At 41.4% G+C, this 140,847-nt stretch overlaps 2 protein-coding genes, 1 long non-coding RNA gene and 3 pseudogenes across 5 annotated transcripts in view; 2 read left to right on the forward strand and 4 right to left on the reverse strand.

Annotated features, from left to right (window-relative positions):
- The window catches only part of LOC109067614 (integrin alpha-L-like), a 24,166-nt gene extending 1,645 nt beyond the window's left edge, over positions 1-22,521 (forward strand). Inside the window, exons 2-11 of one of the 3 annotated variants that reach the window (XM_042717207.1) lie at positions 521-594; positions 7,637-7,767; positions 7,857-7,999; positions 8,781-8,927; positions 9,124-9,318; positions 9,504-9,634; positions 9,836-9,985; positions 10,058-10,224; positions 11,216-11,338; positions 22,452-22,521. In XM_042717207.1, coding sequence (XP_042573141.1) covers positions 7,764-7,767; positions 7,857-7,999; positions 8,781-8,927; positions 9,124-9,318; positions 9,504-9,634; positions 9,836-9,985; positions 10,058-10,224; positions 11,216-11,226 — 948 coding nt within the window. In that variant the 5' untranslated portion in view covers positions 521-594; positions 7,637-7,763 and the 3' untranslated portion in view covers positions 11,227-11,338; positions 22,452-22,521. Of the gene's footprint in view, positions 1-520; positions 595-7,636; positions 7,768-7,856; positions 8,000-8,780; positions 8,928-9,123; positions 9,319-9,503; positions 9,635-9,835; positions 9,986-10,057; positions 10,225-11,215; positions 11,339-11,913; positions 12,119-12,768; positions 12,983-22,451 lie in introns of those variants that run through there. The other 2 variants (XM_042717206.1, XM_042717208.1) reach the window with 2 other exon arrangements.
- A 1,435-nt stretch (positions 22,522-23,956) lies between these two features.
- On the forward strand, positions 23,957-24,591 carry LOC122135950. Its single transcript, XR_006153805.1, has 3 exons — positions 23,957-24,005; positions 24,165-24,245; positions 24,533-24,591. It is a non-coding gene; the product is annotated as an uncharacterized LOC122135950 (long non-coding RNA).
- A 14,285-nt stretch (positions 24,592-38,876) lies between these two features.
- LOC109082663 lies at positions 38,877-40,396 on the reverse strand. The gene is made up of 5 exons (XM_042717210.1): positions 40,325-40,396; positions 40,057-40,198; positions 39,329-39,451; positions 39,122-39,220; positions 38,877-38,963 (listed from the first exon to the last, which is right to left on the reverse strand). Exons 2-5 carry the CDS (start codon positions 40,159-40,161, stop codon positions 38,877-38,879), a joined length of 414 nt encoding a protein of 137 aa, XP_042573144.1. The 5' UTR covers positions 40,162-40,198; positions 40,325-40,396.
- Positions 40,397-50,450: 10,054 nt separating this feature from the next.
- On the reverse strand, positions 50,451-63,977 carry LOC109084746 (annotated as a pseudogene).
- Positions 63,978-87,434: 23,457 nt separating this feature from the next.
- LOC109092185 lies at positions 87,435-119,291 on the reverse strand (annotated as a pseudogene).
- A 515-nt stretch (positions 119,292-119,806) lies between these two features.
- LOC109091947 lies at positions 119,807-121,410 on the reverse strand (annotated as a pseudogene).
- Between the last annotated feature and the right edge of the window lie 19,437 nt (positions 121,411-140,847).

Here is a 140,847-nt window from a genome sequence, read left to right on the forward strand (position 1 = left end):
CATAGTCTATGATTTATGATTTATCATACATCAGAAAGAATCTTCTGAAATAGCGTGTCGTCTGGAGCTGATCCAACGCTCAGAAGCTCTGGTGATCATCACAGATGGAGACCCCAGTGATAACGATGATCATAATGTCCTCCACCACATGTGATGAACAGAATAGCCTCCGTTACGGTCAGTCGGGGATGAGTTTCTCTAAAGCTCAAGCATGTTGATTTATTCTGTATTGTTCAGGTAGTCACACAGAATGACGCACTACACACTGATTTTCAGGTGGTGAAAGGTTGGATTTAACTGAACTCACTCAGCTGGCATCAGAACCAAAAACGGACAACACCTATCTACAATTAAAGACTATTGGGACTTAAAGGACTTCTTGACAACCTGCAAAAAAGATCTACAACATTGAAGGTAAAATGTAGATGTACAGAAAATAAACACTAAATAAAGAGTTTAAACAGAAGCAGCTAATGAAGAATCCACAGATGATTGTGAGAGTTTTCCTTCTGTGTTTCAGGGTCAAAGGATGCTCAAGGCAGAGACAGACAGAAAGAGTTATCACAGAGTGGATTCAGTGTCGTCTACCATGAGGTGAGAAATAAAAAGTATACAAAGTAAATTTCACTTATTTTATGATTTTTGTCTATGCAAATTTTCCAAAGCTAGTGTTTGCGAGCCTATGAGGGTTCTTGAGGGAACCGCAGAGGGTTTGTGACTTGAAGAAAACCTAATAATTAAAGGGGTCATGACATGAGAAACTAAATTTCCCTTGATCTTTAGACAAGGAAGAGGTTTTGTATGTGTGACGAATGGGGCGGGGCCGAGAGCCGTGGGAACAGAGCGAGGCTGGTGGAGTGATTGGGAAATGAGCGACACCTGCTCCACTCACCAGTCTCGAGTCCCACGGAGGAGATTGGGAGGATGCAAAAGAGGAGCGACGACAGTGAAGGATGAGAGAGGACCAGGCCTGGGCTTTATGTTTGTGTTTGGTTTTTTTGTTTGCGCGCGGCAGTCGACCGTGAGGGGCTGTCGCGCTTTTTTATCTTTATTTGGGTATTAAAGTTTTATTTGAGTGTCCGCCTGTTCCTGCCTCCTTCTTCCCGTGATTATGGAGTTTTTATTGTTACAGTATGCTTAACACATCTTGCAAGTTTCAGAACTTTAAATGTCCTCGTCAATAAGAAGCAATTTATGTAATAACCCTCAGAAAACGGCTTGTTTTGGGTCAGAGGGAGAAGGTGACTCCAGCTGGGGCCAGTGGTTTGCATATGAACGCCTCCAGAGCAAGACAACCACGCCTATGTTTGCTTCATCACATCGTTGTCACTCCACGTTGTTCAGTCCATGTGCATCGAGTGGGTCTGAAGGAGGAGTTGTTTATAATAAGATTGCACTTTTTATTCTCTCTTTTTCCAGAACTCCTCAGAACACGTTCTTCTTACATTTTAAATGGCCTAACTGTGCAGCATCCTTTTGATTATGACTTTGAATAGAACTATATACAATCTGGGCTGTATTCTTTCAAAAATTTGTGTTCTCCTCCCCCTCCTCCTCATGTGGTGCTGAATAGATTTCAGCAGTGAGGTTTGAATTCATGGCAGCAGATTTGTCTTCTTTGCATGTGTGCTCGGATCCTCATTATATTTAGCAAAGACTTCTGCTCTAGCCTGTTTCGTAGCCTGTTCTTTATCAGTGATATTTGGGGAAAAGAACGCTCAACCGCTGCATTACTGAAAGGGTAAAGCAAGAAAGACCACAATGCAAAATTGCCAAGATCTTCAAAGTTTTTATCACCTGCAGTCTCTGTGTATGTAGATTCAAGATTCAAGATTTTTATTCGTCACATATACAATTATATAGAATTACATAGAGGATATATAACCAGCAGTGAAATGTGAGTCAGGTCCGCTCCATGGACAGTGCAATTATTAAATAATACAACACAGATGAAATATACATAAATATAGGTATGAAAGAATGAAATAAAAGTAAACAATAAAAATATAAGAATAAAAATATAAAAAAGATGTTACGTATACTGTAGAATTAAATATAGAATGGAAAATAATGTGCATGAAAGTACACTGTAGTCTTAAACTATTAAGATACCCAGGAATGTACAAGAGGCAAATGTGCAAACAGGTTGACACTTTCAGAATGTCAATGTGATGTAGAGAATGATGAATATCTTACTGATCAAGTGAATATTAAGTGGAGACATGAAGATGTTAAGAGGCTGGTTTTGAGTTTAGGAGCCTGATGGCCTGGGGGAAGAAACTCCTCCTAAGTCTCTCAGTTTTTGCATCCAGGCTACGGAAGCGCTTACCAGATGACAGCAAAGTGAAAAGATGGTTACTGGGGTGGATGGAGTCCTTGATGATTTTAACAGCTCTGCTTTTGCAGCATTTGAGGTAGATGTCCTGCAGAGAGGGGAGAGCAGACCCTGAAATGCGCTCAGCTAAGCACACAACTCTCTGCAGGGCTTTGCAGTCCTGACTGGAGCTGTTCCCATACCACACTGAGATACATGAGTCAATACACAATGGTACATGGCCTCTGAATAGAAAGTTTTCAGGATTACTGGCGAAACCCTGAATTTCCTCAGCTGTCGCAGATGGTACAGTCTTTGCCTGGCTTTATTAACCTGTGTTTGAATGTGGGTAGTCCAAGTCAGGTCCTCTGAGATGTTTACACCAAGGTACTTGAAGCTGCTCACCCTCTCCACAGGGGTCCTCGCTGATCATTAGAGGAGTATAGGGCTGCTGCGTCTCTCTTCCTGAAGTCAACAATCAGCTCTTTAGTTGTTGCTCACATTCAGAGAGACAATTGTCCTGGCACCATGATTTAAGTTTCTCTCTACTTCCTCCAAGTATGTGGTCTCATTATTATTGTGAATGAGGCCCAGAACCACAGTATCATCAGCAAATTTGATTATAGCTGTGGAGCTGTGGGAAGACACACAGTCATGTCTGTAGAGAGAGTTGAGCAGGGGGACTCAGGACACAGCCCTGTGGAGCTCCTACATTCACGGTGATGGAGTTGGAGGTGAACTGGCCTACTTTCACCACTTGAGGTCTGTCGGTAAGGAAATCAAGAATCCAGTTGCAGAGTGAAGAATTCAGGCCGAGGTCCATGAGTTTAGAAGCTAGCTTTATGGGGACTATAGTATTGAAAGCTGAGCTATAGTCGATAAATAGCAGCATTACGTAGTTCCTGTTGTTGCTGTCAATGTGTGTGAGAGAAGAGTGCAGGATGTGAGAGATGGCATCACCACTAAATCCCATCAGGACCTGCTGCTACTGAAGAGGATCTAAAGTATCCAGGATGGAGAAGCAGATGTAGTTTTTAACCAGTTCCTCGAAGACCTTTATGACTATTGATGTGAGGGCAACTGGACGATAGTCATTCAGACAAGAGGGGTTATTGTTCTTAGGCACAGGGATGATGACAGATTTTTTAAAGGAGGTGGGAACCACCGAGGTAGCAAGAGACTCATTAAAAATAGATGCGGCTCTTACTGCACGTCGGAGAGCATAGCACAATGCTTTGTACTCGCTCATGTTTCCCGACAAAAGACCGGCGTTGTAAGCAGCAGTGCGTTTGTTTACTGCTGCATGGATTGTTCTGTCCACCCACGGTTTCTGATTTGAGAAGGTCCTTATAGTTACTGTTTCAGTTACTTGCTCGGCTAACGTGTTAACAAAGCTTAATGCTACATCCGTGAACTCACTGACGTCAGCTGAACTTGCCCGAAACATGTTCCAGTCTACGTCATCAAGAGTCGCCTGTAGCATGGCTTCTGAGTGGGTGGACCATCGCGTCACCACCCTCTGCACCGGGGGATCTTCCGTTGTGAGGAAAATGGCGGCATGGTCCGATTTGCCGAAAGCCGGTAGTAAGTGAGCTTTGAAGGCATTCTTAAACTGAGTGTAGCGATGATCCAGTGTATTCGGTCCTCTGGTTGGACAGGATACATGTTGATAAAAATTACCCATAACTTGCCTGAGGTTGGGTTTGTTAAAGTCCCCAGCGATGATAACAGCAGCGTCAGGATGTTTGTTGATGTTGCTGCTGAGAGCATTGTGAAGCTCAGACAAAGCCAAACCAGTGTCAGCTTGTGGTGGGATGTAAACAGCAGTAACGATGATCAATGAAAACTCTCGGGGCAGATAGAATGGGCGGCAAATAATGGATGAATGTTACATGAGGCGAGCAGGAGCGCAACAGAGTGGAGATATTCCTGGGGTCACACCATTTCTTGTTGATCATGAAACACACTCCTCCACCTTTGGATTTACCGGCCTCGGCTGTCCTGTCCATCCGTAAAACAAAGAAGCAGAGGAGGACTCTTTTCCTCAGTCTGTTGCGAATCCCAGCGCGTTTCACGCAGTGTTTTGTCGCCTCGGGTGGTTATTCAGGTGACCATTGTTTATCTCTGCGTTCCGGAGAATCTCAGATGGCCACGATGGATTGGAGGATAAAGTGTCCTGAAACAGGTCAGTGAAGCGGTGTCCAATGTCCAAAAGTGTTTCTTTGCCGTAAATGATCATTACGTTGTGTGTGTAAAAAGAAAAAGCAAAAGTAGGTAAAAAAGTAAATAAAAACATGTATGCATAAGCATACTTGGCAATAAAGCTCTTTCTGATTCTGATTGTTTCATTCTAGAGTGTGTGAGAGCCTCTGATTGTTTGATGTGATCTGGAAGTCTCTTCCTAATCTCCTGAACCTATGTTTCATGTCCTACACAGCTTTGCCACTTTTTCCCTTTGATTCATGCAAAGACAGACGGAACTGCATCCCAAAGTCAACAGCATCAAGGGAAAAAAAAAGATTCTCATCACAAAGGTTAAAGGCCATGATCTTGTGCCAACTGCAGAATGTCTTCAGCAATCCTACATGCTCAAGAAGGGACTGGTAAAATGTCAAAAGTTCTGTGAGAAGTTTTGCAGGATTGGGTTTGTCAAGTTGAAAGATTTTAGTAAGTCTGTTTAACTCTGACACAATTGGTTGGAGGAATTTTAGGTAGATCAGGCTGAAATTGTCGCTGTACATTTGGTACAACAATTCTGCAGCATAGCTTCTCTCACTGTCTTTTTTATCAACTGGAAATGCAGCTTAAGCTCCTCATACTGTGAAAAGATACAGTATGGTGGACACACTCACTAATAGAGAGCCACCTAGTGTCTGACAGCTGCTGAATCTTCAGAGGGCTTTCACCTACATTTATGGTTTTGTACAATTCAGAATATCTTTGGAGACGCTGGGTAGCATTTGAAAACCAGCTGTAGGTCTGAGAGACCATGTACTCTACATTTCTGGGCAAGACACTGACAGCTTTTGATGCACAGAGCTGAAGAGAATGGCACACAAACTTTCTGTAGACAATATGAGGATTGCGGTAATGGAATTTCTGTAGCACTGAGTTATGCTGCCCACACATTGTGTTACAGCCATCTGTTGCAAGTCTGATGCAATTCAGTATGGACAATTTATTGTCATCCAGGAATGTGAGCAAAGCATTTGCTATGGTCAGTGAATCACCAGCTTCTATATTTATAATTCCTGCAAAGGTGGTAATGATTTGTGAGAGCCTTCTTACTGTAATATCTGATGACTATGCAGAGTTGTTTTCTAGTCATGACATCAGTGGTCTCATCAACAATTAAGAGAATATGGTCTACTTCCTATATCCTCCAGAAGGTCTTTATGCACTACTGGTCCTATCACCAAATTAATTAGTGCTGTGCATTTTGTTCTGTGTAAACTGATACCCTTCTTGGAAATTCCTTCTACAGCACTTCCTAAATGACCGACATTTAAGGTGCTTGGATGGCAAGCAACATGAGCAGCCAGCATCAACTCTGACTCCTTTACTCCAACATTAGTTCTTTGAAAGGAACAGCCTGTGTCAAATAATATTCTGGCATTTGAGAAAGGACACACATTTTTTTTATGCTTTTCGGTTGCATGGGCTACCAGATCACTGTGGGTGAGCTCTAATTTCACACATTTGCAATACCTACAGAAAGCTTTTTTCCATCATTTGGAACACTTCGAATCCATTCCATTAATCCCTTTTCTGTCTCCCATTCTTTGCGATATATTTTCCCATATTTGCTCCATTTACCTGCCATTTCACAATCCTGCCTGTTCATCCGCAGACCAGCACACACAAGTGCCTATCCCTCATTTATCTAAATGCTCATTTAATGTGACGGTTTTTTTTTTTCTTTTTTTTCACTTCCACTCACGCTTTTACTTGCTTACGTTCAGCGGCATTTGGAATGCCAGGTGTTCATTCTGGGATCAATGCAATGCCCATTAAGAAATGATTAAATTAAAATATCCCAAAAAAACTAAAAAGTAACATTGGGGTGGCCACGCCATGTTATGAAAGTAGCCCAAAAAAACGCAACAGGCAACTGCATTTACAAAGTATCCCAGTTGTATACCCCAAAACCAACTGTTTCAGACAGAGGATGAGAAACGGGGTGGAAAAAGGTCGTAAATCACTCAAATTTGAATGTTTTTCATACAAAAAACTTTAGTAATATTATAATTACACCTCAGGGAACATAATACAATAAAAAATGTCATGATCCTTTTAATATAAGCAAAAAAATCTAATTTGAATACTTTTAAAACAAAAAAAAATAAAAAAAGGAAGAAATAATTTATTAATTTAACTGCATGTCATGTGACCAGTAAGCATTAAATAGAGAATTTGTTCTTAATTAATGTTAATAAATTAATAAACGTTGTTAACAAATTAACTTAAAATCTCAGGGTCCCAGAAACATTAGTGAATTCCTGCATTAAAGGGCCATGAAATGCCGTTTCAGCAGCGGTTAGTTCTCACCACTGTTTTGAAAATGCTCAGAAAGTGTCACTGGTTCCCACAAATGCACACTGCAATTCACTATTACACATGACAAAAGAAACATTTATTATACATGGTTTTGTAAGCTCCCCATATACACACATAACCTGTGACAACTACTGTATGACTTAATGCACAGCTGTTTGCCTTCCTCTGCATCGACAGTAGATATGAACACACCTTTGCATTTATAATAACTTTTGACAAATCTAAGTAGTTTAACCGGTTACATCAAGGAGCTCTAAAGATCAGTTACACTCACAGGATGGATGGATGGTGTTGGTGTTGAACACTGTGTTGAGTCTATAGAGGAGAAATCATGCAACACAGAAACTTCTGTAAGGTGAATATAAACACTCACTTGAGATGCCTGAATGCTTCTCTCACTTACTGTACACAATCTCACATGTGATTAAGAGAAGCGTCTTCTCATAGGATAAGAACACTGTCTTATGAAAAATTGAGACACCAGTGAGTTATCAATGTACTATAGGTGTAAGAAGACCTCACATATTTAAAAAGTCAAATAAATAAAGCTTTCTCAGAAGTGCTCATTGTAGAGACCAGTGCCGCATGAAAACAGCTGAATCGAGGTAAATCTGTGCACACTGACTCCTGGAAATGTATTAAAACAGCCAATCAAATCAGAACTGCTGTTTTCAGAAGTCTGTTTAATGTAGTCTGTGTAAAATGCAAAGGGTTGGTGCTCTGCGGCTGCTGAGACTGAAGCTGAGACTGCAGTGTTTGTTTCAGGAGTCTGTGATCGTGGGTTCGGTCGGATCGAATGACTGGCGTGGAGCTCTGTATGAAGTGACGGGATCAGGACCTGAATTCAATCAGACAGAGATCATCGATCCCAGCTGTAAATAAAGACTCGTACATGGGTATGTTGAGTTTTTGTTTGTTCTCTACTGATCTGAAGAGTGTGTGTGTGTGTGTGTGTGTGTGTGTTAATGACGCTGATGGTGTTCAGGTTACTCTACTGTGCTGGGAATGAGACGCGGCGTCTCTCTTCTGTTCTCTGGGGCGCCGCGGGCCGAACACACGGGTCTGGTGACCCTCTTCACCAAGAACCAAAACACATGGAACGTGACGAGCAACATCAGCGGAGAACAAGTCAGTGAAAAACCCTCAGACACAATATTATCTCTCTCCACCGGTGAGACCAGGGGCTCCCAAACCTACAGTCCACCGAGAAGATCTGCACCCACACACACACACACACACACACACACACACACACACACACACACACACACACACACACACACACACACACACACACACACACACACACACACACACACACACACACACACACACACACACACACACACACACACACTCTCACATGCACTCTCTCACACACACACACACACACTCACTCTCACACCCACACACATAAACACACACACACTCATAATTACACACACTCACTCACAACATACACTCACACACATACACACACACACACACACACACACACACACACTCACTCATACACATCATACACACTCTCTCTCTCACACACACTCACACACATACACACACACACTCATACACATACACAACATACACTCTCTCTCTCTCTCTCTCTCTCTCTCTCTCACACTCTCTCTCAAACACACACTCTGACACTCTCACACACACACACACACACACACACACTCATGAGATGTAGTATTTCACCAAAACACAAACAAACAAACAAGCAAACTATTTTTGCTCCTAATTTTACTTCTATAAAGTCCTCTTCAGTTTCTAGCCAGTATTATGTGACGTTGTGTTTGTGAAGCAGAAGAACATGTTGTTTTCATATTTCTTCTGTGAACATCAGGCTATAAAAGCAGGTGCTAGAATGCAGTTTCTATTCATTTTGATTGATTTCTGGCATCAGATTGGCTCATATTTCGGAGCGTCTCTGAATCTGTTGGATGTGGACTCTGATGGAGACTCAGATTTCCTGCTGGTCGGAGCTCCATTATTTTACCAGTCTCAGCCGAGGACTGAAGGGAGGCTGTACGTCTACACTTTATCAGAGCAGGTACACACAGATTCATGACTATTATTATGATCTTCATGAACAAGCTTCTGCCAGTAACTGGAAGGCTGCTAGTCGTCACCATTGTGTTACTCCACTGGGATTGCTGTTGTAATAGGTTCCTATGACGTGAAAGTTGTGGAAATTGTTCTGGTGCTGGTCATGAGCTGATGAAGAAATATGCTGTTCACTTTTTCAGAAGTATTTTCAGAGGACACTGAATGTGAGTGAATCAACCACAGGTAGATTTGCTGTGTCTGTGGCTTCACTAAAGGACCTGAATGGAGACGGTCTGTCAGATGTGGCGGTCGGGGCACCGCTGGAGAATGAAGGAGTCGTCTACATCTACCTGGGTGACAGGACGCATGGCATAAACCCTGAACTCACTCCTCAGGTGAGAGTTTGCTGTGCTTCCATCAATCCCAAATGCTCTGTTTGTGCTCACGTTTAACCCAGAAACCCAGATGAGCCGAAAGTTCACAGATAAACAGACAGATAAACCTGCACAATGATGAGCCGCTGTGACACAGTAGATCTTTATGTGTGTGTGTGTGTGTGTGTGTGTGTGTGTGTATCTAGCGGATCCCAGCGCGCTCAGTTCTGCCCGGTCTGCAGCAGTTTGGAGTGTCTCTGACCGGTCAGATGGACATGAATGATGATAATCTGACAGATATCGTGATCGGAGCACAAGGAGGGATCGTCCTGCTCAAGTACGTAATTTCACAACACATTTAGAAAATAATGTAAAGATTCTCTAAACATCTCAACACAGGATCATCTGTGGGTTAGACATCACTGAGCAGTTTTTAAAGTAATCTTTACTTTGTAGAATAAATGCAATGAGTAAAATCTATTAGGTGTCAGTCTCACTGTCTGGAATCATGAGTATTGACTCTTTTCTCTCTTCTCAGGGCTCGGCCTGTGATGTCTGTATCTGCGCAGCTCAGTTTCAGTCCAAAGGAAATCAGTCTGAACTACTTTGAATGTCCGGGTAGCAACGGATTTAATGCATTAAATCTCACGTCATGTTTCACGGTGACCGAGAGGGACCAGCAGCACAGGTAACATCAGTGAATTTCCAGAGAGCCTCTCTGTCACATGAAGAATATGTCTCACCTCCTCATGTCTCTCAGGATCTCTGGAGAAGAAGCTGAATGTTTCTCTGAATCTGAATGTGGATGTGGTACGAGGAATGAGTCGAGGATTCTTCGATCCGATGGATTCGTCGTCCAGTTCTCTGCAGCAGTCCGTCCTGCTGGATTCTGGCTTCTCCTGCTTCAACTTCTCCATCTTCGTGCTGGTACGCAGGGTTGGGCAAAGATGCATCGAAATGTATTTTAAAATAAAAATACCTTCATTTTAAGTGTATCAAAATAAACTACAAAATACAGCAGCCACACCGAGTATCAAAATAAACTACTGCATTTTTGTATTTTAGAAATACTAAAAATACTTTTACAAGGGAGCATGAAATTTCTTCGCAAACCTTCCATCAATTGCTCTATTTGATCTTTCGCTTCACTATTACACTGACTCTGATGATGAAGTAAACAATGTTTGATAGAAACAGCTGTTCTCTGCCCGAGTCATGCAATAAATCTGACTTATGCAACCAGTTAACAGATCAAATATTCACATATCCCTGTGATCTCCCAGATGAAGGTTAGTTTTAAAGTAACCAACAGTTTAATGTTTAACAGTTTGCAAATGACTCACAAGGGCCTACTTTTCATCAGCAACACTGACTCAATGACAAACAAGTCATTCATAAGACAACTGATGTAACCTGTATACATAGCAACTAGTTTCTAACTAATGAATCATTTGATTGTTAATCATAAATATAATAATATATTGTGTCATGCAGTCATTCATGCAATGGTACACACAATCATGATCCTACTAAACAGCTATTTCAATTAGGGTACGATATTCAGCAATCAAATATTTATCAATCATTGGACACCTATTTGGAAGTTGAAAACAAACATTTTAGCATGACAACAATTATAAAATGATCAACTTGTCAAGGAGTATTAACCCAAATCCAACCAGTGAATCTATTGAGAGCCATAGAAGTATAGAGGACACACACACATATACACTTTTAATAAGTGCAGTTGCACCAAGCACATCACACTCTATTACTCATTCATCCATGCTTCCTTTTCCACTCCAACGCTACTGTAATTCCTGTCCACTAAAAGCTGCACGGATATATTTGCTTACTCCGACAGGCCTATCTATGTAAAGCAGCTTCGTTCTGACGGTGAACGTTGTGTTTGTTTCAGCGCTGTGTTGAAGACACAGTATCTCCTCTGAAGATACGAATGAATTTCTCACAAACTGAGATGTTGTCTGGAAACTCTGTGGCTGTTCTTGACGTCCACAGCAGGACGGAGGAGTATGTCGAGGTGAGCAGATTAAAAAGTAAATATACACATTAAAAATGGGTACACAATAAAATTGATCCGGTAAAAACTACAGAGACACTGATTCGTGGGTTGAGTGAGATCACTGCCCCTTCAGTGGCACACAAAACTCGACAAGCTGAGAGACTACTGTGACAAAAGAAGCCTGATTTGCTGAAACTCTGGCAGTTTGCTATAGAAGCTCTGAACCTCTGGCTTGATACAAAAGATTTACAGAAGTGTAGTTACCATCACATATCACTTTTAAATTGTGACTAGGGGGAGGGGAAGGAGGAAGAGGGGGATAAGAAGGGGAAGGAAGGGAGGAAGAGGAGGAAGAGACAGAGAGGAGGACGGGGGGAGGCGGGGGGGGGAAAAGAGGAGAAAGAAGGAACAGAGGGGAGGGGGGGAGGAAGGGGGGGGGACGGGGGAAAAATACTAGCTAAAATTGTATATATTCAGCTTGAAAAAATTTAGCATAGAATAATTTCACCTGATCCAAACTGGTTTTCACCACAGTTGCTGTTAGTTCAGACTTTCTGTTGTCACCGTCTTTTTGATTTGATTTCGTCACTCAGGTGTGTCTAATCATCATCCTAGTTTGGGACTGAAATCGCTGTCTGTCCCATCACAACCATGCAGGTCATGCTCAAACTGAATTATCTGTCTGTCCTGTCACAACCACGGATGTCGTTCCCTATTCACTGCGCTCCTGGCTATTTGTTTTGTTGGGGCAGCTGACACCATCCCTGAAAATCCTGACTGAATCCTGAAGAAAAGAGGCAGACCATGACTCTTTCTTTAGTTTAATAATGAAAAACAACAAAGAAACAGAGGTCCAAATACACAAGTGCTTCTTGTTAGCTTCCTTATGCTACGGGCTTTTTTTTTTTATACGGGCTTCCCTTAAAGACACATACACAATACTCGGACACCTCCCCCTTTTAAGAATTTGCTATAACCTTTTATATTACAGGAGAAATTGTATCAAAACTTTACAATGAACATAGTACTGTATATTTACTCTAGATACATTAGCACAAGACTGTGTGTGTTTTAAAGATTCAACTTAAACTCTCTTAAACAATCACGTTGCCTAATTTACAGAATTTAACTGCATATTTACTTACTAGTCATAATGTTTCTTACATTTACTAACATTTTGTTCACTTTCACTTCACTTCACTTCCAACGACTAAGCTTGACATTGAACAGTCTGTTTAAACTACAATTCTTACACTACTTGTAAGACTTACTGTATTAAAAATTCAGTTTCTCAACTGGTTTACTCACTCTACCAGACCTTGTTACCCTCCAATCCTTCACTAGTGTGTGTAGGCCAGAGAGTCATTGGTTCAGTTGATCTCATCTTTCACCTCTCAAATTCTCAATCCAATCTCTCTCTCTCTCTCTGTGTGTGTGTGTGTGTGTAGTTGGGTTTTTTTTTATGAAATCGCCCTGATGAGTTTGTTCAAGAGGATGAAAATGTAACTGCGGCTGAAGACTCTCCTCTCATGAACGTGAATGCTAAAGGAAACGGAGTCGCTGAGAACGACAGCACAGAGAAAGAGAACGGAGCGAGAGAAACGAGCCCCAGTCCTGACCCTCCAAACACAGACCAATAAAATCTCACTTTATTTCCACACAGCAAAAGTAAAGATGTTTGTTTGGATAGGTGGTGTTTAATGGTGTTTTAAAGGTCTAGTTGTATGAAGATATGATTTAAGGTTCAGTATGTTTAGTGCAGTGATATGCAGCATGTTGAGCTTATGTCTTGATTCTAGTGGTTTATACTGTACTTTATAATAAATTTCCATTTTATTCAGATATTCACTTATATGGGCAATTTATATATATACATAAAAGTATTGAGTTCTAGATTATTATTTTTTTTTTAACTATAAATAGATTAAATATTTTTTTCTTCTTGGTCTATCTTTTTAATCTCAAAGTGTTTTGTAAGTAACCTTCACAGAGAATACTGTTAGTCATTTGAAGAAGAGAAATAAATAATCAGTATAAATAAATCAGTTAACTGAATGACAGAGGTGGGACTTTCAAGTCACATGCAAGTCTTCAAGTCATCTACCAAGTCCTCAAAGAGTTAAAGTTAATGAGATAATTAAGTGACTAATAAAATGATGAATGTGCATTAGTGATGAACACCTGCTGTTTCTGAGAATTACAGAGGATCAGATGTTGATGTTTTATTGGTTAAAATCATGCCACCATCATGGAGATCAGTGTTTGCATTATTATCCTATTAAACATGCCACCATAATGCTTCAATATTGAAAAAGAGACTTCTTTTAGATCAGGCTTTTAGACATGGACACTTATCATATGATCCTCAACAGTGGTGACAATTTTTCACACTGCAGTGCATGATGGGAGTTTTTACTATGGTGTTACCCAGCATGCATTGCAGCATAAAACATTTTGTTGATTGCCACCATTGTTGAGATTCATATGCTGGTTCTTGATGTCTGTGTGTGTCTAACTAATTTTGGACTTACAAAAAAAAAAATTATGCATTGCATATTTAAAATTCATTCACAGTAACTATTAAAGCAGCACTTGCTTTTTCACAGTGTTGATTATGCAAAACCTAGACATATAGATACAGAAAGTTATCTTGAATGTAATCAGACCAACTTGATTATTATCACAGCATAAAAAACAGCTAATATCTGCTCACTGTACAGTATTGATTATCCTGCTTTACAACACTTCATGTATTATTACAGAGAGATATCTAACACTAAAATCAAGTGTCAATACCCAAACCAAAACAAACACTGATCTCCATGATGGTGGTACCAATTTTAACCAATAAAACATCAACAGCTGATCCTCTGTAATTATCAATAACAGCGGGTGTTCATCCCCAATGCACAATCATCATTTAATTAGTCAACTAATTATCTCATTAACTTTAACTCTTTGAGGACTTGGGATATGACTTGAAGACTTGCATGTGACTTGAAAGTCCCACCTCTGCTGAATGAGATATTGAGTTACTGTTCATTGTTAAGCTGATGTTTTTATGGCACTATCACTAGACAAATGAAAATGAAAAACTCATTACTGACTAAAGAATGTAGCAAATTAGCTCAAAAGGGAAATTAATATAAATAATTACAATAAATTATAATTAATTAAAATTATTTTCAACTGCCAGTATTAACGTAATTTCAATTAATATTACCATCAACTAATCTGTTTGTCCAGCGAACATTCAGTGCAATTTCATATCAACTCTAAGAAATATCTTTGTGGCCACAGAAAATAACTTTCTTACAGTATTAATGCATTAGAGCATGTAGCTAGCTAGTCATTATTCACAAGCAGTGACAGAATCAGAGACTCGTAATTTGTGCACAAACGTTTTATTAACTAAACGCTAACACATAACTTGTCTAGATAAACAAAGGAACAAACATACATTCACTGTCACACATACATACAAAGGGGAGTTGAAATGGATGAATGAAACCATTAGAGAAGTGTGGTTGTGGGGGGTGGGGGGTTGAGGCCGAGTTGACCATCTGAAAAGAACCATCAATCTCTAATTCAAAGGACAGTGTACCATAGCTTACATCAAACCTCTGTCTGGTGAATGGAATACTTGCATTTGACTTGGCTGTGGAATGAGAGTCTTGTGAAGACTTTCCATGATGGTGAATTCCAGGGTTAAGTGAAGGTGAACTCCAGTGGCATTAGTCTGACTGTGTGGTCAAGAGCGATCTCCTCACTCTGGGGAGACTGCACACGGCTCTATATTTTGGGGCCCACCGGGAACTGGAACTGTGCGTGAGCCCTTTAAATTTAAAATTTCCAAGTGGGAGGTTGGAAATATTTGGGTTTTATGACCCTTTGTCTGAGAGCATGGTTCTAATGGCTTTGGCAGTCTATACTCTGATTACATTACAAACACACATGACATTCTACGTGGAGAAGGATGTACACCAAAGTGTGCATTGTTAAATGAGCATTAATTTAGATAGATAGAAGACACAATATAGTTGGGGTTACATTAACTAGTACTTAACTCATAAAGCATGCATAAATCAAAATGCAATGTAAAAGACAATATGCAAGAACAATAATAATATACACAATGACCTAAGGATATGTGTTCATTCAAAGAAAGGTTTGTTTATGAATTAATTAGAAAAGGTTCCATTTTTATGGGGAAATGTAGTGAGCTTTGCTCTGCCCGCAGTAAACTAGTGTTATCAGATGATTTGTCTTTGGGTACCATGGAACCAGAGGCCTGTTCTGACTTTTTGAGGTGTTAGTTGCAATTTGAGGGAAGGGTCCATAGACTCTCATAGTTGGTTTGTTGATTGGGGTCTTAGGGATTATTTTTTAAGTATAACAAATAATTGTGTGTCTGATTTGTCCAGGTGCTACAAGAAAATTCAGACTAATTACATATTCTCATTACAAATCTCAAGATTATTATGTCATAAAATACACAAACAACACACATTTTTAATCAACAGAGAATATAAAGCAATGTATAAATTTACTGAAATAAATTTTTAGTACACAAAAACTCCATAAAGCTTTCATGAATGTTGTGAGTTCCTTAAATTCAGTATGGCCTCTTCAGTATGGCCCCCTCACCTCCTTCAGGCCATTTTTCTTCAGTCATACCTTCACTTACTCACATTATCAACACCTCTCTTCACTCTGGCACATTTCCCACAGCATTTAAGCAGGCTCGGGTAAGCCCACTGCTTAAGAAACCATCTCTAAATCCAGCACTTCTAGAAAACTACAGACCAGTATCCCTTCTTCCATTCATTGCAAAGACACTTAAGCGAGTTGTGTTCAACCAACAGATTCTCCTGTCCACGCTCAGAAAGATGGGCATCTCTGGAACCGCACTCCTGTGGTTCAAGTCCTAAAACCGAGCAGAGGTGGGAAGTCCAGGGGCCAAAGAGTAAAAGTCCTGCCATATTTTTGCTCCACCCATGAACTCAGCAGCTGATCATTAGAGGAGGAACCAAGTCATTCCTTCCAAGTCACAAACAAGTCTTGAGTGAAATCCCAAGTCCTCAAAGTGTTAAAGTTAATGAGATTAAGTGACTAATTAAATGAAGATTGTGGATTAGTGATGAACACCTGCTGTTAACAGTCAACATCACTGAAGACAAGAGAAACACAAGAACTACAACTTACTTTAAGCACAGTCTTGGATGAAATCAATTGAAAGGGGAAAAAAAAAAAAAAACTTTGCCACCATAATTGTGGTGAGTTTTTACTTCAGTTGAGCTCTTGAGCCTTTAAGCCATTTTTATAAATTTGCTTTTAAGCAATTGCATTACTGTTTTATAGCAAACATTTGTGCAATGCTAATACAAATCTTGCACTAGCAGATAACTCGTGATTTGGGTGACTATATGATCTTGATTTACATTTCTTGATTAATACTTTCAAAGAGAAGAAATTGTGAATTAGTGGTTAGAGAGGACTGCTGTGTATTCATTTTGGATGGGTCAAATGCAGATTACGAATTCTGAGTATGGGTCACCATACTTAACTGTATGTAATTTTCACAAAAAAAGAGAGAAATGTCATTACGCAAATGACACCAAATAATGCTTCTATATAAGGTGAAAAAACAGTTTGGGATTAGGCATTTAGCCATGGACATTTATCATGTGATCCTCAACAGTGGTGAAAATAATTATTCATACTGCATTGCATTATGGGAGTCTTTCATGTATTGCAACATGAAGCATTTTGTTGATTGTCACCATTGTAGAGATTCATATGCTGGTTCTTGATATCTGTGTGTGTCTAAAAAGCACTGGAGTTCAAACTTCTATATGTGTTACACAAATTTAAAATTTCATTCCCTGTTAATATTAGATCAATGGTTTTTTGTGTATGCTGTAGTTTCACTGGATTATTCAAAACCTAAAACACATGAAAACAATATGTAAAAAAAAAAACATTATACGAGATCTATATCAGCTCATTGTGACTATATGTTCTTTCATATATCACAGTTCTCTCTCCTCCACAACACCACATGCAGAGCTACAGAGAGAGATCTAGCACAACAAGTCAAGGGTCAAGAGCGCAACTAAATCAAACACTGATCTCCATGATGGTGGCATCATTTTAACCAATAAAACATCAACATCTGATCCTCTGTAATTCTCAATAACAGTAGGTGTTAATCACTAATGCACAATCATCATTTAATTAATCACTTAATTATCTAATTAACTTTAACTCTTTGAGGACTTGGGATTTAACTTGAGAGTCGTTTGTGACTTGGAAGGAATGACTTGATTCCTCTGGTGAAATCCGCTGCTGAGTTCATGAGTGGAGCAAAAATATGGCAGGACTTTTACTCTTTGGCCCCTGGACTTCCCACCTCTACCTCTCAGATAGATCCTTCAGGGTGTCTTGGAGGGGAAAAGTTTCTAAGTCACAACTTCTTGCTACTGGGGTTCCTCAAGGCTCAGTACTTGGACCACTTCTCTTCTCCATCTACAGGATGTCATTAGGATCTGTCATTCAGAAGCATGGCTTTTCCTATCACTGCTATGCTGATGACACTCAACTCTACTTCTCATTCCAACCAGATGATCCGAAGGTAGTTGCTCGCATTGCAGCCTGTCTGAGTGACATTTCTAGCTGGATGAATGACCATCACCTTCAGCTCAACCTTACTAAGACAGAACTGCTGGTGGTTCCAGCTAACCCATCGTTTCATCACAACTTCTCTATACAGCTGGGTTTGTCAACCATAACTCCTTCCAGGACAGCCAGAAACCTAGGAGTTGTGATCGATCAGCAGTTACGATTCACAGACCATATTGCTACAATGACCCGGTCCTGCAGATTTGCCTTATACAATATTAGGAAGATTAGACCCTTCCTGTCAGAGCAAGCCACCCAACTTCTTGTCCAAGCTCCTGTTCTCTCCAGACTGGACTATTGTAATGCTCTCCTGGTGGGCCTTCCTGCATGTTCTATCAAGCCTCTACAACTGATCCAGAATGCAGCAGCAAGGGTTGTCTTCAATGATCCAAAAAAACCTAACGCTACTACTCTCCTCATCAGTAAGTCGCTTATGATAAAAGCTTCTCCCATCAAATTCAAGGTACTGATGCTTGCCTACAAGACGACCACTGGCACGGCACCAATATACCTACACTGTAAAAAGTGATTTTCTATATTTACTCAATAAAATTGTGTCAAAAGATTACAAGCAATATTATTAATTAAATTTAATCAAAGAATTAATCAAAATGAGTAGAATAACATGAAAAAATTAAGTAAAATTTACACAAAAATATTGATTTCAGTGGACAAAAACACAAACAAAGAAAAAAAAAAACAAAAAAAAAAAAACACTAGCTAAAGAATACTATGTTATGCATGCCAGGCCAGTAGTTGGCGATCATGAAACACCCTTCGAAAACATTATATGCATGCACATGACGTCAACCTTTTTACAAATTCACATTTTTTGTTGCTTACATAGATATGATACAGGCATCATGTTCAAAAGGTTGTGTCTTAAGCCCCCCAAAACAGAGTTATTGAAGACACCTAAAGTTCACGAACAGAATCACTGAAGGAGAAAAATCAAAATATTGGTTACCATTACGGTGGTCAGTGTTTGCTTTAGTTGTGCTCTTGACCCTTAAAATTTTAGGGCTTTTTTTTCTTGCTGTAGTTGTGATACAGCAGCTAGACAAGCCAAGAAGGAAATGAGATCAGGTGGTGTTATTTGTTTTGACATCATCATTTGGTTTCTGACTTGGGGGTGTCTTGTCAATAACAGGTGCCCTGTGGTTGTACAATATAAGTTCTGGTATTTTCAGCATAATCAGAGAAATTCTTAGAAGCACTTCTGATTAAAACCATTTTAAAAAGGAAAAGAATCTTTCATTTAGTCACACGGACATCAAGAATCAGCCTGAGAACCTCAACAATGGTGACCATCAAAAAGCATGCTGCACTGCATTCTGGGTGCCACCAATCAAAACTCATTTATGGTTCCCATCATGCTTTGCAGCATGAATAAATTATGAGCAACAATTCTTTAGTAGCTTGTTTTGCGATGCTTACAGTTCAGTCACCGTTTTTGAGGTGTCCACCATTTTTTGAGATTCATACGCTGGTTCTTGATGTTACTGTGTGCCAAAAGAAGGTTCCCCTCCACTTTTTTATCAGAATTCTTAAACTCTGGATTGTAAATAAAGTCCCATATCTTTTAATCACAAATCACATATAATGATTGTTAATTTAATAATTTAACTCAGAGATCAGGCTCTAAATGAGTTCAGATATTCAAGTAAAACAAAAATTATGTACAAGCATAACCAACAACACCTGATCATCTTTTCTCTTAGCTTGGCTAGCTGTTATAACCGAGTTACAACAGCAATACAAAATGAAATGTTAAAACCTCAAGGGTCAAGAGCCCAACTAAAGCAAACACTGACCACTATAATGGTAACCAATAATTTACCCTTATTTCCTTCAGTGATTCTGTTCGTGAACTTTAGGTGTCTTCAATAACTCTGTTTTGGGGGCCTTAAGACACAACCTTTTGAACATGATGCCTGTATCATATCTATGTAAGCAACAAAAAATGTGAATTTGTAAAAAGGTTGACGTCATGTGCATGCATATATTGTTTTCGAAGGGTGTTTCATGATCGCCAACTACTGGCCTGGCATGCATAACATAGTATTCTTTAGCATAGTGTTTTTTTTTTTTTTTGTCCAATGAAATCAATATTTTTGTGTAAATTTTACTTAATTTTTTCATGTTATTCTACTCATTTTGAATGGTTAATTCTAATTAATTAAAATGTGTTAAATTTAATTAATAATATTACTTGTAATCTTTTGACACAATTATATTGAGTAAATATAGAGAATCACTTTTTACAGTGTATGCCATGCATCACTGGTAAATGTTCAAATATATAAATTAATCATCCAATATGATACATATTTCATTTCTTTCGCAACTATTTACTTTCACTTAAGTCATAACCGACCATTTTTCGAGGATACTTTTGAGGTGACAATTTTGTATGTATTTGTCGTTTCAAGAGCAAGAAGAGACAAAACTCAATTCGGTGTTTAAGGGCTGTAAATGGAGACGCGGCTCTCTGCATGCACACTGTACGCACCGATCAGCGCGCGGGGGATGAATTAAGCTTTTCATGTCTTTTTGTCTTTGTATATTTAAACTGGCGAGGTGTATTTGTTTGTTCAGGCACGGGAATAAATTAAGAAGAGCTCGGTTTGGTGTTTACGTGGCTCTCTGCGTGCGCACTGAACTCGGCGCGCGAACTCTCAGTTGAGTTTTTCCGCATCTTCTGTTTGAATGCTTTAAACTGTTTGAATGTTTAAATTGTCAAGGCTTAAAACACGTGCAATTGATAACTTTTTGTGATGATGCACAGGCTGTCTTTTTACGCTGGCCTCAGGCCCCCTCCCCTCTCTCCACGACGCTTTACTAAAGATATGCTCCTCGCCTGTTTTTGAAGGTAAGCGTGTGCTCTCAGATATGCTCTAGATCCCCTCTCGCGATACTTTGTTGTCATACACCGATCAGTCTGCGCAGCGCTGCTTCAAGTCTAACACACCTATTGGGTTTGTGGTGTTGTTGTGCGCGCTAGGAAACGTATATCCACCATACGTCATTGCGTTGCTATATCATTAGGCTTGTTTGAGATTCGCCTTGCCTCGCCTGAAATGTAGGCGAGAGTAGGCGGCTGCAGTAAGGGGAGGGGTCAAAAAAGACCTTTGAAGTCGGACACTTCCTGAATCTCGCTAGCTGGACACCTGCAAACCACATCAATGTACTAGATAACTTTCACTTTCTAAAAACCAATAAAAATCGGATGTAATCGAAATACCACTGTTTTGTCATCATGTGCATCAATTCCTTTGTTCTGCTGAACACAAAGGAGGAAATTTAGAAGAATGTTTGCAAACAAGCAGGTTTCTGCCACCATTTCATGTCCATAGTATTTTTCCATACTATACCAGTCAAAGCTGTTTCGTAGCAAACATTATTCAGAATTTCTTCCCTTGTTTTAAGCCAGACCCTGACACTTCTCAGATGAAACCACACAAAGATGAGGCATAATGGCTAAACAGTCCATTTAGATATGTATGTGTGCATGTATATTTTTTAATGGATTGATTTATTAATTCCCACAAACATACAATAGAATAAAGTGAAAATTACAAGGAAGAATTCTAATTAAGAGAAAAATAAAATAAAATAAACACATGTCCTAATTCTTAACTTCACTAGGCATGTTTTGTTTTTGTTTAGTTTGCATGTAAATATAAATAAATAAATGGGTAATCTAATTCTTAGAATAAAGAGAAAATGTATCAGTTGACATTCTCAGCCAATGAGCATGAAGCTGTGTCATCAGTCAGTCGTTTCCCATCATGCTTTAGAGTAGTGCAGTCAGTGGAGAGCAACTGCACTCGACTGCTCAATCCGACACAGCCGCCTCGCCGTCGCGAGAGTTTTTTGGCACACGTCAGCATGACATTAGAGCGAGGCAGACGTAACTCGGACACTTTTCTAACCGGCATGCATCTCGCGGTGATCACCGGTGATCAATTCTTCACAGATTTTGCTCATCTCAAACAAGCCTATTGATATCGTGATATGACACTTTTTTTATCACGTTAAAATTAATACTGGTATTATCGTGGACGGTATGATATGGCACACCCCTAGCAGAAATCATTAATGTTCTTAATGGCAATTTAATGAAACAACATAATTCAGCATAAACGAGTCTGAGTGAGGGATATCAGAAGGCCAATTTCTTACTGTTGGTGAGGAGGAGCTGGGGATGGAGGAGGGTTATTAACTACTGAGCAAGAGATAAAGCTGCTGAATAATACTGAATAGACCTTATATGGGGATGATGTGATAGGTGTTGTATTTCCTATAGGTAAACGTGGCTCAACTGAGAGTCAGCTGATGCAAGCTTGACTGATGCCACCTGCCAGAACTAACACTATGCTTGGTTTCTGTCTCTTAAAGTTTCTGCAACGTTCAAAAGTTCTGTAAAAGTTTCTGTTTTGTTGACCAGGTGCCGTTTCAATGGAGCTGTAATTCAAACAACAGCTGTGTGGCCGATCTGAAGCTGAACTTCAGTTTTACGTGAGAAACAACTGATAAATAAATCAGACATTTATTCTGATATATGATTGTAAATAAATCCTAATAAATACATGCATTCTTCATCAGGATTTGGTTTTCTATTGAAATGACGGTTTGTTCTGCAGGAACGACACGTTAGTGGTGGAGAATCAAGCTCATTTCACGGTCCTTGTATTGCTGGCAAACCCAGGCGACGACTCCTACAACACCAGCATAGTGCTGCATTACCCAGAAGGCATCTCACTCTCTAAATTCAATGCTATTAATGTACAGCTGTCTGCGTGTCAAACTAAAGACTTATGAAAAACATCTAAACATCCTAAAAACACGTTTTTCCTTAAATCAGTTTAGTTTTGAAGAATTTCCTGCTACATAGCATTCAGTCAGTATGAGTTGATTTTGAATTGATGTAGCAAACAGCAATATTGCAGGAAATCAAATCACAATTTGAATGTGAAAAAGTATAATTGATATAAGATTAAATTAAAAAAACTATATTTTGTCACTATTTTATGCATCACCTGTGCCGAATTTCTTTTAGTAAATTCCTCTTCTTGTCAATTCGGTTCAGCTTCTTGTGGGGCGTGGCCAATTCAGATTCCAAAAGGCAGCCAATTCTGCACCTAATACAGCGCTATTAAGATATTTTTCAAAGAATAAAAAATAAATAATTATATTAAAGGCAGAGTCTCTGAAAACTTTCTCTGAAATTCTAAATATGTTGTAATAGATCTGAGCAGAGCAGGTACCGAGACTTGCTACTGCTAATACATTCACAGACATGCTGCTGTGAGCATGCAGGAAATACTGCTGCTGCACTTTTAACATATATGAAATGTCTCCCATATGTTACATGAAATCACCCTGTAGCAGATCTATACAGGTGGAGCTGGGGAAGGTGGAGGGTTTCTGAAGCTCTCTACCCAAGTATTTGAATGTTGTGCAGCAAGCTCATTGGCTGCTGATGCAAAAAGAAACCATTGAGCTGTACCATGTGAGTAATCATGTGATTATATCAGATTGAGCTAGAACCTAACAGAACTGCTCCATCTAGAGTTTCATGACAAGAACTTTGTATAAATTGTGTGTCTGTTGAATAAAACAGCTGAGTCAGACTCGAAGCAGCTGTGGTGATCGGGACAGCAGTGCTACAAACAGAACAACCTGCAGAATTAATCTACCGGTGTACCGCAGCGGCACCACAGTAAGGCAGAATCACACACACACACACACACATACAGATTGCACTTTTCTTTTCATACACATTTCCTGCATATGATTGCTATAGGTGTTAAAACAGTGGCAAAATGAACAGAATATATCTTTACAGTTACTACAGCCCATGAACCCATGACCTTGGTGTTGCTACCAACATCTTTGGTTTCTACTGTATTCTAGACTCAGTTTTTCTGGGAACCTTCCGTGTGACAAAATGGGATAATGAGTGTTCTGACTGGATGGAGATGATGATCACTGCCAACAGGTGAACAATGTTCATTTATTCATTTGTTGTCAGGACTCTGTCATATTGATAATGTTATGCAGAGATCTGGGCTTACCATATAAGTTATGAATGTTAAGAAGAATGACTTTATTGCATTTCATGTTCATCTGTGAGTAAATTCTGTATGTTTATTCACAGTGATAACAATGGAAACATGAGTGATACGGAGGTGAGGAGGAGCGTCCCGGTGCAGTTCGCCGTTGATCTGGCGATCAGTCTGTGAGTCACATTTATCAAAAACATCTGTCCTTCTTGATCTGCTCTTTATTTTCTGAATGACTGAAATCTCAACACAAGACATTTGATATAAAAACTAAAATCTAAATGTCTTGCTCTGTTCTATCTTTCTCTTACCCACTTTCTCCTGTAGATTCTGTTTTAAAATGGCTTCATTACAGAGACAAACAGCATTAGTACCGCAGTTTAACAAACTACGACAATAACATGATAAAAAATGATTGACGGAGAATATGGACTAAACAAAATGTTATTTGTCTGTTTGTCAGAGTGGCTGAAGACTCTGTGACGTATCTGACTTCTCTCTGGAGGACAGAGGTCCAAAACCTTCTCAACCTCATCTACAAGGTTTTTTTAGCTGGTTCATTGTAATAAAGTGTGTATCTTTACAATAACTAGTTTGAAATAAAGTGAAAATCAGAGAAACAGGCTTCATATTTCACAAGTATTTAATAATTTATATGATAAACTGTACTTGTCCAGTCTTTCACACACAGCATTGATTCTTTGGTTAAGTGGTTTTTAACTGAAGGCTTAAAAAGTTTGGGAAACACTGAACTAATTTACAGATGTGACACCAGGCGATTCAGAATGATCAGATTACTGTGTATCTGTGTGTTTCCAGGTGGAGAATCTGGGTGTTAAAGGTCTGCTGGTGTCGGTCTCGCTCACCCTGCCCTGTCAAACTCCACATGTGATTTTAACACCTCACAACTTCAGCATGCAGGAGGTGCATCACTCACTCATCCAGCTAACACCATCAAATCATAATTTTTGTGAAACATCTGTTCCTTCTCTCCAGGAACCCAGTGCAGTGCAACTTCAAGCCAGAACGACAGGTAAGAGATCAGATATGTGTCCTTCTGTGACTGCTTGTCATTGGATGTTGATAGCAGGTATAAAGAACCTGAGACAGATGTTGCTAGTTGGTGTAAAAGTCATTCACACTAAAAACAATAACAATAACTGTGATGATAATTATAACAATAATGATACCTGTAACAAAAGCTATATTGGCATCCAAATGTTATAGTTATAGTTATCCTTCTCAGTGTGAGTGGCCTTAAATAGATGCATTAGCAGTTCATAGTTTTGGGTGCCAATACTGCAAGTCTTTTTTTTTCTATGCTGCTTTTGTATCAGGGGTTGCAAAAACAACCAAAGCATATTTAAAGATTTAAAGTAGAATATAGCTCTAAGTTGAATCATACACTGCACGCAGAGGGTTTATGTTTAACATTTTATTGCATCAATTAGAGTATGCTCGGGCAATGGTAAACAACAGCATGTGTCAAGCTGGCAGTGATCAGATGACAACACATTAATAAATACTCACTTATTTTATTGAACAAATATCTCAAATAAATTGATAGTAAATGTGAAAGTGACGTGACATACAGCCAAGTAAAAGTGAAAGTGACGTGACATACAGCCAAGTATGGTGACCCATACTCAGAATTGGTACTCTGCATTTAACCCATCCAAAGTGAACACACACAGCAGTGAACACACACACACCGTGAACACACACCCGGAGCAGTGGGCAGCCATTTATGCTGCGGCGCCCGGGAGCAGTTGGGGGTCCGGTGCCTTGCTCAAGGGCACCTCAGTCGTGGTATTAAGGGTGGAGATAGTGCTGCTCGAACTCACACCCCCCACCCACACTTCCTGCCGGCCCGAGACTCGAACTCACAACCTTTGGGTTACGAGTCCGACTCTCTAATCATTAGGTCACAACTTCCCCACTTCTGTGATTAATCGTGATTTATTGCACACTTCATGAATAAAGCATAGACCATTTTATCTTGTTTCAAATGTTTATTTGTCATCATTTTGCTATAATCCAGCAACAGTAAAACCAAAAGATACGATTTTAGAAAATGATTTCTCAAAAATCTGTATTTTCTGCAAGCTTTTTCAAGATAATTTAGATGTCTTTCCCAAAAAGGGACACTTACAAACTCTAAAGGACACCCAAGGAGACCATATATAAGCACATAGGAAAGAAAAAAAAAAATAAAGTATGTGTACAGTGCAACCTCAAAAAGCCTTTTTACATTTTAGAGAAGTGAAAAGTTGCGATATATAGAACAGGACCACATGGATATGGCAAAAAAAACAAAAAAAAAAAAAAAAAACCTAAACCAGGGATAGGCAACTCCGGTCCTGGAGATTTTAGCTTCAGCCCTCATAAAAACTCACCTGCCTGTATCTATCTAGTAATCCCGAAAACACTGATTGCCTTGTTCAGGTGTGTTTAATTAGGGTTGGAGCTAAACTCTGCAGGACAGTGGCCCTCCAGGACCAAAGTTGCCTATCCCTGCCCTAAACCAACCGCCTGCTGACTGCTTACATCTACTACTGTAGACAGATCCATTCATTATCGTGAATGTGTGTGGACACAACGTGAATGTACGGAAATGTCTGTGTATGGTGCATATTATACAATGTGCGATCAGTGCGTCAAGAGCACTCATACACGCATTATTATAATGAAATCGCGTGTGCTTAGTGCTTACTGTAGCGAATCCGGTACGCCACCACAATCGTCTTTACCTTTATTTGCAGATCTTCATCCATCAAAACTTTTACTATTGAGAACTGGTTCTCCAGTCGAGAAACCGGAGCTTGCGTCCTCATCTAGGCCATACATCGTTGGGATTTGTTTGACAATCGGTAGACAATCAGTCTGTACTTCCACACTAGCACGTGTCATTTAACTATGACATCCCTACCTTTGGAACAGACAATAAAGACGGCATTTTAATAAACAGCAAAATCCCCAGTGGTTAAGATGACACTCTGAGTGTGGCCTCATATAAACTCTTAAGTAGTGTTAAAAAGTAAAACTGAATCAGTGTTTGATTAATAATTTAATTAGGTGTTTGATTGAGTGCTGCTTGACCGTTATTTGAGACCCTGATAATAACAAGCACAATCGTCCAACAGAAGAATCACAATTTGTTTTTGTCACAATTTCATAGTGTCATGTGTTTGCTTTAGTTGGGATCATGTTCTGACACTTGACATTCTTAACCCTTCTTGCGTAAACGTGGTCGCTTTGGCTGTAATGTTCCATTAGGATTATACCACAGGCAACAGCCAATAGCAAAAGACATTGAGAGGTGAAAGTTGTTTTAATGAATCACTGATCTCTGAGTTATGTTTCTTCTACTATTGATTCAACACTTTAGATCCCACCTGTCAAAGTGTATGTTAATTTCTATACATTTTGTACAGGTCTCTTGCAACTTGTCTGATTTTTTTTTATTTTGAGGGTTTTGATGTTAGGCGCACACACATCAAGAATCAGCAGATGATCTCAAATGTTGACAACCCGCATATTCAGATGAACAGATCAACTCTGAACATCACACCAGCTATTAGTGTCACATAAAAGGAAAGCAAAAATAAAAGAATATAGTAGAAAAAGAAGTTTACAAAGACAATTCAGTTCATAATTTATTTCAGCACAATCATGATGGGAGCCATGGATGAGTTTTTATTGGCTTACAACATGCCTTTTTTTGATGGTCACCTTGTTGTGATGTCATGCTGATTCTGATTTCTGTGGTGTCTAAATTAAGAGGGATTTATTGATTTTTTATGTTGAATAAACTTTTAAAAGATGTCTGACTACCCAAAAATTCAGGACCATTATTTTTTTCCACCTAATTTTACCTAAGAACAAGCGACCCAATTAGGTGCCCCAGGTTACTACATTAATTATTTCACAACATGATCAACACGACCTGATCACCTTTCCTCTGGGTTATTCTGTATAACTCATTTATCACAGCCACACAAAAATATAAAGTTGGTCATTTAATCGGTCAGGATCACAACTAATCAAACATGACCACTATAATGGTGCTACAAAAATTTTGATTTTCCCTCGTTGGCGATTGTGCCATGTTTATATCAGGAGTCTTCAATAACGGTCAATCATCACTTCAATTAATCACCTAATTAATCTCAGTATTTCAACACTGCTTCAGTGTTACTTTAACACTGCTTCGAGTTAATATGAGTCACACTCAAGTGGTTTAATTAACACTGGGAGATTTTGCTGTGTCTCCAAATCTTTTGTTCATATCAGTCAGATGATGTTCTTCAGACGTCACGAGGGCAGCAGTGTGACCTCTGACCCTTTAATATCTGTCAAATTAGTGATGTTGAGTGTTACATGCATGTTAATTGCCTCCTTTTCATCACTGTTTAACTATTTCCCTTTACAGTTTTCTGAAATTAACTCTGGTTTATTGCTTTCACTGCTCCAGTGTTTGTGGTGTTTCAGGACAGTCACTTGTGGAAGTTGGTGTCATCAGTTTCATCTGCAGAAATATCATAGCTCACTTCACCTGATGGCACATGCACTCTACCAAATGTCCAGGAATTCAAAGTGTAAGTGTTGAACACAACGTAAACTACAGTACTGCATAGTCACAAACACGTGAAACACACTCCTGAACTAGAGCACCGCACAATCACAAGCACACACCTGAACAACAGCACTGTCACAGTCACATGAACTACAGCACTGCACAATCACACACCTGAACTACACAGCACTGCAACAGTTACAAACATGATTGGAGAACCCCTGAACTACAGCACTGCAAGTTTTACAAACAGTGAGACCCAAACCTGAACTACGCACTGCCATTTCACAAACACGGAGCCCACAACCTGACCTACAGCACTGCACAAACAACGTGAGACACCACTGAACTACAGCACTGCACGTCACAACACGTGAGACCCCACAACTGAACTACAGCAACTGCACAGTCACAAACACGTGAGAACCCACTAGCTGAACTACAGCACAGTCACAAACACGTGAGACCACACACCTAACTACACACTTGGCCAAACTGTGAGAAACACACCGAACTACCGCACGGCCAGGCCACCAACACGTGAGACACACACCTACGACATCACTGCACATCACAAACACACACCTGACACAGCACTGCATAGTCACAACACAGCACTAACTACAGCACTGCACAAACACGTGTAACACCACCTAACTACAGTACTGGCAAAACACGTAGACACACAACGCGAAAACTACAGCACTGCATAGTCCCCAAACACACACCCTGAACTACAGCACCTGCACAACACGTGATACACACACCTGACCTACAGCACTGCATAGTCACAAACACACACCTGACTACAGTACTGCACAAACACTGAGACAACCACCTGAACTACAGGCACTGCATCAGGCACAAACAACCCCTGACACTACAAGCACTGCATAGTCACAAACACACACCTTAACTACAGCACTGCACCAACACGTGATACACACACCTAAACTACAGCACTGCACAAACACGTTAGACACCACTAACGACATCCTGCACAGTCACAAACACACACCTGCCTACCAGCACTGGCACAAACACGTGAGACACACACCGAACGACAGCACTGCACAACACATGAGACAACACATTAACTCCAAGCGCCACACAATCACAACACACCCTGAACTACAGCAACAGCACAGCACAACATGTGAAACACATCACATCGACACAAAGCAATCACATCGTTTGTCCATCAAAATCCGAGGATGACGTCCACTTCTGTCGTTTAAACGGTGGAGTTTTTCTGATGGCTGAATAATCCATCCTGGATCCACGGTTCTATGGCAGTTGGGCATATATACTGCTATTGGTGTTCCTGTATTTATGGGTGTGTTTCTCCTGAGCTTCACGTTGTTGTCTCCTACCTGTCCTTTCTCCTCCCAGTGCTTGGGTCCATCTAGACACCAGCGCCTCCATGTGTTTACGGTCCAGCAGCCACGTTATCCAAGTCCCCATGTTTTAATTTTGCAACCTTTTAAGCACTGTTCATTTTTGGCTTTAAAGCGTTTCTTCTGGCCTCCAGCAGAGTGCTGGCGCTGAGTTGTAGCTGTCCAGATATCCCTCTGCGGGGCAGACTTTTTGTAGGGCATTCTTCTTACCTGCCCAGCCACGAGTTGGTGCTAGGGTGATTGTGGCCTCAATACTCTTGCAGCCTGTTCTCCTCAGGATCTCGTGTGAGGCACTCTGTCACACCAATGATTCCCAGGATGCCGCTGAGACAGCAGATGTGGAATTGTTCCAGGGAACTTTGATGTGGCGGCTGTAGAACCCATGCTTCACAACTGTAAGGAGGTGGTGATGCAGACTGCTTGGTAGACTCAATTTTTGTGTTGAGAATGAAAGGTTCATTGTTCTGAACAAACCCGCCGCCGGAGGCTCCCAAAGGCGCGTGGATGCTTTGTTTGATTCTGTGCTGCCTCATTGTCAATGCTATGTCTTCGAGAGAATCGCCCCAGGTTGACAGGATGGCACAAATGATAGTTTTTCATCTACAACATAGAGGTGAGATTGGTGGGGGCAGGTGGGATTTTGGCACTCCACTGGCAGATGACCACTGTTTTGGCGGTATTGATGGTCCAGCCCCATCCTGCTTATATGCCCTCCACTGCTGGCATCTAGGACATACTGAGTTCTTGTGAGAGTGAGATACGATAGCGCAGTCATCTGCATACTGCAGCTCAAGTATCCCTCACTCTGTGCCAGTTTTGGTGTGATTGGCAGTCTCCTGATATTAAAGAGGTTACCAATCCACCGTAACGCTACTGTCACTCCCTGTTGTCTTGAATTTCTTGTGGAGAAGCTGGGGACACCTATGAGGAAGATGTTAAAAAAGCACGGTGCCATGTATCCCACCCCTGCCTCCCGTGCCGCACAGGGAAAGGGCTAGACTGTTACCTCCTATGTCACCCTAGCAGTCATTCCCTCAGAAACTGACGAGGATGTTGACAACTTAGTGGGCATCCAAACCCGTGGAGGCTTTCCCACAAGAGATCTCTCCTGCCAGTGTTCGAAGGCTTTGGAGAGGTGACAAAAGCCATAACAAGGTTCTTTAATGTTGCTACCTGCACTTTCTCCCTGAAGGTTGCCGTTTTTTTAAAGACCTGTCGCCTGTACTCCTTTCTTTTCTAAACCCGCACTGTGACTCGGGAGCAATATACTCTGTGATGTTGTTAATCAGTCTTTAACCACCCTTGGCCAGGACCTTTGCCTCCACAGCAAGAAGCCGATATGCCCCCTATGGTTGTCACAAATGTCCCTATCCCCTCTTGCTCTTATATATGGTGACATACTAGCATCTCTCATTTGCTGTGGGATGCTTCAATCGCCCCAGGCCTTGGTGATGTAATGATGTGTGTTCTTGGTGCAGAGATACCCTCCCCTGTTTTTAGGCAGTTCTGCAGGATATTGTCAGCGCCAGAGACTTGTTGTACGTCGGAGCATTTTGTGGTTAAATTGTTTTTTTAACTAATTTTATGAGCCACTTTAATCTGTTCGCATAAACACTTTTTATCATTTAATTTTGATATGTCAATCCTGTCTATAAATTTTCAACCAAAATTACCATCACACCACGTGCATCCTGACCATTGATTCTGTATCTGTAATTCTAATGCAGTGATAAGGTCAGTACGTCGCTACAAGTAGTGACGCTAGTTAGTTTAAACTACATTTCTTAGTAGCGTGGGTGAGCGTCGCTGCTTTCTTAATCAAATAGCTTGTTTTCAGTAGCTAAGCTCTTTTTCTGATCAAGTAGCGTGGTAGCTCAACAAACTGACGTACATTATCCAAAGCCATTCTGAAACTCAGCGCAAAACTGCTAAGGATCACTGATCCCTGGACGCATAAAGTTACGCCACCACCACTACACCTCGTAACGTCATTTGGCTCCTCAAACTGTCAGTCAAACCTATTAGTCTTCCGCCTCTCTCGTGAATAAGTGCGGCCGCGCAGTTTTGGGAGTATCTTAGTTTTGTTTGCAGTACACTGTAAAAGTGATACTCCATATTTACTCACAAATTGTGGCAAACAGATTACAAGCAATATTATTAATTAAATTAACACATTAGAATTAATTAGATTAATCAATGAGATACTTACAAGCAATCATTCAAAATGAGTAAATAAGATGAAAAAAAAAATAAGTACAATGTATACAAAAATATTTGTTTTGTTGGCAAAAAAAAACGAGAACACCTTCTTCAGCCTTGCATATTAGAGGCGGGTTTGCACGTTAACCCCACCCCATACCAGGAAGATGATCGACCATCAGAGTAGGTATGGGGTGGGTTAACGTGCAACCCCGCCTCTATATGCAGGTGCAGCCAGGTGCTTCTCGTTTTTTGTCGCAACAAACCATATTTTTGTATACAGTTTACTTATTTTTTTGTCAATCTTATTTTACTCATTTTGAATGATTGCTTGTAGTATCTCATTTGTGATTAATTCTAATTACTTCTAATTGTTAAATGTATTATAATAGTGCTTGTAATTGTTGCCACAATTTTATTGAGTAAATATAGAGTATCACTTTTTACAGTGTAACTTCAAACAAACTAAGAGCCCCTCCAACTGCGCGCCGCCACTTCATTCACGAGAGAGGCGGGTAAGAAAATGAGGTTTGCTGACAGTTTGAGGAGCCAATGACGTTACGAGGTTTAGTGGTGGTGCGTCACTTTTACTGGTCCAGGATCATGATCCTTACGTTTTTTGAGCTTGAGTTCGAAATGCTTTGGATAATGTACGTCAGCTTTTGTTACTCTACCACCCTACTTGATCAGAAAAAGAGACTTAGCTACTGAAAAGCTATTTGATTAAGAAAGCAGCGCGCTACCACCACTACAGAATGTAGTTAAACTACTAGCTCACTACGTGTAGCGACGCTACTGCCCATCACTGTCAATTAGAATTACAGATGTACAGAATCATGATCAATGGATGCCCAACGCTTTTGTTGATGGTAAAATTTTTTTTTGTGAAATTTTATGACAGGATTGAAATATAACATTAAATAATAAAAGTTTTTATGCGATACGTATTAAAGGGCTTCATAAATTATTACAAACAAATTAACCACAAATTCTCCCTGAAGTACAACAGTCGCCTGGCTCTGACAATAAGTCCTGCAGAACTGCTAAAACAGTGTAGGGTATCTCTGGCACAAGAACACTACATCATTACATCACCAAGGCCCTGGCTGATGAAAGCATCCCAAGCAATGGAGAGATGCTAGTATTTTCCCACCATATATAAGAGCAAAGGGGATAGGGCCATTGTGACAACCATAGTGCATATCGCTTCTTGCGTGGCAGGCAAGGTCCTGGGCCAAGGTGATGTTACAAAGACTGATTAACAACATCACAGAGTCTATGCTACCCCGAGTCACAGTGCGGGTTTTTTAGAAAAGAACAGGTTACAGTCGACATGGTCTTTTTTTTTTAAAAACAAACCCGGCAACTCCAGAAAAGTGCAGGGAGCAACATAAAAGACCTTTTTATGGGCTTTGTCAACCTCTCCAAAGCCTCGACACTGTGGCAGAGAGATCTCTTGTGGGAGTTCCCTCCACCGTTTTGGATGCCCCACTAAGTTTGTCAACATCCTCCCGTCAGTTTCATGATTGAATGACTGCTAGGGTGACCATAGAGTCACCATTCTGCCTGTCCCTGTGCGCACAGTGGTAAGGCAGGGGTGGTGTACTGGCACCAGTGCTTTTTAACATCTTCCTCATATGTGTCACCCAGCTTCTCCACAAGGAACTTCAGACAACAGTGGAAGTGACATAGCGTACCATGCCTGTATGGTAACCTCTTTAATATCAGGAGCACTGCATCAACCACCAACTGCCACAGTGATGAACTTGAGCTGCAGTATGCAGATGAAAAAAAAACTGGGGGGCGTCTCGTATCGCACTCTCCACAAGACCTCCAAGTCTGTCCTAGATTGCAGCAGTGAGGCATATAGCAGGATGGGGCTGACCATCAATACCCGCCAAAACAGTGGTAATCTGCCAGTGGATGCCAACATCCCACCTGCACCACCATCTTCTATGTTGGTAGATGAAAAATATCAATTGTCCATCATCAAATACCTGGGATATTATCTTCTGAAGACATAGCAATTGACAATGAGGTCCAGAACAGATCAAACAGCATCAGCCGCCTTGGGGACTCCGTCGCGTTTTTCAGAACAGAACCTCATCTCAACACAAAAAATGCTCTACCAGCATTCTGCATCCCCACCCTCTCTACAGTTGAGGGAAGGGCATGGTTTACTTACAGCCGCCACATCAAGTCCTGGACACTTCCACATCTGCTGTCTCCAGCGCATCCTGGGAATCACTTGGTGTGACAGAGTGCCCTCACACTGAGATCCTGAGGAGAACAGGACTGCAAGAGTATTGATGCCACAATGACCCAGCACAACTGCTCTTGCTGGGCATGTCCATTCAGGTGTGGGTGTCTCACGTGTTTGTGCAGTGCTGTAGTTCAGGTGTGTGTTTTCACGTGTTTGACGTGGTGCTGTAGTTTCAGGTGTGTGTCTCACGTGTTTGGACTGTGCAGTGCTGTAGTTCAGGTGTGTGTTCCACGTGTTTGTGCAGTGCTGTAGTTCAGGTGTGTGTCTCACGTGTTTGTGCAGTGCTTGTAGTTCTGTAGGTGTGTGTCTCACATGTTTGTGCAGTGCTGTAGTTCAGGTGTGTGTCCACGTGTTTTTGTGCAGTGCTGTAGTTCAGGTTGTGTGTTTCACATGTTTGTGACTGCGTGTTCAGTGCTTGTAGTTAGTTCAGGTGTGTGTTTGTGACTGTGCAGTGAGTGTGTGCAGTGTGCATAGTTCAGGTGTGGTGTTTGTGTGTGTTTGTGCGGTGCTGTAGTTCAGGTGTGTGCCTCACGTGTTTGTGCGGTGCTGTATTCAGGTGTGACTGTGCAGTGCTGTAGTTCAGGTGTGTGTTCCACGTGTTTGTGCAGTGCTGTAGTTCAGGTGTGTGTCTCACGTGTTTGTGCAGTACTGTAGTATCAGGTGTGTGTCTCACGTGTTTGTGCAGTGCTGTAGTTCAGGTGTGTGTTTCACATGTTTGTGACTGTGCAGTGCTGTAGTTCAGGTGTGTGTTTGTGGTTGTGGCACTGCTGTAGTTCAGGTGTGTGTTTCACATGTTTGTGACTGTGCAGTGCTGTAGTTCAGGTGTGTGTTTGTGATTGTGTGGCGCTGTAGTTCAGGTGTGTGTTCCACGTGTTTGTGCAGTGGCTGTAGTTCAGGTGTGTGTTTGTGACTCTGCAGTGCTGTAGTTCAGGTGTGTGTTTGTGACTCTGCAGTGCTGTAGTTCAGGTGTGTGTTTCCACGTGTTTTGTGACTATGCATAACTGTAGTTTACGTGTGTTCAACACTTACACTCTTGAATTCCTTGACATTTTGTAGAGCTGCATGTGCCATCAGGTTTTGAAGTGAGCTACTGAATATTTCTGCAGATGAAACTGATGACACTCAAACTTCCCACAGTGACTGTCCTGAAACACCAACAAAACACTGAGACAGTGAAAGCAATAAACCAGAGTTAATTTCAGAAAACTGTAAAGGGGAAATTAGTTAAACAGTGATGAAAAGGAGGCAATAAACATGAATGTAACCACTCACATCACTAATGTGACAGATATTAAAGGGTCAGAGGTCACACTGCTGCCCTCTGTTGACCGTCTGAAGAACATCATCTTTGACTGATATGAACAAAAGATCTGGATATTAAAATGCGTCTCATTGTCTGTTTCAAGTAGGGATGTCATAGTTAATGACACGTGCTGTGTGAAGTACAGACTGATTGTCTACAGATTGTCAACACATCCCACCGCTGTATGGCCAGATGAGACGCAAGCTATGGTTTCTCGACTGGATAACCAGTCTCACTAGTAAAGTTTTGATGGATGAAGACTGCATTCAAGGTAAAGATGATTGCAGTGGCGTACAGGAGTCGTACAGTAAGCACTAAGCACACGCGAGTTCATTATAATAATGCGTGTATGAGTGCTCTTGACGCACTGATCGCACATTGTATATATGCACATCACAGACATTTCTGTACATTCACGTTGTTTCCACACACATTCATGATAATGAATGGATCTGTCTACAGTAGTAGATATGCAGTCAGCAGGCGATTGGGATAGGCAACTCCGGTCCTGGAGGGCCACTGTCCTGCAGAGTTTAGCTCCAACCCTAATTAAACACACCTGAACAAGGCAATCAGTGTTTTCGGGATTACTAGATAGATACAGGCAGGTGAGTTTTTTTGAGGGCTGAAGCTCTAAACTCTGCAGGATAGTGGCCCTCCAGGACCGGAGTTGCCTATTTTTTTATTAGGGGTTTTTTTTTTTTTTTTTTTTTTTTTATGCCATCTCCATGTGGTCCTGTTCTATATTGCAACTTCACTTCTCTAAAATGTAAAAAGCCTTTTTGAGGTTGCACTGTACACATACTTAAAAAATTTTTTTCTTTCATATGTGCTTATATGGTCTCCTTTGGTGTCCTTTTAGAGTTTGTAAGTGTCCCTTTTTGGAAAGACATCTAAATTTATCTTGAAAAAAGCTTGCAGAAAATACAGATTTTTGAGAATCGTTATTCAGTCTTTTGGTTTACTTTGCTGGATATAGCAAATGATAACAAAATAAACATTTGAAACAAGATAAATGGTCTATGCTTTATTTCATGAAGTGTGCAATAAATCACGATTAATCACAGAAGTGGGGAAGTTGTGACCTAATGATTAGAGAGTCGGACTCGTAACCCAAAGGTTGTGAGTTTGAGTCTCGGGCCAGCAGGAATTGTAGGTGGGGGGAGTGAATGTACAGCGCTCTCTCCACCCTTAATACCACAACTGAGGTGCCCTTGAGCAAGACACCGGACCCCCAACTGCTCCCCGGGCGCCTCAGCATAAATGGCTGCCCACTGCTCCGGGTGTGTGTTCACGGTGTGTGTGTGTGTGTTCACTGTTGTGTGTGTGCACTTTGGATGGGTTAAATGCAGAGCACCAATTCTGAGTATGGGTCACCGTACTTGGCTGTATGTCACGTAACTTTCACTTTTACAGAAAAAGGGTGTGATTAATCTGATTAAAAATTTTAATCGATTGACAGCCCTAGTTTCAAGTGTGCAGCTGAATCACTCCTAATGTGTCATCATCTGATCACCGCCAGCTTGACACATGCTGTTGTTTACCATTGCCAGCATACTCTAATTTGATGCAATAAAATGTTAAACATAAAACCTCTGGTGCAGTGTATGATTCAACTTAAGCTATACTTCTACTTTAAATCATTTAAATATGCTTTGGTTGTTTTTGCAACCCCTGATACAAAAGCAGCATAGAAAAAAAAAGACTTGCAGTATTGGCACCAAAACTATGCACTGCTAATGCATCTATTTAAGGCCACTCACACTGAGAAGGATAACTATAACTATAACATTTGGATACCAATATAGTTTTTGTTACAGGTATCATTATTGTTATAATTATCATCACAGTTATTGTTATTGTTTTTAGTGTGAATGACTTTTACACCAACTAGCAACATGTGTCTCAGGTTCCTTTATACCTGCTATCAACATCCAATGACAAGCAGTCACAGAAGACACATATATGATCTCTTACCTGTCGTTCTGGCTTGAAGTTGCACTGCACTGGGTTCTGGAGAGAAGAACAGATGTTTCAACAAAAATTATGATTTGATGGTGTGAGCTGATGAGTGAGTGATGCACCTCCTGCATGCTGAAGTTGTGAGGTGTTAAAATCACATGTGGAGTTTGACAGGGCAGGGGGAGCGAGGGACCGAACACCGGCAGACCTTTAACACCCAGATTCTCCACCTGGAAAACACACAGATACACAGTAATCTGATCGTTCTGAATCGCCTTGTGTCACATCTGTAAATTAGTTCAGTGTGTTTCCCAAACTTTTTAAGCCTTCAGTTTTAAAACCACTTAACCCAAAGAATCAATGCTGTGTGTGAAAGACTGGACAAAGTACGTTTATTCATATAAATTATTAAATACTTGTGAAATATTGAAGCCTGTTTCTGATTTTCACTTTATTTCAAACTATTATTGTAAAGATACACACTTTATTACAATGAACCAGCTAAAAAACCTTGTAGATGAGGTTGAGAGGTTTTGGACCTCTGTCCTCCAGAGAGAAGTCAGATACGTCACAGAGTCTTCAGCCACTCTGACAAACAGACAATAACATTTTGTTTAGTCATATTCTCCGTCAATCATTTTTTATCATGTTATTGTCGTAGTTTGTTAACTGCTGGTAATAATGCTGTTTGTCTCTGTAATGAAGCCATTAAAACAGAATCTACAGGAGAAAGTGGGTAAGAGAAAGATAGAACAGAGCAAGACATTTAGATTTTAGTTTTATATCAAATGTCTTGTGTTGAGATTTCAGTCATTCAGAAATAAAGAGCAGATCAAGAAGGACAGATGTTTTTTGATAAATGTGACTCACAGACTGATCGACAGATCAACGGCGAACTGCACCGGGACGCTCTTCCTCACCTCCGTATCACTCATGTTTTCCATTGTTATCACTGTGAACAAACATACAGAATTTACTCACAGATGAACATGAAATGCAATAAAGTCATTCTTCTTAACATTTATAACTTATATGGTAAGCCCAGATCTCTGTATAACATTATCAATATGACAGAGTCCTGACAACAAATGAATAAATGAACATTGTTCACCTGTTGGCAGTGATCATCATCTCCATCCAGTCAGACCACTCATTATCCCATTTTGTCACACGGAAGGTTCCCAGAAACTGAGTCTAGAATACAGTAGAAACCAAAGATGTTGGTAGCAACACCAAGGTCATGGGTTCATGGGCTGTAGTAACTGTAAAGATATATTCTGTTCATTACTGTAATGTGTATGAAAAGAAAAGTGCAATCTGTATGTGTGTGTGTGTGTGTGATTCTGCCTTACTGTGGTGCCGCTGCGGTACACCGGTAGATTAATTCTGCAGGTTGTTCTGTTCGTAGCACTGCTGTCCCGATCACCACAGCTGCTTCGAGTCTGACTCAGCTGTTTATTCAACAGACACACAATTTATACAAAGTTCTGTCATGAAACTCTAGATGGAGCAGTCTGTTAGGTTCTAGCTCAATCTGATATAATCACATGATTACTCACATGGTACAGCTCAATGGTTTCTTTTGCATCAGCAGCCAATGAGCTTGCTGCACAACATTCAAATACTTGGGTAGAGAGCTTCAGAAACCCTCCACCTTCCCCAGCTCCACCTGTATAGATCTGCTACAGGGTGATTTCATGTAACATATGGGAGACATTTCATATATGTTAAAAGTGCAGCAGCAGTATTTCCTGCATACTCACAGCAGCATGTCTGTGAATGTATTAGCAGTAGCAAGTCTCGGTACCTGCTCTGCTCAGATCTATTACAACATATTTAGAATTTCAGAGAAAGAAAGTTTTCAGAGACTCTGCCTTTAATATAATTATTTATTTTTTATTCTTTGAAAAATATCTTAATAGCGCTGTATTCGTGCAGAATTGGCTGCCTTTTGGAATCTGAATTGGCCACGCCCCACAAGAAGCTGAACCGAATTGACAAGAAGAGGAATTTACTAAAAGAAATTCGGCACAGGTGATGCATAAAATAGTGACAAAATATATTTTTTTAATTTAATCTTATATCAATTATACTTTTTCACATTCAAATTGTGATTCTGATTTCCTGCAATATTGCTGTTTGCTACATCAATTCAAAATCAACTCATACTGACTGAATGCTATGTAGCAGAAATTCTTCAAAACTAAACTGATTTAAGGAAAAACGTGTTTTTAGGATGTTTAGATGTTTTTCATAAGTCTTTAGTTTGACACGCAGACAGCTGTACCTTAATAGCATTGAATTTAGAGAGTGAGATGCCTTCTGGGTAATGCAGCACTATGCTGGTGTTGTAGGAGTCGTCGCCTGGGTTTGCCAGGAATACAAGGACCATGAAATGAGCTTGATTCTCCACCACTAACGTGTCGTTCCTGCAGAACAAACCGTCATTTCAATAGAAAACCAAATCCTGATGAAGAATGCCAATATTCAGAAGCATTTACAATCATATATCAGAATAAAATCATGTCTGATTTATTTATCAGTTGTTTTCTCACGTAAAACTGAAGTTCAGCTTCAGATCGGCCACACAGCTGTTGTTTGAATTACAGCTCCATTGAAACGGCACCCTGGTCAACAAAACAGAACTTTTACAGAACTTTTGAACGTTGCAGAAACTTTTAAGAGACAGAAACCAAGCATAGTGTTAGTTCTGGCAGGTGGCATCAGTCAAGCTTGCATCAGTGACTCTCAGTTGAGCCACGTTTTACCTATAGGAAATACAACCACCTATCACATCATCCCCATATAAGGTCTATTCAGTATTATTCAGCAGCTTTATCTCTTGCTCAGTAGGTAATAACCCTCCTCCATCCCCAGCTCCTCCTCACCAACAGTAAGAAATTTGCCTTCTGATATCCCTCACTCAGACTCGTTTATGCTGAATTATGTTGTTTCATTAAATTGCCATTAAGAACATTAATGATTTCTGCTAGGGGTGTGCCATATCATACCATCCACGATAATACCAGTATAAATTTTAACATGATTAAAAAAAAGTATCATATCACGATATCAATAGGCTTGTTTGAGATGAGCAAAATCTGTGAAGAATTGATCACCGGTGATCACCGCGAGATGCATGCCGGTTAGAAAAAGTGTCCGAGTTACGTCTGCCCTCGCTCTAATGTCATGCTGACGTGTGCCAAAAAACTCTCACGACGGCGAGGTGGCTGTGTCGGAATGAGCAATCGAGTGCAGTTGCTCTCCACCGACTGGATCACTCTAAAGCATGATGGTAAACGACTGACTGATGACACAGCTTCATGCTCATTGGGTGTCTGAGAATGTCAACTGATACATTTTCTCTTTATTCTAAGAATTAGATTACCCATTTATTTATTTCATAGTTTACATGCAAACTAAACAAAAACAAAAACATGCTAGTGAAGTTAAGAATTAGGACATGTGTTTATTTTATTTTATTTTTCTCTTAATTAGAATTCTTCCTTGTAATTTTCACTTTATTCTATTGTATGTTGGTGTGAATTAATAAATCAATCCATTAAAAATATACATGCACACATACATATCTAAATGGACTGTTTAGCCATTATGTCTCATCTTTGTGTGGTTTCATCTGAGAAGTGTCAGGGTCTGGCTTAAAACAAGGGAAAAAAATTCTGAAGAATGTTTGCTACAAAACAGCTTTGATGGTATAGTATGGAAAAATACTATGGACATAAAATGGTGGCAGAAACCTGCTTGTTTGCAAACATTCTTCTAAATTTCCTCCTTTGTGTTTCGCAGAACAAAGGAATTGATGCACATGATGACAAAAACAGTGGTATTTTCGATTACATCCACTTCGTCTGCGATAAAAAAACGTGATCTCGTGAACGTGATCCCTCCATTGCTGACGTTTTGCAGGTGACAAAAACAGCGAGATTCAGGAAGTGCGTCCGACTTCAAAGGTCTTTTTTTGACCCCTCCCCTTACTGCAGCCGCCTACTCTCGCCTACATTTCAGGCGAGGGCAAGGAGCGAATCTCAAACAAAGCCTAATGATATAGCAACGCAATGACGTATGGTGGATATACGTTTCCTAGCGCGCACAAACAACACCACAAACCCAATAGGAATGTGTTAGACTTGAGCAGCACTGCGCGCAGACTGATCGGGTGTATGACAACAAAGTATCGCAAGAGGGGATCTAGAGCATATCTGAGAGCACAACGCTTACCTTCAAAAACAGGCGAGGAGCATATCTTTAGTAAAGCTTCGTGGAGAGAGGGGAGGGGGCCTGCCTGAGGCAGCGTTTAAAAAGACAGCCTGTGCGTCATCACAAAAAAATATCAATTGCATTAAGCCTTGACAATTAAAACATAAAAACACAAAAAATCATTAAAACATAAAAACAGAAAAAACGCAAAAACTCAACTGAGAGTTCGCGCACCGAGTTCAGTGCGCACACAGAGAGCCACGTAAACACCAAACCGAGCTCTTCTTAATTTATTCCCATGCCTGAACAAACAAATACACCTCGCCAGTTTAAAAATACAAAGACAAAAAGACATGAAAAGCTTAATTCATCCCCCGCGCCGCTCTGATCGGTGCGTACAGTGTGCATGCAGAGAGCCGCGTCTCCATTTACAGCCCTTAAACACCGAATTGAGTTTTGTCTCTTCTTGCTCTTGAAACGACAAATACATACAAAATTGTCACCTCAAAAGTATCCTCGAAAAATGGTCGGTTATGACTTAAGTGAAAGTAAATAGTTGCGAAAGAAAATGAAATATGTATCATATTGGATGATTAATTTATATATATTTGAACATTTACCAGTGATGCATGGCAATACACTGGTAAAAAGTGATTCTCTATATTTACTCAATATAATTGTGTCAAAAGATTACAAGTAAATATTATTAATTAAATTTAACACATTTTAATTAATTAGAATTAACCCATTCAAAATGAGTCAGAATAACATGAAAAAATTAAGTAAAACTTTACACAAAAATATTGATTTCATTGGACAAAAAAAAAAAAAACACTATGCTAAAGATACTATGTTATGCATGGCCAGGCCCGTAGTTGGTGATCATGAAACACACCCTTCGAAAAACAATATATGCATGCACATGACGTCAACCTTTTTACAAATTCACATTTTTTTGTTGCTTACATAGATATGATACAGGCATCATGTTCAAAAGGCTTGTCTTAAGGCCCCCAAAACAGAGTTTTATTGAAGACACCTAAAGTTCATCGATCCACGACGAACAGAATCACTGAAGGAAAAAAGGGTAAATTATTGGTTACCATTATAGTGGTAAGTGTTTGCTTTAGTTGGGCTCTTGACCCTTGATGTTTTAATATTACATTTTGTATTGCTGTTGTAACTCATTTATAACAGCTAGCCAAGCTAAGAGAAAAGATGATCAGGTGTTGTTGGTTATGCTTTTACATAATCTTTGTTTTACTTGAATATCTGAACTCCTTTAGAGCATGCAGTGCAGCATGCTTTTTGATGGTCCACCATTGTTGAGGTTCTCAGGCTGATTCTTGATGTCCGTTACCTTGACTAAATGAAAGATTCTTCTCCTTTTTAAAAAGGTTTTAATCAGAAGTGCTTCTAAGAATTTCTCTGATTATGCTGAAAATACCAGAACTTATATTGTACAACCACAGGGCGCCTGTTATTGACAAGACACACCCCGTCAGAAGAAACCAAATGATGATGTCAAAACAAAGAACACCACCTGATCTCATTTCCTTCTTGGCTTGTCTAGCTGCTGTATCACAACTACAGCAAGAAAAAAAAGCCCTAAAATTTTAAGGGTCAAGAGCACAACTAAAGCAACACATGACCACCGTAATGGTAACCAAATATTTTGATTTTTCTCTCCTTCAGTGATTCTGTTCGTGAACTTTAGGTGTCTTCAATAACTCTGTTTTGGGGGGCTTAAGACACAACCTTTTGAACATAATGCCTGTATCATATCTATGTAAGCAACAAAAAATGTGAATTTGTAAAAAAGGTTGACGTCATGTGCATGCATATAATGTTTTCTAAGGGTTTTTCATGATCGCCAACTACTGGCCTGGCATGCATAACATAGTATTCTTTAGCATAGTGTTTTTTTTTTTCAATAATATTGCTTTGTTTTTTTGTCCACTGAAATCAATATTTTTGTGTAAATTTTACTTAATTTTTTCATGTTATTTTTTCATGTTATTCTACTCATTTTGATTAATTCTTTGATTAAATTTAATTAATAATATTGCTTGTAATCTTTTGACACAATTTTATTGAGTAAATATAGAAAATCACTTTTTACAGTGTAGGTATATTGGTGCCGTGCCAGTGGTCGTCTTGTAGGCAAGCATCAGTACCTTGAATTTGATGCGAGCAGCTACTGGTAGCCAGTGTAACTGATGAGGAGAGGGAGTAACGTGAAGCTGTTTTGACTCATTGAAGACCAACCCTTGCTGCTGCATTCTGGATCAGTTGTAGAGGCTTGATAGAACATGCAGGAAGGCCCCCCAGGGAAGCGAGCATTACAATAGTCCAGTCTGGAGAGAACAAGAGCTTGGACAAGAAGAATTGGGTGGGCTTGCACTCTGACAGGAAAGGGTCTAAATGCTTCCTAATAATTGTATAAGGCAAATCTGCAGGACCGGGGTCATTTTAAGCAATATGGTCTCTTGAATCGTAACTGCTGATTCGATCACAACTAACCTAGGTTTCTGGCTGTCCTGGAAGGAGTTATGGTTTGACAAACCCCAGCTGTATAGAGAAGTTGTGATGAAACGATGGGTTAGCTGGAACCACCAGCAGTTCAGTCTTAGTAAGGTTGAGCGTGAAGGTGATGGTCATTCATCCAGCTAGAAATGTCACTCAGACAGGCTGCAATGCGAGCAACTACCTTCGGATCATCTGGTTGGAATGAGAAGTAGAGTTGAGTGTCATCAGCATAGCAGTGATAGGAAAAGCCATGCTTCTGAATGACAGATCCTAATGACATCATGTAGATGGAGAAGAGAAGTGGTCCAAGTACTGAGCCTTGAGGAACCCCAGTAGCAAGAAGTTGTGACTTAGAAACTTTTCCCCTCCAAGACACCCTGAAGGATCTATCTGAGAGGTAGAGGTGGGAAGTCCAGGGGCCAAAGAGTAAAAGTCCTTGCCATATTTTTTGCTCCACTCATGAAACTCAGCAGCGGATTTTCACCAGAGGAATCAAGTCATTCCTTTCAAGTCCACAAACGACTCTCAAGTTAAATCCCAAGTCCTCAAAGAGTTAAAGTTTAATTAGATAATTAAATGATTAATTAAATGATGATTGTGCATTAGTGATTAACACCTACTGTTATTGAGAATTACAGAGGATCAGATGTTGATGTTTTATTGGTTAAAAAGATGCCACCATCATGGAGATCAGTGTTTGATTTAGTTGCGCTCTTGACCCTTGACTTGTTGTGCTAGATCTCTCTCTGTAGCTCTGCATGTGGTGTTGTGGAGGAGAGAGAACTGTGATATATGAAGAACATATAGTCACAATGAGCTGATATATATCTCGTATAATGTTTTTTTTTTTGTTGTTGTTTTCATGTGTTTAGGTTTTGAATAATCCAAGTGAAACTACAGCATACACAAAAAACCATTGATCTAATATTAACAGGGAATGAATTTTAAATTTGTGTAACACATATAGAAGTTTGAACTCCAGTGCTTTTTAGACACACACAGATATCAAGAACCAGCATATGAATCTCTACAATGGTGACAATCAACAAAATGCTTCATGTTGCAATACATGAAAGACTCCCATAATGCAATGCAGTATGAATAATTATTTTCACCACTGTTGAGGATCACATGATAAATGTCCATGGCTAAATGCCTAATCCCAAACTGTTTTTTCACCCTTAATATAGAAGCATTATGGTGTCATTTGCGTAATGACATTTCTCTCTTTTTTTGTGAAAATTACATACAGTTAAGTATGGTGACCCATACTCAGAATTCGTAATCTGCATTTAACCCATCCAAAATGAATACACAGCAGTCCTCTCTAACCACTAATTCACAATTTCTTCTCTTTGAAAGTATAATCAAGAAATGTAAATCAAGATCATATAGTCACCCAAATCACGAGTTATCTGCTAGTGCAAGATTTGTATTAGCATTGCACAAATAAAACAGTATAAACAGTAATGCAATTGCTTAAAAGCAAATTTATAAAAAATGGCACCTTAAAGGCTCAAGAGCTCAACTGAAGTAAAAACTCACCACAATTATGGTGGCAAAGTTTTTTTTTTTTTTTTTCCCCTTTCAATTGATTTCATCCAAGACTGTGCTTAAAGTAAGTTGTAGTTCTTGTGTTTCTCTTGTCTTCAGTGATGTTGACTGTTAACAGCAGGTGTTCATCACTAATCCACAATCTTCATTTAATTAGTCACTTAATCTCATTAACTTTAACACTTTGAGGGACTTGGGATTTCACTCAAGACTTGTTTGTGACTTGGAAGGAAATGACTTGGTTCCTCCTCTAATGATCAGCTGCTGAGTTCATGGGTGGAGCAAAAATATGGCAGGACTTTTACTCTTTGGCCCCTGGACTTCCCACCTCTGCTGAGAGGTAGGACTTGAACCACAGGAGTGCGGTTCCAGAGATGCCCATCTTTCTGAGCGTGGACAGGAGAATCTGTTGGTTGAACACAACTCGCTTAAGTGTCTTTGCAATGAATGGAAGAAGGACGATACCGGTCTGTAGTTTTCTAGCAGTCTAGAAGTGCTGGATTTAGAGATGGTTTTTAAGCAGTGGGCTTACCCGAGCCTGCTTAAATGCTGTGGGAAATGTGCCAGAGTGAAGAGAGGTGTTGATAATGTGAGTAAGTGAAGGTATGACTGAAGAAAAAATGGCCTGAAGGAGGTGAGTGGGCCATACTGAAGAGGCCATACTGAATTTAAGGAACTCACAACATTCATGAAAGCTTTATGGAGTTTTTGTGTACTAAAAATTTATTTCAGTAAATTTATACATTGCTTTATATTCTCTGTTGATTAAAAATGTGTGTTGTTTGTGTATTTTATGACATAATAATCTTGAGATTTGTAATGAGAATATGTAATTAGTCTGAATTTTCTTGTAGCACCTGGACAAATCAGACACACAATTATTTGTTATACTTAAAAAATAATCCCTAAGACCCAACCAACAAGCCAACTATGAGAGTCTATGGACCCTTCCCTCAAATTGCAACTAACACCTCAAAAAGTCAGAACAGGCCTCTGGTTCCATGGTACCCAAAGACAAATCATCTGATAACCACTAGTTTACTGCGGGCAGAGCAAAGCTCACTACATTTCCCCCATAAAAATGGAACCTTTTCTAATTAATTCATAAACAAAACCTTTCTTTGAATGAACACATATCCTTAGGTCATTGTGTATATTATTATTGTGTTCTTGCATATTGTCATTTGTAACCCACATTGCATTTTGATTTATGCATGCTTTATGAGTTAAGTACTAGTTAATGTAACCCCAACTATATTGTGTCTTCTATCTATCTAAATTAATGCTCATTTAACAATGCACACTTTGGTGTACATCCTTCTCCACGTAGAATGTCATGTGTGTTTGTAATGTAATCAGAGTATAGACTGCCAGAGCCATTAGAACCATGCTCTCAGACAAAGGGTCATAAAACCCAAATATTTCCAACCTCCCACTTGGAAATTCAGCCTATCATTGGTCAAGCCCATCCTGAGAGGTGTGACTCTTCCCAGACTTTAAAGGGCTCACGCACAGTTCCAGTTCCCGGTGGGCCCCAAAATATAGAGCCGTGTGCAGTCTCCCCAGAGTGAGGAGATGGCTCTTGACCACACAGTCAGACTAATGCCACTGGAGTTCACCTTCACTTAACCCTGGAATTCACCACTCATGGAAAGTCTTCACAAGACTCTCATTCCACAGCCAAGTCAAATGCAAAGTATTTCCATTCACCAGACAGAGGTTTGATGTAAGCTATGGTACACTGTCCTTTGAATTAGAGATTGATGGTTTCTTTTCAGATGGTCAACTCGGCCTCAAACACAACCCCCACCCCCACAACCACACTTCTCTAATGGTTTCATTCATCCATTTCAACTCCCCTTTGTATGTATGTGTGACAGTGAATGTATGTTTGTTCCTTTGTTTATCTAGACAATTTTATGTGTTAGCGTTTAGTTAATAAAAACGTTTGTGCACAAATTACGAGTCTCTGATTCTGTCACTGCTTGTGAATAATGACTAGCTAGCTACATGCTCTAATGCATTAATACTGTAAGAAAGTTATTTTCTGTGGCCACAAAGATATTTCTTAGAGTTGATATGAAATTGCACTGAATGTTCGCTGGACAAACAGATTAGTTGATGGTAATATTAATTGTGCTACAGTTAATACTGGCAGTTGAAATAATTTTAATTAATTATAATTTATTGTAATTATTTATATTAATTTCCCTTTTGAGCTAATTTGCTACATTCTTTAGTCAGTAATGAGTTTTTCATTTTCATTTGTCTAGTGATAGTGCCATAAAAACATCAGCTTACAGTTAATGAGATAATTAGTTGACTAATCAGCAGAGGTGGGACTTTCAAGTCACATGCAAGTCTTCAAGTCATATCCCAAGTCCTCAAAGAGTTAAAGTTAATGAGATAATTAGTTGACTAATTAATTATGATTGTGCATTGGGGATGAACACACCGACTGTTATTGAAATTACAGAGGATCAGCTGTTGATGTTTTATTGGTTAAAATTGGTACCACCATCATGGAGATCAGTGTTTGCTTTAGTTGGGCTCTTGACCCTTGACTCCAGTGTTAGATATCTCTCTGTAATAATACATGAAGTGTTGTAAAGCAGGATAATCAATACTGTACAGTGAGCAGATATTAGCTGTTTTTTATGCTGTGATAATAATCAAGTTGGTCTGATTACATTCAAGATAACTTTCTGTATCTATATGTCTAGGTTTTGCATAAACAACCACTGTGGAAAAGCAAGTGCTGCTTTAATAGTTACTGTGAATGAATTTTAAATATGCAATGCATAACTTTTTTTTTTCTTTAAGCCCAAAATTAGTTAGACACACACAGACATCAAGAACCAGCATATGAATCTCAACAATGGTGGCAATCAACAAAATGTTTTATGCTGCAATGCATGCTGGGTAACACCATAGTAAAAACTCCCCATCATGCACTGCAGTGTTGAGGATCATATGATAAGTGTCCATGTCTAAAAGCCTGATCTAAAAGAAGTCTCTTTTTCAATATTGAAGCATTATGGTGGCATGTTTAATAGGATAATAATGCAAACACTGATCTCCATGATGGTGGCATGATTTTAACCAATAAAACATCAACATCTGATCCTCTGTAATTCTCAGAAACAGCAGGTGTTTCATCACTAACGCACAATCATCATTTTATTAGTCACTTAATTATCTCATTAACTTTAACTCTTTGAGGACTTGGTAGATGACTTGAAGACTTGCAGTGGACTTGAAAGTCCCACCTCTGTCATTCAGTTAACTGATTTATTTATACTGATTATTTATTTCTCTTCTTCAAATGGTTACTAAACAGTATTCTCTGTGAAGGTTACTTACAAAACACTTTGAGATTAAAAAGATAGACCAAGAAGAAAAAAATATTTAATCTATTTATAGTTAAAAAAAAATAATAATCTAGAACTCAATACTTTTATGTATATATATAAATTGCCCATATAAGTGAATATCTGAATAAAATGGGGTTATTATAAAGTACAGTATAAACCACTAGAATCAAGACATAAGCTAAACATGCTGCATATCACTGAACTAAACATACTGAACCTTAAATCATATCTTCATACAACTAGACCTTTAAAACACCATTAAACACCACCTATCCAAACAAACATCTTTACTTTTGCTGTGTGTGGAAATAAAGTGAGATTTTATTGGTCTGTGTTTTGGAGGGTCAGGACTGGGGCTCGTCTCTCTCACTCCGTTCTCTTTCTCTGTGCTGTCGTTCTCAGCGACTCCCGTTTCCTTTAGCATTCACGTTCATGAGAGGAGAGTCTTCAGCCGCAGGTTACATTTTCATCCTCTTGAACAAACTCATCAGGGCGATTTCATTAAAAAAAAACCCAACTACACACACACACACACACAGAGAGAGAGAGAGAGATTGGATTGAGAATTTGAGAGGTGAAAGATGAGATCAACTGAACAAATGACTCTCTGCCTACACACACTAGTGAAGGATGGAGGGTAACAAGGTCTGGTAGAGTGAGTAAACCAGTTGAGAAACTGAATTTTTAATACAGTAAGTCTTACAAGTAGTGTAAGAATTGTAGTTTAACAGACTGTTCAATGTCAAGCTTAGTCGTTGAAGTGAAGTGAAGTGAAAGTGAACAAATGTTAGTAAATGTAAGAAACATTATGACTAGTAAGTAAATATGCAGTTAAATTCTGTAAATTAGGCAACGTGATTGTTTAAGAGAGTTTAAGTTGAATCTTTAAAACCACACACAGTCTTGTGCTAATGTATCTAGAGTAAATATACAGTACATATGTTCATTGTAAAGTTTTGATACAATTTCTCCTGTAATATAAAAGGTTATAGCAAATTCTTAAAAGGGGGAGGTGTCCGAGTATTGTGTATGTGTCTTTAAGGGAAGCCCGTAAAAAAAAAAAGCCCGTAGCATAAGGAAGCTAACAAGAAGCACTTGTGTATTTGGACCTCTGTTTCTTTGTTGTTTTCATTATTAAACTAAAGAAAGAGTCATGGTCTGCCTCTTTTCTTCAGGATTCAGTCAGGATTTTCAGGGATGGTGTCAGCTGCCCCAACAAAACAAATAGCCAGGAGCGCAGTGAATAGGGAACGACATCCGTGGTTGTGACAGGACAGACAGATAATTCAGTTTGAGCATGACCTGCATGGTTGTGATGGGACAGACAGCGATTTCAGTCCCAAACTAGGATGTTGATTAGACACACCTGAGTGACGAAATCAAATCAAAAAGACGGTGACAACAGAAAGTCTGAACTAACAGCAACTGTGGTGAAAACCAGTTTGATCAGGTGAAATTATTCTATGCTAAATTTTTTCAAGCTGAATATATACAATTTTAGCTAGTATCTTATAGTCACAATTTAAAAGTGATATGTGATGGTAACTACACTTCTGTAAATCTTTTGTATCAAGCCAGAGGTTCAGAGCTTCTATAGCAAACTGCCAGAGTTTCAGCAAATCAGGCTTCTTTTGTCACAGTAGTCTCTCAGCTTGTCGAGTTTTGTGTGCCACTGAAGGGGCAGTGATCTCACTCAACCCACGAATCAGTGGTCTCTGTAGTTTTTTTACCGGATCAATTTTATTGTGTACCCATTTTTAATGTGTATATTTACTTTTTAATCTGCTCACCTCGACATACTCCTCCGTCCTGCTGTTGACGTCAAGAACAGCCACAGAGTTTCCAGACAAGATCTCAGTTTGTGAGAAATGCATTCGTATCTTCAGAGGAGATACTGTGTCTGCAACACAGTGCTGAAACAAACACAACATTCACCGTCAGACCGAAGCTGCTTTACATAGATAGGCCTGTCGGGGTAAGCAAATATATCCGTGCAGCTTTTAGTGGACAGGAATTACAGTAGCGTTGGAGTGGAAAAGGAAGCATGGATGAATGAGTAATAGAGTGTGTGATGTGCTTGGTGCAACTGCACTTATTAAAAGTGTATATGTGTGTGTGTCCTCTATACTTCTATGGCTCTCAATAGATTCACTGGTTGGATTTGGGTTAATACTCCTTGACAAGTTGATCATTTATAATTGTTGTCATGCTAAAATGTTTGTTTTCCCAACTTCCAAATAGGTGTCCAATGATTGATAATATTTGATTGCTGAATATCGTACCCTAATTGAAGTAGCTGTTTGAGTAGGATCATGATTGTGTGTACCATTGCATGAATGACTGCATGACACAATATATTATTATATTTATGATTAACAATCAAATGTTTCATTAGTTAGAAAACTAGTTGCTATGTATACAGGTTACATCAGTTGTCTTATGAATGACTTGTTTGTCATTGAGTCAGTGTGGCTGATGAAAAGTAGGCCCTTGTGAGTCATTTGCAAACTGTTAAAACATTAAAAAACTGTTGGTTACTTTTAAAACTAACCTTCATCTGGGAGATCACAGGGATATGTGAATATTTGATCTGTTAACTGGTTGCATAAGTTCAGATTTATTGCATGACTCGGGCAGAGAACAGCTGTTTCTATCAAACATTGTTTACTTCATCATCAGAGTCAGTGTAATAGTGAAGAGAAAGATCAAATAGAGCAATTGATGGAAGGTTTGCGAAGAAATTTCATGCTCCCTTGTAAAAGTATTTTTAGTATTTCTAAAATACAAAAATGCAGTAGTTTATTTTGATACTCGGTGTGGCTGCTGTATTTTGTAGTTTATTTTGATACACTTAAAATGAAGGTATTTTTATTTTAAAATACATTTTGATGCATCTTTGCCCAACCCTGCGTACCAGCATGAAGATAGAGAAGTTGAAGCAGGAGAAGCCAGAATCCAGCAGGACGGACTGCTGCAGAGAACTGGACGACGAATCCATCGGATCGAAGAAGAATCCTCGACCTCATTCCTCGTACCACATCCACATTCAGATTCAGAGAAACATTCAGCTTCTTCTCCAGAGATCCTGAGAGACATGAGGAGCTGAGACATATTCTTCATGTGACAGAGAGACTCTCTGAAACTTCATTGATGTTACCTGTGCTGCTGGTCCTCTCGGTCACCGTGAAACATGACGTGAGATTAAATGCATTAAATGCGTTGCTACCCGGACATTCAAAGTAGTTCAGACTGATTTCCTTTGGATTGAAACTGAGCTGCGCAGATACAGACATCACAGGCCGAGCCCTGAGAAGAGAGAGAAAAGAGTCAATTCTCATGATTCCAGACAGTCAGACTGACACCTAATAGATTTTACTCATTGCATTTATTCTACAAAGTAAAGATTACTTTAAAAAACTGCTCAGTGATGTCTACCCACAGATGATCCTGTGTTGAGATGGTTAGAGAATCTTTACATTATTTTCTAAATGTGTTGTGAAATTACGTACTTGAGCAGGACGATCCCTCCTTGTGCTCCGATCACGATATCTGTCAGATTATCATCATTCATGTCCATCTGACCGGACAGAGACACTCCAAACTGCTGCAGACCGGGCAGAACTGACCGTGCTGGGATCCGCTACACACACACACACACACACACACACACACACACACACACACACACACACACATAAAGATCTACTGTGTCACAGCGGTGTGCAGGTTTATCTGTCTGTTTATCTGTGAACTTTCGGCTCATCTGCTCATCTGTTTTAAATGGGTTAAACGTGAGCACAAACAGAGCATTTGGGATTGATGGAAGCACAGCAAACTCTCACCTGAGGAGTGAGTTCAGGGTTTATGCCATGCGTCCTGTCACCCAGGTAGATGTAGACGACTCCTTCATTCTCCAGCGGTGCCCCGACCGCCACATCTGACAGACCGTCTCCATTCAGGTCCTTTAGTGAAGCCACAGACGCAGCAAATCTACCAGTGGTTGATTCACTCACATTCAGTGTCCTCTGAAAATACTTCTGAAAAAGTGAACAGCATATTTCTTCATCAGCTCATGACCAGCACCAGAACAATTTCCACAACTTTCACGTCATAGGAACCTATCACAACAGCAATCCCAGTGGAGTAACACAATGGTGACGACTAGCAGCCTTCCAGTTACTGCCAGAAGCTTGTTCATGAAGATCATAATAATAGTCATGAATCTGTGTGTACCTGCTCTGATAAAGTGTAGACGTACAGCCTCCCTTCAGTCCTCGGCTGAGGACTGTAAAATAATGGAGCTCCGACCAGCAGGAAATCTGATCTCCATCAGAGTCCACATCCAACAGACTCAGAGACGCTCCGAAATATGAGCCAATCTGATGCCAGAAAAATCAATCAAAATGAATAGAAACTGCATTCTAGCACCTGCTTTTATAGCCTGATGTTCACAGAAGAAATATGAAAACAACATGTTCTTCTGCTTCACAAACACAACGTCACATAATACTGGCTAGAAACTGAAGAGGACTTTATAGAATAAAATTAGGAGCAAAAATAGTTTGCTTATTTATGGAGGTAAATCAGTAGCTCAACTCGAGAGGTTGGACATCTGAATGTGAGAACTTGTCATATTAACATTCGTATTTGTAAGTTGAAATTTACACTCACAGCTCTGATGTGAAAAGCTGAATCTTTCAATTTGCACACACAGACAATGATCAAACACCCGTGTTTTGAATTGGAAGTTGTAGATTAATAGTCACAAATGTGTAAAATGACATACACAAATGTTTACGACATATATTACTTTTGCACTTTACTTCAGTTTCGCTGCACAACGTCAAGTCGGCACTTACAAACCTCTCAGATCTGGCAGTACGAGTTCAAATCCTAGCGCTCTGACTTTTGCTACTCTTTTTGCAGTATTCCTGTTGCAAAACTCACTTGTGCACTTGTATATGCAGATGTGAGAGCGCAGAGCCAGGGGCGGGGCTTTGGTGCGGATGAAGACATTTAATTGGTCGATGCCTGACCAATGAACAACGCCAGCCATCGCGACTTGCCAAGAAAGAAATTTGTGTTTTATTTTATGCATATGTATCAGTTATTTGTAAAACACTGCAAACTATTTTCAACTGAATATCCTTAGCTTTTACAGGATTTTAAGACACTGCATTCATTTTGTCATTCAGGTATTATCTGGTAGACAAATAATGCAACATCTTTCATATGTATATCCCACTGCATATCTCTGTACCAGAATTGCAACATAACTCTGTTGTTTTTATTATTTTTATGATTTGTATTCATATGTATATGCCACTGCATATTGCAGAGTAATATCGCTGCACCAGAGCAGCTGAGAAACAGTTGTGACATGCTTTGATCTCACCCGCCACGCGGTCATGTGGAGCTATCAATAGTACTAAACATCTTGCGCTGTCAATCTATTTGAATGGGATTAATCAGGACAGACAGCGGTTTCACTATATTTGCAGCGATTTTTAATTATTAACACAATGTACATTGATTGTGCATGGCTGACTACGCTTTACAATAGCATTTTATTCTGGAGATGAAACAGTATTATATTCGCATTCGCATACTCCTTAGCAGTCAAAATGTGATCAAACACCTTAAGTGGAACTTTTAACCAATAAAATAACTGTACTACATAGCTCTTACATAGCTCTTACTTAGCTCAGTCCTGTTTGGTTAATTTGAAGAGATTATGATACTAAATAATATGCGCAATAATTATGATCCATGAATGACCATTTAAAATATAACAATTTCTAATATGCTTATTATTTATATTACAATAAGTGTAGTATTTAGGGTTAAAATAAAGAAAATGGTTTTAAAATTCCAGTGCAAAGAGGCAAATTAGAGGCATTTGGTGTCCAGAAAGATAATATTCATATGTAATGCCATTGTTTAACCACTTGATGGCCTTATTGATGTTTAATAATAGATGTATTTAGCTCTACTCTAGTTGCTCAAAACAGTATTGCTGGTCATAATGCTTATTTTTTAGGTTTTGCTTTTTAATGTACATTTAGACATTATCAAACACTCGATTTTTAAAGTTTTTTTTTTGTATGTTGCATTTAAAAAAGGTTCATTACTGACAAGCAAATTAGGAATTTAATCCAATGAAGAAGTTTAAATTATTTTTACAAATCATAAAAATAATAAAAACCACAGAGTTATGTTTTGCAATTCTGGTACAGCGATTATGCAGTGGGATATACATATGAAAGATGTTGCATTATTTGTCTACCAGATAATACCTGAATGACAAAATGAAATGCAGGGTCTTAAAATCCTGTAAAAGCTAAGGATATTCAGTGAAAATAGTTTGCAGTGTTTTACAAATAACTGATACATATGCATGAAATAAAAACACATTTCTTTCTTGGCATGTCGCGGTGGCTGGCGTTGTTCATTGGTCAGGCATCGACCAATAAAATGTCTTTAAAGCCACTCTGCTCTCTCACACTGGCTCTGCGCTCTCAACATCTGCATATACAAGTGCACAAGTGAGTTTTGCAACAGGAATACTGCAAAAAGAGTAGCAAAAGTCAGAGCGCTAGAATTTGAACTCGTACTGCCAGATCTGAGAGGTTGTAAGTGCCGACTTGACGTTGTGCAGCGAAACTGAAGTAAAGTGAATATGTCGTAAACATTTGTGTATGTCATTTTACACATTTGTGACTATTAATCTACAACTTCCAATTCAAAACACGGGTGTTTGATCATTGTCTTTGTGTGCAAATTGAAAGATTCAGCTTTTCACATCAGAGCTGTGAGTGTAAATTTCAACTTACAAATACGAATGTTTTAATATGACAAGTTTTGGTGAAATGTGAGTTCTTATGAGTGTGTGTGTGTGTGTGTGTGTGTGTGTGAGTGAGTGTCAGAGTGTGTGTTTGAGAGAGAGTGTGAGAGAGAGAGAGAGAGAGAGAGAGAGAGAGTGTATGTTGTGTATGTGTATGAGTGTGTGTGTGTGTGTGTGTGTGTGTGTGTGTGTATCTGTGTGTGTGAGTGTGTGTGAGAGAGAGAGAGTGTATGTTGTGTATGTGTATGAGTGTGTGTGTGAATGAGTGAGTCTGTGTGTGAGTGTGTGTGAGAGAGAGAGTGTATTTGTGTGTGTGTGTGAGAGTGTGTGTGTGTGTGTGTGTGTGTGTGTGTGTGTGTGTATGTGTGTGAGTGTGTATGTTGTGAGTGTGTGTGAGTGAGTGTGTGGTGTGTGTGTGTGTGTGAGAGAGAGAGAGAGATTGAGTGTGTGTGTGTGTGTGTGTGTGAGAGAGAGTGTGGTGAGAGTGTGTGTGTGTGTGTTTGAAGGGTCTGCTGATCTTCTCGGTGGACTGTAGGTTTGGGAGCCCCTGGTCTCACCGGTGGAGAGAGATAATATTGTGTCTGAGGGTTTTTCACTGACTTGTTTAGTAATATTATAATTACACCTCAGGGAACATAATACAATAAAAAATGTCATGATCCTTTTAATATAAGCAAAAAAATCTAATTTGAAATACTTTTAAAAAAAAAAAAAAAAAAATAAAAAAAAGATAATCATGGCCACCCCAATGTTACTTTGTAGCCAAATAAAAAATGAAAATTTAATCATTTCTTAATGGGCATTGCATTGATCCCAGAATGAACACCTGGCATTCCAAATGCCGCTGAACGTAAGCAAGTAAAAGCGTGAGTGGAAGTGAAAAAAAAGAAAAAAAAAAACGTCACATTAAATGAGCATTTAGATAAATGAGGGATAGGCACTTGTGTGTGCTGGTCTGCGGATGAACAGGCAGGATTGTGAAATGGCAGGTAAATGGAGCAAATATGGGAAAAAATATCGCAAAGAATGGGAGACAGAAAAGGGATTAATGGAATGGATTCGAAGTGTTCCAAATGATGGAAAAAAGCTTTCTGTAGGTATTGCAAATGTGAAATTAGAGCTCACCACAGTGATCTGGTAGCCCATGCAACCGAAAAGCATAAAAAAAATGTGTGTCCTTTCTCAAATGCCAGAATATTATTTGACACAGGCTGTTCCTTTCAAAGAACTAATGTTGGAGTAAAGGAGTCAGAGTTGATGCTGGCTGCCCTTCATGTTGCTTGCCACCCAAGCACCTTAAATGTCGATCATTTAGGAAGTGCTGTAGAAGGAATTTCCAAGAAGGGTATCAGTTTACACAGAATAAAATGCACAGCACTAATTAATTTGGTGATAGGACCAGTAGTGCATAAAGACCTTCTGGAGGATATAGGAAAGTAGACCATATTCTCTTAATTGTTGATTAGACCACTGATGTCATGACTAGAAAACAACTCTGCATAGTCATCAGATATTACAGTAAGAAGCTCTCACAAATCATTACCACCTTTGCAGGAATTATAAATATAGAAGCTGGTGATTCACTGACCATAGCAAATGCTTTGCTCACATTCCTGGATGACAATAAATTGTCCATACTGAATTGCATCAGACTTGCAAAACAGATGGCTGTAACACAATGTGTGGGCAGCATAACTCAGTGCTACAGAAATTCCATTACCGCAATCCTCATATTGTCTACAGAAAGTTTGTGTGCCATTCTCTTCAGCTCTGTGCATCAAAAGCTGTCAGTGTCTTGCCCAGAAATGTAGAGTACATGGTCTCTCAGACCTACAGCTGGTTTTCAAATGCTACCCAGCATCTCCAAAGATATTCTGAATTGTACAAAACCATAAATGTAGGTGAAAGCCCTCTGAAGATTCAACAGCTGTCAGACACTAGGTGGCTCTCTATTAGTGAGTGTGTCCACCATACTGTATCTTTTCACAGTATGAGGAGCTTAAGCTGCATTTCCAGTTGATAAAAAAGACAGTGAGAGAAGCTATGCTGCAGAATTGTTGTACCAAATGTACAGCGACAATTTCAGCCTGATCTACCTAAAATTCCTCCAAACAATTGTGTCAGAGTTAAACAGACTTACTAAAATCTTTCAACTTGACAAACCCAATCCTGGAAAACTTCTCACAGAACTTTTGACATTTTACCAGTCCCTTCTTGAGCATGTAGGATTGCTGAAGACATTCTGCAGTTGGCACAAGATCATGGCCTTTAACCTTTGTGATGAGAATCTTTTTCCCTTGATGCTGTTGACTTTGGGATGCAGTTCCGTCTGTCTTTGCATGAATCAAAGGGAAAAAGTGGCAAAGCTGTGTAGGACATGAAACATAGGTTCAGGAGATTAGGAAGAGACTTCCAGATCACATCAAACAATCAGAGGCTCTCACACACTCTAGAATGAAACAATACAGAAGACAGCAGAACAGAGGACTTCTGGATAGAAGCTGCTACCAAAAGATGGCGCTGCCGAGTCCGGTCGCCGTCCAGGTCGCTCCGCTTAGATCAGAATCAGAATCAGAATCAGAAAGAGCTTTATTGCCAAGTATGCTTATGCATACATGTTTTTATTTACTTTTTTACCTACTTTTGCTTTTTCTTTTTACACACACAACGTCTGTAATGATCATTTACGGCAAAGAAACACTTTTGGACATTGGACACCGCTTCACTGACCTGTTTCAGGACACTTTATCCTCCAATCCATCGTGGCCATCTGAGATTCTCCGGAACGCAGAGATAAACAATGGCCACCTGAATAACCACCCGAGGCGACAAAACACTGCGGGAAACGCGCTGGGATTTGCAACAGACTGAGGAAAAGAGTCCTCCTCTGCTTCTCTGTTTTACGGATGGACAGGACAGCCGAGGCCGGTAAATCCAAAGGTGGAGGAGTGTGTTTCATGATCAACAAGAAATGGTGTGACCCCAGGAATATCTCCACTCTGTTGCGCTCCTGCTCGCCTCATCTGGAACATTCATCCATTATTTGCCGCCCATTCTATCTGCCCCGAGAGTTTTCCATGATCATCGTTACTGCTGTTTTCATCCCACCACAAGTTGACACCGGTTTGGCTTTGTCTGAGCTTCACAATGCTCTCAGCAGCAACATCAACAAACATCCTGACGCTGATGTTATCATCGCTGGGGACTTTAACAAACCCAACCTCAGGCAAGTTATGGGTAATTTTTATCAACATGTATCCTGTCCAACCAGAGGACCGAATACATTGGATCATTGCTAGACTCAGTTTAAGAATGCCTACAAAGCTCACTTACTACCGGCTTTCGGCAAATCGGACCATGCCGCCATTTTCCTCACAACGGAAGATCCCCCGGTGCAGAGGGTGGTGACGCGATGGTCCACCCACTCAGAAGCCATGCTACAGGCGACTCTTGATGACGTAGACTGGAACATGTTTCGGGCAAGTTCAACTGACGTCAGTGAGTTCACGGATGTAGCATTAAGCTTTGTTAACACGTTAGCCGAGCAAAGTAACTGAAACAGTAACTATAAGGACCTTCTCAAATCAGAAACCGTGGGTGGACAGAACAATCCATGCAGCAGTAAAACAAACGCACTGCTGCTTACAACGCCAGTCTTTTGTCGGGAAAACATGAGCGAGTACAAAGCATTGTGCTATGCTCTCCGACGTGCAGTAAGAGCCGCATCTATTTTTAATGAGTCTCTTGCTACCTCGGTGGTTCCCACCTCCTTTAAAAAAAATCTGTCATCATCCCTGTGCCTAAGAACAATAACCCCTCTTGTCTGAATGACTATCGTCCAGTTAGCCTCACATCAATAGTCATAAAGGTCTTCGAGGAACTGGTTAAAAACTACATCTGCTTCTCCATCCTGGATACTTTAGATCCTCTTCAGTTTGCCTATCGCCCCAACAGATCCACTGATGATGCCATCTCTCACATCCTGCACTCTTCTCTCACACACATTGACAGCAACAACAGGAACTACGTAATGCTGCTATTTATTGACTATAGCTCAGCTTTCAATACTATAGTCCCCATAAAGCTAGCTTCTAAACTCATGGACCTCGGCCTGAATTCTTCACTCTGCAACTGGATTCTTGATTTCCTTACCGACAGACCTCAAGTGGTGAAAGTAGGCCAGTTCACCTCCAACTCCATCACCCTGAACGTAGGAGCCCCACAGGGCTGTGTCCTGAGTCCCCTGCTCTACTCTCTCTACAGACATGACTGTGTGTCTTCCCACAGCTCCACAGCTATAATCAAATTTGCTGATGATACTGTGGTTCTGGGCCTCATTCACAACAATAATGAGACCGCATACTTGGATGAGGTAGAGAAACTTACATCATGGTGCCAGGACAATTGTCTCTCTGAATGTGAGCAAAACTAAAGAGCTGATTGTTGACTTCAGGAAGAGACAGCAGCAGCCCTATACTCCTCTAATGATCAGCGGGACCCCTGTGGAGAGGGTGAGCAGCTTCAAGTACCTTGGTGTTAACATCTCAGAGGACCTGACTTGGACTACCCACATTCAAACACAGGTTAATAAAGCCAGGCAAAGACTGTACCATCTGCGACAGCTGAGGAAATTCAGGGTCTCACCAACAATCCTGAAAAACTTTCTATTCAGGGGCCATAGAAAGTGTATTGACTCAGTGTATCTCAGTGTGGTATGGGAACAGCTACAGTCATGACTGCAAAGCCCTGCAGAGAGTTGTGTGCTTAGCTGAGCGCATCTCAGGGTCTGCTCTCCCCTCTCTGCAGGACATCTACCTCAAATGCTGCAAAAGCAGAGCTGTTAAAATCATCAAGGACTCCATCCAACCCAAACCATCTTTTCACTTTGCTGTCATCTGGTAAGCGCTTCAGTAGCCTGATGGCAAAAACTGAGAGAGACTTAGGAGGAGTTTTCTCCCCAGGCCATCAGGCTCCTAAATTTAAAACCAGCCTCTCAAACATGACTCCACTTAATATTCACTTAATCAGTAAGATATTCATCATTCTCTACATCACATTGACATTCTGAAAGTGTCAACCTGTTTGCACATTTGCCTCTTGTACATTCCTGGGTATCTTAATATTTAAGACTACAGTGTACTTTCATGCACATTATTTTCCATTCTATATTTAATTCTACAGTATACGTACATCTTTTTTATATTTTATTCTTATATTTTTATTGTTTACTTTTATTTCATTCTTTCATAGCTATATTTATGTATATTTTCATCTGTGTTGTATTTTTTAATAATTGCACTGTCCATGGAGCGGACCTGACTCACATTTCACTGCTGGTTATATATCCTCTATGTAATTCTATATAATTGTATATGTGACGAATAAAAATCTTGAATCTTGAATCTACATACACAGAGACTGCAGGTGATAAAAACTTTGAAGATCTTGGCAATTTTGCATTGTGTCTTCTTGCTTTACCTTTCAGTAATGCAGCGGTTGAGCGTTCTTTTCCCCAAATATCACTGATAAAGAACAGGCTACGAAACAGGCTAGAGCAGAAGTCTTTGCTAAATATAATGAGGATCCGAGCACACATGCAAAGAAGACAAATCTGCTGCCATGAATTCAAACCTCACTGCTGAAATCTATTCAGCACCACATGAGGAGGAGGGGGAGGAGAACACAAATTTTTGAAAGAATACAGCCCAGATTGTATATAGTTCTATTCAAAGTCATAATCAAAAGGATGCTGCACAGTTAGGCCATTTAAAATGTAAGAAGAACGTGTTCTGAGGAGTTCTGAAAAAGAGAGAATAAAAAGTGCAATCTTATTATAAACAACTCCTCCTTCAGACCCACTCGATGCACATGGACTGAACAACGTGGAGTGACAACGATGTGATGAAGCAAACATAGGCGTGGTTGTCTTGCTCTGGAGGCGTTCATATGCAAACCACTGGCCCCAGCTGGAGTCACCTTCTCCCTCTGACCCAAAACAAGCCGTTTTCTGAGGGTTATTACATAAATTGCTTCTTATTGACGAGGACATTTAAAGTTCTGAAACTTGCAAGATGTGTTAAGCATACTGTAACAATAAAAACTCCATAATCACGGGAAGAAGGAGGCAGGAAACCGGCGGACACTCAAATAAAACTTTAATACCCAAATAAAGATAAAAAAGCGCGACAGCCCCTCACGGTCGACTGCCGCGCGCAAACAAAAACCAAACACAACATAAAGCCCAGGCCTGGTCCTCTCTCATCCTTCACTGTCGTCGCTCCTCTTTTGCATCCTCCCAATCTCCTCCGTGGGACTCGAGACCGGTGAGTGGAGCAGGTGTCGCTCATTTCCCAATCACTCCACCAGCCTCGCTCTGTTCCCATGGCTCTCGGCCCCGCCCCACTTGTCACACATACAAAACCTCTTCCTTGTCTAAAGATCAAGGGAAATTTAGTTTCTCATGTCATGACCCCTTTAATTATTAGGTTTTCTTCAAGTCACAAACCCTCTGCGGTTCCCTCAAGAACCCTCATAGGCTCGCAAACACTAGCTTTGGAAAATTTGCATAGACAAAAATCATAAAAATAAGTGAAATTTACTTTGTATACTTTTTATTTCTCACCTCATGGTAGACGACACTGAATCCACTCTGTGATAACTCTTTCTGTCTGTCTCTGCCTTGAGCATCCTTTGACACTGAAACACAGAAGGAAAACTATCACTATAATCTGTGGATTCTTCATTAGCTGCTTCTATTTAAACTCTTTATTTAGTGTTCATTTTCTGTACATCTACATTTTACCTTCAATATTGTAGATCTTTTCTTGCAGGTTGTCAAGAAGACCACTGTAGTCTTGAATGTAGAAGGTGTTGTTCTGTTTTGGTTCTGATGCCATCTGAGTGAGTTCAGTTAAATCAACCGTTCCCACCTGAAAAACAGTGTGTAGTGTGTCATTTCTGTGTGACTACCTGAACATACAGAATAAATCACATGCTTGAGCTTTAGAGAAACTCACCCCGATGACGTAACGGAGGATATTCTGTTCATCACATGTGTTGAGGACATTATAATCATCGTTATCACTGGGGTCTCCATCTGTGATGATCACCACAGCTTTCTGAGCATTGGGATCAGCTCCAGACGACACGCTATTCAGAAGATTCTTTCTGACAATATGATAAATCATAAATCATGACATATGAACAGATTTCAGCCTCAGTGTCAATGTGCTTCTGTCATTTCTAAACCAATATGTTTTTTAACTTCCAATTTATAGAATAACAAGTCAACTTCAGCAACAGTGTTTAACAGTGGAGAAAAACTACAGCATGAGCCATGATTAATTTTCATCTCAATAATCAATACCACTAAAGTGTAATTCAGTGAATGCTCATAATCATATGAAGGTTTCACTCACAGAATGTAGTTGATTGCTTTGTGTGTGTTTGTTTGAGATTTCATGTGTCTCTCTTTCATGAGTTTCTCTTCAGCGGAGCCGTTCTGATAATCGTTGAAGTCAAACACAGTTCGTACATCTGTTGAAAACTGTACAGCAGCAAACTGACAACAAACAACAACATTATCATCATTAGACGACACGTTCACACCTCAATACACATATTTATAATATGGACATTCACATGCTGATTCTGCTGGTTAGTGATCAGATTTGTGGTGATGTTCCACATCATTAGCTGATGGATTGTTTTACCTTTATGGATAATTTTGAAAGTTTTTTCATAACATCTTTAATGAAGTATTTGTTCATTTCAAACTCGTGTGCTCTCATACTGCTGGATCCATCAAAGAGAAACACCAGATTGACTTCTCTCTTGCTGCATTCTGCAGAAACACCACAACATACACAAAATCTGCTGTTACTTCAAATATAACATAATATGTCTTTAATCTTTAATTGAGCTGTTGATAAATACACCTCCAAATGAAATGAAATAAAGCAACACATGGTTTACAGTGTTAGAGTCTGAGATGGTTAAACTGCATGAAGTCTTGGTTTGTGTGAGACTCATCAGAATTATTGTGGAAGTTCAGTGTCGATGTTGAAGGCCTCTGAAAGAGACGCTGGAGAAGCGAGAGAGAGACTGTTGAGACATCCGGAGACGCTTGTGAGACTTCTTTCTAAATGATTCTTTCTGGTCTCGAGGATGTGGTGTGAGAAACATGGGAGATATCTTTATTGTCTCGCTGTAACCTCTTTCAAGACTCCAGTATAGGAGCATTTTATTGCTCTCTCTTTCTTTTCTTACATTCAGGTTTAATGGTCAGGACAGTAAAATGAGAGACAGGAAGCAGCAGGAGAAGCGGGAGGAAGTACCTTCAGTCAGACTCAAACTCCTGCTGTCTGAGGAGCAGTTGAGCCTTGATGTCAATACTTAGTGCTAGTTTTAAACAGTTACTAGTTTAAGTTTCTCTTCAGTGTCCAGCACTGTATACAGTATGCAGCCATCATGAACTGCACAGTGACACAAAGGTAGAGGATCCAAAGACAATATATTTAATGAAGGAGTAATCCACAATCATACACACAGGTAATCAATCCAGACAATAACAACAGGGCAAAGATCACAGGCTAAAGGGTAATCCAAAAACAGGCAGAATAACAAGAGCAGGAACCAAGACATGGAAGAAACAGGAATCAGGAAATGAGGCTTCGAAACACAGTTGACACTAGCAAGACTTAGCAATGAATGACAGTGTGAACACAGAAGGAAAACTCGCACAATCATCTGTGGATTCTTCATTAGCTGCTTCTATTTAAACTCTTTATTTAGTGTCCATTTTCTGTACATCTACATTTTACCTTCAATGTTGTAGATCTTTTTTTGCATTTTGTCAAGAAGTCCTTTAAGTCCACTGTAGTCTTGAATGTAGAAGGTGTTGTCCGGTTTTGGTTCTGATGCCATCTGAGTGAGTTCAGTTAAACTAACCTTTCCCACCTGAAAATCAGTGTGTAGTGTGTCATTTCTGTGTGACTATCTGAACATACAGAATAAATCACATGCTTGAGCTTAAGAGAAACTCACCCCGATGACGTAACGGAGGATATTCTGTTCATCACATGTGTTGAGGACATTATAATCATCGTTATCACTGGGGTCTCCATCTGTGATGATCACCAGAGCTTTCTGAGCGTTGGGATCAGCTCCAGACGACACGCTATTCAGCAGATTCTTTCTGATGATATGATAAATCATAAATCATGACATATGAACAGATTTCAGCCTCAGTGTCAGTGTGCTTCTGTCATTTCTAAACCAATATGTTTTTTAACTTCCAATTTATAGAATAACAAAAGTCAACTTCAGCAACAGTGTTTAACAGTGGAGAAAAACTACAGCATGAACCATGATTAATTTTCATCTTAAGACTCAAGAATATTAAAGTGTAATTCAGTGAATGCTCATAATCATATGAAGGTTTCACTCACAGAACGTAGTAGATTGCTTTGTGTGTGCTTGTGAGAGATTTCATGTGTGTCTCTTTCATGAGTTTCTCTTCAGCGGAGCCGTTCTGATAATCGTTGAAGTCAAACACAGTTCGTACATCTGTTGAAAACTGTACAGCAGCAAACTAACAACAAACAACAACATTATCATCATTAGACGCCACGTTCACACCTCAATACACATATTTATAATATGGACATTCACATGCTGATTCTGCTGGTTAGTGATCAGATTTGTGGTGATATTCCACATTATTAGCTGATGGATCGTTTTACCTTTATGGATGATTTTGAAAGTTTTCTCATAACATTTTTAATGAAGTTTTTGTTAATTTCAAACTCGACTGCTTTCATACTGCTGGATCCATCAAAGAGAAACACCAGATTGACTTCTCTCTTGCTGCATTCTGCAGAAATACCACAACATAAACAAACTCTGCTGTTACTTCATATAGCTGTCGAACCAAATCCATATTTATAAAACAGATAGTTCCCTTTCGAAAGCTTCAGTCGATGCTGCGCTGCTCAGCGCATTGGGAAATGTCTTATTCGTGACCAGCTGTGAATAATGTGTGTAACACGTCGATAGAATTGACACAGCGGTAAAATAGCCTCAGTTGATGACGTCATCGGAGTGCGCCCACAACACGAGGCTATAAATAGATAAGCCACAGGTGCATCAACAGGTCTTTTGTCTTCAGATCATTCTGTGCATGTGTGCGTCGATACAGATCTTCGTAGGATTTCATCTGGTCCTTCAAAAACCAGGGAGGTTAAAAACCAGAGCGTGGTGGACCGTGCTCCCCCTCGTAGGGATTGGGGACAGGTTCGCCGTGCTCACCAACCTTCCAAGCCAGACCTCAGGACTATCATTAATAAGAAGAGGAAGTCCTGACGCTCTGGCGCACATGCTGGTGGGGGTAGTCCCTCACGGGGTTGTGTGCGCCCGAGAGCTTTTCGCCCCGCCCCGTTACCCTCACAAAACCCCTCCATTCCCACCGCTTCTTGTGCTTCGGGGGGCGGTGGTTTCCAGTGAGATATTAGATGTTCCAGTGTTTCCTGCCATCATTCAGGACACGGAACATCTAACATCCCCTCAAAAGGAAGTGTTAAAATTGGTACCACTATCAGAGAGTCTGGCAGCGTGGAAACTTCTGCCGGGCATTTCTGCGTGGGTGTTGAGCACAGTACGGATAGGATACAGGATCCAATTTATTCGTCATCCTCCATGTTTCAACGGCGTGGTCTCCACTTACACAAAATGCATGGATGCAGCGCTGGCTCCATTACGACTCCAGGGCATTCCCATTTTGAATAATATCGACGATTGGCTGATACTAGCACAATCACGAGAGATGGTGCTACAACACAGGGACATCGTGTTAGCTCATCTATTTTCTCTGGGGTTGAGACTCAACACCTAGAAGAGTGTTTTCTGTCTGGCCCAGAGAACGACTTATCTCGGGATCGTTTGGGATTCGATCACGATGCGGGCACAACTGTCTCCTGCTTGGATCGAGACCATTCGGCAGACCATGAGCAAGGTCAGGCTAGGCCAGGATCGCACTGTTCGTCAGTATCAAAAGATGTTAGGTTTCATGGCTTCCTCAAAGGTAAATAAAAGTGACGCACCGCGGGCTTTGTACACTATCTCTGTGGCTCAGACCCCTGTTCCTTGCCTTGGGTCCCACTCTAGGGGCACCGTGACGTCGCAGACTGCTAACGACAGATGCCTCCCTGATGGGCTGGGGAGCAGTCTTGGATGGCCACCCAGCTCAAGGGGAATGGGGGGTCATCAGCTCGATTGGCACATCAATTGCCTTGAGCTGATGGCTGTATTTCTGGCTCTGAAATATTTCCTCCATCATTTGAGAGGCTGTGATGTCCTAGTATGGGTGGACAACACAGCAACAGTCTCTTATATAAATCACCAGGGGACAAGATAGCAAGGAAGATTTTTCTTTGGGCCCAGGACAAGCTCCTGTCACTCAGGGCAGTTTACATTCGAGGGCGTTTGAATGTGGGAGCGGAGGTAGTGAAACAGATTTGGAGAAAATTTTACGAAGCAGAAGTGGACCTCTTCGCCTTCCATCAGACAGCGCAATGTCCCCTCTACTTCTCTCTGAGTCACCCAGCCCCCCTGGGTCTGGATGCGATGGCGCACACATGGCCCAAAATGTGCCTGTATGCATTTCCTCCAGTTTCTCTGCTCCCGGGAGTCCTAGCCAGAGTTCGCCAACAAAGGTCTTGCCCCTTGCTGATAGCACCACGTTGGCCGAACAGAGTAGGGTTCTCAGAGATAATATCTCTCCTCGACGGCTCGCCATGGGCGATTCCGGATTGGAGGGACCTTCTGTCTCAGGCAGGGGGCACGATATTCCATCCCAGGCCCGACCTGTGGAATCTTCATGTTTGGCCCCTGAAGGGTACCAACTGAGGAACACAGGGCTTTCACCGGATGTTATTGATACCATTCTTAGTGCTAGGGCTTCCTCCACCAGACAGAGTTATGCTAGTAAATGGGTTGTCTTTGACAGGTGGTGTGTGGTACACAATGTAGATCCAGTCAACTGCCATATTGCTTCAGTTCTGGACTTCATGCAAGAGAAATTGTCAACAGGCACATGCCCTGCTACTCTTAAGGTTTATGTGGCCGCTCTTTCGGCTTGCCACGCCTTGATTGACGGGATGCCACTCAGGAGACACCCTCTGCTCTCTCGCTTCCTTTGTGGGGCCAGATGACTGAGGTCTACAGTAAAAACCAAGATGCGTTCTTGGGACTTAGCTATAGTTCTCGAGGGTCTGGTTGAAACCCCCTTTCAACCTTTAGAATCAGCGTCTGATAGACTTCTGACTCTAAAAATTTTTCTCATGGCAATAACTTCTTTGAAGAGAACTGAATATACATAACCTCCCTAAATATCAGCATAATGCTTAGACTTTGCCCCAGGGAGGGTGAAAGTGATTTTGCATCCTCATCCTGATTACCTGCCTAAGGTTCCGTTTTTGGCTGTACATCCGGTCATTCTAGAGGCCTTCTGCCCTCCGCCGTTCACAACACCGGAGCAGGAGAAATCTTATAGACTGTGTCCAGTCCGTGCTCTTCAGAATTATGTCCACCGCACTAGCCAGTGGCGTAAATCGGAGCAACTGTTCATCTGTTATGGTGGTGGTAACAGAGGAGCAGCTGCCACCAGGCTGACCATGTCTCACTGGGTCAGGGATGCTATTGCTTTGGCTTATGAGGCGCAGTCAAGCTTCGCCTATAGGTCTTAGAGCTCACTCCACAAGGGGGGTCACCTCCTCTAGTGCTTTAGCAAGGGGTGCCCCCTTACAACAGTTTTGTGATGTGGCAGGTTGGTCCTCTCCGCACACATTCATAAGATTTTATAGTTTGGATGTCCATGCTATTCCGGGCTCTCATGTCCTTCAGTCAACATCACAAGCTAATGTGTGAGGCCGTCTTGTGGTTTGGTAGCACGCCTGCACAACCTTAGGGGTCCAGACATTTTCAAGCACAGTTCCCAATGCGCTGAGCAGCGCAGCATCGACTGAAGCTTTCAAAAGGGAACGTTCCCGGTTACTTAACTGTAACCTTGTTCCCTGAGAAAGCGGAACGAGATGCTGCATTGCCGTGCTGAAATATGTCCCAGGACTGCTCTTCAGACAAAATGTCCTGTTGATGCACCTGTGGCTTATCTATTTATAGCCCCGTGTTGTGGGCGCGCTCCGATGAGGTCATCAACTGAGGCTATATTACCGCTGGGTCAATTCTATCAACGTGTTACACACATTATTCACAGCTGGTCACGAATAAGACGTTTCCCAATGCGCTGAGCAGCGCAGCATCTCGTTCCGCTTTCTCAGGGAACAAGGTTACAGTTAAGTAACCGGGAATGTTTCGGTCCTTGATTCTGATTGGTTGAGCCGTGTTTGAAGCTGTTGTAAAAAACATACACTTTTGTTTAATTCTGTGTGTTGCTCGGCAACCACTTTGTTGGAATCACAGCTGTTTGAGGTACTAGATAGTTTGGTGGAAGAATACTGTTTTTATTAATATCATCACACTCTGCTTCGCGTTGTACCTAACAACGCCCCTTAGCTGTTAAAAATTCACTGTAAACGACAGCTTCACAGGGCTTATTGCTTTATTATAATATCATGTCTTTAATCTTTAATTGAGCTGTTGATAAATGCACCTCCAAATGAAATGAAATAAAGCAACACATGGTTTACAGTGTTAAAGTCTGAGATGGTTAAACTGCATGAAGTCTTGGTTTGTGTGAGACTCATCAGACCTTGGTAAGTGATGGTAAAGTTGGAGACGGCCTGTAAGCTGCTGCTGAACTGGTAGCAAATGCCGTTCAGATACGAGTTTCCATCACACTCATGAGGAAAATACGGACTGCAGCTCTGAGAAACACACACACCTCATTAACATCTCATGAAGGAGGTTTGACTGTCAGAGACTCTGAACTTACAGTGAGAGCAGCAGAAGACACAGCAGCAGACATGCCGAAGAAGCGGATGCTCTCTGAACCTGTCAAACCCCAGCAGAGAGAGAGAGAGAGAGAGAGAGAGAGAGAGAGAGAGAGAGAGAGAGAGAGTCATCAGCTCAGTATAAAGCAGTGAAAGTCCACAGCAGTCACTGATAGATGTCTGTGATGCTGATACCTGGCCGCTGCAGCCGTTTGCAGGACTGCAGATCTGCTGTGCAGCTGTACATTTCCCCTGTTGAGTTTCCTTCTAATGGAGCTCCAACAATGATTCTGAGAAACACACCCGCACAACCAATCAGACACTCAAGACCGTCAGGAAACACCTAGCAACCACACAGAACACCCTAGCAACCAGTGTGTGTCTGACTCACTGCTTCCTGTTTCCAAACTCGGTCTGATAAACGCTGTAACCAAAGAAATCTTCTGGCGTGCCGTTAAATCTCAGTGGATGTTCAGTGTCGATGTTGAAGGCCTCTGAAAGAGACGCTGGAGAAGCGAGAGAGAGACTGTTGAGACATCCGGAGACGCTTGTGAGACTTCTTTCTAAATGATTCTTTCTGGTCTCGAGGATGTGGTGTGAGAAACATGGGAGATATCTTTATTGTCTCGCTGTAACCTCTTTCAAGACTCCAGTATAGGAGCATTTTATTGCTCTCTCTTTCTTTTCTTACATTCAGGTTTTCAGCTTTAATGGTCAGGACAGTAGAATGAGAGACAGGAAGCAGCAGGAGAAGCGGGAGGAAGTACCTTCAGTCAGACTCAAACTCCTGCTGTCTGAGGAGCAGTTGAGCCTCGATGTCAATATTTAGTGCTAGTTTTAAACAGTTACTAGTTTAAGTTTCTCTTCAATGCCCAGCACTGTATACAGTATGCACCCATCATGAACTGCACAGTGACACAAAGGTAGAGGATCCAAAGACAATATATTTAATGAAGGAGTAATCCACAATCATATACACAGGTAATCAATCCAGACAATAACAACAGGGCAAAGATCACAGGCTAAAGGCTAATCCAACAACAAAACAGGCAGAATAACAAGAGCAGGAACCAAGACACGGAAGAAACAGGAACCAGGAAATGAGGCTTAGAAACACAGTTGACACTAGCAAGACTTAGCAATGAATAATAGTGTGAACCGGGCTTATATAGGATGAGCTAATGAGGCTAATGAGTGACACCTGCAGACAATCAGTGATGATGAAACAGGGCAGAGGATCATGGGGATGTAGTCTTTGATGGAATGGTAAAAGTCTGGGGTGGTGTGCCCTCTGGTGGCCATTAAGTGCACTGCAGCTCGTGATTGTGACAGCAGCACACTCCAGAGAAAAGAAAAAATCAAAAGTGAGATCTCTGTAACATCTCAGATATTTCTCCTAGACAGAAACGAGGTTACTTTTCATCAAATAGAGACTTTTGTTTGATTCTCCTGCTTCTCACACTTGTCTCCTGAGACAAAACATCTATCACTCTCACAATGTTCTCTTTAGAAGAGATCTCATCATCATCATCACACACTGTGCTCAGACTTTTCTCCCACACTTTTCTCTCACTTTTGTCTCCTCTTTATTTCAGAGGTGATCTCAACAACTTTACAAAGTGTGCACCAAGTCAAATGTCTCAATATGAGCTCAAACATTTTGATCATCAGAATCAGAATCAGAAAGAAAGAGCTTTATTGCCAAGTATGCTTACGCATACAAGGAATTTGTTTTAGTGACATAAACTTCCAGTACACAGAGACAACAACAACACACACACACAAAAAATGCTAATAAATAAATTGTATGAACAGTTGTGCTATAGATGATAATGGAATAGAATAGAGTAAGATGCAGAGATGTACTTGGATGGAGGGGTAATAAATAAATATAAGAATATTGCACATTTTTATTGCATAAGTGGTGAACATTTAACTGTTCATGAAGTAGATTGCCTGGGGGAAGAAACTGTTTTTGTGCCTGACTGTCCTGGTATTTGCGGCTCTGAAGCGCCGGCCAGATGGCAAAAGTTCAAAAAGGGGGTAACTTGGGTGAGAGGGATCCGGAGTGATTTTCTGAGCCCTTTTCCTCACTCTGGATGTATACAGTTCTTGAAGGGTGGGCAGGAGAGCACCAATAATCCTTTCAGCAGTCCGAACCGTTCTCTGTAGTCTTCTGATGTCTGATTTTGTAGCTGAACCAACCAGACAGTTATTGAAGTGCACAGGACAGACTCAATGACGGGTGAGTAGAACTGTTTCAGCAGCTCCTGTGGCAGGTTCAATTTCCTCAGCTGGCGAAGGAAGTACAACCTTTGTTGGGCCTTTTTAACAATGGAGTCAATGTGATTGTCCCACTTCAGGACCTGAGAGATGGTGGTTCCCAGGAATCTGAATGACTCCACTGCAGCCACAGTGCTGTCTATGATGGTGAGTGGGGGGAGTGCAGGGGGGACTCGTCACCATCCTGGATGAGACCGATAACTGTAGTGTCATCTGCAAACTTCAGGAGCTTGACAGAGGGGTCTTTAGAGGTGCAGTCGTTGGTGTAGAGGGAGAAGAGCAGTGGGGAGAGAACACATCCCTGAGGGGCACCAGTGTTGGTGGAGTGGCTGTTTGACATAAATTTCCCCAGTCTCACTAGCTGTTGCCTATCTGTCAGAAAGCTGGTTATCCACTGACAGATAGAGCTAGGAACAGAGAGCTGGGTCAGTTTGGTCTGGAGAGCTGTTGGGATGATGGTGTTGAAAGCCGAACTAAAGTCCACAAATAGGATCCTCACATAAGTCCCTGTTTTGTCCAGATGTTGCATGATGAAGTGCAATCCCAAGTTGATTGCATCATCCACGGACCTGTTTGCTTGGTAAGCAAACTGCAGGGGGCCCAGTAAGGGTCCAGTGATGTCCTTCAGATAAGCCAGAACCAGTTTTTCAAATGACCTCATGACGACAGACGTTAGAGCCACAGGTCTGTAGTCGTTAAGTCCTGTTATCTTGGGTTTCTTTGGAATGGGGATGATGGTGGAGCGTTTGAAGCAGGAAGGCACTTCACACAACTCCAGAGATCTGTTGAAAATCTTTGAAAAGATGGGGGCCAATTGGTCAGCACAGGTTCCCAGACAGGCTGGTGTAACACCATATGGGCCTGGTGCTTTTCTTCTTTTGTTCTTCCTGAAGACCTGGCGCACATCGTTTTCACTAATTTGAAGTGCAGGAGGGGAGGAGAGGGGGATTGCAGGAGGTGTTAACGGTTGTGTAGAGAGATGATGAGAATGGGTGTGGGGTGTTTCAAATCTACAATAAAATTTATTCAGGTCGTTAGCAAGTCGTTGATTTGCCTCAGTGCAGGGGGATGGTGTCTTGTAGTTGGTAATGGCTCTCAGTCCTTTCCATACTGAAGGTGAGTCGTTGGAAGTAAAGTGGTCTTCCAACTTTTTAGAGTAGGTCCTTTTAGCCACTCTAATCTCTTTGTTCAGTGTGTTTCTGGCCTGATTATACAAGACTCTGTCCCCATTTCTGTAGGCATCCTCTTTGGCCTGACGAAGATGTATGAGTTTTGCTGTAAACCATGGCTTATCATTGTTGAATGTTAAATAAGTCCTGGTAGGAATACATATATCCTCACAAAAACTAATATAGGATGTTATGGTCTCTGTGAGTTCGTCCAGATCGGTGGTAGCAGCTTCAAAAACACTCCAATCAGTGAGGTCAAAACAAGATTGTAAATCCTGCTCTGTTTCGTTGGTCCATCTCTTTACAGTCTTTACTACAGGTTTAGAAGATTTAAGTTTCTGCCTGTAGGTTGGTATAAGATGAACCAGACAATGATCAGACAGTCACAAAGCTGCTCGTGGAACAGAGTGATATGCATTCTTTATTGTGGTGTAACAGTGATCCAATATATTACTGTCTCTTGTGGGACATGTAACATGCTGTCTGTATTTTGGCAGTTCACGGGATAGATTGGCTTTATTAAAGTCCCCAATAATGATTAAAACAGAGTCCGGGTGTTGTTGTTCTGTCTCCGTGATCTGGTCAGTGAGTTTCTGTAAAGCCAGACTTACGTGCGCTTGCGGAGGGATGTAAACACTCACCAGAATGAACAAGTGAACTCCCGCGGCGGATAGAACGGCTTGCAGTTGACAAAAAGCACTTCTAGATCTGAACAGCACATCTTCTTTAACACAGTTACATCTGTGCACCACCATTCATTGATATAAAAGCATGTCCCACCGCCGCACGATTTTCCCATTGATTCTGCGTCGCGATCCGCTCTAAACAGCTGAAAGTCCGGCAGATGGAGCGCGCTGTCCGGCATGGCATCATTGAGCCAACACTGGAGAGCCAAGCACTGAAGCAGCCGTCTGCGGCGCCATCGAGATCACAGGCCAAGGTCGAGGTCATCATATAATTAAGCTTCACAGACTATATTGCTACAATGACCCGGTCCTGCAGATTTGCCTTATACAACATTAGGAAGATTAGACCCTTCCTGTCAGAGCAAGCCACCCAACTTCTTGTGCAAGCTCTTGTTCTCTCCAGACTGGACTATTGTAATGCTCTCCTGGCAGGCCTTCCTGCATCTACTATCAAGCCTCTACAACTGATCCAGAATGCAGCAGTGAGGGTTATCTTCAATGAGTCAAAAACAGCTCACGTTACTCCTCTCAGGTTACACTGGCTACCAGTAGCCACTCGCATCAAATTCAAGGTACTGATGCTTGCCTACAAGACGACCACTGGCACGGCACCAACATACCTAAGCTCATTAGTTTAATCTTTTGTGCCCTCCAGAAGTTTGTGCTCTGCAAGTGAACGGCGCCTTGTGGTGCCATCCCAAAGAGGTTCAAAATCACTCTCACGGACCTTTTCCTGGACTGTGCCCAGCTGGTGGAATGACCTCCCGATCTCAATTCGAACAGCTGAGTCTTCACTCATCTTCAAAAAACATCTAAAACTCATCTTTTTTGCCAGCACTTAACCAACTAATACTAGCACTTACCTTGTCTTTTCTTGTCTATCATATTCTTAAAAAAAAAAAAAAAAAAAAAAAAAACCTGGCTATGTGTTCTGTGCTAGACTAACTGTGACTTGTCATGGCACCTGTATACCATTGTTGTTCTCTCGTTGGTCTGATTGCTTCTATTGTTCTCATTTGTAAGTCGCTTTGGATAAAAGCGTCTGCTAAATGATTAAATGTAAATGTAATATACTGTGTTAATAATCAAATTAGTCAAGGTTTGAGTCATAAGACATTTAATGTGACTTTAAGAATTCTGTGAGTCAGTTTTGATGAAGTCATCGGGTACATTACAGTTTCCAACAACAAATGATGTGCACTAGAGTATAACCTGTACAGCTCTATTCTCATACTGTGTGTCAACTATTAAGAGTAACGTTAACCTTATTTCTGCATAAATTCACTCTTAATATAGCCTTAAACTCTGAATTTAGATTAGATTCAACTTTATTGTCACTGCACATGTAAGGTACAAGGCAACGAAATGCAGTTAGCATCTAACCAGAAGTGCAATAAGCAGTAAGTACAGAATATACAAGGTCTACAATATGTACAATAACTATACAAATAAGTATTATGGACAAAATTTACAGATTTTAAATACTATCAGCATGATATACAGATAGGTGTACTATGAACATACTATACAGATGAAATATGTGAAGTGTATGTACACTATAGGCAGAAATATGAACATATGAACAATTTACACTATTGCAATGGAAGTAAAGTGCATAGAAAATATTTCGGTGTGCAAATGGGTTAATCAGTGTTCCTGGATGAACAGACAGTAGTGCAAGTAATAGCAAGTTTGCTGTTTTTGCTTGTTGTAAATAAATAAATAAATAAATCGGTCAGATGTAGTGATGAAGTGGGGGAGGAGTCTGTGTGTATGGTGTGGGGGGTGTCAGAGGGCAGAGTTCAGTAAGGAGACAGCTGTAGGGAAAAAGCTGTTCCTGGATCTGCTGGTCCTTGTCCGGAGGCTCCTGAAGCGCCTCCCGGAGGGCAGGAGGTTAAACAGTCCATGGTCAGGGTGAGAGGAGTCCTTAAGAATGCTGCGAGCTCGACGTAGACAGCGTTTCCTCTGGATGTCCTCAATAGCAGGAAGTGGTGTCCCTGTGATGCGTTGGGCAGTTTTCACCACCCTCTGCAGTGCCTTGCGGTCAGCCACCGAGCAGTTCCCATACCAGACTGTGATGCAGCTGGTCAGGATGCTCTCGATCGCACACCGGTAAAAGTTCACCACTATGGCTGAAGACAGCTGGTTTTTCTTCAGTGTTCTGAGGAAGAAGAGGCGTTGGTGAGCCTTCTTGACCAGGCTGGAAGTGTTTGTGGTCCAGGAAAGGTCCTCCGTGATGGTGGGTCCCAGGAACTTGAAGCTGGAGACACGTTCAACAACCATCCCCTTAATGTGGATGGGATCATGCATGCTTCCTTTCTTCTTCCTGAAGTCCACAATGAGCTCCTTTGTCTTACTGGTGTTAAGGAGCAGGTTATTGTCAGCGCACCATGTGGCCAGGTGCTGTACCTCTTCCCTGTAGGCAGTCTCATCGTTGTCACTGATGAGTCCAAACACCGCCTTCTAACACTCAAACCCAATGATGGAGTTGGATCCACGCACAGGCTTGCAGTCGTGGGTGTACAGGGAGTAGAGGAATGGACTCAGCACACAGCCCTGTGGTACGCCGGTGTTAAGTGTGATGGTGGTGGAGTGGGTGTGGCCTGACCTAACATGCTGAGGTCTGCTGGTCAGAAAGTCCATGATCCAGTTGCAGAGGGAGGTGTTAATGTCCAGGTCTCCAAGTTTTGTGGTCAGCTTGGAGGGAATGACGGTGTTAAATGCTGAACTGAACATCTGTACATATGTGTTGTTATTGTCCAGGTGTGTGAGTGCAGAGTGCAGCACTGTGCATACTGCATCCTCTGTGCTCCTGTTTCTGCGGTAGGCAAATTGATGTGGGTCCAGTGTGGGTGGGAGGCAGTCTTTGAGGTGTGCTAGGACCAATCGCTCAAAGCACTTCATAATGATGGGTGTGAGTGCTACAGAGCGGTAGTCATTTAAGCACATCGGGGAGGAGTGTTTTGGGACTGGCACAATGGATGTGGACTTAAAACATGTTGGCACAGTTGCTTGGGTGAGGGACAGGTTGAAAATGTCTGTGAAGACCCCTGTAAGCTGCTCTGCACATGCTCTAAGCACACGTCCAGGAATGCCGTCCGGGCCGGCAGCCTTGTGTGCGTTGATCCGGCTCAATGCAGTGTGGACATCGGTGGAGGTGAGTTTGAGAGGTTGGTGATCTTCTGAGTGTGTGATTTTGGTGGCCGTCTCCTTGCTGTCACTGTTGAAGCGAGCATAAAAGTCATTTAGCTCGTTAAGGAAGGAGACATCCGTGACTGTTGGAGTGGAGTTGCTTGACTTGTCGTCACTGATGACCTGGAAGCCCTGCCACATGCGTAGGGGGTCAGAGTTGGAAAAGTGTTCCTCTACCTTCAGCTTGTAGCAGTACTTGGCCTTTTTGATGCCCCTTTTAGGCCTAGCCCTGGTCATGCTGACCTGAAGGCAGGGTTGTGCGGGCTTTCAGCAGAATTCGCACCTCCTTGTTCATCCATGGCTTCTGATTAGGGTATGTTGTGATCTGTTTGTTTCTGTTGTAACACTGTCAATGGTGGTGTTGATGTAAGTCAGTACAGAGGAGGTAAAGATATCAATGTCCGTGTGAAAGCCACAGGCAGCCTGAGAAGCAAACATACTCCAGTCCGTGTGTTGAAACCTGTCCTGAAGTAAAGAGTCTGCTCCAGATGGCCACACTTTGATGGTTCTCACTGATGGCTTCACACGGTTGATGAGGGGTGAATACTTGGGGGTGAGAAATAAGGAAAGGTGATCAGACTGTCCGAGGTGGGGGAGGGGGGGGTCGCGGTGTAAGCTCCATCAATGTTTGTGTAAACATGATCCAAAGTTTTGTCTCCTCTGGTGTGGCAGGAAACATGCTGATGGAATTTGGGGAGCACTGTCTTTAATTTGCAGTGATTAAAATCACCCGCGACAATAAAAGCAGCCTCCGGGTGAGCAGTCTGTTGTTTACTAATGGCTGCATGAAGTTCGTTCAAAGCAAGCTTGGCATTAGCATCCGGTGGAATATAGACTGCAGTTATTATGGTGGAAGTGAACTCCCGCGGCAGATAAAAAGGTCTACATTTAACCATGAGAAACTCTAGGTTAGCTGAGTGGTGTCTCCCAACAATGACAGTGTTCGTACACCAAGCTTTGTTTACATAAATGCACAATCCACCACCTCTTTGTCTTGCCGGAGTCATCTACTGTTCTATCTGCCCCAGAGCGTGTAGCGTCCGGCTAGCTCAATAGCATTATCGGGTACGTCGTTGTGAAGCCATGTTTCTGTGAAAACCATGACATTGCAGTCCAAAAGTCTCTTACTGTGGGTGATGCAAAGTCGTAACTCATCCATTTTGTTCACCAGTGACCGCACATTAGCGAGGAAAATGCTCGGTAGAGAGAGCCGGAGCGGTGTTAGCTTTAGCTTAGCTCTTAGACCTCCGCGCTTCCCCCGCCTTTGTTTACGATCTCGACGCTGCCTGCGAGCACTTCCGCCCGGCCGGGTAGAGTGCGGAGCCTCGGGTGTTCTGGCGACCTCAGGGATGAGTCGAAGATTGGTGATAAAACTGTTGGAAAAGTCCTCACCGATATCCAAAAGCTCCCGTCGGGTGTATGATGTTAAAGCAAAGCTGTGCAGTACGAACAGACCCGAGATGAGCAGGAAAAATACTGCAAAATTGCAAAAACTGGAGAGACGCTGAGCCTCGCGATGTGTACGCGCTGCCATCTTGGTCACTTGGTCATTTATGGATTGTTTTTACGTCATTTAGTAGCTGTCAAGTATTTGACTTGGTACACACTTTGTAAAGTTGTTGTGACCTCTTCTAAAGCCTTAAAGGAGACAAATGTGAGAGAAAAGTGTAGGAGAAAAGTCTGAAAAGTCTGAAATGACGTGTGACTGTCATTACCAATCAAAATCGTGTTTATTTAAATGCAATTTGTGGACTTTTTACATGGTCCAACCCGATCTCACTGCAATTTGTACGTATTTTACTAGGTGGCTAACTCATATGAATTTGTACGAATGACCACCCCTAACCACCTACCCTCACAGAAATCATGCAAAATCATGATTTACAGTGCATATACATTTTATGAGCACATGCATTCTCTGGAATCAAACCCATGATCACATGGTTGCATGTTGTCATATAACACAATGTTCTACCAACTGAGCTATACGAAACCTGAATTATGATGCAGATAAAAGAGCACAAAGCATTAATATGAAAGTGTCCTGTTGTCGATCGGGGCGAAATTGTAGTATACACTATGATGGGTTGTATTTCAGGGATTTGGACAAACGACCTGCAGGTGTATTGGTTGGAGGACATGTTGCAGAAGTCAGAAAAACAAGACACAGCAACGTTACGACACCGTTCCTTTCTCATGAGAACGAGCTCTGGCTCCAGAACACCAACCATGCAGCTGTGAGTTATTGACAACATAACTTAAACACACACACACACACAGACACACACACACAGCTGAGCTCCGCTTCAACTTAATGTAAATGTAAGAAAACATTCTTCAAACACACACACACACACACACACACATCTAAATGAACACAAATTGTTTTACATAAACTTCTCATGACTCAGACCAACACAAACATCAACTAAGAAACTTAAACATTACTTACTAATGGATGATTTGTATCTTATAAAGAAATCTCTCACCCCACATGAAGAGAATCCAGATGTGCATCTCCATTCTGCTGCTGCTAGTCTGTATGTGATGATGAGATTGCTCAGATTCCTCAGAGCTTCAGCCAAACACCAAACCCCCCCCCCCCCCCCCCCCAATGAATTCTTGGAACCCTGCATGCGTTTCGTATGATGCACCCACAATGCAGTGCAGCAAGATGCATGTCACCGTTTTTGCGATTCATACACTGATTCTTGATGTCTGTTTGTTTCTAAGCATTCAGTTGTTCAAAATGATTTGTGTACAATGTGTTTTAAAAATTATAATCTCTAGTATGAAATTAATCACATAGATTAGACTCTAGATGAGATCAGTAATCAGATCACTGCATGGTGATAATATCTTTATTATCCGCAAGTAGCCAACAGCAGCTGACCACATTTTCTTTTGCTGCTTTTGACATAACAAACATAGTTACAACAGCTAGAGAAAAACATCAAGAGTCAAATTGCCCAACTAAAGCAAACACCGACTCAAATAAACCTCTGTTAATCTCAGTAAGAACATTTGTAAATATTTGACAGAAATAAAGTCAATCTGTTTTGTAAGTGATGCTGGTAATGCTGTTTTTGGAGTTATTTACTCTGGAGCGTGACATCAAACAAAGGTTGGGTTTTTACTTTCAACCAAAATGTGACTTCTGAGCAAGGTAAGGCCACATCTAGTGTGATGGGGAGCTTTATTAGAATGTTAGAGGATAATGTTCTAACAATGTTATCACTAAACATTTTTAGAATGTTTTTAGAGAATGTTATCCTACATTTTAGCAGAACATTCTGGGAACTAAAATAAAACTTGCTGTTGAAAGCATTCCCAGAACATAGTACAATGAACTTAGAACAATAACATTCCTAGCTGAGCCTCCGCTTCGGGTCTGTAGGGAGTGTGTGTACTCCTTTTCTTTCATTTTCTTTTAAACTTGAAAAGTCTTTTAAAGTAAACTTTTAAAAGCTTTTTTTTATATTGAATTATTAACTGAATTATTAAAATAGCATGCAGATCAGCTGAAATTATTTAAACTCATATTATTATTTAATGTATGTATTTATTTGATGAGTTATATAACTTGATAAAATAAACTCCTTCAGGGTTTTACAAGATGCTACGTATCACCCAGTCGGGTTTATCTTTTACATATTAAACCACAATCAGAGGCTACCTGTACTTTTTTTTTTTTTTTGTTTTGTTTTTTTGATAATGTTATGTGATGAAGTTTCCCGTTACCTCTGATGTCCATGATTGTCACAAACAGACAAGCACCAAAACAATCTTGAAACTTGAATGTGGGTAAGCAGTGGGTAAGCAGCTTCAAGTTCCTCAGCGTTAACATCAGTGAAGATCTCACCTGGTCTACACACACTGATGCAGTGCTGAAGAAGGCACATCAACGCCTCTTCTTCCTGAGAGGGCTGAGAAAGTCACAAACAAGCCCTAAAATCATCAGATAATTCCACAAAGACTTAAAGCAAAACAGACAATCAGAGGTGGGACTTTCAAGTCACAAGCAAGTCTTCAAGTCATATCCCAAGTCCTCAAAGAGTTAAAGTTAATGAGATAATTAGTTGACTAATTAAATGATGATTGTGCATTGGTGATGAACACCCGCTGTTATTGAGAATTACAGAGGATCAGATATTGATGTTTTATTGGTTAACATTGGTACCACCATCATGGAGATCAGTGTTTGCTTAAGTTGGGCTCTTGACCCTTGACTCCAGTGTTAGATATCTCTCTGTAACAATACATTAAGTGTTATAAAGCAGGACAATCAATACTGTACAGTGAGCAGATATTAACTGTTTTTTTATGCTGAGATAATAATGAAAAGTCAGTCTGATTATAATCAAATTAACTTTCTGTGTCTATGTTTTACATAATCAACCCTGTGAAAAAAAAATTGCTGCTCAAATAGTTATGGCTAATGAATTTTAAATATGCGATGCATTAATTTTTTTTTTTTAGTCCAGATCTAGATAGACGCACACAGACATCAAGAACCAGCATATGAATCTCAACAATGGTGGCAATCAATAAAATGTTTAATACTGCAATGCATGCTGGGTAACACCATAGAAAAACTCCCATCATGCACTGCAGTATGAAAAATTATTGTCACCACTGTTGAGGATCATATGATAAGTGTCCATGTCTAAAAGCCTGATCTGAAAGAAGTCTCTTTTTCGATATAAAAACATTATGGTGGCATGTTTAATAGGACTTTTTTTTCAGTTCAGTAATAGCTGAGTGTCAGTCAATAAACAAAAGAGAGACCATTTTATGATGTTCATTCATCATGCATTATAGGCAGAAAGTGTAAGCTCACCTGCTTCTTAAAGCTTTGATTTGGCAATGCATAAATACTTGCTATAAAACAACATTGTAAGTGCTTAAAAGCAAATTACTCTGAGTTAAGGAAAGGGTCAAGAGCTCAACTAATGCAAACACTGATCTCCATGATGGTGGCATGATTTTAACCAGTAAAACATCAACATCTGATCCTCTGTATTTCTCAGAAACAGCAGGTGTTCATCACTAATGCACAATCATCATTTAATTAGTCACTTAATTATCTCATTAACTTTAACTCTTTGAGGACTTGGTATATGACTTGAAGACTTGCATGTGACTTGAAAGTCCCACCTCTGCTGCCTGGTTTGGAAACAGCACCGCCTGGCAACCACAAAGCTCTGAAAAGGGTTGTGCGAACTGCCAGCCACATTGTTGGAGGTGAGCTTCCCTCCCTCCAGGACATCTACACCAGGCGGTGTATAAGGAAATCCCGGAGGATCATCAGTGACTCCAGCCATCCGTCCCACAGACTGCTCTCTCTGCTGCCCTCAGGAAGACGTTTCCGCAGTATCCGATCCCGCACTAGCCGACTGAGGGATAGCTTTTTCCCTCAGACTATCCGACTTATGAACAGTCTGAACTAAAACACCCTACAGCATACTCCACAATATGGTATGCCACACACTGCACTTTAACTTCCATCCAATGCACATCCATAACATTTGTGTATCCAGTCCACGTACACTCTGTTGCACACTTCATTTACAGCGATATCGTTGACTTGATTGCAAATTATTGCACAGATACTATTTAAACTGAACTGAGCTGCATGATGACATCACTGAATTCAATGATGAACTGCCTTTAACTGTCATTTTGCATTATTGACACTGTTTTCCTAATTAATGTTGTTCAGTTGCTTTGACGCAATCTTTTTTGTTTAACGCGCTATATAAATAAAGATGACTGGACTTGACTTGACCTTAGCATATTTTCATGCGTATATATGTCTACATAATGTAGAATGTGTACATTCTGTGTGTAGTGTATAATGTGTAGTGCTAACTGTATGTATGTCCAATAGTACACTGTGTGTACTGACTATATGTATGTGCATATTGCATATTTTCACCTGTTGAAGTCTGTATGGTTATATGTTAACTGTTTCTGCAATTTCTGTTGCACGCTCCCAAGAATTTCACTCACCAAGGCACATGTGCTTAACATAATATACAATAAAAAAAACTTGACAAAATTCACAAAAAAAAAAACAACATTAACAAAAAACAGATGAAGAAGTGGCATTTCTGTAAAAGACTACGTCTGGATCAGATTCAGACAAATTAAAAAAAAATTCACTTTATTTGTGTGTGTGTGTGTGTTTTTTAAATATAGAGAGAGAGAGAGAGAGAGAGAGAGAGAGAGCATACTTTCTGTGGATAATAAATGGTGGATAACACTGAAATAGTTTGTCATGTTTAGTCCTATTGTTTTTTAAATTTATTTGCTCAATATTTTTTTTATTTTTTTTATTATACCTTTATTTAACCAGGAGGTCCCATTGAGATTCAGAATCTCTTTTACAAGAGAGACCTGGCCAAGGTAGCAGCCAAATCACAACAAATGCATACATAACAAACACCAAAGTACATTTTTAACAATAAAAAGAAGTACAAAATATTAAAAATTAAAAATATAAAACACAATGAGACTCTTAAGAAAAACAAGAACATGTCTCCATCACAACACTCTTTATAGTAGTTTTAAATTCATTTAAGGACATAAGGGTTTCTAACTTTAGCTCTTTTTGTAGATTATTCCACCCCCAAGGTGCTAAATAAGAAAAGGCAGTTTTTCCCAATTCGGTTGTAACTCGTGGCACATTAAAAAGCAACCACTTTGAGGAGCGTAGCTGATAGGTACCAGAGCAAACAGAGAGGAGGTTACAGAGGTACAGTGGAAATTTGCCAAGTATAGCTTTATAAATAAAGATATACCAGTGCTGTTGTCTACGAATTTTAAGTGATGTCCAACCAACTAAATCATAAAGAATGCAGTGATGGGTAAGGGACTTTGTATTTGTTATGAATCGTAGTGATGCATGGTAAACTGAATCTACATGACGCAGGATGGAAAATGCAGCATGCATGTACAATATATCTCCATAATCAATTACATTTTAAGGGGTTGTAGTTCTTGTGCTGCTGTAGGCAGCCCGTAGTAGCCTATAAAATATATATTTCTCTTCATTGTTATTCCCCTGAATGTTTGAGCATAGGCACGTGACTAGAATGCTTATGCATCAGTCCAGACTAGAGTGTAGATACAATGCATAAATCTGGTATTTGGATAAGTTTACATATTATTAATGACTAATTTTTGTTTTTATCTTTTTTTTTATTTGTTTGTTTTTGTTTAATTGTTTTGTTGTTTTTGTTGTTGTTTGAAATGTTGATTTAAAGCAGTGTTCTTCAAATCGTGCCCTGAAGGGCCAGTGCACTGCAGAGTTTAGCTCCAACCCTGATCAAACTCCCCTGCCTGATTTTCTAAGAGTGCTTCTCAACCGAAGGCTGTGTCCTTCCTTGTTCAGTCCCTCAGAGTCTTGTAGGCTAGAGTCCTCCTCAGCATTAAACGCTAGAATGAGACGGCCTAGTAAGTGTGCATGGCTGTGTCACATATGTTCCCGCCCTCACCGTCACGGCACAAAAACACCAATAAAACTTTGTTTTGGAAAAATACTTTGTATTACAAATCTTTATATTATTTTGTCTTCTATTAATGCAGTACAATGAATCACAGTCATCTAGTCTCCCCGTGACTTACATTATTGGCAATTTAGCGTTTAGTAAGTAATTTACACCAAAACAAAAGATAACATCTATCCTTTCATGTCCGAAAACATTATTTTTGTCTTACATTTCATAATAAATTCAGACAAGCTCAGTTTATTTTCAAGAAATGGAATGTGTACGAAGGACTGTGGGTGATTGAAGGTCATGGAGGATACATCCCATGCATCCCTAAAATTCAGCTGAATGAAGGACACAAAACAAAGGCTGCCTTCCAAGGATCCTTGCCTTTGAGAAGCACCCTAAAGATCCTGAAGACACTGATTAGCATGCTCAGGTGTGTTTGATTAGGGTTAGAGATAAACTCGAGAGTGGATCTCAAGAGCCAGATTTGAGGATCCCTGATTTAAAGTGTCTGTTTTTTTGTTTGTTTTTTTTTTATTATTATTTCATCCAAACCTATAAAAACCTTTGTTACCACAAACTACTTAAAAAAAAGCTTGATCAGTCACACAAAAGTAATCAGAATCCAGATACTTATTCCTTTGTTACTCTTTGACGTGATCTTCCCTTTAAATGACGCGATGCTCCTCTGTGTGTATGACGCTGCTCCCATTAAGCGCTGTTCAACACTTCTGTAAAGAATCGGTTTAATAAAGGATTTATTGATCTTTTGAATTAGTGACTTTTACTACACCAATATTTTTTATTTCAACGTTAAAGTTTTATATGGGAATATTACACAACACATTAACAATTCAACAATGCAAAAATGCAAAAATTCACAACCAATTTATGAAAAATTATTCAACAGACTGTTACAAATCCACAAATACTGCCTTAGCAAAATACTAATTTTGTGCACTTCTTACTGTACTTATACTTTAAATTGGCCTTTGAACTTTGAAAAGGTACTTTACCAAAGTACTGACCCCATTTGAAAAAAAGGTGTTTTTGAGCACAATCACTTAGATCTACACAACCAAAAAACAATCATCAAGTGACATTCATCTGAAACACAATCATACAGGCATCGTCAGATTGACAGCACTCCAGCACAATGAGGTTGGGGGATGCAGTGGGGCGGCAATCATATTTCAGGGTGGCAGTGCCACTCTTTATCACAACCCTGATAATAATGTAGCCCCAGTATACCTCCTAATTCGCACTCCTCCAGCTGGTGGAGCTCTAGGTTACCGCCTAGCTCGCCTACGCCTAGAAACAGGCCTGAATACACTGCAGCCTCTGAAATCCACACCTCAACTTTAATGATAATGGCACAGAGGAACAATGCTGTTTTAAATCACTTCCAGAGTTTAATTCGTTTTGTTCTGCTTCCAGCTGTTGAGTGATAAAACTAGATCAAGACCTAAACAAGCCTAACCTGCTGTATATCACTGAACTAACATACTGAATCCTTATCATATCTTTTTTTTTTTTGAAAACCACTGACAGCCCAATCCGCATCCGTCTGCACAAGCATTTAAAGGGACAGACAACAAAACTGCAGCGCACTTACAATAAACACAATTTTATGTTCTATTGGAGTGGATGATAAAAGACCTTAATCATGTTAAGAGGCCATACTGAATTTAAGGAACTCTCATTCAAAAATGCTTTATGGAGTTTTTGTGTACTGAAAGTTTTTTCAGTAAATTTGTGGATTGTTTTATATTCTCTGTCGATTAAATGTGTGTTGTTTGCTGATTTTTTATTTGTCTTGTGATAGTGCCATAAAAAACATCTACATAATGACTCAATATCTCATTCAGTTAACTGATTTATTTATACTGATTATTCATTTCTCTTCTTCAAATGACTAACAATATTCTGTGTGAAGGTTACTTACAGAACACTTTCTTTGAGATTAAAAAGATAGATCAAGAACAAAAAACGAACATTGAAGTTTGCAATTAGCATTAACATGGAAGATATTCTTGTTTTAGGCCTCTCCTCTCTCTCTTAAACTACCAACAGTGCATAAGTGTTAAATCAGCTACAAAGATGCCATCTACCAAAAATCAATAAAAACAATAATAACTCAATACTTTTTTATAGAAAAAGGCCCATATAATCTGAATAAAACTGAGTTATCATAAATAAACTACAATTTAAGTCACTAGATCAAGACATAAACAAGCTAAACATGCTGTATATCACTGAACTAAACATACTGAACCTTAAATCATATCTTCATACAACTAGACCTTTAAAACACCATTCAACACCACCTAACATCTAAATATTTGGCAAACATCTTTAAATCACTTTTGCTGTGTGGAAATAAAGTGAGATTTTATTGGTCTGTGTTTGGAGGGTCAGGACTGGGGCTTGTCTCTCTCGCTCCGTTCTCTTTCTCTGTGCTGTCGTTCTCAGCGTTTTCTTTAGCATTTATGTTCATGATAGAAGAGTCTTCAGCCGCAGTTACATTTTCATCCACTTGAACAAACTCATAAAACCCTTTTTGTTTAAAAAACCCACACTACACACACACACACACACACACACAGATTAGATAAGAATTTAAGAGGTGAATGATGGATCAACTGTAAGGTGAATTGATTGGTTCTTACCTTCAGCAGAAGGATCAATATGATAATGAGGAAGAAGAACCCGCCCACTGCACCAGTGCAGACAATCAGCATTCGACTGGGAGGAATGACAAACTCCACCTTCACCTCAGTCTGAGAAAAATCATCACAACCACTGACACTAGTAAGATTTTTATATAAAATGTATTATTTTAAATACATAAACACCACATAAAATACTAGTAGAGTGTAAAAATAAAAGTATAGAAGTACAGTGGGTACCTGGGATCTGTGGGGATTGTACTGCAGAAAGAAAAAACAATATTTTCTTGTTAAAAATATGTGATAGAACAGTCTGCCTCTCTAATACTGTCAGACGAGCTCATGAGCTGCAGGTGTGTGCTGTGAGTTCAGACTCACACTGATAATCACACACAGTCTGTGCTGCAGCTGCTCGTCTGTAGAGGGCAGCACAAGCACAACATCAATCATAGCTTTACCAGTGCTGAATGTTTCATTATGTTCTAGTAGAAGCTTCATCAGTGTCTGATTCATTTTAAAGGCTCTGAAACTGTGAAATGGACTGCAGGTTATGTGAATGACCTCCAGGTATTGCACACCTGCTGATCTCAGACCTGTCTGGCGCTAGCGTGACATAAAACAGCAGCTAATCATTGGTTCATGTCTGATGTGGATTCACCTTCAGTTCGCTTGACGTCTGGTTGTAGAGGCTTGTGTTGTAGTTGAGCTCAGCGCTGATACTGAACACATTATCTTTCCTGAACTCGTAGAAGGAATATTTCTACAGCAGAAGAAAAAAACAGTTTGGGATCAACATAAGCTTTTAAACTTAATAACTCTTGAACACCCTGCTTTCGTCAGATGAATGACAGCATGTGTGTGTCTGTGGATGCATGTTTCACGTGTCTGTGATTGTGCAGTGCTGTAGTTCATCACTCACGCTCTCGTATTCTTTCTTTCACGTTCTGGAGTCTTGCGTCTGCTGTCAGGTTGAAGTGAACTGCTGAAGATTTCTTCAGATCAAACTGAGAACACTCAAACTTCCCGCAGTGACCATCCTGAAACAATAGAATCAAGTGGGCAGAAGTGGAGAATGAGATGTGTTTTAGACGTGTTTACTGTGACTGGATGTGATCTGATATTAAAGGGATCATTCCCCTAAAAAGTTTCTTTCTTCAGAAAATATTTTCACCTAAAGAAGATATTTTAAAGGGATAGTTCACCCAAAAATGAAAATTAGCCCATTATTTACTCACCCTCAATCCATCCTAGGCGTACAGTATATGATGTCCTTCTTTCAGACGAGTCCAGTCAGCGTTATATTAAAAAATTATCTTCATCTTCCAAGCTGTTTAATGGCAGTTAGGGCTAGGATGCCTTGAGAGTGAGTAATTCATGGGCTAATTTTCATTTTTGGGTGAACTAACCCTTTAAGAGATGTCTTCTATCATCCAGCATGAGGATGAGATGAATTATGACAGAAAAATGAGTGTTAGGTGAACGATCGTTTTAATAGCAGTTGTAAAAGGGCTCTATGATCTTTTACCTGTGGATCTGACTTGCTGCACAGCACTGAGTTCTGGAGAGAAGAACAGAAGATGTTTATTCAACAAACACGATGATTTGATGGTATGAGCTGATGAAAGAGTGATGCACCTCATGCATGCTGAAGGTGTGAGGTGTTAAAATCACATGTGGAGTTTGACAGGGCAGGGTGAGCATGACTGACACCGGCAGATCTTTACGACCACTATTCTCCACCTGCAAACACACACACATACAGATACACAGACACAGCAATATGATCCCTCTGAACCACCTCCTGTCACATCTGCACTCTAGTTCTCAGATAGATAACTGTAATGTAACGTGAAATAAATGCTGTATTTGAGGGAAACTGCAGATGTTTGTTTGACTCTCTGACCTTGTAGGTGATGTTGAGAGGTTTTGGACCTCTGTCCTCCAGAGAGAAGTTTAGATACGTAACAAAGTCTTCAGCCACTCTGACAAACAGTAACATTTTGTTTGGTCATAGTTTTATTATTATTTTTTTATATATATTATTGTCTTAGATTGATCATACTGTAGCTATAACTGCTGATAAAACCAATATAGTGCTGTTTTTTTGTCTTCAATAAAGCCTTTAAAATAGAAACTACAAGATAGTTAGTTAGTTAGTTAATTAGTTAGTTAGTTAGTTAGTTAGTTAGTAAAAGAATGAACATAGCTAGACATTCACACCAGGTGTGTCCATGAGGCTGTCTACACTGAATGCGTCAAACGCACCATTCGCGTCAGGTGTAGACTTCGTGTTAGGTTTTAGTTTTAGTCATTCAGAGGTGAAGAGCAGATCAAACTGAAACACAAGGACAGATGTTTTTGATGTGACTCACAGACTGATCGCCAGATCAACGGCGAACTGCACCGGGACGCTCTTCCTCACCTCCGTATCACTCATGTTTCCATTGTTATCACTGTGAACAAACATACAGAATTTACTCACAGATGAACATTAAATGCAATAAAGTCATTCTTCTTAACCTTCACAACATGGATCAGAAACCCAGAATGCTGATTATTAGGGGTTCAAGCGTGAAGCACCAGAACCCTATTGTAATTGTAAGGATTATTATTATTATTCTGCTGTAAAACATTGTACAGACAAAACCATAAGGCCTAGAGACTTGAAACTTGGCCAGATGGTAGGTCTCAATTTGAGGAGACTGGCAAAGACTCACCCAGTGAGTTACAGTGATTTAAATGCGAAAACACTCACAACACCTAGACCTAGACGTTTGTAGCAGACACAATGGTATCATTGGAATCCTTGGCTCAAGATGTACAAAATTGCATTTATGTCATTTAAAACAGACTTTTGTGAACTAGTCCTACGTTTTTCACTCAATCGGAACCAAAACAGGGCAAAAAAGTTCTCTAGAGTCTTATTAGTGAAAGTTGTCAAAACCTAGTTGAAGTTCCATCATCAGTCCAGCACACAAAAATACTCAAAGTGGGTGAGGCCATTTTACTGAAATGGCTATATGGAATGATGTACCTTCACCAAACTTGAAAATGGTTGTTACTGCACACCCATTAGCCTGAATGACTTAAAATTTGGCATGCAGTGTCTTTTTCCAAAGTGCCAGCCATGTCTATGAGGGTATTGGTGTATCTCAAAAAACATGGCTGCCAAACATGGTTGATTTTCACCAGTATTAATACAAAAAGTTGCAAAACAAAAAGTTAGCAAAAGCTTTTTGATAGACCTAACCATTCTCAAATAACGCACGTACGAATTTGACAACGAGCTCGCCAAAGTGGACATGAGGCTATATCTCCTCACCGCTTTATCGTATTCAAACCAAACTTGAAATTTGTAATGACAATCATGTCCTGAGGTTACCTGCACTGCAGTTTCAGCGCAGTGCCACCTAGTGGTCAGGAGATATGAAAAATGCCAAAATGGACCTAAGGCTGTTTCTCTAGAATTCACTGGCATATTGGCGCTAGACCATGTGTGTGGCATCGTCACCCCTAGTTAACCACACCACATTAATCTGGGAGTAGCGCCACCTATTGGTCAAAAGTGATAAATCATTATAGAATGCTTCTAGCTATTTTATTTATTATTTTTTAGCCTTTTTGCGTAAAATCATCTTAAAATGTCTATCATTGCTCAAAGGTCTTAAAATGCTTGAACCCTGGTAATTGCTGCTTGCAGTAATATTTGTTATTGTCTTTGCTCAAATGAAAACAAATGAATCTGTCGCCCCTTGAGCTTTATTCACCTGTTGGCAGTGATCATAATCTCCATCCTGTTAGATGAGTCATTATCCCATTTCATCACACGGAAAGTTCCCAGAAACTGAGTCTAGAAAACAATAGAGTCCACAGAAAGTAGAAATAGTAGAAAGAAGTTTTTAGCAATGCCAAGGGAATAATTGAACAGAATTCTAAATTCTAAATGAAGAACCTGACTTTGTGTCGGTCACATGCAAACAATCAAATACTTTCTGTGTTTTATTGTCACTATGTGAAGAATAGAATGATTCTCCGCTTTAAGCCTGTTTATCAACTAGAGTTATAAAAAAAGTAGGTGTGATACCTTGATAAATTATGAAGTAACTAAAAAATGAAGAAACGTCTCAGGTTACGAATGTAACCATGTTTCCCTGAGTAGGGAACGAGACACTGCGTCCTCTAGGGGTCGCTATGGGGGAACACCTCGTCGTGACCCATGTCTGAAGCATACAATGAAAAAAACACCAACGAGTTGGCCGGCGACAGCCTCTGACGTCACTACCGGTGCGACTATAAAAACAGGCACGGAAAAACACGTCATTCACTTCTTCGTCTGAAGCTTGCGTCCGAATCATGGCAGGGAGCTAGAGGACACAGTGTCTCGTTCCCTAGTCAGGGAACCATGGTTACATTCATAACCTGAGACGTTCCCTTTCAAGGGAACTTCGAACTGCGTCCTCTAGGGGTCGCTATGGGGAACAGTAAACCAACGCCACCATGCTGAGGGGAGTGCAGGCCAGAATCATGGCGAACACTAAGTACCAACTCTACCATTTCAATGGGAGTTGCCCCCGGGACGTTTAGACGGCTGTCTGTGACAGTACCCCTTACGGCCAAAGGCCTAAGCTACATACCCAACTAATTGTTAGGGCCTCGGCCCGGTGTTAGAGCTAAAGGCTTGGAATCAGGAAAGATTCCTTTAAAGGGATACGGCTAGGAACCTAGCATTTTTATACTAAGTCTTGCCTGTCACACAGGGGCTACCGCTTGCTTCCGCAAAAGCTTGCTAAAGGAGCTGTCTCAACAGATCTCCAGTAGCAACACCCTGTTTTAGATAGGTATCCGAGGATACATGGGTGGAGTGGCGCCCAAGATGAACGGGGCTTTTACCAATTCAAGAAAGGGCACGAAGCAACCGCGCGAAGCCCTCACCATATAGGATTTTAGAAAGAACGCAGAGTACTAGCATGCGAACTTACCACAGTATGGATTTCAGAAAGTGTACAAAGACTTCACGTGCACACTTACCATAGCATGGATTTTCAAATACTGTTCTAAGGAGGGGCTCTCGTGGCACTCTGATAGAGCAGCTCATAGATGAAATGGTTTTGCATTTCAAATACAGCATGCTGGAGCGCTCTGGGGAAAAACAGCGAACTCAGTCTCATATGAGAGGAGAACTCCGAATTCAGAGTAGCGCGCTCATAGGCGACCCTTCTTGGAAAAGGGGAGTGCTGCTAAACTACCACGAGAATCGCCCAAATAGCCCCTCATATTGAGGGGAGCGATGCTTGAAGTGTATAAACAAAAACATACTGGCTGAATGGAGCCCAAGGAACCCAAGGTCTAATCATCTCAAGAAAGGGAACGAGGCGGAGCGCGTAACCCTTACCGTACAGGATTTTTAGAAAGTGCGCAGTCTTGCGTGCACACTTACCACTTACGTGGATTTAGAAAGTGCGCCAAGTGTTCACGTGCACACTGACCACCATGTGGTTTCCAGAAAGTACACATAGCTTAGCGTGTGTACTTATAGGTTCCTAAGCATCGCAGAGGCGCTGAACCGCACGGGAGAGGCAAGCTCAAATTTTACAAACCTCTAGCGAGGGGAGCATCACCTGAGGCAGCATATACAAGAAGACTTCTTTAACTGCCACCTTCACTTCCCGCTGGATGCAACAGCACCTAAGCGGCCAGGAGACCCCTCAGGTTGACCTGGCTGGACATCCATGAGATTCCCTGCAGTGCTGTGCCAGGCCTGATGATCAAGGAGGCTCCCGCAGAAACCTGTGATCTCAGCCGCCTAATACCGGAACATGAAGCCGGATGGCTGGTGCTGACGAGTGTTTAGTAAACACTGTAACTGAGCACTGCAAAGGGAACTCACAGAGTTTATTAGTAGACACATAACCACCAGCAATTTACACATAAGTATATACAGAAAGGGTTATTTTTAAACTCCCACCCTCCTGCGCTGGAGCCCTGCTCAAGGGGCGCCTCCTTTTAGTCCGGACCATCAGAAAGGTAGTTGCTATGAACATAGAACCAGCCAAAAACATTATAGGTCCAGCATAGGAGACTGTTATGTGTTAGAGGTTTCCACCTAACCTCGATCAGGTGGAGAGCTGGTGGTTACAGGGGAATTAGGGAAGGGGAGGATAAAAGCAGAAGTTAAAAAATCCCTAAAGGGAATGAGTAGATACCTCAGTATCACTCTGATTCAGATGAGAACGCTGCCTCGTCTGGATCACATCCCTTAGGTTCTGCTTACCTCCTTGTGACCTACAATTCCTCTTACCCCTGCCCGCAGGTGGGGGAGGAGCGCGAGTTGCGACACTAGGCTTCTGTGCCCGTCTTGATCCTCAGATCGAGACAGCCCAGGACCCCTATGTTGTTCAGGCTCAGACCTGGACCTTCCTGGAACGAAGGATCTGAAAGCAGCGGAGTGCGCCTTCGTCTCCCCGAACTTCTCGATCACCGTCTCAACGGAAATACAGAGAAGTTCAGAAGGCGAAACCTGACCATCGAGAAGAAAGCCTTTCTTCCCGATGTCTACCAGGTTCATCCACAGAAGTCTCTCCGCCACCACCATGGCCACCATATTCCTGCGCTTGGCAGAGGCAGCCTGCTTGGTAGCTCGGAGAGAGGCCTGTGGTGCGGCGCAGCTCGGCTACCTGATCAGGAAAAAAGCCTTCGCCTCTATCCAGGTCTCTTAGCAGATCAGTCTGATATGCTTGAAGCACCACCATCGTGTGTAACAAAGCCACAGCCTGACCTGCTGCTGCGTATGCCTTGCCATTTAAGCGAGATGTATTTCTTGAAGGGGCTTAGATGGCAAGGAGGGAGATTAAGAGAAGATGTTTCCCCTGCAGAATGAAAGCTCTTTCTACAGGGGGCATCCTCTCATAGCAGTTTTCGCGCGCATCGCCTCGATGTCGGCAAAACTCTTATGCCGAAACCGAAGGATGGGGGAAGAAAACGGTCTCTTTCATTTCCTTTCGATCTCTGTATGGAGATCAGGCAGAAATGGAAGGCTCACCTGAGCTGGAGGGCTATGGTCGGAAAGATAACGCTCATAGAGGCGCGTTCCATAAACTCCAACAGCTCTACATACGCAGGGCAGGAGAATTGAGAAGGCTCAGCCTCAGCTTCTTCACCATCCTCAAATATCTCCTGCTTTTTCCTGGGTAAAAACCCAGCAGAGCACTAACCTCAGTATCAGAAAGTGTTAAAGATATAACATAATCCTTCCGAGGCTCTCTCTCGTCCACCGCCATTATGAGCGCGAAAGGGAAAGTCCCTCTTTAAACCATTCAGGCAGATCCACCTGAAATTCTCACGAGCTCATTCTCCTCCGTGCCTCAGCAGCGGCGGGTCCTGAACCGCGGGAAGCAGATGGCTGCCTTTTTTTTTCCTCGGAAAGAGAGACGAACGAGAGCAGAGCTTTTTCCTTGAAAAAACACTCGCAATGCACGCAGATTGCTTCCTCAAAGACATCGCATGCGTGCTTTTTACCCAAACAAATGACGTAAAGATCGCGTGTGTAATCGGGTGTCAAATAACGCCGACACGGATGCACACATCGTCTAAACGCTTGCTAGTAGTCGCCATGATAAACAGAGAAAGAGCGCTCTTACCGGTTCTTTCAGATGCACGCTTCAAACAAAACGGTCAGTTTTGAAGACGAAGAAGAGAATGACGTGTTTTCCCACGGTGCCTGTTTTATAGTCGCACCGGTAGTGACGTCAGAGGCGTTCGCCGGCCAACTCATTGGTGTTTTTTCATTGTATGCTTCAGACACGGGTCACGACGAGGTGTTCCCCCATAGCGACCCCTAGAGGACGCAGTTCGAAGTTCCCTTGAAAGGGAACAAAGTTTGTCTGTCTGTCTGTAAATGTAACCCCTCTCTCCTGGGTCCTCACCGTCACACCTCGCACTCGCTCCGAGTGGGCCTCGAACCCGGGTCTCCGGCATGGGAGGAGGACGCACTAACATTACATACATAAAGACCCTTTCACAATTGTTCCCGGATAGTTAGATTTTGGTTCATTCACACTGCCAGTGATTTCCCGGAATCTGTGTGTGTGTTCACACACAACCCGTAAAGGTCCCGTAATGACACGTGACATCAGCAAGTCGAGAACACTAGGTGAGTTGAAAATGCTAGGCTATATTGTAACATAAAATCGTAGTAAGGCCAATTTAATCTTCCTCTGCTCTTTCTGTTGTGATCCAGCACTTGGTGGATTTTTATTTATTTTTTATTTTAATTTTTTTTGAGAGACTTGAGCTTACTAATTTTGTTTTAATTTGCTCATACACAACCGCATCATGTATCGTTGCGCTGAGCTGGCGAAAGAAATCTCAGCTTCAGCACGGATACTGAGGACTCCGTGGTTTTCTGCTTCAGTCCAGTTGTGCACATTTCTGTTATTTTTGTGAGGTAGCTATTTTTTTTAGGCGAACACAACTCTCTGCATTTAAACAACCGCTAGCCCTCTGGCATGCAGGCAGTGTTGGGAAGTATAGTTACATGTAAAAGCGTTACATAATTTAATTACAAAATTAATGTAACTGTAATCAGTTACAGTTACTAGTGTGTAATTAAATTACAGTTACTTATGAAAATGTTAACGAATACAAGGGGATTACATTTCCATCCACATCAGATTTAATTGAAAACTGCACTGACTACTCTGAGACATACGGCCCAATGATTTCCACGATGCGGTGACCTGGCAGCCAATTTGGCGCTATATTTTAATATTATTATTTTATGGTTGCCTATACAATAGTTGGTGAATGTACTAAGCCATTCAATAATTAAATCACTAGTAAATCATGAATCGGTGATTCGTGACTCGCTCGCTCTCAGCGCCTCTCCGCCATACGGTTTTGATCAGAGTAATCAATGCGAGAGAGATAATGGAGTGGACTGTGGACGCGCACAGCTGGAGCAGAGAAGCAAAACTACTGTTCAGGGTTTCAACTGCAGGTCAGTTTCATCTGTAAACATGCTATTGTAGTTTTGTCTTTGTTTACTTTGTTTACTTAGCAGCAGCCCATTGCTCACCATACCTCAAAATACTGTATAAAGGACATCATTATTATCTAATGTAATGTTTCAGTAGTAATTTAGCAGACAAATAAAATATTTTATAATAGGTTTAGGGGGAGCTAGGGTAGACATCAACACAACCCTCACAAAAAATTAACGATGATTTTACTATAAATCTAAAGACACAACAAAGGTAACCACAAATTAACCATGGTTTTTGCTACACTAACCATAGTTTAACAATGGAATTTGTAGTAAAAATAAATTCAAATGGTAATCCATTTGCCAAAAAAAAAAATTGAAGATGTTTACTGTACTTTTACTATAATAAAAGCATGGTTAAATTTTGTAAGGGAAAAACACGTTCAATATTAAGATTTTTCTATAATGATATTGTAGTGGTGTACTCATTTTGACATGTTGGCAGTGAAGAAAGTATAGTTTTGTTAAATCTTGAGTATTAAAGTCATAAGAGGGATAGATATCAGGGCAAAATAAAGAGACTGAAAAGAAAAACGGAAGTGAAGGTACAGTTCAGGAGATAACTTTTAATTATTTTGCATGTCCCCAACCTAAGGATTAAAACCTTTTTTTATGTGAGATCCATACAAAAAATAGGAGTGTCCATGTTTCAGAATGTGTTGTGGGTGTATGAGTGTGAGAATTCCTGGCCTAAATTATTTTCCCAGTCCGCCACTCGTGGAAATTAATGGTGCAGACATGCGGTTTCATTTACTACACATAGACCTACTAAAACTCGCGGTGTTTTCAGCCTCTGCCGCCTCAATATATGAGTACATGAACACATAAACATAATCTCTAGAACTGGTCACTCTTCATTCATGAACATTTGACTTATTTTGAGAAAAACTATCATCATAAATGCAAAAAAACAACAATTCATCAGTATATTACAAAAAATAATACAAAACATTATTATAAAACAACATTATATATATGATTTTATTTTTTATTATTTTTAAAATTAAAATTTTTTTTCTCCCAAACTATTGTTAGATGCAGTGTTTCCATGTTGTTATGCAAAGATTTGGTTTCAAAAACAGTATCAGTAAACAATTTCTTATGATTTTAAATCTGCACTGAACTCCAGATTGATCTCAATGTAAAAGGCTGATTTTCTGTGTGTGTGTGTGTGTGTGTGTGTGTGTGTGTGTTTCTGTTGTGTGTGTCTGTCTGTGTATCATTCTGTGTGTGTGTGTGTGTGTGTGTGTGTGTGTGTGTGTGTGTGTGTCTGTCTGTCTGTCTTATCTGTCTGTCTGTCTGTGTGTGTGTGTGTGTGTGTGTGTGTCCCGTGTGCATGTGTCCGTCCGTGTGTGTGGTGTGTGTGTGTGTGTGTGTGTGTCCGTCCGTCTGTTCTTCCGTCCGTCCGTTTGTGTGTGTGTCTCTGTCTGTCTGTGTGTGTGTGTGTGTGTGAGAGAGAGAGAGAGTGAGAATAGTGAGAGATCTGTGTGTGTGTGTGTGTGTGTCTGTGTGTGTGTGTGTGTGTGTGTGTGTGTGTGTGTGTGTGTGTGTGTGAGAGAGAGAGAGAGAGAGAGCGTGTGTGTGTGTGTGTGTGTGTGTGTGTGTGTGTGTGTGTGTGTGTGTTGTTTGTTTGGTTAGAGTAGTGTATGTGTGTGTGTGTGTGTGTGTGAGAGAGAGTGTGTGTGTGTGTGTGTTAGAGTGTGTGTGTGTGTGTGTGTGTGTGTGTGTGTGTGTGTGTGTGTGTGTGTGTGTGTATGATCCTGTCTTACTGTGGTGCCGCTGCGGTACACCGGTAGATCAATGCTGCAGGTTGTTCTGTTTGTAGCACCGCTGTCCCGATCACCACAGCTGCTTCGAGTCCGACTCGGCTGTTAGTTCAAAAAACACATACACATTTATCACAGCGGAGAATCATTTTCACAAGTATTTGATCTTGTATTTCTGTAAATATTTTAAATTGTAACATAGACATTCAGAGAAATTAATCTGTAAATCTGTAATATAACAGGGTAGGGCAAAATTTTAGAACTGAAGAATTGGCTTCCATCCAGTTCATAGCCATGCCCCACAGGAAGGTGACAGAATGACAGGAATGTGATGCATTCTGGGAAATTAATTGTTCTTCTACCCTGGTTCACAAAAGTTATTTTCTTAAATATGATGAAATATATAAACTAAAATAATTTTCTATAGGTGGCATTTGAAGCAAACCTATCCATCTATTTTAAACTTTAAAGAACTTTCAAACAAAACATTCAATCCAACATTTACTTTTCTAGTTAAAATAGTCATATTGGTTATTTTAGTTCATTTTAATTTTACTTCCTTACATTGAAATTTGACTTCTGCATTTGTGCAAATCTCCTGTTTGATACCAAAGCTCAAATTCAGGAGAAGAATTGAAATTTAAAATTTATTCTCGTGTCAAATTCTGAATGACACACATCTGTGTTTAAGATAAGCGTTTTACTGGAAATAAAATGAAAACTGATGAACAGAGTTATTATTAAAGAAGCAGAATGAAATCTGCTTAATAGTGTCGTCTAATGGGAGTTTAGCTAAAACACATTCTGAGGAGGTTTTTATTAAGTTTTTGACAGTCTTTAATTTGGCACACAGAGAGCAGTACCTTTATTGCATCAAATTTAGAGAGTGAGATGCCTTCTGGGTAATGCAGCACTATGCTTGTGTTGTAGGAGTCGTCGCCTGGGTTTGCCAGCGATACCTGGACTGTGAAATGAGCTTGATTCTCCACCACTAACGTGTTGTTTCTGCAGAACAAACCGTCATTTCAATAGAAAACCAAATCCTGATGAAGAATGCCAATATTCAGAAGCATTTACAATCATATATCAGAATAAAATCATGTCTGATTTATTTATCAGTTGTTTCTCACGTAAAACTGAAGTTCAGCTTCAGATCGGCCACACAGCTGTTGTTTGAATTACAGTTCCTTTGAAACGGCACCTGACCAAATACAAAAGAGAAACTTTTAATGAGCTTTTGAATGTCATGAAAACTTTATACAATAAAGCTGAAGAATCTTAGATACTTAAGAGTTGGTTTACACTGAATAGCAGAATAAAATCTGATATTTGTAGACTCACCTCAACATACTCCTCCGTCCTGCTGTGAACGTCAAGAACAGCCACAGAGTTTCCAGACAACATCTCAGTTTGTGAGAAATTCATTCGTATCTTCAGAGGAGATACTGTGTCTGCAACACAGCGCTGAAACAAACACAACGTTCACCGTCAGACCGAAGCTGCTGCGACTGGCTGAATTTGTGATAGACCACACGTACCAGCATAAAGATGGAGAAGCTAAAACAGGAGGACCCAGAATCCAGCAGGACGGACTGCTGCAGAGTCCTGGACGACACACTGCTCTGATCAAAGAATCCTCGACTCATTCCTCGTACCACATCCACATTCAGATTCAGAGAAACATTCAGCTTCTTCTCCAGAGATCCTGAGAGACATGAGGAGGTGAGACATATTCTTCATGTGACAGAGAGGCTCTCTGAAACTTCACTGATGTTACCTGTGCTGCTGGTCCTCTCGGTCACCGTGAAACATGACGTGAGATTAAATGCATTAAATGCGTTGCTACCCGGACATTCAAAGTAGTTCAGACTGATTTCCTTTGGACTGAAACTGAGCTGCGCAGATACAGACATCACAGGCCGAGCCCTGAGAAGAGAGAAAAAGAGTCAATACTCATGATACCAGACAGTCAGACTGGCTAGCTGGATCACTGATGTGGTAAAGAGGTTGTTTGTTTATTAGGTTAGCTTAAGAAAGCAAACCTACTGAAATGCTATTTAAACTTTATTATTATTATTATTATTATTATTATTATTATTATTATTATTATTATTATTATTATTATTAATAGGCTGGCTTGAGAAAATCCCATGCACATTAATGTTGGCACATCTTACTAAGATGTGATTTTATAGATGGTGTAGAAGGTGAGCTTATATAGACAAGTTGTGAACCGTTTAGTCTGACGATCTCTGTTTGAATATCACTTCATATCAAAAAAACTCCAGTACAAACGTTACTGCCACTCATCAACAGCAGCTGTCACAGTTACTAAGCGACAAGATCAATCCTTCATAGGCTAGACCGTCCCATTTAACAATGCTTACTCAAAACACTTTTTACTCAATATTTCTAAGCCATTTAGACTCATTTAGGCTTCCAATCTATGCAATGTTTCTAATATTTGTAATCTATCTATCTATCTCTCTCATTTTTTTCTAAGTTTTTATCTATCTTACATTCAACGCTATATTTCTACTATCTATCATTTTCTTTCTAACTTTTTATACTCCTTTAAGCTTCAACATTCAACCATAATATTTCTAATATAACTAGCAACATGCCAAATGCTTATTCATGCTAGCCATGTGTTAAAACATGTTAAAAATGCTAGAAAAATGCTTCTCAATTCCAGTTTTGAATAATACTAGAAACATGTTGCGAAAACATGCTACCAATGAGCTAAATCATGCTAGAAAAACATCCTAGCAACCATTTTAGCTCCAAATTTGTGCCATGTAATATTCATAGGCACTATTAGGAGGCTAGCAAAATGATTTTGCACATTAGTAGGACAGCTGCTAGCAAACAACATGCTATCAAAATGTGTATTCAATTCCTATAGATTTAGAAAGGGCTTTGCAGTGGGATCATTAAAGTTTACTATATATTAAAGCAGATGGCCGACCAGGGGTGGTGCGAAATCCCACATAGCATGAGAGGAAATGGGGGATGCCCAGGGAACTTCATAGGCCTTGAGAGCAGAGCGTAACTGAAAAAAAAAAAATAATGACGATGATGCTGGTAAACAAAACTTAGTTCTTAGTTCTTGAAGTGAGCAGAGTCCTTGGTTATCATATAAGTCACCGCAAGTGTTTATGCCCAATTTGGACACTGGACAAATGGCCGATTTCCACATTAAAAAAAATTAAATTGAGCCATAAGGGTGTGTTGTTATAAAATTTGAAAGGTCCTACCATCAGGGCTAAATTTATATTTATCATTTTTATTTCCTGTGCCAGCAAATAAAATATCTTGGAGCCTATGTGGTTTAACCTTGTCAGCTTCAATTACTCTCCATGAAGCTTTAGGTTCAACCCAAATATGAAGGGCCTTTAATTTGAAAAGGACAAAAAATATAGTTCAAAATTTGGCACAGCCAGTCCTCCTGAAAGTATAGGATGCTGCAATGCTTTACCATTCAGATAAACAGGAAAGTATGGAATTGATCTCCTTAAAGTAACCTGGAGGAGGAGAAAGCGACAGCATACAAAAAAGTAAATTAAGGCTGAGGTAACAAATTCATTTTGGGTGGAGATTTACCTTGAAGAGAGACTTTAAGATTATTCCATCTTTTGAGTACTCACTCTTGATCTTGACAACATATTATTAAAATTGTTTCTGGCGATTTTATGAATGTCTTAATATGGTAATACATTACATCTGTAATAGGAAGTTGAGGGGATAGAAGAGTCAACTTTAACATTGTAATTGGCATTAAAGTTTGGTTCCCCCCGATGCTACTGCAAAATCCTTAATTTACCGGTTATTGTATCTAAATATAAAATAATGTCATGGCATTCAGACGTTATGGTGTTTAATCTATGGAACATCACATAAGTGCCCTACAGGAAGTGAAGGGATAAACAAAACACAGGGAAAGTGGATCCCTCCTACGCTGTAACGGGAACGGGTGGATGGGGGATAGATAATATTAACAGTAAGATTGATGCTGTCACGGTGTCGAAGCGAACTAGAGGGTCTACTGGTCCCCCACTTTCAAAGTGCACTGAAGTGTGCATCAGATTGCACTCAAAACATTGCCATGCAATTTCCAATAGTCCCCAGGTTTAGCTCCATTGTCATTTGTGCCATTGTATATTCTCGGATAGGTTATGTTTCCTGGACTGCTCCCAAGGAGGGCTGATGAATTTGGATTATCCAAAAAACATACTGATTTTGCACACATTTGCGGAGTAGAAGGACTCCGTTTTGTAGCGGTGTGGGATTTCGAATCTTCTTTTGGAGGAACTGTAAAATTCCAGAAAACAACCCTTCGTCAAAGGGGGAGTGAGGTGGGTGTCAAAACCATCTGTGGGTTATAATGATCAGCGATTCAATATAGATTTAATAGAAGATGAGGGGCTTTAGACTTGCAGTGTGATCAATTAACCACACCTGTTTCTCCAGACTATAGCGCCACAGCACAAGAAAACAGCGCCATGGCCGACCAGATGGGTGGTGCGATCCAATGGCCGCACCCAGCACCACAGCATGAGAGGAAATGGGGGGTCGAATCTACCCAGGTTGGCAACTGGTTGATAACGCCTTGAAGGAGCAGAGCGTAACTGAAAAAAAGGAGACAGGCCCGTCAGCCGTTCCTCAATGACGGATGAGCTGGTAAACAAAACTTCCCGAGTTCTTAGTTCGTTCCCGAAGTGGAGCAGAGTCCTTGGTTATCATATAGTCACCCGCAAGTGTTTAGGCGGTGCCCGATGCCGAGGCCGTTTGGTGCCCGATGCCGGAGCCCGAGGCGGTTCATGAGGCAATGCCCGAGGCCGAGAAGGTGGCCGAGACAAATGGCCGATTATGCACGAGGCGGTGCCGAAAAGTGCCCGAGGCGGTGCCCGATGCCGATGCAGAGCGGTGCCCGATGCGAGGCGGTGCCCGATGCCAAGGCGGTGCCCATTGCCCGAGATGCCAGGGCGGCCGATAAGGGCGGTGTTGTTATGCCGATTTGAAAGGCGGTCCTACCATGCAGGGCTGCCCGATGCATTTATATTTATCATTTTATTTCCGATGCTGCGGTGCCCGATGCAAATATGCGGGTGGCCGAGGCGGTGCCCGATGCAAGTCTTGCCGAGGCGGTGCCTATGCGGTTTAACGGCGGTGTCAGCCGTTCACGATGCCGAGGCGGTGCCCGAGGCGGGACTCTCCATGCCGAGGCCGTTCCCGATGCCGAGGCTGCCCGATTAGGCGGTGCCGATGGATGCAACCCAATGCTCAGGGCGGTGCCGAGCCGAAGCGGCCTGACCCGATGCCGATTTGAAAATGGATGCAAAAAATGCGGTAGTTCCCGATGCAATTCCGATGGGCGGTGCCAGCCGGTCCCGATGCCGAGGCGGTCCCGAGGCGGTTCCCGATGAAAGTATAGGCCGTGCTGCAATGTGACAATGCCGAGGCGGCGGCCCGAGGCGGTGCCCGATGCCGAGGCGGTGCCCGAGGCGGTGCCCGTTATTTCGAGGCCGTGCCCGGTCGATGCAATGTCCGACCATGCCAGATTCCCGAAATGTCCGAGGGAAAGGTGCCCGAGGCCGGGAAGGCGATCGGGCGGTCCTTAAAGGCGGTGCCCGATGCCGAGGCCTGGAGGAGGAGAAAGCGACCATGCAAACGAAAAATGCCGGGTAAATTAAGCTGAGGGCGGTAACAAATTCATTTGAGACCGTTCCGAGGCGGTGCCCGAGATCGTTTTGCCTTGAAGAGAGAGGCCGTTCCCGAAGATTATTCATTGTCTTTCCTGAGTTCCTGAGACCGTCAGGCTCTTGATGACGAGGCCGTTCCCGACGGTAACATATTATTAAGGCCATTCCCGATTTGTCCTTGTCTGGCGATTTCCGAGGCGGTGCCCGATGCCGAGGCCGTTCCCGAGGCGGGGTCCTTGTCCAAATTTATGAGGCCATTCCTGGTAATACCGTTCCCGAGGCGGTAAATAGATGAAAGATCTTCCTGTAATTCCCGGAATGCTGTTCCGGATGAGGGGATGGTGCCGGAGAACCCGTTGTCCAGTTAACCTTAGGCCGTTCCCATTGTTCCCAATGCCGTGACCTGGCCATTAAGCCTGCTCCTTACTGGAGATTCCGTTCGGTCCACTCAAATGTTTCCTCCCTGGCTCTGTACAACGAGAAACTGATCCACCGTGGCCACCTGAACTGCTTAAAGTGGTTCAAAACCTGAACTGCCCTGGTCCCTCGTGGTCCCCTGAACTTTAGGGTCCACCATGGTTATTGACATATCTAAAGCCATACTGCGGTCCCAGTTCCCCTACAACGTCATCCAGCATACAATGGTCTCTAATATGATTATGGTTCTGAGGAGCATCGGTAATCTTAAGGGGGGGTAGTCGTGTCGTTCTGTGGGGTGGCCCCACATCAGATTTCCTAACCCATAAATTGTGCCGTACAGGTTTCATCACTGGCACTCAGCTGTCCGGGATAAATTGCACAAAATTGTCATTTCCCTGTAAAATAGGTTGTTCTGTCATTGTCAAAGTGGTTGAATGTCACATCCTTGCCTTGTTCCGGATGCTGTAACGGGAACGCTTACCTGGATGGATGGGGCTGATGAGATTTGGATTATCCTAATAAAACATACTGCAATTGGATCTACCTGTTTGTGTACGGTTCCAGATGCTTAAGGTGAGTGGTAAAGTGTCTTAATCTTAGAAATGTAATGTTCACTGAAACCAAAACATTTCAGAACTGCCCACATACTGTATGGTTCCAATCTAGCCTGTTAAAGGCTTCTTCTGCGTCGAGTGAAAAAATACTGCACAAGGACTCATAAGAGAGTCTGCAAAATCGAGTACATGAAACAGTTGATGCATATTATCGGACACGTGACGCCCCTTAATAAAACCAGTTTGGTCCTCTTTAATTAAGCTATGAATTACTTTCTCCATGCGAGAGGCAAGAGTTTTAGCATAAACTTTTAGATTGCATGGAATGAGTGATATACTGGTCTGTAGTTAGAGCAATCCAACGGATCTTTTCCCTTTTTAAGAAGCAATGATATCAAAGATAAAATGTACCATGCTCGATTGCAAAATTAAATGAATCAAGCATGAGAGTCCCTACCACATCTCATATTTCTAAACATAATTCAGGAGGGAGGCCATCTAAGCCTGGTGACTTGCCCTTCTGAAGACTTAGTGTTTCATGGAGTGTTTCATGGAGCTCCTCCAAACTTAACAGGGCCTCCAAAGAGTCTTTATCCATCTGTGTGATCCGAGGCAGTTCTAATTTATCCAAATACTCTCTACAAACTGACTCATCAAAATCAGTTTCTGTTTTATACAGATTTGCATAAAACCCTTTAAATATGTTGTTAATTATCATAGGATTTGTAGTTACTTGATCATCCGAATATTTTATTGCACTGATGTATGCCTTAGACTCACATTCCCTCAGCCTGAGGGCCAATAAGTGGCTAGGTCTCTCCAATTCAAAATAATATTTTTACCTCGTCCTATGTAAAATAAACTCTGCCTTTGATTGTGAAAGTAAGTCATATTCCTCTTTCAAGGAGAACAATTGTGTAGCTTGTTGCCGGCAGCTTGTTGTTTAGAAAAATTTTGTTTTTGTAAGTTCTGTAATAATTTAATCTTATTTTCTAATTGTGTAAATTGGCGGGTTTTCGCTTTGGCAAGAGCAGAAGAAAAAGATATACAGAATCCTCATATTGTACACTTCGTTGTTTCCCGCAATATTTGAGGGTCTACATCACTAGATATATTAATTTCGAGAAACTCCTTTATATGATGTTTTAGTGAATTAATGAATGTCTGATTGTTTAGTAATGATGTGTTAGGATGCCATCTAGGGGCCTTGGTCTTAATGTTGGAAAGGTTAGTAATGAATATTACATTACATTGCAGAGTGATCAGACAATAAAATCGGCAATATAGAGATGGAAGAATAAGATGAAATTAGAGATGTGTAATCTATCCTAGAGAAAGTCTTATGTCTATTAGAAAAAAAAAAGAGAAGTCCTTAGATGTAGTATTCTGGATTCTCCAAAGATCGATTACATTAAGTTCCGCAATAAATTTATTCAATTACTTGGAGGATGGGTTAGCTGTAGTATCAGGGTGAGATTTATCCAGTGCAGGATTTAAGATGGCATTAAAATCACCACCCATCACTAAAGGACAATCAATCTCCTCAAGTAATATACTGGAAATATTTGTAAAAAAAAAATCTGCTTCATTTGGGCAGTAAATGGAGACCAATGTTAACCTGTCATTATGCATTTTACAGCGTATAAAAACAAATCTACCCTCATCATCATTCCTTGTATGTTCAATAGTTAAATGTAACCTCCTATCGACTAAGATAATCACCCCCTTAATTTTATTACGAGCACAAGAGAAGGCTGCCAGTTTGTAATACTTGTTTTGAAAACGTGCAACATCGCATTGTTTTAAATGGGTTTCTTGTATCAGGGCACAGGAAATCGATTTATGGTGCAAATATTCTAATACACGGGTACGCTTAATAGGAGAATTTACGCCATTCACATTCAGTGATTATATATTTAGGACATGCATTGTGTGCTCACAATTTCAAGATTATGTCTAAGTGAAAAAACACAAAAGCAAGACAATACTGCCAATGACGTGTAGACATTAGTATGTATCCTAGATACCAATCCACCTAGATGCATAATCCTTTTAAAAGAAAAGCATAATAAATAGAAGTATTGATGTCTGTTGAAGGGCATCGAAAAAAAAACAAGAAAAAAGAACAATAAACAACTATGTACAAAATCCAAAGCAGACCGCACATTACTGAGAGTGTAGGTCTGCATAAACAAAATAAACACATGTTGATGCGTGACCAGTCCACTTCAGTGCAAGACATGTCCTCAAAAGGCCCACTAAGCCATAAACGTAATGATCAAACCTGCTCTCCATTAGCCCGAAAGATAATAATAATAATAATAATAATAATAATAATAAAAAGAAAAAAAAAATCAGTCAATATTATTTACCAGCCAGCGGACAAGCATACAGGACTAGGGCAGGATACCAAAAAAGAGATCAACAAGTGCCCCTGGCCATCTTATTGTCCTCTTCAGGGCAGTTAGGATCACCACAGAGCTCATCTCATTGAGCTGAAAGGATGGAGCCAGTAGCCGTTGCCTTCCCACTGATTTGTAGCACTGCAGAATACATCTTCTGTGACAGTGAAGTAACAGTGAGTCGAACCTCAACTGCTCACCTTTGTATCGCAGTTTAATTACCGCCGGATATGTGGGGGAAGGGATGGAGACCAAGTGCTGTCATCTTCTTCAAGACTGAATTAAAGTTCTTTATCTTGGAAGTTGTGGCTGGACTAAAGTCGGGAAAAATAGTAGTGTTACATTGTCCTGCTTATATTTCACTGGATATGCCTGCCGAGCACCTCTCAGGAACGCTGAATGGAAGATGAGAGACTGTGGCCGATCTAAGTTTTTCCTTCCATCATGCACGCGATGTGCCCAGTCAGTCTCGATGTCATGACCTTTCAGTGAAGGGATCCACTCGGATAGATTCGCTCTGAGGAAACCAGCTGCATCTGAGCCAAACCCCTCCCCACTGGCAACCCCACCAGCAACCCCACCAGTCGAACGTTATTTCTCCTGCTCCTATCTTCAATGTCTGTTGTTCTAGCTGATTTCTTAAGTTTGTGACTGTTCTCCTATCCTCACATGCAGTGGCTTGAACGGAATCGACCCGGTCCTGTGTCTGCTTTGCTGCGTTGGCTAGTTTTTCAACTTCTGGTTTTAGCTTTTTTACAGAATCGTTGGTCGTTTGTATATCCAAATGTAGATCACGGTGTGCTGGGGTCAGTACAGAGTCTATTGCTTCTCTTACAGTCAAAGCCACAACCGAATCAAGTGAACGCAGTGTCCAGATCCTCTCTGGAGATGGCAGAATCTTTGAATTTTATTGGCGATTGTTCAATCTCTCTTTTAAGAACGTCCTTGACTGCTGGGGTACTCATAGTGGGCTAGGTAAAGAGTGGTTCAAAATTTACTGACAGGATATATATAATTTTTGACAAAGTGAGCAGAGCTAAGGACTATGCATGCATTGCTGCTGAAGGGTCAAGGGATCCTCCTCTTTAAATTGTATTCATTTACGGAGGTATATGATGTCACACTTGTCAGCATGTGAAGACGTTGCGCAGCGCAAATCTGTGAATGAATGTTCCAAAGTAAGGTAAACTTCAACAGATTTCTCCTGCTCAGGGAGTAGGGAGCATGTCAATGGGAACACAGTCCATGAACGGAGCTCACTTCTGACATGCTGATTATCTGAATCTGGTGTATTAACAAAGAGAGACGTGCAAAATATGCAGAATTGGGGGCGCGAGGACTGGAACTGAGAACTGCTACCTTACAGAAATGGGAGAAGGATCGGGTAAGGTCATTGAACTTTAGGAACTTCTCTCAGTACTTGCAGCTTTGTCTAGAGGGGAAGGTGAAATCCCACCATAAGAGTCCAGATTCAGGGATTATTCCATCCCCTCCTCTTTTGTCAAGTCAAGTACTGGAACCTCATTGATTTCTACCCCGAAGCGAAGGGCAAGAAGGAGGAGGGCAGCAGAGTCCACTCTAGACCCTGCTCCAGTCCGGGAGCCCTCTGAGTCCATTCTAGAGCCCGCTCCAGTCCAGGAGCCCTCCCAGGTCACTACAGAGTTGCCCGATTGTGCTGCTGCTGCCATGATCAATAAGGTTGTCTTTGCTTTTCACCTTGTGGTTGTTCTGCACGCATGGCCCGTTGATTATTTATCCATTAGCTCACTTTGATATATATACCATGCTCACCTAGTCTTTTGTTGCTCCAGTATTGCTTCTGTTTCTTTGTTTATGGATTATGTGTTTGTGAAATACCTCTTGCCAGTGTTTTTACTCTGTTTTTTATCTTTGTTTTGAGACTAATAAACTGCATTTGGATCTTCTATGCTTTCCCGAGTTTTGTGTGACAGACCATGACCAAGAAGCATTCTAGCAACATGTTAAATCATGTTTAGTAATGTGCTAATTCATGGTATAAACAAACTAGCAATGTATTAAAAACATGCTATAAAAACACTAGTATTGTGTTAAATCACGTTAAAACAAGCTAAAATTGGGCTAAATCATGCTAGCAACATGTTAAAACATTAGCAATTTGCTAATTCATGATAGAAACAAGCTAGCAATGTGTTAAATCATGGTAGAAAAATGCTGACTACATAAAACATGCTAAAAGGTGCTAAATCATGCTAGAAACATCTAAACAATGTGGTAAATTATGTAAGAAACATGCTAGCAATGTGTTAAATCATGTTAGAAAAATTTAAAGGGGTCATATGACGTTGATAAAAAGAACATTATTTTGTGTATTTGGTGTAATGCAATGTGTTTATGCGGTTTAAGGTTCAAAAAACACATTATTTTCCACAGACTGTACATTATTATTAAAACCATTTGTCTGCATTTGTGATCGGAGAAACAACAAACAAGAGCTACTCTACACTGCTTAAAACTCACATTTGAATCATCAGTGGCAAATTCTTTAAATATAAAAAACATACTAACAGGTTGTGAGAACAGAACAGCCGGCATTGTAGGTTCGAGAAACAGTCCTCCGTTAAATGCATTGCACATACACAAATATTTGGTTTAAACTGTTCTGGAACAGTGTTTTAAATACAACTTAACCACTGATTTCTATTTGTGTCCTCTTTTGGAAGACCAAACAAAGTAGTTTCGCTTTCACAAGAAAAAATACAGTGTCTCTACAACATGGCAACAGCAGCAACAATTCTACAGCGAGAATCAAAGTTACGCGCTTCACACTGAGGCTCTTGTTGTTTGTCTTGTTGTATTTGGGAAAATGTATGTTCTCCTTGTTTGGAAAAAATGGACAACCATCGTCTCACACATTCAAAAAACAGACCTTCAGTGGACTATGTATTCGTGACTCCGGCTGGTGTGCGGAGGTGGTGTGCTCCGCTCCGATGCTTGCTGTTGCATCCCATACGGCCTACCTGCCTGCCTTACGACGTTTGCTGCTGACGGAGTGGCTGTGTCTTTGATGGGAGGATTTAGTGGCAGTGGCTGTCATCATTGAGTGTTCCCCTCTTTCCATGCGGGGTCCTGGAGTTTTGTACTTGTTTGGGCTCTGTGGCACTCGAGATGTGGCACTCGAGATTGTATATTTTATGATTTTTTGTTTTGATTGTTGTGTATAATGTATTGTTTATTGTATTTGTCTTGTTATATGTAGTTATGTTTAATGTTGACTGTAAAAAACGTTATTATTATTATTATTATTATTATTATTATCTAAATAACTTTCAAAGTTTTTTTCAACTTTTACAACTTCTTCAAGCTTTCGGGCTAGGCTTCCTCAAGCCAACCTAAATTTGTCTTGACAAACTTTTTTTGTCTAGTTAATAGTGCAATAAATGTCACAGTTTGGCACCTAGTAGGTTTTGTACATCAAAATTATTCTCCAAACTAAAGAATGACGTACTTGAGCAGGACGATCCCTCCTTGTGCTCCGATCACGATATCTGTCAGATTATCATCATTCATGTCCATCTGACCGGTCAGAGACACTCCAAACTGCTGCAGACCGGGCAGAACTGACTGCACTGAGATCCGCTAAACACAAACACACATTTATATAGAGAGAGAGCATTCAGACTTAATCCCAAAGTATATTTCAGTTTATACAAGTATGTATGCACACAGTGCATGTGACATATATTCCATCAGTAGCGTATTTCATGCATGGCCCAGTTTTTTTTAATCATATGTTCTCTTTACACTTAGTTCACATATGCATCTTGAATTTGGGCTAATAGTTTGTCCACAAGGTGGATCTCTTCTTGAAAAAAAAAAACCAACATATGCTGGTTAGGTATGTTAGAAAGCCTGGCTGCTGGTTGAGTTGGTCATGTGCTGGTCCTAAGCTGGTCCAAAACAACTAGCACCTGCTCAGGACCAGCTTAGGACCAGCACATGACCAGCTTAAACCAGCTCAAACCAGCAGCCATGCTTTAAAAATACCTAGCAAGCATATGCTGGTTTTTCAACAGGGAACACGACCCATGTCATTGTTTCACAGTCCAAAAAGAAACAGAAGAGATGCAACAAAAACAGACAGTCATGTTGACAAGCACTTGTGTGAGGCAGTTCAGAAGTTCACACAACTCTAGTTTAACAGAGTGCAAAGATATTTTTATTGCTCATAACTTCTGGAGATAATTAATGCAGACGCTGGACAAAGATGAAGCTTTCTAGTATGCTTGTGTGAAGCGCCTGTGTCCATGCATGCTATCAAATGGAGTTTGCTTTCAAAGGCTGCGTATTCAGTTATACAATTTTTGTTCCCATTTATTCATCTGATTGTGTTTTGGTTCCTTGACACCGCTGCCTTCTGGCCTGCTTAGTTGGGGTCTGAAAGACACTTAACTTTTGAAAAATTATTAATATGAACAAGAACTGAACTAAGCTGGATGATGACACTATCATCTTCTGTAGAACTGCTTTACAGCTGAGTCACATCTTGCAACATAGACGCTGGTATTAAACTGAACTGAATCAACACTGCACTGACTCAAGCTGAAAAATGACTTCACTGCCTTTTGTAGAACTGCTTAAAGCTGAAATGAACTCATTTCAAATGTATGAATTTCACACTGTTATTGATCTGAACTGAAAATACACTGAACTGACTTGATCTGAAAAATTACACAATTGCCTTTTTAGAGCTGCTCTACAGCAGAATCTGAACTTTCACCATAGCTGAGTTTCCATAACTGCTATTTTCCTGTTTATCTCTGTCAATCTGCTTTTACACAATCTGTATTGTACATCAGAACTGAAGTATACTTTGGGCTTTAAATGAACAGGTGAATCTGAATATCTGAGTCACACTCATCATCTCCTGTCCTCAGAGTGGTCATTAATGGTTATTTACAACTGGTAGTGGGAAAAAGCCTAACAAATCTACTGTGACAAAGAGGTTCATTATGGTATGGTTTGTTATTTATCCTGCAGTGTCTGTCTGTTTATCTGTGAACGGTTTCTGGGTTAAACGTGCGCACAAACACAGCGTTTGGGATTGATGGAAGCACAGCAAACTCTCACCTGAGGAGTGAGTTCAGGGTTTTTGCCATGCGTTCTGTCACCCAGGTAGATGTAGACGACTCCTTCATTCTCCAGCGGTGCCCCGACCGCCACATCTGACAGACCGTCTCCATTCAGGTCCTTTAGTGAAGCCACAGACGCAGCAAATCTACCAGTGGTTGATTCACTCACATTCAGTGTCTTCTGAAAATACTTCTGAAAAAGTGAACAGCATATTTCTTCATCAGCTCATGACCAGCACCAGAACAATTTCCACAACTTTCACGTCATAGGAACCTATCACAACAGCAATCCCAGTGGAGTAACACAATGGTGACGACTAGCAGCCTTCCAGTTACTGCCAGAAGCTTGTTCATGAAGATCATAATAATAGTCATGAATCTCTGTGTGTACCTGCTCTGATAAAGTGTAGACGTACAGCCTCCCTTCAGTCCTCGGCTGAGACTGGTAAAATAATGGAGCTCCGACCAGCAGGAAATCTGAGTCTCCATCAGAGTCCACATCCAACAGACTCAGAGACGCTCCGAAATATGAGCCAATCTGATGCCAGAAATCAATCAAAATGAATAGAAATTGCATTCTAGTACCTGCTTTTATTGCCTGATGTTCACAGAAGAAATATGAAAACAACATGTTCTTCTGCTTCACAAACACAACGTCACATAATACTGGCTAGAAACTGAAGAGTGAGTGTGTGTGAGTGAGTGTGTGTGTGATTATGAGTGTGTGTAATTATGAATTTTATTTATTTTTTGTAGAGAGAGAGAGAGATGTGGTGTGTGTGTGTGTGTGTGTGTGTGTGTGTGTGTGTGTGTGTGTGTGTGTGTGTGTTTGTGTGTGTGTGTGTGTGTGTGTGTGAGTGTGTGTGTGTGTGTGTGTGTGTGTGTGCATGATGTGAGTGTGTGTAATTATGAGTGTGGACTGTAGGTTTGGGAGCCCCTGGTCTCACCGGTGGAGAGAGATAATATTGTGTCTGAGGGTTTTTCACTGACTTGTTCTCCGCTGATGTTGCTCGTCACGGTCCATGTGTTTTGGTTCTTGGTGAAGAGGGTCACCAGACCCATGTGTTCGGCCCGCGGCGCCCCAGAGAACAGAAGAGAGACGCCGCGTCTCATTCCCAGCACAGAAGAGTAACCTGAACACCATCAACATAAAGGATAAGGTTAGAAAGCAGCGTCATTAACACACACACACACTCTTCACATCACACACAAACACACAATCACACACCTACTATCGCGCTGCATGGCCTGCACCCCAGCAGAGTCGGAGCGGAGCTGCTCTATGGACAACATCTCCAATTGACTCACGCTCCAAGAACAAAAAATAACTGCTATGAAAAACTCAACAGACCCATGTAGAAAAAATAGGATTCGTGATTTTAAACCTGAAAAAAAGTCTTTATTTACAGCTGGATCAATGATCTCTGTCTCTTTGAAATCAGATCCTGATCCCGTCACTTCATACAGAGCTCCACGCCAGTCATTCGATCCGACCGAACCCACGATCACAGACTCCTGAAACAAACACTGCAGTCTCAGCACTGACATATTACACACAATAACGGAGAATGATAAAAAACACTCCTCCTGTCAGCTGAGAAACAGTCACTAGCAGGGATGTCCCAATCAGGTTTTTTGTGTCCCTCATCTGATCTGAGTCATTGAATACTGAGTATCTACTGATACAGAGTCCCAGTCACTTGTATTATCCTAGTACTTGGTGCACACTTCAAGTACATTAAAGTTAGAAAGTTATTCAGATTAATCCAATTTACACAAAAATGTGCAGAGAATTTCTCAAGGACAGGGTATTTTGTTTATGATTATTTTGTCATTTTAATTTTAAGTTGTGTTTATATTGATTTTGGAAATATATTAAATTATTTCCGTGGGTATAAAACCCCCGGTGGCATAGTCAGAATCTAGTGTGATTACATCTGACCCACCTACAATCCCTGCCAGTACCAAGACTCGAACCCATGACCTTTGGGTTACAAGTCCAACTCTCTAACTATTAGGCCACGACTGCCCCTGTATATACATAGACACTGGTACATATGTAAACATGTTACAATGGTAGACATTGTAAACAGGCTGTGTGATCACAATCATGAATATGATAAACTTACAAAAAATAAAATCATATCAAGTCAAAGTAAGATGCAACCCAACATAAGAAGCAACACAACAACCTCTAACATCAACTTCTCAGATATACTAAAATCAGAAAAAAAAGTAAGATGCAACCCAACAAGCTGTGACAGCCACTTCTCAGATAGTCTGACAGCAGATAAAAGAAAACAGTAAATAAATGACTTTCGAGTGATTTGTTACTAAAGTGTGCATCAAATTATTTCTTTAGCTTGGGTTAAAATAATTAATTTTACTTGGCTACGTAATTAATTTGTTTCTCTGTTTCTGCTGGATTTACAATCCCGTGTGGATGAACCCGCCACATGCAACCAAGCAACACCGACTGACATAAAATAATTAAAAAACCTGGCATAACCCACAAACTTAATACTGGAAGGTGCATACCGCCACCTACTGAGCTACACCGGCTGAGATAAAATAAGGATCGGGCTTAGGATAGCGGATACAATCAGTAAAAAAAATCGGTCCTGGTCCCAACCCTTGAGATCGAGACGGGATCCTTAGTCCCTGGATCTCTCAACTAAGTGAGGTTAGTGACACTGAATCTTGTTCAGAGTTTTTGATGTTTAGCAGCAAATAAACCGGATCTGTGGTGCTCTGGTTTTACTTCAGGACCCAGATTTTACATCAAGTGGCGACACTGTTTTCATAGGGCTTCAGAAGACTTGGAATATAGCACACAAATTGCATGAACTGCTTTTATGGAATGTCATAAACTGTTCCTTTATAGAATTTTTTTTTGTATTACTTTATATGACATTTCTCTCACCTCCTGATAGACGACACTGAATCCACTCTGTGATAACTCTTTCTGTCTGTCTCTGCCTTGAGCATCCACTGACCCTGAAACACAAAAGGAAAACTATCACAATCATCTGTGGATTCTTCATTAGCTGCTTCTATTTAAACTCTTTATTTAGTGTTAGTGTTCTTTATTTTTAGATTTTACCTTCAATATTGTAGATCTTTTTTTGCAGGTTGTCAAGAAGTCCTTTAAGTCCACTGTAGTTTTTAATGTAGAAGGTGTTGTTCCGTTTTGGTTCTGATGCCAGCTGAGTGAGTTCAGTTAAATCAACCTTTCCCACCTGAAGAACAAAAGTATCATTACATCTGACTGTGCAAAAACACTTTTAAAAAAATGAAATTGAAATACAGCTCAATATGTGAAACATTTATTAAAATGAATGACGAACTGAAAACTTTGTATTCCTCTGTGCACCTGATGACATAAAAAAGTGTTTTCCACTCAATGATGTGACATACAGTCAGTGATGGTTAGAAACAAACTACTAATCTGTGATAAACCAACAGATGAATGTTGTGAAAGCGTCTCGGAGACAAACTACCAACGACTGACTTACAGTGACTCTGACCAGTGATTGGAACTGGCTGGAAAAAGACATTAAATGACAAAGAAACTCACCCCGATGACGTAACGGAGGATATTCTGTTCATCACATGTGTTGAGGACATTATAATCATCGTTATCACTGGGGTCTCCATCTGTGATGATCACCAGAGCTTTCTGAGCTTTGGGATCTGCTCCAGACGACAAGCTAATCAGCAGATTCTTTCTGATGATATGATAAATCATAAATCATGACATATGAACAGATTTCAGCTTCAGTGTAAATGTGTTTCTGTCGTTTCTTATTATGTACTTTCTTATAATCTGACTGTGTAAATAATAATAAGCATATTTGGTGTGTGGTCCGAGGGGAGACTCTGAGCTCAGAATTCAGCCCGAACCCAGAGAACTCCCCCATATCCCACACTGGGACAGGAATAGTTCAGAGTGAAGTGTTGGGGAGGAGGAGGGATGCTGGAAAACTGTCAGCTGTATATATCTACTTACTATCATGCTAATTATCTGATTATCTGAATGTGCTTCTCCCAAACTTTGTTAAGAAAACATCATTTAACTTCTAATTTATAGATTGACAAAAGTCCAACATTAGCAACAGTGTTTAACAGTCCAGAAAAAGAGAGCAAAATTACATCATGAACCATATTTAATTTTCATTTATTCATCTTAAGACTCAAGACTATTAAAGTGTATATTAAGTGATCATTCAAAAGCATATGAAGGTTTCACTCACAGAACGTAGTTGATTGCTTTGTGTGTGTTTGTGAGAGATTTCATGTGTTTCTCTTTCATGAGTTTCTCTTCAGCGGAGCCGCTCTGATAATCGTTGAAGTCAAACACAGTTCGTACATCTGTTGAAAACTGTAGCAGCAAACTGACAACAAACAACAACATTATCATCATTAGACGCCATGATTACAGTACCAGGTATGGCTTACAGAGCCACATTTATCCTATGAACTATTGCATGTCGATATTTCCAAATTCATAGGTGGTTTTATTTGACCTTTATGGATGAGTTTGAAAGTTTTTTCATAACATCTTTAATGAAGTTTTTGTTCATTTCAAACTCGACTCCTTTCATACTGCTGGATCCATCAAAGAGAAACACCAGATTGACTTCTCTCTTGCTGCATTCTGCAGAAACACCACAACATACACAAACTCTGCTGTTACTTATATAACGTAATATTGTGTCTTTAATCTTTAATTGAGCTGTTGATAAATACACCTCCAAATGAAATGAAATAAAGCAACACATGGTGTACAGTGTTAGTCTGAGATGGTTAAACTGCATGAAGTCTTGGTTTGTGTGAGACTCATCAGACCTTGGTAAGCAGCGGTGAAGTTGGAGATGGCCTGTAAGCTGCTGCTGAACTGGTAGCAAACGCCGTTCAGATACGAGTTTCCATCACACTCATGAGGAAAATACGGACTGCAGCTCTGAGAAACACACACACATCATTAACATCTCATGAAGGAGGTTTGACTGTCAGAGACTCTGAACTTACAGTGAGAGCAGCAGAAGACACAGCAGACGACATGCCGAAGAAGCGGACACTCTCTGAACCTGTCAAACCCCAGCAGAGAGAGAGAGAGAGAAAAAAAAAAAGAGATCAACAGCTCAGTATAAAGCAGTGAAAGTCCACAGCAGTCACTGATAGATGTCTGTGATGCTGATACCTGGCCGCTGCAGCTGTTGGCAGGACTGCAGATCTGCTGTGCAGCTGTACATCTCCCCTGTTGAGTTTCCTTCTAATGGAGCTCCAACAATGATCCTGAGAAACACACCCGCACAACCAATCAGACACTCAAGACCGTCTGGAAACACCTAGCAACCACACAGAACACCCTAGCAACCAGTGTGTGTCTGACTCACTGCTTCCTGTTTCCAAACTCGGTCTGATAAACGCTGTAACCAAAGAAATCTTCTGGCGTGCCGTTAAATCTCAGTGGATGTTCAGTGTCGATGTTGAAGGCCTCTGAAAGAGACGCTGGAGAAGCAAGAGTGAGAGACTGTTGAGACATCCGGAGACGCTTGTGAGACTTCTTTCTAAATGATTCTTTCTAGTTCCTCTTCCTGTTTGTCAGCGTTTCATAAGATGCTGAAACTAACTCAAATGTCCTTCAGGATTCAACTAGCTGTACTGGAACAACCAAACTGTATGAGCAGCACAAACCAGACATTCATTCTGGTCTGATTCTCTGTGTGTGTGTTTCTACTTAGACATGTGCACAGACAGACATCAGACTCATTCATCTGCAGCCTGACATTAAACTCAAGAAACAATCACAACCATCAACATGCTTCAGCATTACGAGAAGAGCAGTGTGTGTGTGTGTGTGTGTGTGTTAGTTCCTGTCACATATAACCACCAACCTACCACACCCTGTTCCCAACCCACACACACACTTGCACACACTCAAATACACACACACACACACACACACACACACACACACACACACAGACACACACACACAGACACACACACACAGACACACACACACAGACACACACACACAGTGCTGAGCTCCAGCACCTCAAATTAACATAAATATTATTGTACATTTAGAATGTAAGTCTCTCTCTCTCCTCTCTCTCTCTCACACACACACACACACACACACACACACACTCAAACACACACACACTAATCTAAATGAACACATCAGCCTTGTTTTTTATAAAAAGTAATTATTATGATTACAATTTACCATGATTACTAATGCAAAAACTACAATGAAAATGAAGTACTTCCTGAGTCGTGTGAATGTTTGAGTGCATCTGTTACCCCACATGAAGAGAATCAAGCCGAGCGTCTCCATCCTGCTGCTGCTCGACTGTGTGACAAACATCTTCCTGTTCATTTCTTCATGACCAACTCATTTCCTCCTTAACATGGTGTTTCTCACCCTCGCAGGGCGTGTGTGTGTGTTTCTCACAGATCTAACAGCAGCAGTGTCCATGCATCATGATGTTTGCAATAATCACTGAGAAGCACACATTTGACCTAAAGATCAGTGTACATCACAGGAAGGGTGTATTTAACACACACACACACACACACACACACACACAGATGTCTCAAACTTGGATATTGTGCAACACAGATACACACAGACCTTAACACACACACACACACACACACACACAAACCAAACCAGAAAAAGGGAACAAAAGCATTGTGGTAAAAATGCTTTCAATGAAAAGGCTGAGTGATAATGTTTACCCCCAGAAACAGAGCGGGGCTTTTTGTCTTATTTTCTCCACACTTCCTTTTGAAACATTAAAATGTTTGTGCCTCTTGTAATCTGATCCTGGATCAGTGTGATGCCGCTGCCGCCTAAAACACGCACATCATGTACAGTAAGTGTTTAGCAGATGCTTTTGTGTAAGTTGATCTAAAAGTGAAGAAATACAGAAGCAATGTAACATAAAGAAGCCAAAATATCAAAGATGATACTGATGATAAAGAAGGTCACATTAAAAAAATTTATAAAAAAAAAAAAGCTTGTGAAGAAAACACAAACATTTTTCTTTCTTTTGGCTGTTACTTTTTGTGTAGAATAACATTTTCATTGTTCTTATGAATAATGAGAATTATAGAAACAATTATTACTTATAGAAATCGAATAAACTACTAACAGGAAATATGAAATGGAAAACAAATGAATAAAAAGCTATACCTCATTGCAGGAAAGATATTTAAGGAACCATTTACCACAAAAAAAATTAAAGTTCTGTCATCATTCACTCACTTGTATGTCTTCATTCATTACACAAAATCAGATAGATGAGTGTCACTGAAAGTCACTGTGGCAAAGACTAGCATCGATCTTTCCTCTCGGCCGGCAGCTTTTACATTGATGCCGCTTGGGCTGCGGGCAGGTGGCTTCACATTCTTAACGCATGTGGAAGTTGTTCTTGTTGCCGTCTCAGCCGCCGTAGATGAAGGCCAAGCACTGCTTCATGAGGCTGTTGTAGGCCCAGCATGCCTCCCAGAGCTTACAGGGGCCCTGCACGGCTGGCAGCGAGCACACGCCCAGCCCCTCGTGCTGACATGATGCTCGTTACTCCTCGTACGTCTCGAAGCGGTAGCAGCCACACTCGCAGCCTCCGTGCGCAAACGCATGGCACTTGCACCGGGCCGCGTCGTAGTACCAGTCCACACGCTTCTCCCCACACTCACCCCACGCCATGGCAGCCAAGCAGCACTACTGCAGTGTTTCACGTGATGCAGGTGAAGATTCCCGTGTCCCACATCTGAGCAATGTACACTACCAGGTGACCGGTGTTGGTTATGACAACGTTCCCATACATCTGGTCCGGCTGCATGACGATTCTCTCTTTTCCTTCGGACTGCTTCTCCCAGGTGACATCCGGCTGCGGGTGTCTGATCACGTCGCAGTGGATGCTCACCTTCCCATGGACGAGACAGGTGACAAAGGAAGGGCATCAAGTCCAGGCAGAATAGGCGGCGGTGGACGTGGGTTTAGCCATGGTGTCCTGTGGCAGAGGGCTGGTGTTTGGACCAGACAGGTGATAACAGCAGGTGACCACATCCATGTAGCAGCGGTTGAAGTACGTGAGGCCGTCGGAGGCGGAGGTGAAGCTGGGCTCGCTCTCGCAGCAGTCCTAACATTTACACACTGGCTGCCCCTCCCACACGTCACACACCGCCCCCTGCACACAAACCCCTCGCAGCTGACCACACCCCCCGCCGAAACTCCCGCCCCCGACTGACCGTCATTGTAGGATCCGTCAGAAAAACGGGACACCACGCACCTCAGCAGGCCACACACGTTAGTACAGCACTTCTCAAAGGCAGCACAATCCTGTAGAAACACACACAAAAATGTGTTTGCATCGTGCAATTCGTTTGCAATTCATGCATCGTGTTTCAATTAACTGTTTGGTTACACTTTATTTTGATTGTTCGCTGTAGACATTCTACTAACTACAAGTAGCTTTGCAACTAACTCTCGTTAGAGTATTAGGATTAGGGTTAGTAGAATAAGTTGATGTGAACTTGTTTGAAATCAGCAGAATGTCTGTCTGGGGACCATCACAACAGTCAAGTCAAGTCAAGTCACCTTTATTTATATAGCGCTTTTAACAGAACAGATTGTGTCAAAGCAACTGAACAACATTAATTAAGAGAACAGTGTGTCAATAATGCAAAAAGGCAGTTCATCATTGAATTCAGTGATGTCGAAATGCAGCTCAGATCAGTTTAAATAGTATCTGTGCAAAACTTTAATCAAGTCAACGATATCACTGTAAATGAAGTGTTCCCAACTAAGCGAGCCAGAGGCAACAGCGGCAAGGAACCAAAACTCCATCGGTGACAGAATGGAGAAAAAATCTGCAGCAAAGTCAGATTGTGCAGAAGAATCATCTGTTTCCTATGGTCTTGTCCCGGTGGTCGTCTGAGACAAGGTCTTTACAGGGGATCTGTATCTGGGGCTCATCTAGTTGTCCTGGTCTCCGCTGTCTTTCAGGGCTGTAGAGGTCCTTTCTAGGTGCTGATCCACCATCTGGGCTGGATACATACTGGATCCGGGTGACAGCAGTGACCATCTAATCTGGATATAGACTGGATCTGGTGGCTACGGTGACCTCGGAATAAGAGAGAAACAGACTAATATTAGCGTAGATGCCATTCTTCGAATGATGTAGCAAGTACATCGGGTTATGGTTCCGGTTTACCTAATTAATGCAGCCTAAAAATCCTTTAACGGATTTGAATACTAGAAATGTGTTAGTGTGTTATGTGTAAGCCAGGTTAAAGAGATGGGTCTTTAATCTAGATTTAAACTGAAAGAGTGTGTCTGAGTATGTCAGTGATATTGGGAAATGTCAACAGCTGTTGGTGCATTATTTTTCAATTATTTAGCCACTGTATTGAATAAATACCTGGGGTTATGTTTGTTTTCTTCTAAAAGAGACGAAAAGTATTCAGATCTAACAGTTTTTAATCCTTTTCTGTAGGATAAGGTACTTTTTTCGATAAGGTTTTCCTTAACCTTCCTTAAGCGTAATGGAGCAACTGTATTTAAAATGCTAGAAAAGAGAGAGTCCATAGTTTCTGTTACATCAAGTTGTTCTGAGGCTTTGGATATGCTAAGGAACTGGGATACATCAGGAAGATTACTTGTAACAAGAAGTAGAATTTACAGTTTTAGCTATAAGAAGTTTGCACAAAACTAAATAATGATCTGAGATATCATCGCTTGGCTGCATAATTTCAACACCATCAATATCAATTCCATGTGACAGTATTAAATCTAGAGTATGATCTCGACAATGAGTAGGTCTGAGAAATACAGAAAACATTGTTATAAATTGAAGCAACACCTCCCCCTTTACCTTTTGGATGTGGCTCATGTTTATAACAGTAAAAGTACCAGAAGAAACAGTTGAGCAACAGAACAGAACAGCAGTTTGTAAGTGTTTTGCGTTGTTTTCTCATTAGACTACAGCGCGGATCTTCGTTGCTAGGAAACATTGTTTCATTTAGTGTGTTTTTTATCCGTGATAAATAGGCGCTGAAGTTGTGTTTGTTCTCGCGGGACTCCCCAGTTTCGGTCTGCTAAATAGTAAAGCGTGACCAGCTGACTTCAATAACAGATAATCAGGCAAATATAAAAGTGGGTAGTTCACCGTGGCACCGGGCGCGGCAGCCCTCGTGTGAAGCCTCCTCGTGTGAAGACCGACGAGTGTAAAGACCATCGACTCTACCTGCGCGACTCCACCGAGCAAGGACACCGTCAGGGCACTTGAGTATTGATTTTCTCCCCTTTTTCTTTTGTTTTTTTTACAGCTTGTTCTCAACTACTTATTTAGGTCACTTATACTCACTATGTGCTTTCAGATCTCTACTATTACTACGAACACTCGGAGAGCACGCACTGTACATTGGAGGCAGGCCTATCCCAAAAATCTACGGCCTGTGCCTCTGACCTCTACTACATTACTCTCTATTCTGGTTGGTCTCTGGAACTGCCAGTCTGCTGTTAATAAAGCAGATTTCATTTCTTCTGTTGCTACTCATTCTGGTCTCAACCTCATGGCACTGACTGAGACTTGGATCAAACCTGAAGACACTGCCACTCCCGCAGCCCTCGCCACTAATTTCACTTGTTCCCACACCCCTCGTACGACCGGGAGGGGTGGAGGTACTGGTTTCCTTATCTCAAAAGAATGTAAATTTGATCTTCAAGCATCTCTTACAGGTAATGGTTCATTTGAATCACATGCAATTACTATAACCCACTCTGTTAACATCCACTTTGGACGTTTATCATCCCCCAGGTCAACTGGGAAACCTCCTGGAGGAGTTGGATGTGTTACTATCAAGCTTTCCTGAGGATGGTACTCCTTTGGTACTGCTTTGGTGACTTCAACATCCACCTAGATAAACCCCAGGCTGCTGACTTCAACACTCTGCTCGCCTCATTTGATCTCAAGCAAGCGTCTACTACATCGACTCACAAATCAGGCAACCAACTGGACCTCATCTACACGCACTGTTGCTCCATGGACAACACTTTAGTTGCTCCAATGCACACCTCAGACCACTTCCTCATTACTGCTAACCTTGCACTTACTCCTGAAGCGGCACATGCTCCTCCACAGGTCACCTTTCGACAGAACCTACGCTCGCTCTCTCCATCTCGCCTGTCCTCTTTGGTTTCATCCTCACTTCCTTCACTCGCTCAGTTTTCAGCTCTGGACATGAACAGTGCTACTGACACTCTGTGCTCCACTCTGACCTCTTGCTTGGACAACTTTTGCCCACTGTCATCTAGACCAGCACGCACCACCCCATCTGCCCCCTGGCTGTCCGATGTTCTCCGGGAACATCACTCTAAACTCAGGGCTGCAGAGAGGAAATAGCATAAATCAAGAAACTCTACCGACCTCAGTGTGTATCAGTTTCTCCTCTCTTCCTTCTCTGCAGATGTCTTCACTGCTAAAACATCATACTACCCACAACAACAACTGTTTTTCTGGACACTTTCCAAACTTATCTCTGTTCTTAGTCTGTCATCCCTACTACTTGCCACGACTTGCAGTTTTCCACAATAAGATCCCCAATTACCAGACGGATCCTTCAAGCGATTTCTTCTTCAGTCAGAGATCCTTCAAACTTATCTGTCCAGTCACCTACATTATCAACACCACTCTCTTCACTCTGGTACAGTTCCCTCAGCACATTATAAACACCTCTCTCACTCTGGTACAGTTCCCTCAGCGTTAAGCAGCTTAAGGTAAGCCCACTGCTTAAGAAACCATCTTTAAATCCAGCACTTCTAGAAAACTACAGACCAGTATCCCTTCTTCCATTCATTGCAAAGACACTTGAGAGTCATGTTCAACCAACTCTCTATGTTTCTTGTACAGAACAACCTCCTGGACAGCAACCAATCTGGCTTCAAAAGTGGCCACTCAACTGAGACTGCCCTGCTCTCGGTTACTAAAGCCCTGCAACTGGCAAGAGCAGCTTCCAAATCCTCAGTACTCATCTTGCTGGATCTGTCGGCTGCCTTTGACACAGTTAATCACCAGATTCTACTGTCCACCCTCAGAAAGATGGGCATCTCTGGAACCGCACTCCTGTGGTTCAAGTCCTACCTCTCAGATAGATCCTTCAGGGTGTCTTGGAGGGGTGAAGTTTCTAAGTCACAACTTCTTGCTACTGGGGTTCCTCAAGGCTCAGTGCTTGGATCACTTCTCTTCTCCATCTACATGACGTCACATTCAGAAGCATGGCTTTTCCTATCACTGCTACGCTGATGACACTCAACTCTACTTCTCATTCCAACCAGATGATCCGACAGTAGCTGCTCCCACTGCAACCTGTCTGAGTGACATTTCAAGCTGGATGAATGACCATCACCTTCAGCTCAACCTTACTAAGACAGAACTGCTGGTGGTTCCAGCTAACCCATTGTTACATCACAACTTCTCTATGCAGCTGGGTTCGTCAACCATAACTCCTTCCAGGACAGTCAGAAACCTAGGAGTTATGTCACGGTTCATAGATCTATGGTGTCATCTTGTTGTCTGTGTGTAGGTTGCGGGGTGTATCACCTGATTGTTCTGTGTGGGCATCGCCGCTGATTACTGATCAGCAGCAGCTGCGGCTTATTACATCTTGCCTATTTAACGCCTTGTCTTTCGTCTCATGTTTGTCAGATCGTTGTTTGGAGTCCTGGTGTTTGTTCGTGTTTGTTGTACCTGCTCTGGATTTCTCGTCGCTGTTTCCTGTTGCCTGTCTGTTCCTGTGGATTATCGTTCTGGAATTCCTCGTTCATCACTTCAGCCACGTTGACTTCACGGACACCACTCACCACGGACACCATCGCCCATCAAAGTCCCTGTGTTCCCATCTCTCCTGCTGCTTATTTGTCTTGTCATTTCATGTACATCTGGCACTTTATCTGGGCGTTTGAAGCTCTAGGAATCCCCGGTAAACGACCAAGCCCGATAATAAACCGAGGTACTAGAGGGGGGTCTATGCCTGAGAAGTGCCACCACTCTACTCCTCTAGACTGAGTGGGCACCCAACGACTCAGACCTGCAGTGAACTTCGGACTCGGGGCCGAGGCAAACATGGACCGCTCAGCAACAGGGCATTCATTACTCCTCGAGCACCCACTCTCCGTCCAGCGCACCAATGGACCACTACCTCTCTCTAACACATCCGGATTTCAAACAATGTAGCCACTCTGAACGAAGAGGGCTCGTGGGATCACATTCACCTCCATCGTCATGGTCACTCCGAAGCACAATCCGGACATGACTAAGCCTTGGAACAGTCACTGACTGGCAAGAGCGTGCATAAGTTTGTCTTTGTCTTTTGTTCCACGTGGATGTTTCTGTTTGGCAGGAGCTTGCGACTGTGGAAACACCTCGACCTTGTTCCGCAAGTCCCGGGCTGCTTCTCTGCCTTTCGACACGATTGTGCTAAGACCTTGTGCCGGGAAGTCTCCGCCTAGGGGCAAATTTACCTCCTGTTCCCGACCCTGGAGAAAGAAATACATTTGATTACTCTGAGCCAAGATCATCGCCCTCTCTCCAGCGGTGACCCGGGTGTGGGAACCGGTGCCTTCCCCTGATTACGGGGGCTGACGGTTCAAGAATCCCTAGCTTTGCCGTTGATGTCTTCGGCCTTCGAAGGTTGCAGAGCAGTCTTCACTAAAACTCTTGTAATGCTTATCTTTGGTCCCCACAGGAGGGAGATGAGTGAAGGACCGTTTTAAGCACTCATGAGGGCACTTTGATACTGGTTATGCCCTTCGGGCTTTCGCAACCTCGCCTGCTGTCTTCCAGGACTCATCAATGATGTGGTGAGAGCATTTGTCTTAATGCATGTCTACTGGAGGACATGAACGTCACAGGGAAATGTTCAACCACATCAGTCGAGTGTCAATTCTCTACTGTCCAACTGCTCAAGGCGATGACATGCGGAACTCCATGCACAATCTGTTTCCTTCTAGGGTACATGTCTCGCCAGGGAATTCAATGGATCCCTCTGGAGTCGATTAACGCGTATAGCCGTGTGGGGTATTCTCTGAAACCCGAAAAGTAGCTTAAATACTCTCAAGTTTTTGATCCTACAGATTAAGAGCCTAAATCAATCGAAATTGTAAAAGGGTTCTACTTTTGTAACAAGAACATATAACAACAACTTTGTGAAAAAAAACAAAAAAGAGAAAACAGGAGTTGCTGTCTGGTGATGCGCTGATTTCAGTTAGCAAATTCATGCGTCAAAAATGAACGTTAACTCAGTGATACTTGCTTACTATAGAAAGCTGAATGTCACTTTTAACCTGCTGCGAAAACAAATATTCTGTGCTATCAAACAACGTGATGTAGTTTTTTGTCACGTCTGGAACCAGCTATTGAGGATCTTTTCACTGAAAGCGCATCGCCCACACAACAGAAGCGGAAACGCCGCGAGGGATGTTCTTCAAGACGTTGGCTTCGTGATCAGGAACATAATCACACCCAAAAAGATGTGCTGTGTTGAGGATTGAGTGTGGATTTCCTACAGAAAAAAAGACATGAACAGCACTTTATCCAGGGAGCTCATAAACATGAAGTCTCTTTTTATTTATTTAAATACTTGTATAGTTTCAACATTAACGTTGGGTAAACATTTTACTAGTTAGGACTCAACCAAACTATAAATTCTGACTTAAATACCGTTCAATAACAATTCACTTACTATCCATTCATTCCCAAATATAAATGTACCATAAATGTAACTGTAATGTAATATGCTGTTCGGTCAATTACCCCCCTAAAAAACCTGAAAAAATATTAGCCTGTGAATCAAATCACTTAATAATAATGATAATAATAACAATAGTTTTTTTGTCGAAGGAAAATATGATGTTTTAAAAGGATTGCTGAAAGGATTGTGTGATCCAAAAAATTCAGTTTGAAAGTCAGCTTTTGATTGTTCTGTGTGGTTAACTGCACTACAAGTGAATATAAATTATGTTGTGGGGCCTATTAAAATATTCTTAATAAACTACAACTTATTTATTTAAAACAATAAAATTATTATACATTTATTTTGTCAATTCTTGTCTTGTAAACTCACCCCTCTCAGTGACACAGCTGACTGAAATGGCTCATTATATTGCAGCTCATATATGCAGGGTCTTGTCTTTCAGGTGTGGAAGTCTACATGGAAGTGACGCCTACTCGCATTATGACTTTACCAACAAAAAAGTGTCTTAGAAAATTTACATCAAATTATATTGTTTCTGTACGTGAGTAAAAACAAGATGATTTTTCACATGTATTTAGGAAAAAAAAATTCTAGGCTACAAGCTCCAGTTTCACAAGTAGACATGGGAAACCAATGTTCGTGTATGTGTTTTATTGCTATTTTCAAGGCGATGTAACATTTTGTTTGTTTTTCAAAACACGCATAACATTTTTTCTCAAAAAAAAACACAGAATCATGTCACATGCATGTGCTCAGAATTATTATAGCCAGTTGTGGTGCTGAATTACAGTTGCGACTCGACTTTAGAATAGATATTTATAAGAAAAAACTACTGAAAAGCACAAACTGTACAGGGCATGGGACAAAACTTCTCCAGGCCCCCAAAAACATACCTTAGAATCCAGAGGGTCGGGCTTGTGGTGGATGGGCCAGGTCCAGATTCCTGGCCCTTACAGCGGTTTCTGTGGTTCGCCAATTCTACGGCGTTTTTATTCGCAAAAAACTTCAGCCAACTAGCCGCAACCTCTGACGCTGGGGCCCATGACTCCTCACCAGATCGGCCCTTGCGGTGGGTCAGTGCAGCCGAGGGCAGCCCATTTGCTTAAACTGAAGAGTTGCTTCGTTTCGGCTCCCCCATTCTGATTGCCCCTGATCCATCACATCCCCCCCCCAGTTCGTGGTGGAGGGGGTCGATGCGTCAGAGGTGGGGGTAGGAAGCAGTTCTTTCCCAGCGGTCTCCCTCAGATAAACAAGATGCCCCCTTGCGCGTTTACTCTCCACCGTTATCTCCCGCGGAACGTAATTATGATATTGGTAACAGAGAGTTGTCATGTCAAATTAGCGTTAGAGGAAGTGGCGTTCACTGGTTAGAGGGTTCGGGGGTTCCCTTATCGTTTGGACTGATCACAAGAACTTAGAGTATATACGATCAGCTAAAAGGCTCAATTCCAGGCAGGCTCGGTGGGCACTTTTTTTTGGTCGTTTTGATTTTACTCTATCGTACCGCCCGGGCTCCAAAAATATCAAGCCAGAGGCTCTTTCTCGTATTTTTGATCCGTCTGAACGCCCGTCCACTCCCGAGTGTATTCTTCCTGAGACATTAGTGGTCTCCACTCTGACATGGGAGGTCGAATCGAAGGTCCTGGCGGCCTTAGAAGGGGTAACACCTCCGCCCGCATGCCCACCGAACCGTTTATTTGTGCTAAGTTGAGTTAAGGTCCTGCATAATTAAGTGGGGTCATTGCTCTAACATAGCTTGCCATCCAGGGGTTAATCGAACCAGATATTTGGTCAAGCAACGATTCTGGTGGCCAGGTATGGCTCGTGACATCCGCGATTTTGTTTTGGCTTGCTCGGTTTGCGCCACTGGTAAGACTTCCAACCGTCTCCAGATGGGTTACTCCAACCGCTGTCTGTTCCTTCGAGACCCTGGTCCCACATCGCGCTAGATTTTGGTTACTGCCCTCCCACCCTCCAAGGGTATACGGTTGTTTTGACCGTTGTGGACCGGTTCTCGAAGGCGACCCATTTCATACCCTTGGCCAAATTACCTTCTGCCAAGGAGACAGCGGTCACTGTAATTGACCACATCTTCCGGATACATGGCCTCCAGGTGGATGTGGTTTCTGACAGGGGGCCCCAGTTTGTGTCCAAATTCTGGCAGGAGTTTTGTAAGTTGCTGGGGGCAACGGTTAGTCTTTCCTCTGGGTTCCATCCCCAGACCAATGGTCAGACCGAGAGAGCCAACCAGGATTTAGAGCAGTATGTTGCGATGTTTGGCGTCCAAGAATCCTTCTCCTGGAGTCAACAACTCTCTATGATTGAGTACGCACATAACTCGTTACCAGTGTCTTCTACGGGGCCTCTCCCCGTTTTGAATCTAGTTTAGGTTACCAGCCACCTGTTTTTCGCAGTCCCCAGTCTGGAATCCGAAGTTGCAGTCCTCTCTGCCCACGCCTTTGTCCAGAGGTGCCGCCGCACCTGGAACAGAGCCCGTGAGACTCTGTTGCAGGTGAGGGCGCGCACCAAGGCTAAGACCGATCTTCCCACCGGTCAAAGCCACCCGTATACGTCGTTGGTCAAAAAGTGTGGCTTGCTACCAAGAATATTACGCTCCGCTCCGTTCTAATAAACTTGCTCCCAAAATTTCATTGGCCCGTTACTGTCACCAGAGATTCATTCAGTCCCGGTGGCAGTCCGCCTCAAATTGCCTCCAGCGTGACCGGAGGATTCATCCCGCCTTTCATGTTTCCAAAAATTAAGCAGTTTTTCATTCACCGCTTAATCCGCCTGCCCCCGGTTCCTCCACCGCCGCGACTCGTAGACTCGTAGACGGGGAACCAACCTATTCGTGTTAACCGTATTCTGGACTAGAGGCGGAGGGGACGTGGATTCCAGTACTTGGTGGACTGGGAAGGTTACGGTCCGGAGGAGAGAAGTTGGGTACCTGCCCGGGACATTCTGGAGCTTCACAGACCATATTGCTAAATCACTCTCACGGACCTTTACCTGGACCGCGCCAGGCCAGACCTCCCAATCTCAATTCGAACATCCGAGTCTTTACTCATTTACAAAAAACATCTAAAGACTCATCTTTTTCGCCAGCACTTGACCGACTAATACTAGCACTTACCTTTTCTTTTCTTGTCTATCCTGTTCTTTGGAAGAAAAAAAAAAAAACCTTGCTATGAGTTCTGTGCTAGACTAACTGAGACTTGTCATGGCACTTATATACTGTTGTTGTTCTCTCGTTGGTCTGATTGCTTCTATTGTTCTCATTTGTAAGTCGCTTTGGATAAAAGCGTCTGCTAAATGATTAAATGTAAATGTAAATGTAATCTTGGGGGGTATACTCATTTAAAATAATGTAGTCATCAGGTTTTAGCCAGGTTTCTGTCAAACAGAGCACATCTAGGTTATGATCAGTGATCATATCATTTACAAATAGTTCTTTCATAGAAAGGGACCTGATATTCAATAAACCAAGCGTTATTATTTGTTTATCAGTATTGCATCTGTTTTTTATTTGTTGAACCTCAATTAAATTGTTGCTCTTAAAATTGGTGTGGGACGTTTTTTGTATTTTCTAGCCCGGGGGGAAACAGACACAGTCTCTATAGTGTGATATCTAGGTGAAAGAGTCTCTATGTGCTGAGAATTAACTGACTTCTGTGACGTAAGGTGGCTAGCAGACTGTCGGTTTAGCCAGTCTGTCTGCTTTCCAGACCTGGCCCCAGTTAGTCAAGTACAAAATCTAAGACTATGTGCCATATTTCTAGAGAGAAGAGCGGCACCACCGCAGGAGGGATGAAGACCATCTCTTTTCAACAGGTCAGGTCTGCCCCAAAAGCTCGTCCAACCCTGTTAGTGTTACCAACTATTTACACATATAATACCCAACTTTACCCATATACATACTCACATACAGTGATATTTACTATGTAGAACTATATAGCATAATATATAGCATTTCATGTGGTTTATGGTTTATGGTGTTTCCAAACTATATAACTGTCCAGCTCTAATCTGTAAATGCATGAAGATGATATTATAAACATTAACATCATGATTTCCTGTAAAACTGCTTTGAAACAATGTATACTGTGGAAAGTGCTGTACAAATAAAACCAAGACTTTAGCTTTTTGCAATGCAATTCATGTTTTAAATGCCAATCATCCAAGGGTTAGGGGGAATAATGAAGTAGATGTAATGAAATGGCTATTGAGGCCTATATGGTTATTATAGGTTGACTGATTTCATGGAAACACACACACACACACACACACACACACACACTGTGCAGCTGCATACAGCGGTGATGAGCATGGAGCTGGTGTTTGTGTGTGACACGGAAGGGTTAGTTCACCTGAAAATGAAACCTATGTCATCTTTTGATCACAGTGATAACACATGAAAAAACCTTTATCATTTGTCATCATTTTGTTCTGAAGACGAATGAAAGTCACATGGGTTTGCAGTAAAATGAGTAACTGATGACATAGTTTTCATTTCTGGGTGAGCTTTGATTAAATAGATGAGGACAGAAAGAGTCACCGTGGCCATGATGGATCACTGTGAAGAACAGCTTGAATGGTCGGATGTTGTAAATTCTTCAGAATAACACAAATCAACAAAAGAGGTCACTGTAACACTGCACTGGAGTTCTGTACTTGTAACTGACAATGATTACTCACTACAGGGAACGTCTGGAGAGCCAGTAAGAAATCAGCCAGCATTTGGTTTAGTACAGACATGCTTTCACAGTGCTTCAAACACACTGAGAGATTTAGCTCTTCTCAAATGCAACACACCCAAACATATATTATAGTGGTCTGAGATCACACACACATTCCTCATAACGAGCCTGTGAACAACACAAACGCACACAGACTCAGCATATGGTCTCAAACTGCAAACCTCATTTTAAAATGAGCTAAAATTGCAAGTGACTTCCTGTCTATGTGAATCTACATGTAAAAGTGCAACATGTTCGAGGGTTGAGACTGCAGGGTGTGAATTCAGAACAACAACAACACCCCCCCCCCACAAAACACACACACACACACACACAAAAGGGGAAAAATTTGATTTAGAAGTCACTGAAAACTAAAAAACTAAAAAAAGTCTAAGGGAACTGCTTGTCTTTCATAAGAACTGTAATTGTGTGCTCTGTATTTCTACTACTAATGTTGTCAGAGGCAGTGACTGAGTGAGGGTCTGTTCACCTGGTCAGCTGGTGTGCCCTCTCACAGGTGCTCTGCGCGTCCACCCACAGATTCAAGTTCAGGTGATTCAGGCGCTGTACACAGCCTCACTTAACTTCTTCAGCAACAAGTCTTTCTGGCTTTCACATGAAAAATGTGATGAGAACAAGCGAGCGTCACCCAGGAGTCAGAAAGTGTCCGATCAGCGTGGAGCAATAACACACACCGACTACTGTCCAGTCTCTGTGAGTGTGTGTGTGTGTGTGTGTGTGTGTGTGTGTGTGTGTGTGTGTGTGTGTGTGTGTGTGTGTGTGTGTGTGTGAGAGAGAGAGAGAGAGAGAGCAGCACTCTATCACACTCTATCATACCATTCTGCTCACGTTCTGTCAGACCTGGGCCCTGACCATTAATCCTAACAAAACTAAAGTACTACCATTCCAGAAGAGACCCAGAGTTCAGGGAAAGAGACACAACTTCACTCTTGGTATCACCAAAACAGAACATGCCACAAACTACACACACCTCGGGCTGAAGATGAGTGCAGCTGGTAAACTAAATTTGGCTGTGAATGAACTGAAAGAGAAAGCGAGAAGGGCCTTTTATGGCATTTAGAAAATCTATCCAAATTGAAATACCAATTTGAATCTGGCTCAAAATATTCCAATCAGTCATTGAACCTATTGCATTATATGGCAGTGAAGTGTGGGGTCCTCTTCTGAATCACGAATTTGAAAAATGGGACAAAAATCCGATCGAAGCCCTGCATGCTGAGTTCTGTAAGAGTCTCCTCAGAGTCCAGAGGAACACTACGAACAACGCATGCAGGGCAGAATTAGGCCAGTACCCTCTACTAATGCACACTGAGAAACGAGCCATCACATTTAGGAAACACCTAGAAATGAGCGACCCCAACTCTTACCATTTTAAGACTGTAAATGAAGAAGACAGATGAGGAGGTACAGACTGAGCAGTCATACTCTGACTATAGAGACGGGCAGATATCCACAGCACTGACCGCTTCTGCCCTTACTGTACCCACAGAGACACACTTCCTCACCAGCTGCTCTAACTATCACACATTACAAAAACATTTCATCCCAGATTCGAAATACTTTACCCTGACTTCAAAATGATAAACAAGAAAACACAACTTTAATATTTATTAGCTGAAAAACAAGACTGTATCTTACTAGCAACACGATACACTGATGCCTGTCAGAAAAAGAGGGAGGAGTCAACAAATCAGTGATGCACACACACACACACACACACACACCACAAACGCACGCACACACACACACACACACACACACCACAACACCCAACACACACACACACACACACCACACACACACACACACACACACACAACGCACACACACACCACACACACACACCACACACACACACAGTTCTACTTTTTAAATGTATATACGTCACACACCACAAACACATACACACACACACACACACACACACACACACCACATTGAATTATAAATTGTTCATAGAATTCTAAAATGTTATTTGTTCTACTTTTTAAATGTATATACGTGCATGTTTTTGTTGCATATATATCTGTTCTAGATTCAGTGTAAACACTACTTTGGCAATACATTGTAACAATTGTCATGCGAATAAAGAACATTGAATTTGAATTTAATTAAATCGAATGGAGAGAGAGAGAGAGAGAGAGAGAGAGAGAGAGAGAGTGTGTGTGTGTGTGTGTGTGTGTGTGTGCCGCGCGTGTGTTTGTGTGTGTGTGCGCGTGTGTTCTTTGATGGCCTCCACAAGGTGGCGCTGGAGTGTTTCTAACCGTCATGCACTGCTTCGGTCGGTGTGCGCAGCGCCGCCTGCAGTCGAACACACACACACACACACACACACACACACACACACACACACACACACACACACACGAACACTGTTTGCTTTCAGTAATCAGAGAAGTATCTGAGTTTAACGCGTCCAGACCAAGCGCTCGCCGGGCGTCACAGGAGCCGCGCTGGAACCGTTCGAGTCTGATCCGGATGCGCGCATGGACGCGCCCGACGCGGGTGAGTGTGATCACGATCATATGTGCTGCGCGATACTTTCTGTGGGATGTTTGCGTGTCAGTAACAACACAAATGAGTTTGAACATGAATAATGATATGAGATGAAGATCCGAGGGTATGTTGATATGATGAGATGATGAAATATGAAACCCGCCACACTGATACATGTCCGTGTGTGTTGTGGGGAGTTTATCATCATGTTCGACTATAAAGTCTGAAGAAGTCTTTGTTTCGTCGTCTTTGTAAGTCGCGCGGCCCCCAACCGAAAATATGCGTTGCTGCGAGTCTCGACGCGTTGGCAGAAGAGCTCTCTGACACACTCATGTATCTGATGCCTGCTGTTACAAACTGACACACACATCCTGACGTCATCAGATGCTCAGTTTACAGCTCACACACATCCTGACAGTGTTGTGTTTCAGGCTCGTGTCTGTACTCACGCAGTGCACGAGCAAATATTTATTTATATGCATTAACTGCATACTTTAAGTCATATTTAATCAGCTAAGACCATCTGAGCACCAGTAATGCTTTGTAAAAGGAAAACAACAACAATTAAACAGTCCTCAGAATGTTTCTCCAAAAAACAACAAATAAAACATTCTTCAGTTAAGCCCAAATAGATATGATTAAAAGATAAGATCGGATGTTTCATCAAGCCCTTATTACATATATATATAATAATATATATATATAGATACACTTTAGTATATATTAAGTATATAAGACTATAACATATACCACACGTCTTTGGACGGATAGTTTCAGCACCGCCTTGCAAAATCATTTCCACTCTTCAAACCTTTTGTAATGGGCCCTCTTGTTATAAAAACCCAATTGCATCATGCAGACAGAATTGCACAACAAGCACAAAATGTGACATTCAGACAGGAGATACGCTTTAATTTTGTTAGACTTGCAAAACAATTTGATAAAATCAGGTTTGTCCAGTTCATTTTTTATTATCCTCCTTAATGTACACCACTGTGTTTGATTATATTGATTGGACCTGATTGAGGAAAGCCACACACTGTTATGTAAACCGTACAGCTCACAGTGCAGTGAGAGAAATGAGAATCATGAACTACAAGGAACTGCCGAAGAGTCTCAGATGAAGAATTGTGTGACAAGGTACAGATCTGGCAGGTTACAAAAAAAATTTGGTGTTGTGATTCTGCTGCTCCATAATCCGTTAAAGGAAGACGTTTGGTGGACGACCAGAACCTTCTAGAGCTGGCCGTCGGCCAAACTTGAGCTAGGTAGAGGGCTCGTTGGGGAGAGAGTGGAAATGAAGAACCAAATCACTGTGCCTGAGCTCGAGATGCAGTCGGGAGATCGAGATAGAAATGTTTGAGCCAAGTTCAACCATCACTGTCGCAGAACCTCACAGTCGGGGCTTTATGGCGCAAGAGTGGCCACGACAGAAGCCGTCTTCCTCAGTGCAAGGGCCACATGAAAAAACACTGAAAGACTCCAAGATGGTGAGAAAATAGGATTCTCTGGCTGATGCGGCCAAGCATGAAACTTTGGGCCTTAATCAAGCGGTATGTGTGCGAGAAAACCCAGGCACTGCTCATCACCGCCAATCAGTCCCAAACCAGAGGTGATAGTCCAGGGGTCAGAAAGTAAAAGTCCTGCCATAGTTAGTCCACCCATGAATCAGCAGTGATTCACCAGTTAGGGAAGGAATCAAGTCATCCTTCCAAGCCACAAACAAGTTCAAGTTAAATACCAAGTCCTCAAAGAGTAAAGTTGAATGAGATAATTAATGACTAATGAAAAATGATTAAGTGTTCCTTATGATGAAACACCTGCTGTTATTGTACCTACAAGGATCAGGTGTTAATGTTTTTATTGGTTAAATGATGCCACATCCTGAGATCAGGGTTTGACTTAGTGTGCTCTTGGACCCTGGAATTGTTGTGCTAGACCTCAACTGCTATAGTTGTATGGGGTGTTGTAGAAAAGCGCGCCATCAGTGTCTACAATAAACACATGTCACACTGAGCTGGTGTGATTATGTTCAAAATAAATGTTAGTTTGTTTCATAAGTTTAGATTTGAATAGTCATCCCAGTGATAACTAACAGCACGCAAAAAAAGTCCTGCTTTAATATTTACAGAGAATGAATTTTAACGCTGTGCACACATGCACACATGAATCCAGTGGTTTTTAGACACACAGGATATCAAGAAACAAGCAGATAATCTTACCATGGGACAATCATAAAAATGCTTCTGTTGCAATACATGAATTCCTCCCTAATGCACTGAAGTCTGGATTAAATTATTTTCACCCCTGTTGAGGATCACATGATAAATGTTCATGGCTAAATGCCTAAGCAGGATTTTTTTTCTTAATATTGAAGTATATAGTGGTACCTGTATAATGAAATATCACTCTTTTTTGAAAAATAATAAAGAAATTCAAATCAAGATCATACAATCATCAAAAGCATTGGATACCTGCTGTTCAAGATTTGTTGCAGCCTTGCACAAACGTTGCTGTGAAACAGGAATGCACTTGCTTAGAAAGCAGATGTATCTAAAACTGTGAAAAGGCTCAAGAGCCCAAACTAAGCAAATACTGACCACAATTATGGCGGAAAAGTTGATTTCAGCCAAGGCTGTGCTTACGTCAGTTGGAGTTTTGTGTTTTCTTTTTTAAGTGGGATGTTGATGTTAAAAGTAGGTGTTCAACACTAGGCACAATCTTCATTTAATTAGTACGTAATTACGTCTCATTAACTTTAAATCGTGAGGCCTTGGGATTAATTGAGACTGTGGTATGACTTGGAAGGGATTAATGACTTGCTGCTCCTCTGGTGAAAGCAAGCTGTGAGTTCATGGGTGGATAAAACATTGGCAGGACTTTTACTTTTGACCCCCTGGACTATCCACCTCTGGTCCCCCAACCAACAGTGAAGCATTGTGGTGGCAGCATCATGCTGAATGGGTGTTTTTCAGCTCAGGGACAGGACGATCTGTGCATCGAGGGAAAAGAGGAAGAGGCCAAATACAGGGATTCCTGGACGAAAAACCTTCTCCCCGAGTGACCTCAGGACCTCAGACAGGGCCAAAGGGTGCACCTGTTCCAGGCACAAGACAATGACCTCTAAGCACACAGCTTAAAATAAACGAAGGGAGTGGCTTCCCAACCAACTCCGTGGACCGTCGTGAATGGCCCCAGCCAGAAGCCCTGACTTAAACCAATGAGGCATCTCTGGAGGGCAGAGACCTGAAACTGGCTGGTCCCCCAACGTTTACCATTTCAACCCTGCCAGAACTGGAGAGGATCTGCAAGGTTAGGAATGGCAAAGGATCCCCACATACAGGCTGTGAAAAAAATTGTTGCGTCTGTTCCCAAAAAGACTATGGCTGTATTAGACTCAAAAGGGTGCTTACTATGCAAATACTGAGCAAAGGGTCTGAATACTTAGGCCCATGTGATATTTCAGTTTTTCTTTTTACTAAATGTGCAAAACATGTCAACCAATTCTGTTTTTTTCTGTCAATATGGGGTACTGTGTGTACATTAATGAGGAAAAAAAAAAAACTGCATTGAAAGGATTGTAGCAAAGTGGCGGCAATATACCAAAGAGGTGAAAAAAATGTATAAAGGGGTCCTGAAATACTTCAGTACCCACTGTGTGTGTGTGTGTGTATATATGTATAATATATAATAGAATTAGCACAGTGTACCTCAGAAAGCCAATGTAACAGCAAACCATCCATACTGTTATCAGACAAGTCTGGACCATTGTTATATCTCACCGCTCTTCCCCCCCCTACACAACCATCTCAGCCAAACACCCACTCCACCCCCACCCTATCATTTATGAGCAGAGAAACAGTTAACTAGTCATTCCAAAGGTCATGTTGTCTTACCCTGGCAATTTACAACTTTCCACATTTTACCCTTGTTTATTGTTTTCAAGTAGCTCGTAACAACCAGATTAATGACCCCCCTGCCTAAACATGCACTCGGTGTGAACACCGTAAGTACTTCGGGTTTAAAGTTAAGCTCCGCTCGTGTTGCTGCTGTAGTGGGCTTTATCGCGGGCGGCGCTCCGACACACGGGCAAGAGCTCGAATGAAGCTGCGTTTGACTCCAGAGTAAAGAAAAGAAATATTAGAGGATTTACAACGCTGAAAGCTGATTTACAGTTAGTTGACCCCTGAGCGTTGTTTGAAGTGCTGCCTATCTTTATTTAGAAAATGGTTCAAACACTGTGGCTGCTGGCTGCCGCACGTCTCGCTGGCCTGCCCTCGAAACATCCGTCCTGTTCTAAAATCACCCTGCAGGACCCGACGACGATGAGCCGACCCTGATGGCATACAGCGGGGACCTCAAGCTCTGCGTGTAAGGAGTCGAGAGTCTGCAGGTTTCTGTCAGTCCATACTACCGGGGAAATGGGCTCCACAGATCCGCTTTTATGTTGATTTGATGATGAAGTTGAGATATTGAGCTTGCAACACACCTCCCCATGATTACATACGACGCATTCCTGCGCTCAGACTCCCAGTCTTCTACCCACACGGCCTGCCCCCCCCCCACACCCTGAACCCCCCCCCCCCCCCTTGACGCCCGCCTCCCCCGAGACCACACCCAGTCACTCTGCACACCACCTCCACTAATTCCCCCCACCCCACCCTCCCTCTGCCCATGCTCTCTCTCTCTCTCTTTTCTCTCTCTCCTCTCCTCTCTCTCTTCTCTCCCCTCTTCCCTCTCCTCCTCCTGACCTCTTTCTTTCCTCTCCTCTCTCTCTCTTCTCTCTAACACAGTCTCACACACTCTCTTCTCCTCACACACACTCCTCTCTCTCCTCTCTCTGGTCTCTCTCTCTCTGTCCTCTCTTCTCTCACCCACTCCCGGGACACCCTCCGTGACGCTGTGTTCTTGTGTCAGTGGTCTTCCCGGCGCGGGCTCCTGCCCGTCCTCTTGCGGGCACGCAGATGCCCCGTTACCGTCTCTGCTGTACCGGCGGCAGTCCAGCTCCAGCTGGCACGGACCAGGAGGCGGGGCAGCCCGCGTCAACTCAAACACGTGGGCACTGGGCGGCGCCATCAACCTGTCCACAGCGGGGCGGCGCTCACACCTGTGCGGGAGCTTCCCCCAGCGCATGGGTGTGCCGGCGCCCCCGGCCGGCGACGTGAGTGTTTGTGGATGCTGGCCCAGAAGATATATCTCTCTATTCGACTTCAATATAGTGATTTCTTGATATATTCAACATCTCCTTTCCCTTCCAATCCTGACTCCCTCCTCTTGCTCAAACACAGCTTCACGCCGCTCTCTACTGGCTGACCCCTTTTTTTAGTTTGTGTTTGCTCTCATTCTGACTGGCATACATGTGTGAGGTGTGTGTGGTGTGTGTTTGTGTGTGTGTGTGTGTGTGTGTGCCTTGTGCGTGTTGTGTGCAGGCAGCAGCGTTCTCCAGCCGGGCGGCGCTCTCAACGGCTGGGGTTTGGGGCGGCCTCCTGTCCCCGGCTCTCCTGCCTCGTCTCCCGGAGATAGGGATGGATGTGACTCTCGTCCTGACAGCTGTGGAGGAGGACCCGCTCTTCCTCTAATCGCGGAGTCCAGGTCGCTAACTGTGGCTTGTTACCGTCTTTTTGCTTTCCTTTCTGCCTGTGGGATTACCCGGGTTTGATTGTGTTTCGTCCGGGCTGGGGGGGCCGTGCAGTGTGGGGGGTTGCCTGGGCGGTTCCGGGGGGTCTTTCTGAGGACACTGAGCGCGCATCCACACCCTAATGGGTTCCCATTGTGTGTGCATTTGTTTCCTTCAGGCATGTTTGGGATGGGAATCTGTGTATTTTTCAGTTCCTGCTGTTCCCGGGATGCTTATGACATTTCATCATGTTTCTGCTGCTGTTTGTGTTGTGATGATGCTTGCTCGATGATGTTATCAGGTCACACAGTGCACACAACGTCACCTACAGCAGCCAGCAGCAACGGATCCCACACACACACCCAACCACACCCACACACACCACTGTTACCCACCAACACCCACACACACCACTGTACACACACACAACCCACACACTGTTACACCACACACACACACCACACACCACTGTTACACA

The sequence above is a fragment of the Cyprinus carpio genome, chromosome B1, assembly GCF_018340385.1.
Source record: "Cyprinus carpio isolate SPL01 chromosome B1, ASM1834038v1, whole genome shotgun sequence".
NCBI lineage: Eukaryota > Metazoa > Chordata > Actinopteri > Cypriniformes > Cyprinidae > Cyprinus > Cyprinus carpio.

Bases quoted from the DNA above. Each gene is read 5' to 3' on its own strand.
- LOC109082663 (XM_042717210.1), bottom strand. From the start codon at position 40,161: ATGGTCCTTGTATTCCTGGCAAACCCAGGCGACGACTCCTACAACACC. The intron at 39,452-40,056 runs GTACAGCTGTCT...ATCACCCTGTAG, and splicing joins CTAAATTCAATGCTATTAAG to CAGATCTATACAGGTGGAGC. The intron at 38,964-39,121 runs GTAAGGCAGAAT...ACTGTATTCTAG, and splicing joins TGTACCGCAGCGGCACCACA to ACTCAGTTTCTGGGAACCTT.